Genomic DNA, 120,890 nt, shown 5'->3' on the forward strand with positions numbered 1-120,890 from the left:
CGGACAAAATTCACCATATAATATACAGATATATGGATCGTAAAAATGCAAAATGTAAAATTTTGCCTTGTCGACCTGTCCGCTAGGAGACCAATATACTGACGCGAAACGTGAAAAAATTTATTGGAGGCAACCCCAACAGATCCGTGAGGGCTGCACCCAGACAGCTAAAAATTTCAAAAACCGATCTTAGCAAGATCAAAGCGAATAAGATGGGCTTCAAAACTTGCAACACTACACTCTTAGAACTGTGGTAATAAAAGTGCATACTCGTTTATTACCGAACGGTTGGTAAATATAGACTTTCCCGTAGCAGTAATGAAATTGTTCACCAAAATTCATTATAATGCAAAAACTTTATTTATTATTGTATGGTATTATCGGGAAAACCTAAGCGGCAATATAAAATTACCAAGTTATGTTAATTTAATACAGCAGTGAGGAATATGATTAATACTGCCTCGCATTAAATCTTTTAGTGTAATGGGTAATAAGTTAAAACTCTAATCCGGTGTATTTTTAATACTACTCCGGTAAATATCTTTTGCAAACTCGACCCCGCAACATTCAAAAGCACGGGGACTCGCTCTCCAGAAAATTTGTTCGTGTTTAGAATTATTTTCGAGCTGGTTCTTAAAGGTAAGTCTAAAGGTAATTAGATTAATACTAATTAATTTGTTTATGCCAAAGTGTAACTTATTCATTTTTAAATGTACATAAATTTCACTTTTAGTCACTGCAAAGTTTTAACTGATCGATCAGTTTGGCAGCAAACTCGATCATGATCGAGCTATCATGGTGAGTTTGTTCTAAAACATAAAACATCGTTTATTTATTAGTTAGCTAAATTTGTTTTTCTTGTTCATTTAGGGATTCATCAGCAATTCAAGATCAGAAGTCATTTGCTGAAACGATTGTTGAGATCTTGGCGATCTTGCCGTTTTGGACATCTTCTGGGGTTCCCCGTGGAATAGTAAATTTTAAGTTTAAGGTAGTATTTATGAAATTTTAACTAACAAATATTGTGTATAACTTTGACGTGCTAAAAATTATGATTCAGTAAAATATTTTTTACGAAAATTTACCAAATTTAGTGTAATCATTACCACAATAATAATTAATATTCCCCAAGGCAGTAATAATATTAATACTAAATTATATTAATAATATGTACACCAAGCGGTAATAATGGCATTACACAATGGTAACTAATTATTACTGCAAAGGAGTTTTTGTTGTTACTCAGCAAAGCTGTTTTTTATACCTCGTTATAATGAATCAATCCCGGGTCAGTAGCTTTAGGAATAGTTACCGCACGGTAAACAAAAAGTTACCACGGCAGTAGAGTCACATAGATACTCCGCCCGGTAAACATTTCGGTAATGAAATTCTTAAGAGTGTAGAACCGCGCCAAAAGACAATGAAGATAAAAAAGACGGAGCTAAAACAATTTGTAGAAAACTTGTCGAGAAAATGTTAAAATCGACTCCCAGAAGTTTGACGTCATGGATGCTGAAAACTACTGTCCCGTTGACCTCTAAGCGTCAATCGCGTAAAGTTCTACTCACGTAGAAATAAAAATGACGTTCGTTCGAATTATAAATTCAAAGCCAAGCAAAATTTCCAATGAGACACATAAAATGGCCGGAAATCTACAAAAATGGGAACGTCTCAAAGCCATTCGTATCTACGATGAATATGAACTTTGAACTTTATTTGAAAGAGTGTATCATCAAAAGATTGACCCCCTCTATCAAAAATAAACACGTTTTATTCTGGTCTGACATGAATACGTCCTAGAATACCAAAATAGTGACCGGGTACCATGGAGGGAAAAAAGCTGATTTCTTCAAGAAAAGGGACAACGCTCCAAACGTACCTCAGTGTAAGCCCATTGAAAGATTTTGGGCATTAACTGAGAAACAATATACCTAGAAAAAATGAACACAAAGAAATTTCAAAAAATTTCTGCGCGTTATAGAGAAAATCATCATAGGAGTTGGTGAAACGAGTGGCAAAGCGCTTATGAGAGGTCCTCGACAAAGTCTTCTCTCCACCGGTAAGAAAGGGGTGTTTGGGCAACTGAAGGACTAAAAAACTTCGGTCTGGTCATCCTTAACATTCCACAAAAGTTTCGTTAAATTAGATGCATGCATTCATTTTTTGTAGGCTAAAATAGCTTGACACTTAACTTTACCGACCAGTCCATACGTGTGTTTTTTAGGTCATGAGTTAAATTTTTAAAAAGGTACATCCATACATTTTTCTCATCTCTACCATTAATTTTCAATAAATAAAGTAAATACAACTCGGCAGTTTCAAGTTGTAGTATTAAAAAACGAAATTTAAAAAATGCATTTGTTCATCTCTCATCTCGGAAATTTTTTCACAGAGCGATCTGCTCACATTTTATTAACAGACAGAAATTCATATGGAAATAAATATTATTTGCATTCATGCACGTGTTGAAGTCACGAAATGATTTACATGCATATGTTCTTTTAGGTCACGTGTTAAATTTTTAAAAAAAGTTCACACATTTTTTGGTTTCTATCAACTTTTATTTAATACAACTCGTCAGCTATTTACAAGTTGTATAAAAGTGAGAGAAATTTTTTACACAATTTTTATTACGAGACAGACATTTACATCTAGATATTTGTATGGAATTAAACATTATTTACATATATTCATGCACGTGTTTTCAACCACGATATGATTTACATATGTGTACATATAATTTTTAGGTCACAAATTTTCAAAAAAGGTACATTTTTTCCATCTCTTCTCTACTCTTTCAATCATTTTAATAAATACAACTCGCTACAAGTTGTATAAAAAGTGAGAGTTTTTTTGTAGAAAAAGAGCTCGGAAATCCATTTAGAGAGCGATCTGCCCTATAATTTTATCAGTATTACGACACAGAGATTTGTATAGAATTAAATATTATGTTACACGTGGGTAACAGCAATTTATGTCACATTAATATTAATTAATATTTGTATTATTACTTCATGCACGTGTTTCAACCACGATATGATTTACATATGTGTGCATAATTTATGTCACAAGTTTTCAGAAAAAGGTACATTTTTTCATCTCTAGTCTACCAACTCGTCGGCTACAAGTTGTGTAAAAAGTAAAATTTTCAAAAAAAACATATATATTTCTCTATCTCTACACATTTATAAAGTTCTCCAATCCTGTCAATAAATGCAACTCGGTTGCAGCTAAATACAAGTTGTGTAAAAAGAGATAGATAGATTTTTTTGGGGGCAGAAAAAGAGAGCACCCAAAATCCTTTTAGAGATCGATCTGCCCAAATTTTTATTGAGAGACAGAGATTTACATGGAATTAAATATTACGTTACACGTGGGTAACAGAAATTTACATATGTGTTATTAAATATTAATTAATATTTGTAATATTACTTATGCACGTGCTTATATTCGTGCACGTGCTTGCAATTATATTCATGCACGTGTTCCAACCACGATATGATTTACATATGTGTACATACATATAATTTAGGTCACAAATTTTCAAAAAAGGTACATTTTTTCATCACTACTCTACCAACTTTCCATCATTTCAATAAATACAACTCGGCAGCAGCTACACAAGTTGTACAAAAAGTGACATATAGATTTTTTTTAGAAAATCAAAGCCCGGAAACCCGCTTAGAGAGCGATCTGCACATCAAAAATGGTAAACTTGTCCCCATCCAGGGCTACTGATCGCGTCAGAAATTTATCTTTGGCATCCGACACTGTCCAAACTTTGGCATGAATCGTATCTCCATTTCCATTTCCGGTTTCCTCGTCCCCGTCACCACCACCTTCTGCGTCATCCTGGTAATAATTTTCTGTCCAGGTCGGTCCGCCATCCTCGTCAATTTTCGCCTTCATTTCCATGGCATGCTTGAGTTGGGCGGACTTCAAGAGGTAGAATTTTTCCAGGGTGTTGTGGTCGCCCCCCTCGACCACGTGGTCTCCACCCACCACGTGGTCGCCCACGTTAAGCGGGATGAGTTGCAGGCGGGTCCGGGTGAGGTGGTCGGTGAGTCCGAGGTGCAACGCGTAGCCGAGGAAGTTGACATGCGCCCAGATCGGGAACGCTTTGACGGCCGTGTAGACGCCATGAATGAAGACGACCGAGGTCCAAAAACCGCCCCAAACCTGACGCCCGACCGGGGTCAGGGCCATGATGAAGAAGACGGTGGAGCACGTGATGAACAGGGCGAACTTGAGGAGGGAGAAGGGGAAGAAGGTCTGATCCTGCTGGAAGAGGGGGAGATTTTAGCAAATTTTTACATACATAATGCAAATTTTAAGTGAGAATTTATGATTTTGAGGAAATTTTAGGGTCAATCGATGATAAATTTAATTAGGAGAATACCTGTTCACTTTCATTCATTTGAGTGATTATGATACTGAATGAAAATGAATTTCCTGTTATTTGAATTAAAATGACGAAATTTCAGATGAACGATGAATGAAGTGGATAAAGTTCGATGAAGTGAAATTAAATTAAATGAATTTGAAACAAAATGATTGAATGTGAATGAAAATCTTCACTCAAAAATCGGGATTACTGACTTTTGAATGAAAACTTAATTTTTGAACAGGTATATGATTACATTACTGTATGAAATTCTAGGATGAAATTTGCGATATGAAAATAAGGTTTTTTAACTATTCTGCTTAATGTTGCTTGCATTACCTAAACATTCGGCGATAATAATTTCTTCGTAAAAATACACAAACTGGCGTCCAACTTGTGAAAATGTACAATTACTCAATTAATTTACTCAATTTTTTTTTCTACGGGAAATTATCACTTTAAAAAGATAACACGTATTCAATACACAAACAATGGAGGTCACCCAGCGTATGCGATCCGATTTTGGACAAGTTAGTCTCAATCGATCACAGATTTTAATTTAATATCCTGCATTATTTTACACGACATTTTCTTAATATGAAAATTTATTTATTGGAAATTTTAAGTGAGAATGGAGGTCTCCTATTATTATGTAAATTTAATTAGTATGAAACAGAAGAATTGATCCTGCTAGAAATTTTAAGTGAGAATGGAGGTCTCCCAGATTTTGGGAAAATTAGTCTCAATCGATGAGAATCGATGATAAGAAATGGGGTTACGATTACAACCAAAAAGTAAACGTATATGACTCTACCGTCTTGGTTATAAATTTGTCACCGAGTTGTTACAATTGTCACCGACTAATTATAAAGTTTCACCAACTTGGTATTAAATTGTCACCAGAGCTAATGAATTTATAACCACTCGGTGACAAATTTATAACCACTCGGTGACAAATTTATAACCACGGCTGTAGAGTCATATGCGTTTACTTTTTGGTTATAATCGTAACCCCATTTCTAAGAGTGTAGGATGATATTTGCGATATGAAAATTATGCTGGATTCCCATTATGGATAAGGTTTTATGATTATGCTCTATCTAACTCTCTCTTCCATTACCTAAATATTCGCACATAATCTAATTTTTTCCTAAAAATATACAAAGTGGCGTCCAACTTGTTCTACACGTGTGATTAGTTCTTTACGATTTATGCAATATTTTCTGCTTGAAATTACATATCACTTTAAAAAGATAACAAATACGTAATGCAATCATAATGGAGGTCTCCCATCGTATACTTTCTGATTGTGGACAAATTAATTTTAATAATTAAAATTAATTTGTCGCCAATTAATTTTAATAATTAAAATTAATTTGTCGCCAATTAATTATTAATTGATGCTAAATAAATTTAAATAGGGTGAAATTTGGAAAAGGCACTATCTCCCAATGGACACGTTTGGCCGAGCTATTTGCATCCGAAGAGGAGAAAACGCGCCCAAAAAGTCGACAAATTTTACGGTTTCCAAATTTACCGTGCGTTTTATCCTCTTCGGATGCAAATATCTCTGCCAGCCAAACGTACCCATTGGGAGATCGTGTCCTTTGCAAATTTCATCCTAATTAAATTTGTCCTCGAGTGACACAAATGTGCCCAAAAAATCGGATCGCATACGCTGGGAGACCTCAATTACGTACATAAATACGACTCACCTTGACGAGAAGAACCCCCGTGCTGGACACCATGGACAAGATGAGGTACGCAAAAACGGGGAAGAAATGCGTCACCGGGATCTATAATTTAATCGAGAGATTGAAAATATTTTTCATACTTTCTATACGTACATATGCAAATTAAATCATGTGACCTCTTCTCCCCCAAGAAACGCGACCAATTCTCCCGGATCCAAGATAGCTCCAGACAAGAGAAGAAAATACCAGATGTCCGTTCCCTAAAAAAATTCGCACAAATATTTGCAAATTATTTAGCGACGCTTTTTAACACTCTGCCCTTAAAATTCGCAACTAATTACAAAAAGCAACAGTACCAATTAAACCCACGAGATCAAACAAGGTAAAATTCGCACAATATTTGCAAAATAATTTATAACAGCCTGCCCTTAAAATTCGCAACTAATTACATAAAAAAAAGTGCCAATTAAACACTCACGAGATCAAACAGTGTCCAAAACAGTGCCTGATTTTCCAAGTAGCGAAACCGAACATCAGCCCGAGTCCAAGATTTGGAGAGATTTTTATTCACCTGGAAGGGACGGAGGCCTCCGAGCAGGAGCCCTTTCAGGCTCAAGCCTCGCTTGGTCACCATCCTGCCTCGAATTACGCAATTATTATCCACGGGATTATCTAAGCCTGGAGATTAAGACGATGATGACGATGATGTAAGACTGCCGGATTAAGGCAGGAGAAAGTACGTGCTCGGGTGACGGTGGAGCCTGACAGAATAATTCTTCCAGCGAGGAGGTGGAAGATCCCATATATTTTTAACTTTCCGTGAGAATTTCTGGGCTCAGTTCGGAGAAAGTGGAGGATGAAGCATGATGAGACGCTTAAAAATGTGACGGAGAAAGCAGGAGAAAGCAGGAAATGAGGTAGCCTTGAAGGCATGAGGTATGTGCAAGCTCCTCCACCAGTGCTTTCTCTCTCTCCCGGCCGACTTTCTCCTCCAGGAGAGGAGGCAGCATCTCCCACAACAACGGCCGGGGATTCAGATGAAATGAGGTGAGATGCCTGCTCGATGCAGAGAAATATAAATAAATTCAGGAGAGAGGTGAGAAGGACAAGTGATGTGATGGGTTTGATTTTGATTTCAGATGACTTTTGTACACCTATGTATGTATCGGGTCTGATTTCACCGACTTTCTCATGTCGGCTCTGATTTCACCGACTTTCTCATGTATGTCGGGTCTGATTTCACCGAGGTTTTCGTATATAGGGTATGATTTCAAGGGGGCAGAGGGGAAGGAGAAGGATGCGAGGAATGCATGTGGAGAAGTCGGCATGATTGAAACCTTGGAAGATCTGAAGATGGTAGGGATGGATCTGGTTTTAACTTAGATTACTTCTTGTATCGGATCTGATTTCAAAGAAGTCGGCATACGTACAATTACAGGGAAAGGATGAGTTAATTTGTGTACGTGCAACTCGGCATGATTGAAACCTTGGTAAATCTGGGCAAATTAGTTATGTATCTGGTCTTGGTTTCAGATGACTTTTCCATATCGGATCTGAATTTTTGAGGAGTCTGCCTGCGTACATATGTACAATTACAGGAGAAAGATAAGGATGAAGATGAGTTAACGTATGCATAATGCATAATTCGACATAATTGAAACCTTAGTAAAATACATCTGGAGAAATTAGTTATGTATCTGGTTGTGTTTCAGATGACTTATTCATATCTGATCTGAGTTTAAAGGAATCTGCATATGTACAATTACAGGAGAAAGATAAGATGAAGATGAGTTAACGTATGTATGTATTTTTATGCAAATCAGCATAAATTGGAGTCCTCGCAAATTTAGAGAAGTTATTACGGATCCGGTTTTGATTTCACCGAGTTTTTTTCCATATTGGCTCCGATTCCAAAGGAGTCGACATATTTACTTCTTCAGAGGAGTTAACGTATGTATGTGTGTGCAATTCGATATGATTGAAATCCTCGTGAACTCGGACAAGTTCTAGATCTGATTTTGATTTCAGATGATTCTTTCTGTATAGGATCTGATTACAAAGAAGTCTGCATATTTATGTACAATTACAGAAAAGCATGAGTTAACGTACATAAATATGTGGAATTTTGGCGTGATTGAAATCCCGTTAAATCTGGACAAGTTATGCATTTTGTTTTGATATCATAAACTTTTTCATATCGGGCCTGATTTCAAAGGAGTCAGCATACATGCAATTACCGTAGATTAACGTATTTTTGAATAATTCGGCATAATTGAAATCCTGCTAAATCTAAAGTTCAGCATAATTGAAAACTTGACCATTTAATAATACTCATTGTTTCCGATATGTTTACTCTTTCACGGGGTCAATCCATCGTCAATCGTTAAAGCTTCCGCATTAAACAAATTCTGCTCTGCGAACACAAGAGTGTCGCTTGGTTGATGTGCATATGTATGCAAATTATGTATGTATGCATCCATTTTTAGAGTAACGTGATATGCAAATACAGGGCGAATCGTATAGGTAGCATTGTTTAAGCTGGTACACAATTGAGGTAATTGTCATCGGAGAGTGATTGTTCGGCTAGTCGTCACCCTTCGTGTGGTGACTCTGTGAAACAAGTAGGTACTGAAAATCGAGGTCACCTTGCGAAGATGGGACCCCATTCTGTAGCCCTAGTTTTCGTATTGTTCTATCTGGTGGGGAGTTCGTGGGGGCAGTATGGCGGCGGTGACGGAGGTGGGTACGGAGGCGGTGGTGGTGGTGGGTATAATTCCTACGGGGGTGGAGGAGGTGGCGGCGGCTACGGTAAAGATTTCCATGAGGGCAATTATCTAATCACTTGGGGGGTTGTTCTGTTGATTACTGAATTCTTGGATAAGGTGGTGGTGGAGGTGGTTATGGACCCCCACAAGATCAGCAGTACGGACCCCCGCAAGATCAGCAGTACGGACCTCCCCCTGACCAGCAGCAGTATGGACCACCGCCTGATCAATACGGTGGTGGTGGGGGTGGCGGTGGGGGACAGAACCAAGCCCCGCAATTCTCGGGACGTAAGCCTGGCTGATTTTTTTTGCATAGAAAATTTGGGAAATTTGCAGGATTTTATTGTGAAAATTTGTAGGATTTTTTTTCCGTGAAAACTTGGAAGATTTTCTTTTTTGAAAATTTGTAGGATGTTTTTATGAAAATTTGTAGGATTAAAAAAAAATTTGTACAGAAATTGGGGACCGAGAACGCCAAGTGATGGACTGGATGCGAACGGTGGAGCCGCAAATGACGGAAAAATGTTTTGTCAGCAATATCGCAACTTTTAATTATGAGACCAACATCACCTTAGCGAATGACGAGGCAAATGTGAGAAAAGTTTCTGTGTTTTTTTTCATGAACCATTGGCATCGGAAGGAGGGGGGCATTGTCCCCCTAGAAATTTAGCAAAATTTCACTCAAAATAAGGTAGTAATGAATCATTACCATGCGGAATGACTATGTGGCTCTACCACGTCAGTTACGATGTATCGTAGAAACGGTAATAATAAGTTCAGGGAAATTCAAATTTAATACATAATGGTATTAACTTCCTTAATATTCGGTAATGAATTTGAATTTCCCTGAACTTATCATTACCATTTCTACGACAAATCGTAACCGACGTGGTGGAGCCATGTAGTCATTCCGCATGGTAATGATTCTTTACTACCTTATTTTGAGTGTAATGAATCCCTCCTATAATGGTAGTGTCCCCATACGTCCCCCCAACTTCCGCCACCCATACCTGTTCACTTTCATTCATTTGCGTGATTGTGATGGAGAATGATGATGAGTGAAAATGAATTTTCTGTCATTTTAATAAAAATGAATGAAGGATTCCGTCACTTCAGATGAATGACTGCTGTGAATGAAAGGATTTCTCATTCATTTCATTTTTCACCCTTTGCTTAATACATGAGGCGAAATAAGAATGAAGTCATATGAAGTGAAATGAAATGAGTTTGAAAGAAAATGACAGAATGTGAATGAGAATCTTCAGTCAGAGACTGACTTTTGAATGAAGACTAAATTTTTGAACAGGTACGCCCGCCGCCACTGTTATGATTTAATATTAACTAATTAAATTTGACTTCGCAGACGGCCGCCTCGATGGACCAGAACGCGCTCAGCAAGACGATTCAGGACGATATCATCAACCAATTTCCGTGGTGGAGGGAGCTCCAGTGTCCCAAATTGTGGAGGCAGATGCGCTTCTACTTCCTCGGCGGGCCTGGAAACGTTCCCACCTTCAAGATTGAGGAGGTTCGGGAGTGTTTTTCATTTTGTTTACGAGATTTCTTGAAATAGGAAGCGAGAAATGCGAGGTGCAAGAAATGTACGGCATTTTAACGCATGAAGTACAGCGGGGGGCGTAGTTTGCATTTCTTGCAGGTTAAAACAGCTCCAAAAACACTTGCTGGCCCTTATTCATTGCAGTGCAAAGCAAGAAATTGAATTTGTAAGAAAGTGCAAGAAATTCAAGGTGCAAGAAACTGCAAGAAATGCAAAGTGCTAGAAACGCATGAAATGCGAGGTGCAAGAAAGTGCAAGAAATGCAAAGTGCAAGAAATGCAAGGTGCAAGAAACCACTATTTATTTACAGCGGCGGGGCGTCGTTTCTTGCACATTGCAGGTCAAAATATTCACCTGCAAGAAACCACTTTCTCCCCGTTATTTCTTGCAAGTTGTTACTTGCCCCCGAAATTCGGGAGATTCATATCTACATACCTGAAAATAAGACAATTTTGTTGCCCACTTCTTAATACGCAGAGTTTGAAAATCACGTCCGCCATGTCCGCGTCCTACTCAACGGCAGCAGTTTGCGATTTTGAAAACAGAGACAAGTGCGATTTGGTCCTCGACCCGCGTGAGCAGCTAAGAATTTCATTGTTTTTTCAAGTTATCACTGCATGATAACTTCAAAAAAACTGATAACTTATCAGGCTGGTTTTATGTAATGGGAATAATTTCTTGTCAGTTCTTGAGAACATCTTATCGAAGGAGAAGGACTACGATAAGCTCGCCCACTACTGGACCGCGTGGCACGACACCATGTCAAACGGTGGGTGAATTCTTATTTTTTCAATGCTGACCTATGACCAGAGGGTGGATATGTATTTATTTTCTACTTTTTAATTTGATGATGAATGACTGATGGGAAAACTTGGTGGGTGTGTCCCCTAATTCGCATAGGGCACAAATTGCATCTTTTATTTTTACATATTTCAGGGTTTTCAGACATAAATATTTCAAAAATAGGGAAATCTTTTACATATTTCTTTTTCAAAAATATATACATTTTTGTAAATATTTCAAAAATAGGGAAATCTTTTAAATATTTTTGTCAAAAATATATACATTTTTGTAAATATTTCAAACATACGAGACAAAATTTATTTCCTCAAAGAAATTCAATCACAAAAAATACAAGGCATTATATTCAGAAATACATATGTTTCCGAATGGTAAATTCTTACCGTTTTTCGTAAATATTTTGGAGTTTTTTAGTTAAAATAAATACATTTCACCGATTTTTAGTAAATACCTAATTTTATAAATATTTTGACGTTTTTTTTACTTAAATTAAATACATTTCACCGATTTTTAGGTAAATACCTAATTTTATAAATGTTTTGACGTTGTTTTTCGTAAATACATATCCGCCCTGTGACCGTTTTCCTTGCAGCCGTCACTGCGCAACAGTACTCGGGCTACATCCAGCTCTCGAATGAGATCTCGCAAGCCAACGGGTTTCACGACACGGGCGAACAAAGTGCCGACGCCTACAACGACTTCACGCCCAACTGGACTTTCGACCTCTTCCGGCAATCCATGGCCGACAGCTTCGCCGCCATCAAGCCGACCTACATGAAGCTCCATGCCTACGTGCGGATGAAGATGAGGAACTATTACGGGCCAAAGGTCACCCATCCCTTGGGATTCATGCCCATCAATATTTTGGGAAATATGTGGGGACAGGTGAGCTTATTTATCGTTAAAAAATGATGACAAAAATATTAAGGTGTGAATGGATAAGTCAGAAGCAGTACATTTTTAAGAATTTCGCCCCTCTGAGAATTTATTTTAAAATTCTTGTGCACGACAAATTTGTAGAGCAGGGAGTTGCCAATTTAAAAAAATGTACACTCCAAAATCCAGATTTGTGCACTTTTTGAAAGAGATGTCAAGTTTATGAAATCTTCAAAATTAGCACTTTTTTTAATCATTTCTCGCCTCTGGGAATTTGTTTTAAAATTCTGGACGACAATTTTGTAGAGGAGGTCGTTCCCAATTTTTTTAAGAAATGTATGTACACTCCAGATTTAGACATTTTTTTGAAGGAGATTTCAAGTTTAGGAAACCTTCAGAAAAATGGGAACTTATCGAAACTGGCTTGAAAAATTCTCCACCATTCCATTAATCAAATCACTGACTGCAAATTTGTCGTCCAGAATTTTAAGATAAGTTCCCAGAGGCGAGAAATGATCAAAAATGCGTTGATTTTGACCATTGTGGCGATAATTCATCGAGTCTAGCCCGGATAAGTTTAACTTTAAGCTTACCCACGATAAGCTAAGCCAAGATAAGCTAAAATAAGCGAAGTATCCCCTCTAAATTCAGGAATGGACTGCTATCCACGGTGTCACGAAACCATTCCCGAACGCGCCTTCGCTCGACGCCACGAGCGCATTTCTTGCAAAGGTAACAACCCCAGAGAAGAATAAAAGATGCATAATTCGTGAGATTATTTATGCAAATTAGGGTTACACCGTTGAGCGGATTTACCAAGAAGCGGACAAATTTTTCCAAGAACTCGGCCTGTTTCCGATGAGCCCGCACTTCTGGCAGAAGTCGATGGTCGCCAAGCCCAGCGACGGGCGGCAGGTCATCTGCCACGCCACGGCCTTCGAATTCTGCCAGCGCGTTCCTCGCGGAGAAAATGCGGATTACCGTATACGAATGTGCACCCAAGTCAACCAGGCAGATTTCGCCACGGTGCATCACGAAATGGGTCACATTCAGGTAACTAATTAATTAATTAATGTGTTATTATCGAGGGAAATATGTGTCGAGATTTTTTGGTTAAAATTCCATCCCAAAAATTTGCATTAGTTCAAAGCGTTAATTCGTAGTTGTCCTTTCGCTTTAAAAGTCACGTAAGGTCAAAATTAGATGTAAATTGAATGTAATGGTATGAACTTGTAGTGAAAATTTAGGATCATTTCAAAAATAAAAATAAAAATAAAATGGCCATTTCTTTTCCTTCAAAAATTTCCAAAATAACAATTTTTTACATCATCTCATTCAATCAAATTTTGACTACAATTACATTGAATAACTTTTTAATGATAGCGACTTAATTTTATTGTAGTCAAAATTTGTTTGAGGTGATGTAAAAAAATTGTTATTTTGGAAATTTTTGCAGGAAAAGAAATAGCCATTTTATTTTTGAAATGATTCTAATTTGTGATCGTCCCAAATTTACACTATAATTTTACACCGCAATTTTATCCACCATTTCAATAAAATTCAGTAACTTTTGAACAGAGCAACCGAATTAATTTGACATTTCTAAGATAATCCTCATTTTTGAATCTTCCTAAATTTACATGACGAATTATCTTTTCTTTTACAGTATTACATGGCCTACGCGCATCAACCCTTCCCCTTCAGGTAAACTTCCATACTTAAATAGCAGAGGGTGACCATTATCTAGTGACCACTAATAAATGACGCCCATAATTTTTTCATGAGAAATTCCGTCCGTCTGAGGCTTACGTTTATGCAACATTTTCAGAAACGGGGTAAGTTTCCGTGTTGGGAATAATTTGCATGATAAGTTAAGTGACGACGAACTATTTATTTACTAGGCGAACCCCGGATTTCATGAAGCCATTGGGGATTCACTCGATTTGACCGTGGAGACGCCGAAGCATCTTCAATGCGCTTTGCAACTCTCGACGGGAACGGAGCTCGATTGCGACGCGATCATGAGAGGCGAACCCGTCGACGCCAAACCGACGGAGGCCGACTTGAATTTGTTGTACTTCAAAGCCCTGGAAAAGGTAGGATTTTGGTTTACATAAGACTGGATGACTCGTCCCCAAAATGAGCACATTTTTAGTCATTTCTCCGCTCTGGGAATTTATTCTAAAATTCTGGACGACAAATTTGCGGCAGTGAGTTGATTAATGGAATGGCGACGAGTTTTTTGAGCCAGTTTCGACGAGTTCCAATTTTTCCGAAGGCTTCCTAAACTTTTGATCTCCTCCTTCAAAAAGTTTCAAAATCTGGAGTGCATATTTCTAAAAAAAAATTAGGAACTCCCTGCTCTACAAATTTGTCTTTTAGAATTTTTAAATAAGTTCCCGGAGCTGAGAAATGATTTAAAATGTGCTGATTTTAACGATAAGTCCTACCTTAAGTTAGGACAATTAAGGATAACGTTTCGAAAATAAATATGTATCACTCGTTACCATTTTTAGTTCCCCATGTTTGGTTTCTCTTACTCGATGGAGAGCTGGAAATGGGAAGCGGCTTCCGGAGCGATGACCCCGGAACAATACAACGACCGATGGTGGGACATTCGTCGCGAGAATCAGGGCCTCATCCCACCCGCGGACAGACCCTCGACGGGATTCGACCCCGCTGCCAAGTATCACATTGTCGCCGATGTGGAGTACATTCGGTAAGAAATAGCGGACATAAAAAGGCGGCGTCACACAGTAAAATGTAAAATGACATGAAAATTGTGTGACTTATGACCTTTGACATTATCCTCACGGTAATGAGTTGGTTAGAGGACAAAAATAATGACGGTGTTGATTTCGTGGTGAAATTTCCTTTAAAATGACGCCACATAAATATGCAAATTAAGGTTGCATTTAATTTTGGACCAGACCCCCTCGCGCCGTGGGGGGTGGTCCGATTGACCCCATTATCGAACTTGATCGCGAACTAAAAATTAGAAGGACATTGGCGGAAACGGCGTTTGATTATGATCATTTGAGGCGTTCTAAAGCGATACGGATTAACAGACGGACGGACAAAATGATCACAATTAGCGGCTGACGCCACTTAATAAATATCAGTTAATTAGTGAATAATTAGTTAATTAATTATTATAAATGTGCAGCTACTATTGGAGCAACATCCTGCAATTCCAGTTCTTCCAGGCGATGTGCATCTACGCCGGAGAGTTCAATCTGGACGACCCCAACAGCAAGCCGCTGTACGAATGCGACTTTTCTGGAAATAGAAAGGCTGGCAAAAAACTTTTGTAAGTAATCAAATCAGCACATTTGTAATACTTTCTCGCCTCTGGAAATTTATTTTAAAATTCTGAACGACAAATTTGCAGTCAGTGAGTTGATTAATGGAATGGCGTTAAGTTTTTGGAGCCAGTTTCGATGAGTCCCAATTTTTCTTAAGGCTTCTTAAATTTGAGATCTCCTCCTTCAAAAAGTGTCAAAATCTGGAGTGTATATTTTCAAAAAATTGGCAACTCCCTGCTCTACAAATTTGTCGTCCAGAATTTTAAAATAAGTTCCCAGAGGCGAGAAATGATTTAAAATGTCCTGATTTTGTCCATGATTTATCGAGTCGTACGTTAAATGACAAAGAAATTGAGGTCCAATGTAATCGATTTTATATGTTAGGAAAATGCTGAGTCGCGGTAGTTCTCTACCTTGGCCGGATATTTTGGAGGAATTTACAGGGTCCCGGATATTAGATCCGGGCCCCATTCTCAACTACTTCCGACCCCTCTTGGACTATTTGGACGGTCAGCTGCAGGAAAATGGGGAAAATGCTTGTTTTGGACTGAACTGTTGAACACGCTCTTTAAAATAATTGACAGATTTGGTGTAATATTTATTTATTTATTTCCTTATTTATTAAATCCTGTTGAATAAAAAAAGTCGTTTTTTTTATGAAATTATCAATTATTTCAAGTGATTAATTAACAATTAGCAATTATAATTAACTACAACTTTTGTTTGGAATGGAAGCGTAGCTTTGTCCGATTATAATTTCAGACATATTTAAATTGTTCTTGAGATACTTAACGAGCTAATTGAGAATAATTTAACTTAAAACTTAACTTTCATAAATTTAACTTTATGCTAAATAGTAGATAACAACGACAGTGGCCGCGGAAGCTTGAGAGGACAGAGGAACAATGTCCCCACGGTTACCTATTCGATGTCCGCATCTTATACAAACCCCTTCCTCCCTATTCTACAATGTTATCGTCCCCAGATGTCCCCACGGCTTCCGCGGCCACTGAACAACGAGGGCAACACACATTCATTTAAATCAATATATACAATTTTTTGGTTTTCAACATTTCCTTACATTTTTAAGGCACTACTTTGTCTACAGGTCACGTAGCTTCTATTTACGGTGCAAACGGGGGGAAATTATCAAACATATTTCGGAAATGTTGAAAGTTTCCGGAAATTTTAGAGCATGGCTTCGACTTTTGATGCACACGCATTTCCGGGAAAGTGGGAGAAATTTTTGAACGGAAATTTTCAAAGATTCCAGGAATTTTCGGCCATTTTTCGGAAATTTTGAGCATTACCGTGATTTTTCAAGTATTTTTAAGGGCCCGTTTTGCTACGAGCTGTGGGAATTTTTCGGGATTTTCTTCCCTCCCGTTTTCCAGGAATAAAGCAGAAAAAGTGAATTTCGAGCATTTCCGTGAATTTTCGAGTATTTTTGGGAATTTGCCGGGATTTCCTTCCCCCCATTTTCCAGAAATAAAGCAGAAATCGAACCCACGCATCACACGCTCTCTTTTTTGTCTAAACATTCTTAATAAATACGTAATCCTATTTACGATTGGTCATTCGCCGAAAAGAAATAAATACAAAAATGATACAAAATTGGTACATATTTTAAAAAAATGATGGTTCTCATTGCGGGAGCAATTTGGCCTTTCTTCGCTGCAGTGAGAGATCCGCGTCATCCACTTCGGACGCCTTGTAATAGTTGTCGGACCCCTCGCCGCGACCTTGCGCGAGTCTTTTGGCGTAAACGAAGAGCACGAGAAAGTAAACGGTCGCGGCGGCGACGTCGATGGTTTGGTAGATCCTGACGTCCAATCCGACCCTTCTGTCGGGGTGGATCAGGGCCCACTCGTGGTACACCTTGAGCGATAACTCGGTCACTTTGCAGAGAAAAAATATCCACATGGGGAACCGAATTAGGTTTAATCGTTCCTAAAGTACATAATAATTAAGAATTAGATGGTTAGTTATTACATCGTGAGACAGCGGATATGTATTTATTTTCAATGAACGACCCAGGGTCAAACTTTGTGGGTGTGTTCCTTACTTAACTAGCATAGATTTCTAATATATTTTTACATATTTCCTCATACATATTTGTACGTTTTCAGATATGTAAATATTTGTAAATATTTCTCTGCTATTATTTGAAAAATTCGTAAATCTTTTACATATTTTTTTCAAAAATACATATATTTCGAAAATATTTCAACGATGTGAGAGACAAAATTATTTTGCTCGAAGAAATTGGATCGCAAAAATTTCACCCCATTAAATTTTAAAATGCAATTTTTGAGGACAGCTTCTTCAGATATTTTTTAAAAATGCGTATATTTTGCAAATATTTTGACGATTTGAGACGAAATTTTGTAGCTTAAAGAAATTGGAACACAAGAAATCGCGAGCATTACACTCAAAATTAAAAATTTTCGGGAAAATCCTTCTTATTTTGTACATATTTTGCCGTTTTTTGGTTTCGAAAATGTTAAATACATATTTCCGTGATTTTTTCGTAAATATATATCCACCCTCTGTACACGTATACCATTCTTCATGGAGGAAAATTGTTAAAAGTTGCTTGTGTACATACTTTCTCCACGCCTCTGAAGATTAGGCAACCCAAGGGGAAGTATATGGCTCCCATGAGCAGAGTAAAAAACGAGACCCACGTTAAACTCGTCTGTAAATAAATAATTCATACGAGTTAATTGTCAAATTTATGTAATTAAATACTGTATATTTTTAATAAATATGTAAATATGATGTCCATTACCATTACCTGCTCGGGACGCCTTAAATACCGGAAATAAAGGAACATTTGCATCATAAAATAAAAGAAGTGGATTGCTCCCAAAAACTGTGAATAAAAAAGTTCAAATTTAATATAAATTGCATTATATTTTGGCATACATAAATGTAAATAAATTCTTTGCCAATTTACAATGTTGATGCTGGCCCCAAAGAAAACTGCGGATCTTAACGAGACACAAAATCTGCAACGCATTGTGACGACCTTTTTTTAAAGTAATGTAATTGATAACCTCTGATTTTCGTTGATCCTGCTCGTGATCTTATTAAACGTTGTTAATACTTTAAACTTGGAAAATATTAAAATTGGCGTCAAATTTTGTGTATATTTTTTTTGCATAAACTTTAGAATAAAATCACAAATGATAATGTTCTTATGACCATAATTTTGAATCCCTATTAAACTGTCGCTGACCGATCACAGTTAGAATTTAGTATGCAGTTCGAGTTACATGGCTTAATTTTCGTATTAAAATATTTACGACAACACGTTGTTCTTAAACCACATTTCGCACAGCAGAAGGATAACTAACTCGCTTTAACGATTTTTTAACACAGTTTATTTAATCACACACACTGGACGAGCGAGGAGATGCTCCAGTTTTACTTTTACAATGTTGCTACATTTAGCTGATGATCATTCATGCCACAAATAGTAATCTGTCCTCTCTTGTCATCATCATCTGCTTAATATCTCTGCTGGAACTGCTGGAGACACAAAAAATGGTCCAAAGTTTATTAATGTTGGTAACTGATCCTTCACCAGATGAGATGAGATGATGGCTTAAAAGTACATAAACCTTGACAAATAATCACGTTTGCAATGAGTAAAAGACGAACTTAAAGAGTTTCCAACTTATCAAGAAAGAGACTGCTGGACTGGAGATCAAACTTTTATCTTTATCTTCGTGTCAATATTTATTAAATGATAAGAAGATTCTCCTTCTCCTGCAAAGTCCAGAGTCTGACTAAAGATAATCTTTAGACGAAAAGTATTTATATATTTATGATAATTTTACTGCCCTTTGTTTTCGTAAATATTTTATTTATCACATAATTTCCTTCTTCAGCAGGGTGAACAATCTGTCTGTCTGGCTGAATTGCATCCTCTCTCATTGTGAAATGCATGTCTGTTCATATGGGATTTAGAAAAAGGTGGCTGGCTGGCTGGGTACCCTCTGCAAAAAAACGGATACCTGTTAAAAGCATGGCTCAACAACCCTTTCTTTCCCCTCCTTAGTTTATTATTGACAAATGCAATGCATTCATGTAAACCAGCGAGCCAACAATGCAGACGAGGTAACAATGAGGAAAACAAAACTATTAAAAGAATCCCGACAAAACATCTTTACCTTATTAAAAAAATAATGTTTTAAACAAATTAAACCTGACGTCAAAATTTGACGGTCAAATTAAGGAGACACTTACAAATTTTATAAGATAACAACACACCGCCGTCGTGATAATCTTAATTTTAAATTTCTATTAAACTACGTTTTTCATTTAAAAAAGCCTACTTTAAAGAAGAATACTTATGTATTTCATTAAAAATACGCCCTGTTTCATTTGCTCGGTCGGTGCCGTTTGGTTTTCTTCCGGTTTTCCTGACTTTCCTTTGTTTCCTTTCTCCAAGAATGATTTCGGGAAAAGTTAGAAAAAGTGGTCATCTACTTTTCTTGGCGTCCCCAGAGCGTTTGTTGCAGGATACTATTTTAGTACATTTTTTTGTACTTAATCTCCATCTTTTCGTCATGTTTAGACGCCGATTAATGGTGTTGATTTATTCTCAACTTTTAATTTAATAAATCCCAGGTAGTTGAGTTCTCAAACAACAACAAGAGTGAATGAATGATTATTTAGGAATTTCGGAAATATTTAGAAAAGGAATCGCAATTTTTATTAGTATTACAAAATTGAGAACTTTTTTTTTCTGAAAATCACATCTGACTAAATAGGACAAAAAGAAATTATTACATGCAAAAAATTGGTGGATAAACAGATTCAATTCATTTGTTCATCATTGTACTTGCTCATCCAATCGGGAGCAACGACTGCAATTTTTTCAATAATTTCATTCACATCAAAACATAGCGATTGAATTTGCTTGTCCCAATACGGTAAACATTCTCTGGCTTCGAAAAAGACGATTTTCTCAATTTGGTCGATATGTCCGGTCATTCGACCCTCGGTGATCATCTGGGACGCGATTTTCTCTGCTTTCTCTTGCGGAATTTCTAACAGTGCTCCCAATCCGGTGAATTGGATGTTATTGTAGAGTTTACTGGCGGCGAGGAGGTTATGCTCGACGACGGCACGTTCCAGAATTGTGGAGCCTGGAGGGAGGATAAGCAAAATAAAATTTTAAATATAATCTGGGTACACGGAGTATTTAGTAGAAATTAGGAGAAAAAGTGTGGACTTTAGTTTCTCTCTGGTGCAATTCTGCACTAATTTTCAAGAATTTACGAAAAAAAATTGAAATATTTTCTAAAATTTGGTTATTTGACTAAAAAAATTAAACGGGACAGTAGTATTTAGTGGAAATTAGAAGATAAAGTGTGCACTTTATTTCCTCTCGGGTACTATTCTGCACTAATTTTCAAGAATTTACGAAAAAATTGAAACATTTTCGAAAATTTGGTTATTTGATTAAAACATTAAACGGAAGAGTAGTTAGTACAATTATGGTTAAAAATTATTAAATACATCAGAAAGTTATATGTCAACTGTTTAAGAAGTTTACAAATATTGGTCCAAAATAAATTAAAGAATTATTTCCAGTGGAATTAGGACGAGCTTTGGTCAAAAATTAGCATTTAAAAAATCGCAGATTTTGGCAGAAAATTGGCCAAGTACTCCGAAATTTACTTGGAATTATTGATCTACTAAAAATTACACAAATTAAGAGATTTCGTATCTCAAACTCATTAAAATTCCACTTTACACATGAATGAAACATTAATTAATTACTGCTCACCATCCGCCGTAATAGCTTTCTGATGAGGTTGCAACATTTCTTCAAACTCTTTCAGCTCACTCTTCTTGATAACCCTTTCCAAATACATTTTCTCCAAAATATTGAAAGCAGGGAGGTTCTGGCATCGCTCGTCTTTAAAGAGCGTTCCCAACATGCGGCTCCTCTGTTGACCCGCGGAAGCGAGAATGGTGCAGATAAGGGCATTTTTTAGGGCAGTGACTCTCTCCTCTTCTGCGATCAAGGCGCGGTACGAGAGTTCATTGTAGCGCTGCGCGGCTTCGATGAATTTCCTGCGGTAATCCAACACTCGGGCGTAGCATACTTTGTACATGACTTGGAGCTCTTCATTTTTTGATTCGTTCTATGGCGAAAAAATTGGTTAATTAATTAATTAATAACTAATTGTTCTTATAATTAAGTATGCATTTTATGTCTTCGCACCTGTAGGAGGGACGCTCGATTAATATACGCTTCGGCTTGAACAGCGTCATCATCTTCTAAATAGAGACGTGCAATTTTGAGATAGGTTTCCAACTTGTAGTCGACCGAGTACTGTCTGTAATATTAATTGAGAATTGGGTACTATTAAAGTGATCTTTGGTACAGGATTGCCTTCAAGCAGGGATAGTCAAAATACAGTAATTTGAGCTCTGTTCTTCCAAGGGTTTGGATTTCCGGACATGTTACACCCACAAAAAGACGAGAATCTGCGTGGAGAAGGCATCAGTCATACGAAAATGTAGATTTTGTGAAGAACTTAACTTTTTATAGCTGTCAAAATACATTATTTTCACGATTTAAAAAAAATAAAGTATTTTGTCAGTGATAAAAAGTTAATTTCTTCATAAAATCCGCATTTTCGCATGACTGCTGAGATGAAATGAATGATACGGTGTTATAGTATTTCGCATCGATGCCACCGAATTTAATTTAAAAAATTGCAAAATGAACTGCGGTTGCATGGATCACCTTACCATAGCTATTTTTGAATTATATGCAACCACCCCCCCTTAAAAAATGGGGGTAAAAAATTGGAAAAAATGAGAAAGCTAATGTGCATTCCGTAAAAAAAGAATTAGACCTCAAGTTGTATTTGACATTTTAATTCCCCCATAAATACAAACATTTTGATGCAGAAAAAGTTTCAAAATTCGAAAATTGGCGGTTTTTCGACCAACATATAAATCGTTAAAAAAGTGACCTTAGCGGTCATTTCTAGTCTGACAACCTGATGCCAGATTTTTCTCCTTGAGAAGAGCTACATTTTCAGCTTTTGTTGGCCGAGTAGAAATGACCGGAACAATGAGTTTTTTGGGGTCAAAGTTTCTGAGGGAGGGGCTTATTTTGCAAGAGCCGTAACATACATACATACATAGTATGGCTGCTTGTGAAATACTACCCATAAAAATAATGATAAAGAATAAAGTTATTAAAGTAGCCTCAAATCGATCTAATTGTTAAAATTAAGCTTTTCTGAATTTATAATGGTGATATTCACTCGAAAATTTACGCTATAGGGCTTATCTTCAGACTTATCAATTTTTCAGATAAGCAAATTTAGTTTATCCAAATCGCCCCAAATTTAAAACTTAAGCTTTTCTGAATTTATAATGGTGATATTCACTCAAAAATTAATGCTTTGAGGCTTATCAATTAAGTTATCAATTTTTCAGATAAGCAAATTTAGTTTATCCATATCGCCCCAAATTTAAAACTCAAGCTTTTATGAATTTATGATGGTGATATTCACTAAAAAATTAACGCTATATGGCTTATCTCCAGACTTATCAATTTTTCAGATAAGCAAATTTAGTTTATCCAAATCGCCCCAAATATAAAACTCTTGAATTTATGTTGACGATAATAGGAGGTATGGTGTCTACTAGACACTGAACGGTAATTTCGGGTTACATATATAATTAAATGAGAGGTGCCTGGTTGGATGAAAAGTTTGCATGGAAAAAGTGAGACGAAGAGAAATGGATTTCATACGACCCTGACTCGAAATGATGATGGATACCCACCGCGAACCACTTTTCTCACTCTGTCTCACATTCCCATGCGAAATATGGAAAACGGTTTTGTGGAACACTTGACGTGGTATTCATCTGCTGTCTTCTCCACGCAGATTCTGGCGTAAATCCAAACCCAATGAGAATAATGGAACTCAAAATACTCTATTTTAAAAATGTATTCTGACAATTCCTGTTGACCTCTTTGTTTACAATTTACATACTTTTGCCCAGTTTCCAACGGAATTCCGGTCAAGACGGTGGCAGCCTCTTTCCATTGTGACTGATTCTCGTAAATTTGTGACAAGTGTTTCCGTATGGCGGATACTTGTTCCTCGAAGGAAATCACGCGAGGTTGAACCTGCATAAAATTATGGCACTAGTTAATTAATGATAAATTATAATTGATTTGGCGACAAATTTGTCCTCCTTTTCTACACATGTCTTGATAATTGATGACAGATAAAATTCGAAATACTGACAAGGAAAGCAATATTTCCTCATTTTTTCACCAAAACTTTTGCGTATTAAATTCAATTAATCGATTTTAAAGTTTTATTCGTATTTAATTTGCACACCTTTTCCAAAGTATAATGAGCAACATCCTTCGAAACCTCGTCCGACAGTTTAGTGAGGGCTGTTGCCACTTCCGTTAGAACGATTCGTGACACGACCAAGGACACGTTTTCCAGAACCACTTTAACAATTTCAATCATTTACAAAATGCGGATAAAGTTATTCTTATCATTTTAGCAACAGTGCCCCCCTTTAATTAATTAATTCTTACTGTGATCTACCAACGCCTTAAGGTTATCGATAAGTTCCGATTGTGTCGATCCAGCTTGAAGAATTCCGTCCAAAATGGCTCGATACTTATCGGATTGGTCTCTATGCGAGCCGGTGGACGTGAGGGCGACCCCGGCCAGTTGTTGTCGTACCCCTCCGGCAGATAAGGACATTGCCATTTCGTGTAGTAAATAACGTGGTCTCGAAGATTAGTTCTTATCGAATAGTGAATTTTCCAAAGTTTAATTAAAACCACAAACTTTTTATTAATTTAATTACGATTCGTAATGTAAAAAAAAATTGTGTGTTTGTGTTTTTGGAAGAAGGATTTTGAAGTTCGCAGCTCGGACCAAGTTGAGAATTTTGATGTGATTTCTTAACAAAAACCTTACAATGATTTTTATCGAATTCCTTTGCAAATTTTCTTTTCCGGCGTATAAATATGCAAGATTATAATTTTGGTAATATTTTTGGTAATAATTTTGGTAATATGTTTAGTAATACTTGGTAATAATTTTGGTAATATTTTTGGTAAAATATTGTTAGTAATAATGTTTGTAATAATTTTGGCAATATTTATCTAAATTATTTATAGCATCATTTTTGGGTAACATAGACATGGATAATCTGAATATCTGAAATTCTCACGTGCGTCTCATTCTCATCTCGTCTACTTCATCCCGTAAAATGATGATATGATGAATGATTCCCTAATTTTGTAATGAATCACCGCATAATGACAAGTTAAATTAAGTTAAGCTTATAATAATACTGATAATAAGCTTTATAATAGTATCTACTTATCATCAGTAAAACTTGCACTTTGGGTTATTTATCATCACCACTCTTTTTCCACGTCATAAGGTTCGTCAAATGACGGAGCATCATCATCATCATAAGTAATTTTTGATCTTTAATCTTCATGCGAGAGTCCAAAAAGAATCCAAAAATTGAGGACAATGGTCAATTAGCGAATGGGTTGTAATAAGTAATTTTTAAAAATAGAGGTCAGCAGGTGGCCACGTAATTAATTGTGTTCCCATTAACTAATTGCCAATTATGTATGTACAAAGTCATTGGATGATAACGTATGTATGACTTTTGCTGCATCCTTTTTTTCTGGACGACAGGTAATAAAGTGCAAAGGTAAATTAGCCTAAATTGTCATCTGCATGCATGCACTGCACTGCAAAATAGTGAGTGAGTCGAGTGCGCTGCTGTTATCAGCATTTTTATGCAGGTGAAAATTAAATTAAATTGATAACCACTTTCGTGTCACTTCACTCATGATGCAACCGGATTTATGGAGAATTTGGACTATGGACGTTGTATGGCCAATGACAGTCTGAGACCTTTCGGGTGCCGCCGCAGTGTCGGTCGGGAATGATAACGAAGTCTGGAAACATGGGAAGTGTAAACAGTGACCGCGGAAGGTGTGGAGACATGTGGGGACATTAACATTGTAAATAGGATAGGGGAGGGAGGGGTTTGTATAAAATGGGGAGATGATGCGGACATTGAATAACCGCCGTGGGGACATTGTCCCTTTTTCCCCACACTTCCGCGGCCACTGTATAAAACTATGTTATACTTGTGCAAGTATTCAGTGGCCGCGGAAGCTGTGGGGACATCTGGGGAAAGTAACATTGAGGGATGGGGGAGGGAGAGGTTTATTTAACATGGGGAGATGATGCGGACATTGAAAAACCGTTGTCCACCCTTCCGCGGCCACTGTCTGTATTAGATTTTCGCTGAATTAAAATAGTGACCAAACCTACCACACTACAAACAAATCGTAAAATAGATTATCTTTTTAGTTATCCCGTAATTTCCTGGCAGGCAGGCATCATCGGTCACTACGAGTCAGAAAAAAATACCCCGAACTAAAGACATCAATCAACCCTCTGATTGGATAAGTACTTATCAACAACGAGATGCAGTTATCATGCATATCAGCACACTTTTTTATGGACTTTCTCCTGGACTCCTCCTATGTAAACTGTACATATGCAAATTAATCATGATGGCCGTCGTGTGACTAAAGGTCTCTCACCTCTCGAGGGTATAAAACCGTTCCGCCGGGCAGGTTTCGTCCTCAGTTGCAGTTTGAAGCTTGTTCTCGTCTCTTAAATAAATTTCCTGGAAACTTATCCGTCGCGAAAATGTCCATCATTGGCAAGTACGATCTCATCTCTGACCCCAACGACGCCGAGTGGGACACTTACCTTAAGACCGTCGGGGTTTCGGATGCTCATAGAGAAGCTGGTAAGTAATTTATTTTTCCGTAATTCTATAAAATTGGGTGGTAGAAATTTGGTAAATTTTGGTACAATTGGTAAAACTAGTTTGTAAAATTGGTAAAATTCGATGGTAAAATTGGTAAAACTGGTTGATAAAATTTGTCGAGATTCAGGATTTTCAGGATTTTATAAAATTTGTTGGAAAAATTGGTAAAATTTATAGAATTAGTTGGTAAATTTTGGTAAATTTTGGTAAATTTTGGTAACATTGGTAAAATTGTTGTTCAGGTGCCATGGTCAAGCCCTCCATTGAGATTTCCGAGGCTGGTGGCAAGTACACCTTGAAGACTTTGTCCGAGCTGAAAAATATGGAAATCAGTTTCGAGCTTGGCAAGGAATTTGACGAGACCACTGCGGACAACAGGCAATGCAAGGTAGATACATAGAAATTAGCAGATTTCTCGTGGTCAGTGTATCCAAAATGTGCATATATTTATTTGCACATAGACCATCTTCACCAAGGAAGGGACCAGCAAACTCATCCAGGTCCAACAATTGGACGGCAAAAAGTCCCAAACCGTTCGAGAATTCACGGCTGGAGGAATGAACGCCGTCTTTTCGGCGGAAGGCGTCTCCGCCACCCGAAAATATAAGAGGGTGGGTTATCAGAAATAATTGGAGATTAGGTGCATAATTTTAGTCGTATACATAATTTCAAACGAATTTTATTCACTTATCTTACAGGTCAATTAAGTGGAACGCCGTTACCAATTAATTAAATTAAAAAATTAAAGGATGTGCTTTCTAAAGTAAATGAGATAAATAAATCAAAATTTGGCTGAAAATTTCCTAAAAACATTTGTGATCACATTAAAAAATATATTAAAATTAAGTTCTACGACATACTCTTCATCATGGCAAGGAGATTAAAATCTTGGGAAAATGTGACCAATTCATACCGTTTCACATTCATAATTAAAAATTAAATTAAAATTTTAGCTTTTATCGCTCTTCAACATGTCAAATTGGACTAAAACTTGCAAAAATCTGGTCAATTCATATTTTCAAAATCACACAAAATTTCCTACTCCTCATCCCGATCATCAAATTCTAACAGACGAACACGTGCGTCTCCTTCATCATCATCTTCCTCCTCATCCCCACTTTGGCCGCATAACTGCATTTCTTCGTCATTATCTTTCAAATGGAAGGACGTCGTCGTGACCAATTTTCTTGTCAATTTATTATTCTTCCGCTTCGTCGTCGTCATTTGAATTTCCGCTTCCGGTTGGGACGGTGGGGACGGCGGCGGCGGGGGTGGGGGCTGCTCGATCAGCGAGGCAGTACTGGAATCCTTATGGTAACTATATTCTCCCCGCCGAATCGCGGCCCGCCGGCGGGACCCCGATTTATTAGCGAGGGGAACAAATTTGGCGAGCTGTTTAAAGCGGTGGGGACCGCTGTAGTTGTATTTGTTGACGAACCGGTATAAAAACAGGGTGACGGAAACGATATGGAGGGACGGGATGAGGAAGTGACCCGTCCACTCGAAGCGGTGCGAGTGCGGCGAGTTGAGCGCGGAATAGGTCGCGCTTGGGTTGTTTTTATCGCGCAGTTGTCGAAACACTTGTTCCACAAAGTATTCGACAACTTTGTAAATGAAGAGGAGCAAGGTGGGCCAGCGGACCAGGTTGAGGCGTCCCTGGATGGATGGACGTGAAATTATTGACAATGCAATGGTGTGAAGTGTGACCCTCCGATTTGGTTGAAATTTTGAAATTACGTGGTCCAAGTCAATACAACCAACGTTTCTTGAGCCAATTTGTGCGATGGCAGAGAAAAGTGGATAAGCCTCCTAAAGGAGACCTAGAAGACTCAACTCCATAAGGCTGCGTAAGCCACGTTAACAGCCAATCGCAGGAAAGGACGAGGTTTTCGGACTTTTTCACCATAACCTCTCAGTTTTTTCGGCTTCTTAAACAATCGAAAATATACATTTGTTTCGATTTTGGCGTACAAACTATACATTTTACTGCATTTTTGATAAACTCAGACTCCGAAAATTAAAAGAACATCAAATTAAAAATATTTAATTTAACAAATTTTCTGATTGGCTGGCCACGGGAGGGTGGGGTCGAAAACCTCGTCCCCCTTGGTTATTGGTCAATTTGGCTCTCAATGTGGCTTATGCACTCTTATTACTCTACATCTTCTATGTTCAATGGTGCGATGGTCAGAATTTGGCAAAATATTTGAGGACAAAGTTAAAAACATGCGATTTTTAGCAAGGGAAGGGAATGGAAGTTGAGTTTGCTTTCTCCGCCTGGTAAAAATCGCCCGTTTTTCAACTTTAACCTCAAATATTTTGCCAAATTCTGACCATTGCACAAACTGCCTCAAGAAACGTTGTGTGTATTGACTTGGACCACGTAATTTCAAAATTTCAACTAAATCGGAGGGTCACACTTCACACCATCGCATTGTGAGAAATGGAGATCTCCATTGAACATACATTCATATAGAAGATGTAGAGTAATAAGAGTGCATAAGCCACATTGAGAGCCAAATTGACCAATAACCAAGGGGGACGAGGTTTTCGACCCCACCCTCCCGTGGCCAGCCAATCAGAAAATTTGTTAAATTAAATATTTTTAATTTGATGTTCTTTTAATTTTCGGAGTCTGAGTTTATCAAAAATGCAGTAAAATGTATAGTTTGTACGCCAAAATCGAAACAAATGTATATTTTCGATTGTTTAAGAAGCCGAAAAAACTGAGAGGTTATGGTGAAAAAGTCCGAAAACCTCATCCTTTCCTGCGATTGGCTGTTAACGTGGCTTACGCAGCCTTATGGAGTTGAGTCTTCTAGGTCTCCTTTAGGAGGCTTATCCACTTTTCTCTGGGAGATCTCAAACCAGATTTATAAATCTGATATCCAATGACGTTAAAGGATAAATTTTCCAAATTTTTCCAAAGGGTACTATTCCTTTCAGACTCTCGATCCACCGAAAAGAGCTTTGGATCAAGCAAGTCCGACGTCGAAAAAAAGCGTCCAGGCACGACGTCCAAGAATTATATTAGCCGAGAAGCCGAATTATCCTATTATTTAACATAAGGGACTTCTACGCCAAAATAAAATAAACTGGTGTTAAATATTAGGGAGTTTGCATGTATACTTCCGTAAAAAATTTCCGTGACGTAGCAACGTGATTCCGTAGCTTTTCACGGAAATTTTTCACGTCTTCACGTTGCGGAGGGCGACAGTTTGCATAAAAACACCCAACGTGACCCGTAGTAAGACATCCGTAATTTTTCACGTATTTACGATGTTTTCTCTGTCGCTACGTTTAAAAATCAACGTGAAAAACTAATTTTCACGGACGTTCTACGGACTCAACCATTTCTACAAAATTGGTTCAAATTCGAAAAGTGACAGCGTTTTGAAAATTCAGATTTTTTCAAATTCCGTAACTGGCGTAAACATTCACATTTTGGAAAACCCCAAAACATATGGATCCGCTTATTTCTGAGCGTGAACAATTTTCCAATTTTCCAATCGGGATAAATTGGCGATAGCCATCTCACACCTCCCCAGTGTTAGATTGACTAACAATGGAGGTCTCCTAACGCACATATTCTTACAGTTTTCGAACAAAGTAGTCTCAATCGATCAAAAATTTAACTAGTATGAAATTTGCAATATTTGCACCCAAAACGGAGAGTAAAATCGGTGCATTTTGCAGATGAATTTATTAATGTTAATTAAGATAAACTAATCCCTGGACTTTTCTTAACGATTTTATAATTGGCATTAATTAGTAATTAGAAAGATGTGGAAGAAGGACTGAAATGGTTGAAATTAATTAGTTAACAAATTTTCTAAATGCAACTCGGATTTAATGAAACACAATCTTTTTAAAAAAAGCTTGAAAATGAAAAGTGTGGGAGGTCGCTTATCTCCGTCAGGTTAATGCTGGGAAGGGTTTTGAAATTTCGTCGGACGTGGTACCTTCTCAATTTCGTAAATCTCGCTTAATCTGGGAATGAAATAACTCCTGGAAGAAATAACGCCCTCAAGTTCTTTCGAGTAAGGTGATACATATTTAATTTTAAAATTTGCATCAACAAAAATTTTTGTTGATAATTCTAAAATAATTCAAAACTAGGAGTAAAAATTGGAAGAAAACATACGTAATTACGTATTTATTAAGGGGTGAAAACCCCTTTATGGAAATGTCTTGTCTGTCCGTCCGTCCGTCCGTCCGTCCGTCCGTATCCACGATAGCTTTAGAACGGATTCGAATTTCGACATCCGGTTTTCGCCAATGTGTTTCTAATTTTTGGGGACGGGATGAGTTCGAAGATGGGCGTTGTAGGTCGTAAGGTCACGGCGCCACGGTGATGACGCCAACGGTCAAACGTGTCGAATTTTTTTGTTTCCGCCGTTTTAGACGTATTTTTGAACGGGAATTTCAGAAATCGCCACAATTTCGACGTGAGATGACCGTGTGACCGTGTAGACGACGCCAAAGTCGAAAATTGTCGAATTTTTTGTTGTCACCGTCTTAGACGTATTTTTTGGCGGGGATTTCAGAAATCGCCATCATTTCGACGTGCGACGACTCCATGACCGTGTGGGAGGTGTCGAATGTCGAAAAATGACTTTTGTCATGTGGGGTGTTTATTGAAAGGTATGGGCGTGTACGGTTGAACTACGCGGGTGGGGTGTCAAAGCGGGGCAAAATGAGACGTGGGGTAATGTGAGACAATGACGGGAAAGTGCTGAAAGACGTTGTGGGCGTGCCACAAAGACAATTCCGTGTGTTTTCACCCCTTTGCTACATTTCGTTTGCAACGGTTTATTTATTTGGGGAATTGCAAACTATAATTCCGTAACCGTGAAACGTACAAAAAAGATGCGATTTTACGTTACGGTTTACGACACGGACGTCAATTTGCAAACTGTCACAACGCAACGTCGACGTAGTATAAAAATCTACGGTTCTACGTCACGATCAGGGTCCACGGAAACATTCATGCAAACTCCCTAATAGGATAATTCGGCTGACTCGGCTAACGTAATTCTTGGACGTCGTGCGTGGACGCCTTTTTTCGACGTCGGACTTGCTTGATCCAAAGCTCTTTTGGGTGGATGAAGAGTCTGAAAGGAATAGTATGCGATCCGATTTTGAGCAAATTAGTGTCGGAATCGATCACAAATTTAATTAGGATGAAATTTGCGAAAGACACGATCTCCCAATTGGCACGTTTGGCAGACATATTTTCATCCCAAGAGGAGAAAACGCAAAGTAAATTTTGGAAACTGTAAAATGTTAGAACGTGTCCCTATGTAATTTTGTAAAGGATTGAATTTATATTGATCAACACCATTTAAAATATTTGAAGTAAATTGGATATCATAATTTTCACGTTAGATTAAACGGTTGAGGTTTTTTGTGACACACTTGCTAATTTTGGACAAAAATTCTCTTGATTTTTATGAAAGTAGCTCCTTACTCATTCAATTTTTTATCCGTTCGTGTCCGAAATCCGAATTCATTAACAAAATCCATTTGAAAAAAATGTATCTTTTGCAAAATTGTAAAGGACACGGTCTCCCACGTTTGACAGACATATTTGCATCCGAAGAGGAGAAAACATACAGTAAATTTGGAAAGTGTAAAATTTATCGACTTTAGGACGCATCGTTTCCTCCTTCATTTAGGATTAGTGAAGGATTGAATGATGAAATTTGTATTGATTAACGCCATTTAAAATATTTAAGGCAGATTGATATTTACCACTTTGCAAGTTAGATGTACATAATGGAAGATTTAAATTTGTGACACATAATTTTGAAAAAAAAATCAGTTCGTTTTATAAAAGTAGCTCCTTACTCATTCAATTTTTAATCCGTTTTTGCCCAAAATCCGAATTTTTAAACAAATTCTATTTTTCCAATATGCGCTACGTTTCGCAGAGATATGTGCATCCGAAGAGGAGAAAACGTGCCCTAAAGTCGAAAAATGTACACTTTCCAACTTTACTGCGTGTTTTCTCCTCTTCGGATGGAAATATCTCGGATTGGGGGATCGTGTCTTTCGCAAATTTCATACTAATCAAATTTGTGATCGATTCACACTTAGTTTCTCAAAATCTGATCGCACCCGCTGGGAGACCTCCATTGTTAGTATGCAGATTAGTAGATAGATACAAAATTTTCATGGAAATATTTACGTACATTTTCTAACCCAAGGACACACATGTAGCCCAGCGTTAGAAGAATGAATCCATCCCAGAGACGCCAACTTGTGTCCTGTGGATGACATTTTATGAATAATAATTAATAAATTTGAAATTAATAAGTAATTAATAAGTGTGTAATTAATATCTGAATGAGGTGCATACGTTTTGCTGTAACAGTGAGGAGGAGGTTAATCGGATGAAAAGCGAATCTACCACCGTGACAAATCCGTCTTGCTTAAATTTCCAAACGTTTTTTTTATGAAAAGTTTTGAAATCGAAACTTTATAATAGATTTTTATGTTTTTATGCATACCACGAAATAGGCTGACGTTAAGAGACACGTTGCATGCAGCGATATCCGCCCAGAGTTCCACAACCGTTTTATGAAGGACTTCACTCTTGAAATTGTATTCTCCATGGGTAAAAAGGCGACTTTTATTTAAAACGATATGAAAATATGAATAGCTGTATTTCGAAATCAGTCCGAATTTGGATGTCAGGTTAGAGGAGAAAGCAAATATGCAACGTTACAGGATTTTAATCAGCTATGAAAATATGGCTGTATTTTTATGTATGAATTTCGAAATCAAGCCGAATTCGGTTTGTTGTTATGTGCAGTCGGCATTGTAGCGGAGACTGGACTGGACTTGGATGCCAGGTTGGTTAGTTGGAGGAGAAAGCATCATAAGCAACATTTTTTTGCATCCTCGATTTACTCTCTCACGCTAATCCAAAGTATAGGAATCCATGAAAGACATTACTCTTGTCTCTTATTCTGACTTATTTTTATGCCGGGGAGATCCATCCACAAATTTTAAAAAATTATGGAAAAACGAAATTTTTCTCTAAATTGTGACGCCGTTAGTGAAATTTTTTGAAGGGTACAATAATAAATATGCAGTTAAAGATTTGATTTGAAGTAATTGTAATTATAACACTCCCTCCTTTTCTATCTAAACTTTGCATTTCACATTATTTAACGAAAAAATGTTTCCCGATGCGGACAAAATTAGTTGAGTATGTAAATTACTTGTTATGTTGGACTGATGGTAAAAAAAAGTGGAATCTGTGCTTTCTCCCGACTTTCTCAATTTGGATGATGGGCCGAGGAGAGAAAGTGGGTTATGTTATGCAGGTTGGCGTGAATCCATAACCGCACACGTACATACGGTTCATGTCCATGTCTCGTAATTGATATTGATGGAGATTCATCTCTGATTTGATTTGGTATTTATGGCTTTTATGGGATCCTTTTACCTCATGCGAGGAGCAGGTGTATCTATCTCGTATCTGGTGCAGTGACCGCGGAAGGCGTGGGGACATTAACAGTGTAGGATAGGGGGGAAGGCGTTTATATAACATGGGGAGATGATGGAGACATCGAATAACCGAGGCGACATTACCCCACGCTTCCGCGGCCACTGATCTTGTAGCGTGGCATCACGAGTATTGATCTGGTATTGCGTATTATTGGTTGCACAATTTGTTGGCTACTTCCTTCATATAAAACTGGTTTTTTATTGGAAACATATTGGATTGATTTTCGGACAATTCATATTTTCCAGTTATAAAATGAACAATATTTTAACAATAACTTAACATATCGGAATTATTTAAGTAAGCGTTTTCTTAATTACATGAACATTTACATATAGGCAGTAAAATTCAGAATATTTTTATGTCCAGGACTCGATGCCTCATCGCCAAAATCATCAGAATCGTTTTTTAATCATTTCTCGCCTCTGGGAATTTATTTTAAAATTCTGGACGAGAAATTTGTAGAGCGAGTGGTTGCCAATTTTTAAAAATGTGCACTCCAGATTTTGACACTTTTTGAAGGAGGAGATCTCAAGTTTAAGAAGCCTTCAGAGAAAATTGGAACTCGTCGAAACAGGCTCAAAAACCTCAACGCCATTCCATCAATCAACTCACCGACTATAAATGTTTCGTCCAGAATTTTAAAATAAATTCCCAGAACAGAGAAATGATTAAAAATATGTTAATTAATTTTGACAATTTTAGACATCAGTCATCTCCTCCTAGTCATATTTCGACTCCTTTAACGCTAAATCAATAAAATGCAGCAAACATCGTAAAACTGCACTAGATTATGTTACAAAATCATAAAATTCTGAGTACATTGTCAGAAATTTAAACCAAAAAATCGTTATAGCATCATCTCAGTCGTTATCTTTTTTTGGAATGCGACAAAACTTGCATTGAACTATTCTTCTGGTGGAATTACAACCTCAAATTTTTCTTATCGGGCCCAGCGACGTAAATATTTTGATTATTTGACACGTCCTCGTCACACTCTGCGTCGATGTATTCGGGTTCTTTGCCGTCGGAGTCGATGTCCTCGTAGTCCTCCTCGTTTTGCGAGGGTCCCGGCGTCGGCGGGGGAGCGGAGGGTCGAAGGGTGGCGGATTCTTCGATCTCGATGGTGGGTTTGTCCTGCTTGTTCTTTTTGGCCTTTTTGTTCTTGTTTTTCTTATTGTCTTCATTTTCACGAGGGACTTTTGGAGGGTCGTAGTAGCGATCCTCAATCTCAAAGTTCTTCTTCTCCTTGCGACTCGGATACGTGCCGTTGACGAGGGCTCGGCTAGAATAATTAATAATTAATTAGTGGATTTAATACTTGTAAATTATGATGTACATGCTTCCATGAAAATCTTGTATCCACTAATTTGCAATGGAGGTCTCCCAGCGTATGGGATCCGATTTTGAGCAAATTAGTGGTAATTGATAAAAAATTTGATAGTATGAAATTTGCAAAAGACACAATCTCCCAATGGGCACGTATGGCCGAGATATTTGCATCCGAGGAGGAGAAAAGGCGCAGTAAATTTGGAAAGTGTACAATTTGTGGACTATAGGATGCGTTTTCTCTTCTTCGGATGCAAATATCTCGGCCAAATGTGCCAATTCGGAGATCGCGTCTTTCCCAAATTTCATACTAACTAAATTATTGATCGATTCACACTAATTTGCTCTAAATCGGATCCCATACGCTGGGAGACCTCCATTGTCAATTGTCATTGCACTACATACATATTTGTAATTTCTTTAAAGCTATAATTTCAGGTAAAAAGTTGCATAAATCGAGGAGGTAAATTAATTCCACATGTAGAGAAAGTTGGACGCCAGGTTGCATATTTTTAAGAAAAAACTTAATACTCAAGTATTTAAAAGATAGCGTAAACCCCTGCTGGTAATATTAAATTTGTTATCGATTGACACAAGTTTGCCAAAAATAGGATAGCATACGCTCGGAGACTTTTATTCTCACAATTCGATGGTGTGAAGTGTAACCATCTGATTTGGTTGACATTTTGAAATTGTGTGGTCCATGTCAATACAACTAACGTTTCTTGAGGCAGTTTGTGCAATGGTCAGAAGAATTTGCCAAAATATTTGAGGTCAACGTTGAAAAATGTGCAATTTTTAGCACATGAAGAGAATGGAAGCTGAGTTAGCTTCCTCCGCCTGGTAAAAATCGCCCGTTTTTCAACTTTAACCTCAAATATTTTGCCAAATTCTGACCATCGCACAAACTGCCTCAAGAAACGTTAGTTGTATTGACATGGACCACATAATTTCGAAATTTCAATCAAATCAGAGGGTTACACTTTTAGTGTGGCTGCTTAATTAGTCACCTGTATTTAAGTAGAACGACGAAATATATCAAGGAGCCGACCAACGAGGCGATAAATCTCTGCAAATGATACGTCCTGGTCATGTCAGCATCATCGTTTTCCTCGTCGGGAAGATAGATTCCGAGCACGAGGTGAGATCCAAGTTCTAAAAGTTGGAGAACTAGTAACAATCGTGTCGTCCACTGCATAACTTTCCCCGATTCCTGAACGAAATAATTCAGTAATTAGCGAAATATTTTTGCAAAGTAAATATTGTTGTGTTAAATTTTTTCGTACGTTTTGCACTGCGAGGAAATTGATGCAGCCCAAGAGGACGAAAAGTGTGATATACACGAGCAAAATTGGGTACAAGATTTGTTTCCGACTCTGCAATAAATAGGACGTCAATTATGTAAATGTTTAAAATAATCAATTAATAAGGATTCACGGTAGTTTCTTTTATTCGTAAACATCGCATAAGTTTACGAAGTTTATGAACGATGCGAATTTTTGCCCAGAAAACACATTGAATCATTTATGCGAAGCTTACGCAGCTCCAAATTCGCAAATTTAGCATCAAAAACTTTGCATCTTGTTTATTGTCAGGTACCCAATTCCATTGTCATTCTGACCAAAAAATGTCAAAAATTGCGAGCAATTTGAAATAATCTAGGTCGTTCATGAGGACAATTTAGCCATGTAAAGAATTTAAGTTGTGAAACGGCATTAGCGAAACTCATGAATCAATTTATTCATTAATTTTGTCCTTACGTCTTCAAAGTAGTCGGCATGTAATCCTTTAATGACTGACATTACGACCCAATTGTTAAAGAGGTAGAGTCCGATAAACTGTGAAAGTGAAAAATGAGGGGAAATTATTAATTTCTGGCTTTAGTTTGTAAATTAGTGGGGGACCTCAGACACACGAAAAAATCGTCGCTTAGAATTTCGCTTCATTTTTCGCTTATCGATAACATGGCCAAAATTATGAAAATTTCAAAATTTTGTTCCGATTGTAGCTAACCGACCCTAACCCCAATTCTGAGTTGAGTTTCTGTTCGCTTGCCCCAGAGCTCGCTTATCAGGAGGTAAGCGAAAAACGAAGCGAAGTTTTAAGCGACGATTTTTTCGTGTGTCTGAGGTCCCCCAGTATGTACAAGAACATGGCTTACAATTTGGACAGAAGTTACATAATAGGCGGCCCCTCGGAGCGAGCTGCACACCCCACAACAGGTCATCCTTCCTTATTTTTGTAATGGGTACTAAACTAAAACTTAATTTATTTAGGGACTGTCTAAATACCCGGGTGTTTACTTTCACTTCCTAAAACTCGGTGGTTCTTTTGGGAGAAAGCCACGTTTCTCTTGCCCACATGGTTTACAGTGTAAACTTTACACACTTTCACTAAAGTAGGAAATGTTCTATGCTAAAATTTTCATCTCTTTGGTGGGTTTCTTCCTTTTTTCAGGAAGACGAAATGTTCTGAAGCTATTTAGGCGGAGTCAGACAACGATGTCCTTGGTTCCACTTTATAAATAATTTAGTACACAAGAGTTAAATAAATGGTTCGCAAGTAATCCAGCGGACGAGGCTGTACATATAGTCATCTTCATATAACAAACACACTGATAATTGATGATGTAGTTTAAGTAGATTACATGGCCCACATTAGTATGCAGCCGTATATGATTAAATACACTAATCTAATTGTCATATGTAATGTGGTGGTGAGTATTATCGTTTTCAGTTTAAAATTGGACTATTGATAGATTTCTTGGGAAAATGAGTATTTTTAAAGGAGAGATGGGATTATTCAAAGGATTATTCAATTTATTTATTAGCCATCATCCTGTCAAGAAGTGGTTGGTCGTATCATATGTATTGCTACATGCGTTTTAAAAAGAAAAATCTGGTTGTTGTCTGTCTCTCTACTCATGGCATGGTGTTGGTCTTGTAAATACGAATTTCATTGGTGTAATAAGTACTTGTAGGTACATTACATATGTACGTATAAAGAGAGGTTGTTCTCTCTTAAGGATTCACTTTATATGGGCTTTTTGTATTTAGGATCAATGTGGGGAACGTATGTAAGTGCGGATGTAATAAGTAGTAAGTAGGGTGGCTGGATAAACAAGTTGAGATTCCACGTAGCAAATGGTGTAAAAGGTTTAACCCTTTATTCCCAATGAGACATGGTAAATACAGTAAATGCATCTGTAAGTTGTGATGATGTGTATGAAATGAATCCCGTAGTTCTTTTACGCGATAAATTTGCATGCATTATTACGACAGAATGACAGCTTTATTAATGCATGCATTGCAGATATGTTATGTATTTGTATGCAAATTAGTAATTGGCACGTTGGCAAATTATTTGGCAGAGAGGAATTGAGTATGCAGTGTGAAAGAGGAGTAAATAAATTAGATTTCTTATTGATTTCAGGAAGCAAGTAAAGTTTATTATTCTATTTAAACTCGTTAATTAATTAGATTAGAATTTTTTAGTACTTTTACAAACTTCGTATCGCACTTCGAATTTTCCATCGTTATTATTTCCGGGAGTGGCTTCCTTATTGAAGGCCTTGTTATTTTGCGGAATTATATCATGTTGCAAATCACTGGCGCCACCGCCGTTAATCAGGAGCGGGTGCGGAATCACTTTTTCCGCTTCTAACCATTTTATCGTGTTTTCACCAAAGCCGAGGGTCCCGAAACCCGACAAATTTCCCGCGATGCGACCCCCATTGGAAATCATGCCCCCTGGAGAGGACCCCAATCCTAGGAAGCGAGGTTCCCACTCGGATTGTTGAAACTTCCATTCGGATTCAGCCTCTTCACGGGAGAGTTGGCGGATGTAGAGGACCTACAGAATTTTAAAATGAGTAGAAATTAGTGGACAAAATTTATTAATAGTCTTCAAAAAATATGAAAGGTTTCCTGGCAGATTATTTTATTAATTTGCATTACACACAAATTTTAGTGGAAAACGAGGAAACTCTTTATTTTGAATTAGGTCCAAATTGCCAAAAACTATGTACCTAATCCTAATTACATACAAAGTTGATTTTACCAAAATTTTAAAAAATGGTGGCAAAGTTAGTCAAAATTACATAGACTCAAATTAATCAAGATCATACTAAACTAGAAAAAAAATTTGGTGACTAACTTTGCCACCATTTTTTAAAAATTTGGACAAAATTAACTTATTTTTATTACTTAGATATTGTTTATATCCATTAATATTATGTGTATGCGTTGAATGAATGGCAGATAACATCAAATTAGCACTCTAAATAACCTCTCAGAAAATTTTTCGAGCTTATATTAATTGAAGTTTGCTGAACAGTAGTGGTCCAAGATTAGAAATTAGTGGACATGAATGATTTATTTTTCATGGGGAAAAGTATGTATGTATTTACCATTGAAATGACGTAGAAGAAGACAAAGACGACCCGAGCGGACAGGGTGGCGATGCAATTCGCCGAGTTGTACGAGTTGGGATGGAGGACGAAATACATGGCGAGGGCGACCACTTCTATCGTCAAAAATATAACGCCCGTCCACTGCATTAATTGACGCCATTCCTGCATGCAAAAATAATTTCGAGTTAGGATGAAAAATTTCCAGGAATTATTTGCTTAATACCTTTTCTACTGCTCTGAATATTAGTAGCGCAGTGACCGTGGTGGCCAAATAGTACATGGATTTGGCGAGAAGGTCAATGCTGTCTTCGGAAACCTGGGAATTTTGGATTTATTTTATTTTTATGTTTTGTAAAATAGTTTTTATGAAATTTTACCGTGATTTCCAAATCCGTTTTTCTACTGTCCATGAAATACGTTCTGAGGAGGACGTTCGTCATGACCAAGTTTAATAAGCGGCGGACCCCATCATACTAGTTTTAAAATATTAATCAAATTTACATTTCGAAATTTTATGATTTTTTTTTAAATTTTAATTTGTATCAAATTTTTATTTATTTCACTTACGCTATGAATACTGGCAAAGAAATAGCAAGCTCCTCGAAATGAGACTTTATGAATGCATAAACACCAACAAAATTCTACACACATTTTTTGGCTTTTGTACTTTTACTCTTATTTTTGCCCAGATTTTTTAAAAAGATTTCCGGAAATTTTTAAATTCTTCACACTACGACGACGTCTAAGACGACCTTCATTTCAAGATTAGGAAATTGAGACCGGATCAGAATAGTGCAAACGAAATGAAATGCTTGTAGCTGGCTTGGCTGCCGTGAACTCTTTGTAAGAACGGGATTTGTTTGGCATTTGGCAAAACGCCTCGCATTTAAGAAAGAGATGCGAATAAGTAATATGCATAAGAAGAGAGGTAACAGTAACCCGACAAGTTTTGGTTCATTTGGTCATCTCCTCGCTTACATATATACAGCATAGATTGCATCTCATCTCATCTCATCCCCCCTCACCTGACCAGATCCACGAACAATAACAACACCTTGACACTTGGTAGAAAGAGCTGGCTTGTTAAGTTAGTTATTAAATGCGTCGTCTTCTTCCTCCGCAAGTTGGTCACAGCTTAGGGATGGAGGTCTCCCAGCGTGTGCGATCCGATTTTGAGCAAATTTATGGGAATCGATGGCAAATTTAATTAGGATGAAATTTGCAAAGAAGTGATCTTCCAATGGGCACGTTTGGCAGGGATATTTGCATCCCAAGAGGAGAAAACGCATCCGAAAGTTGACCAATTTGACACTTTCCAAATTTACTGGACGTTTTTTCCTCTTCGGATGCAAATATCTTTACGAAACGGATCGCGTTTCTGAGAATTTCATCCTAATCACATTTATGTATCATTGATTGGCACTATAATTTCGCAATCACATCCCAAATTTAGTTAGGATGAAATTTGCGAAAAAAACGATCTCCCAATGGGCACGTTTGGCAGAGACACTTGCATCCGAAGAGGAAAAAACGCGCTGTAAAGTCGAAAAATTTTACACTTGCCAAATTTACTGGACGTTTTTTCCTCTTGGGATGCAAAAATTCCTGCCAAACGCGCCCATTGGGAAATCATGTCTTTCGCAAATTTCATACTAATTAAATAAATTTGTAATCGATTTCCACTAATTTGCTCAAAATCGGATCGCATAAGCTGGGAGACCTCCATTCTCAGTCAGTGATAATGCTACTAACCCTAAGCGTCCCTCCCGTTTACATTGGATTGTCCCGTCCCACAGATTCGATTAGGATTAAAATGGGTCCACCCGTTAGTCTGTTGACCAAGTTGATTTCATGGTCAAATTAAATGTACTGCACTTTTTCCTTCACCTCACACAAAGACATCTTCAGACTAAACCAAGTGCAGTGAAGAGTAAAAGGATGCATTGTGAAGGATGATGAACCGTTGTATTTTTATCCCGAACCAGGGCTTATGTAATTGTCATGTCCGTCCGTCTGTCCGTCCGTCTGTCCGTCCGTCTGTCTTTCGATAACTCTCGAGCGAGTTGACCGATTTGGACCAAATTTTGTACAGACATGCATCTGGGCAATGCAACGACCGAGTTCGAAGATGGGTTCGATCAGAAAAGTTTTGGACCGGTGGGGGTCATCGGAGTGGGTAGAGTATTATGCACCAAAGTTTCAAAATTGTTCTAGAGAGCTGAAATTTGGCATAGAGGTTGCTAATGGCTCCTAATGAAAGAATATGAAGTGAAATTGGAAAATTTGTCAACCGGAGGTACCCGAGCGGGTGACCTATACCGATTTTTCAAAATCATCCAATCGAGCTGAAATTTGGTATAAAGGCTGCTTATGGCCCCTAATGAAAGAATATGAATTGAAATTGATAAAATTTTTATATTCCGGAATCCGTTGGGGTGACCCATACCGATTTTGAACTTGTCGCAAAAAAGCTGAAATTCGGAACGGTGATACTTAATGGCTTCTCATGAAATTATATGAAGTCAAAGACGAACAAAAACTCACCAGTGGGGTACCCATACCGATTTCTAAAAATTTATATATTCAGCTAAAATTTAGTGAGGAGTCAAAAAATAACTTAGGATTCGAATTTTGGAGGGTTAAACTTCGAAATTTTTATAGAAACAGCCTCCACTGTTCGTGGTATTTGGTACCAAGTAATACTACCAACTGACGTTAGTTAATGCAAAAATTAGTGAAAAATAGTATAACATTCTGACAAACATGGGTTTACTAATCAATCCTGGTTCGGGCTGAGCAAAGCTGTACTGATAGGTTTTTATTGATTGATTCGGCATCATCGATTGATTGGTAATTTGCATGCGTAGAGAGGGAGGGATGAACTAATTTTTTTACATGAATTGGATAAAAAAAGAATGATTAAAATTCTGTCGAACAAGACGAGATGTATGTAAATATTTCTATTGTGATTGTAATTAGATAGAAAAAAAAGAGAATGACACACACGGCGCGTCAGCATCTTCCGTCCCCCGCAGCTCGATTGTTAATTGTTGTGAAGAGACGTATTTATTGGTAGGACGGAAAACAATCGTATTTTTATGCAGATATGTAAATGTTTTGTGAATGTGGGTGGGTCAGAAAATTAGGGTTCGGTAAATGAGCTTCTGTTTCTGTTTTTTGGTAAAATTGGAACGAACGAAGTTGGAGAGAAAGAAGGCCGTTTCGGTTTAAAAAATCATGCGTGTTACGGGTGGAAATTTATGTATGATCTTTGATCTGAAATACATATGTACATAAATGTATTGATGTTAGTGGTCAAAAAATTAAGGTGGAAATGTAGCTTCTATTTATAAATATTTTTCTGTAAAATTGGAACACGAGGTAAGAAATCCGGTTGGCAAAATTGGGTTTAAAAAAGGCATGTGTGTTACGGGAGGAGAATCTGAAATCTAATCTTTTATTGGCTTCTTCTTTTCTGTCCGAGTTGATTGACAGCTTTTTTTTTGGGTGTGTGACATGACGTGACAATTAAGGACGACAATTTCGTTTAATATAAAAATATATGTACTTCTTTTTATTACAAAACAGAAAATTTTTCGTCTTAGCGTAGGACGGGATGACTCATCGTAAAAATCGACACATTTTTAATCATTTCTCTCCTCTGGGAATTTATTTTAAAATTCTGGGCGACAAATTTGCAGTCAGTGAGTTGATTAATGGAATGACGCCGAGTTTTTCAAGCCAGTTTCGACGAGTTCCAGTTTTTCTGAAGGCTTCTTAAACTTGGGATCTCCTCCTTCAAAAAGTGTCAAAATCTGGAGTGTACATTTTTTTTTAAATTGACTCTACAAATTTGTCGTCCAGAATTTTTAAATAAATTCCCAGAGGCGAGAAATGATTAAAAATGTGCTGATTTTGGTGATGAGTCGTACGTTAATAACTCTTTAAAAGCGTTACTGGTTAAGCGTAATAAATTAAAATTAGTCCAGTTCGTCCATAAGATGAGTATCCTATCCTATTAAATTCGTAATCCTACCTAATTAACACTAATTAATTAATTAGTTAATTAATTAGTGCTAATTAATTAATAATACTAATTAATTAATTAATTAAAGCCTCACGAACTAAATTGACAAGGGAGAGTTTGAATTCCTATTAATTTTTGCATCTCCATTCTGCTGATGGCGATGCGGGTGTCTTCTATGATTCCGACTGGAGGGTGGGAGCAGGCTTCTGTAATAGGCGAAAAGTAGGCCTACGAATACCGCCGCGGTGGAATTGACGACGATGAACCGGCCAATTTTGGCGGCTCGGTAGACCCCAAACTCGTCCCGGACTTGTGGCGTGGACCCAGCAATTCCCAGCATGGAAGCGTCATCCCAGGAAACCAGGGAGCCGGCGCATTCCCACAGGCGCAAGACAAGGACGAAGATGGCGCCCAGTTTTATGACGCCGGGAAGTTTCTGGGGATAGTAAAAGAAGGTAAGGGTAAATTGTGTAAATTAAATTTGCAGAGGTGGGAAAATAATTTGTGAAAATGGACAGGATTTTAGGCTCCGTTTTTGTGGGTTGGAACACCCACAAAAAGACGAAACTCTACGTCGAGAAGACAGAAATCATGCGAAAATACAGGTTTTTGCAAAGAAATTAACTTTTCATCGCTGGAAAAATACTTTATTTTTAGAAAATCGTGAAAACAATGCATTTTTACCCCGACAAAAAGTCAATTTCTTCAAAAATCCTGTATTGTCGTATGATTGCTGTATTCTCGATGCAGATTCTCGCCTTTTTGTGGGTGTAACAATTCCGGAAATCCGGGAGGCACGGGGGTCAAAATACCCTACATATTTTGACCCAGTATTTTCCCAACCTCTGAACTAAATTTTTGGGTAAATTAGGTAGCAGTTTTTCTCAAGTACTCCGATGGATAGCGCATCAAAATCTCCGATCGCACTCAAACTTTTTACACTAATTCTGTATGGGATGAAAAATATTACCCCAACCCCATTTTTCGAAATTTCAATTTTTGGCGAAATTATGGCAAATTTTCAATTTCGTTTTTTTGATTTTTTCTCTCAAATTGCGAATAAACCATTCATCAAAACTATATACTGTCCTATATCATTGTATTCCTATTTTCATTAGGATCTAATTTATGCATCAAAATTTTCCAATTTTTTGAAATTTGTAAAAAGAGTGCTAAATTCTGCTAAATTGATGATCAATTTGCGCAAAACGTTTTCATTTCCCGAGGTCAAATTTCTGAAAATAGATGCCTTTGACTTTGTAGAATAGGGTATAAAAAAATTGACATCGGGAATTGAAAACGTTTTTTAAACTTCAAATTTCAAAAAATCAGAAAACTTATAACAGGCTCTTACGTGGCGCATGTATAAAAAAATCTAGAAGCCTAAATGGCAGGAAATTAAGTGTCGTAAGCCAGTTACTTGAAAATTTGAAAAATAAAAATTATCCAATTTTGATTAAACTTGAATAGCATGCTCAAAATAATGTTTATTTGGTTTTAAAATTATTTAAATTTTAATCCCAAAAATTGGTTTGCGGGCGTACGGAATTACGCCACTGGGAGAGTTGAGCTGTCTCATCTACCCCATGACTTCGAATTTTAGTGAGTACTTGAGAAAAACTGAGCCTTAGGAAAAATTAGCAAATGAATTGAGCCAGCTTACCTTAAAAATTCCTTTAAACAAGAAGAAGGCAAGGATGAGGGAAAACGTGCAGTAGACTGACGCAAAAAAGGCAGAAATTACTTGGGGTCGTACCACCTGAAATAAATTGAAAATTGGAAATTTAGGGAACTTAAATATTCAGTAAATTATGAAGTTGTCGGAGCTGTAAGTAATTCTATTTAAAATCTACTAATTTAATTCTTAATAAAAATTAGTTAAAAAAATGAACGACTCCAAACCTTACCAAATTCCCATATTTGTTCCAATTATATCCGATAAGAATGACGGAAAATGATAAGTCCCAGAGTTTCAGGAGGGTATCAAACTATTCAGATTTTATTAAAACTCATGTAAAATTCGCATTCAATTTTCTGCACTTTTTCAATTTTCATGAAATTTCATAAAATTTCCTACCGTAAAAGCACAGGAACCAAATAGGACGGCAGACTCCAAACTGCAACACCTCGATTTAGCCATGCTTTTTTTGCCGATTATTATGTTTTGATTATTATTTTTTGATTATCACACCTTCACAATGAAATTATCTATTTCCACTTTTATTTCTATTATTGTTCACTAGCAGCAATTATTCTCAGTTTTGGAAACCCGTCTCAATTTGGTCGTCGTACGTAATCACGAAACAACTCCATCATTTGATGCGAAATGTAATTCACTTTACCTCAATTTTTATGAAAACTTTCGCTTCACAAAATCCCAGAAGCCGTATTTTATCTCATTTTTTCCCCACTTTTCTGCAATGAACCAAAGGCGAAGGAGAGACGAAGGGATTAAAATGATTAGAAAAATCTAGTGACACACTTTTACAAAGGTTGGTTTACTAACTAACTACCTACGTCGAGCAAGGTTTCGTTTCTTCGTTACTTGGTCAGAGATGCGAATATTCAAGTAAGAAGAAGGTGATCTTTGCGTTGTTGTGGGCACACTTACTTTTTTTACTGACTTGGTTTTAGTCGTTGGTTTGTTTGGGTGTGCATATGCATGCATATAGCGAAATCGAGGTAACAATCACTTTGACTTTGTGATCTGATGATGCACAAAGGATATTGTTGAATAGGAATATGTAAGCTTGCAAAAAAGAAGAATTATAATACGACTTTGCAGATTAACCCTGAAACGAGAATCACTGCCTGCAAGCAAAGCAAATGACAGGGTGAGAGATCGTAATCATAGGCTGCATATTTCATTCACACAAAAATCATGCCGTTTGTGGGATCAATTAAGCAATGGAGGTGATTATTTAATTGTTATAAATGCACAATTAACTTATTGAGTTTAAAATGGCAATTATTTTGACAATTTTGCACATTTCTGTTTTTAAGTTATAGTTTAAAATAACTTATTTTCCTAACGGACAAGCGTGAATCTTTGAAAAATCATGCTATTTGTGGGATTAATTAAGTATGTACTTAATTTGATGATTATTTAATTGCTTTATATGCGGTTAACTTATTGAGTTTAATTTAAAATGACAATTATTTTGATAACTTGCAACCTAATTTTTGAGATTTAGTCAAGTTATTTTTTTAATAATTTATTTTAAGAAATTTCTTGACATTAACAAGATTGATTTGTTCAAAATGTTTACACAACTGGGCGTGGTTTTCGATACCCAAAGACGGCGTGTCTCTCCTCCAACTCGAGTTTAATCCTGAGGTGGCGAACGTAAAATGCGAGGACGATCATGTAACCGATCGTGGCAAACGTGCGGACGACGAAGCGTCCAATTCGGGAAGATTCCAAGAGGCCGAAGGGGTCCTCCAGGGGAGGGATTGGGTACCACCAACACCACGTCGTGATAAATGCGATGATTTGGAGAATCAGGAAAATTCCAGCGGCGACCAGGATGATGCGAGTTTCCTCCTGGATAAATACATAATTAGAAATTGATGAGGTTTTGGAGATTTGGATAGTTAATTAGTTAGATGATTTCGTACGACTTCAATTCCTCGAAAAATGACGAATCCGAGCAAAATTGCGGCAACAATGTAGATTCCAATCATGACAAAGTACCAGGTCAGGTTAGGCTGTAAACAGAAAAGTTATCATTAAAATCCTAAAATGCTGGCCGACGAATTTCTAGAGAAGATCGTTGACAATTAAAAAAAAATGTACACTCCAGATTTTGACTATTTTTGAAGGAGATTTCAAGTTTAAGAAACCTTCAGAAAAATTCGAAGTAGGGCGTATTTTTCATCTCTGGAAATTTATTTTAAAATTCTGGACGACATTATATCAATGATTTATGGAATGGTGGAGAGTTTTTCGGTTGATTGTGATTCCGCCGTGGCGGTTTCGATGAGTTCCAATTTTTCTGAAGGCTTCTTAAACTTGAGATCTCTTCCTTCAAAAAGTGTCAAAATCTGGACTGGAAACATTTAAAGAAAATGGCAACTACCTTCTCTACAAATTTGTCGTCCAGAATTTTAAAATAAATGCCTACACCCGAGAAATAATTTGCTTAATGTGCAGATTTTAACGATTTTGGCCATGAGTCATCAACGTTAATGGAACCTTTAAAGTACAAATTTACAACAAATATTTACTAACATCATCATCCACGGGACCATACCACCACAATTTGTTGACGTGGATGATGTCGAAAATGAAGGTCCAAAAGAGAAAGAGTGCATCTGCCTGGAAATAAATAAGTTATTATAAATAAATACATAGTTATTATTCTGCAGTCGGAACTAATGAATAATTGACGCGACTTACAATGTGAACCGTGGCTGCAAAGTAGCACCCTCCCTTCAGCGTTGTAATACACATATTTTTTTTTTCAGGGGACAATTTTCAGGAAATTTTGACAAGATTATTCACATGAAAATGTTAGATTGTGATATGCAGGGTTGGATCATTAGAATGAAAATGGAACAAATAATCGTTCTCTCCAGTAGCTCCCTCGGATTCATAATAATATGAACACGGTTGGTGAGTTATTAGCATCTCATTTCCTGTTATGTGTCATTAAAGAAGAATGGCGTTTTAATCCATACGAATACGAGGAGGATAATGACACGGATTAAACTAATTGCTCGTATTGTATGTATCATGATGTCAACAAACTTTTAATTTTAAGCCTAATTTTACGCTGTAATTAATGCATCTGGAGTTTGGCACGGATTTGTTAGGATTTCCTTTACAAGGAGAGAGACATACAGTTTACATAGTTGGAAATCCATAATGCGTAAAAATTGGGATAAATTTAGTCAAACGAAGCGACTGTGTTTTTGTAGACTAGACCTCAGACAATGCTAATAAGATTGGAATGGAAATAATTATATAGGGATAGACGACTAGTCGCAAAAATCAACAAATTTTTCATCATTTATTGGCTCTGGGAATTTATTATAAAATTATGGACGACAAATTTGTAGAGCAGGGAATTGTCAATTTAAAAAAAATATATGTACACTCCAGATTTTGACACTTTTTGAAGGAGGAGATCTCAAATTTAAGAATCCTTCAGAAAAATTGGAATTCGTCGAAACTAGCTCAAAAACTCAACGCCATTCCATTAATCAACTCACTGACTAAAAATTTGTCCAGAATTTTAAAATAAATTCCCAGAGCCGAGAAATGATTAAAAAGTACTGATTTTGACAATGAGTCAGCCAGTCCTACGTTAACAAAATGATCATCTTGTGCCTGCAAAATTTATTGATTTATGAATCATAAAAATTATTCAGTCTGACTCATCAAATAAATTAAGGCTAAAAATATGACTAGATAAACAACTACCTAATTAACTTATAGTCTAATTCTTTTATAAAGCACGTTATGCACGGGGCCCAACGATCTGTCAGAAGCTTCTTGTTTCTCCCATATAAAGTTTTTTAAGGATGCCCAATTCCTCTCGGTGGGGGCGACGTTAAGGCGATCTGAAAGACAAAGAAAGCGTTAAACAAATGTGTAATTTGGAGAAATACACTGTTAGAAAACTGGTATTAAATCATTACTAATCGGAGTTTATATATGACTCTACCACCACCGGCACGGTAATAAGTCATTACCATTTAGCAATGTTGTGCTGCTGAAAAATTTACTTCTGAGAAACAAACTACTACCAATCGGGTAGGAAATTATTACCAAATCAATACCAGTACGGAGTAGATATCTGACTCTACCAGAATTTTAACAGTGTAGGATAGAAATAAATCATATTGATGTATGTATGTACATACCGAGTACACTAGAGGACAAATTAGGCATGACTGGAAATGTGAGGATGGAAGTAATTCTTAGCGTTTCAAAGACCAAGCTGAGCATGGACAATAGGACGGGGTCGGAGGGAGCCGTTTTCGCCAATGCCCATGGTTTTGTATCCTCCACGTACAGATTGGCTAAGCGGATGGTTGTCATTATGTGCTCGAGACCGCGATAGAAAATAAACTCGTTGTAACTCGTCTCCACCTTGTCTAAATAACAATTAGTAAAAATGGTTAGTAAACGTAGGACTCATCGCCAAAATTATCAAAGTCAGCACGTTTTTGATTATTTCTCGGCTCTGGGAATTTATCTTAAAATTCTGGATGACAAATTCGTAAGGCTGAGCAAGCAGTTGCCAATTAAAAAAAACATACACTCCAGACTTTTGAAAGAGATCTGAAGTTTTTAAGAAACCTTCAGAAAAATTGGAACTCATCGAATCTGGATAAAAAACTTACTGTAATTCTATTAATTAACTTGCGGACTACAAATTAGCTGTCCAGAATTTTAAAATAAATTTCCAGAGCAGAGAAATGATTAAAAATGTTTTGATTTTGACGATTTTGGTGACGAGTCCTACGTTAACTCGTTATTTTGACAGGATTGGAAAGTTTTTACTATCAATTTACCAGGCAGTGATTCTAACGATTCTTTAAGAGCAGTTCCGTGTTGACCGAGAGCATCTGGAAAATTTTGGTGGTCCCAGTCCGGCCATTTTTGCCCAGGATTTACCAACTTTCCGCTACAACGACTCAGTAAATTTCCAAATGTATCCGCTAATTCGGCGTTGAGCATTCGTCGCATTTTTTCCTCGGTGAAATCTGAGGTGCAAAAACATGACTAGGTTATCAACAAGTTTTTGCAAATAGATGGATGGACAACTAACTTGCATCGGATTGGGGAGTTCCTTCCCTCAAAAGGAAGTATCGGAGGCCATCGGTCCCATACGTTTTTCCCAGTTCGAACGGGTCGACTACATTTCCTAACGATTTCGACATCTTTTTTCCATCTATGGTCCAATGGGAGTGGCACAAAATTTCTTTCGGGGGCTCTAATCCGGCCGCCATTAAAAATGCGGGCCAATAAATGCCATGAAATCTGGGGAGGAAAAGTAATTATTGAAATTATTAACATTCATATCACTTGATAACTCATTAAAATTGTCAAAATCAGCATATTTTTAATCATCTCTCGGATCTGGGAACTTATATTAAAATTCTGGACGACAAATTTCCAGTCATCAAGTCAATTTATGGAAAGGCGATGAGTTTTTAAACCAGTTTCGATAAGTTCCAATTTTTCTGAAGACTTCTTCGAGTTGAAATTCACTCCTCAAAGACTGTAAAAATCTGGAGTGTATATTTTTAAAAAATTGGCAAAAACCTCTGCTCTACAAATTTGTCATTCAGAATTTTAAAATAAGTATATTCCCAGAGCTGAACAATGATTAAAAACGCGCAGATTTTGACTATTTTGACCATAAGTCATCGAATCCTATGTGAATTATTAATAAAAATTTAACTCTAATAGTTGCCCCTCACTTGATAATATCCTTGCCCACAACTTGTAACGTGGGTGGCCACTGATTTAATTTATCGGGATAGCCAGCAACCGTGAGATAATTCACGAGTGCGTCCAACCAGACGTAAATTACTTGAGTGTCATCCTTCGGGACGGGAATTCCCCAACTCAGCCGTGATTTTGGCCTGGACACGGAAAGATCTTCGAACCCCTCGTCAATCCAACGGAGCAATATGTCCGCAAATTTTTCCGGCTTGATGGGATTACCTGGATAAAATTTAATTCAGGAAATATTCAATTAGACCAAAGTTAATTAACCAAAATTCAGTTAATTATTAATCCGGTGCACATACAAGTTTTAATCCAATGGGAAACATCGGGTAGGAATTTAGTCAGCTTGAAAATGTAATTTTCTTCCTTCGTCCACTCGACGGGGTGACCACTTTCCTCGGAAACTTTGATTGTTCCCCCTTTCCCATCCACTTTCTCGATTAAATTCGACTCGGGAATGAAAGCCTCGTCCGCGATAGAATACCAGCCTTGATACTCGCTCTTGTAAATGTGACCCTGATCGTGTAACTTTTCCTAAAATACAAGATTTAAATATTTTAATGTACTTAGGACTCGTCGCCAAAATCAGCACATTTTCAATCATTTCTCCTCTTTGGGAATTTATCTTAAAATTCTGAACGACAAATTTGTAGTCAGTGAGTTGAATAGCGGTGAGTTTTTTAACCTAGTTTCAATCAGTTCCAATTTTTCTGAAGGCTGCTTAACCTTGAGATCTCCTCCTTCAAAAAGCGTCAAAATCTGGAGTGTACATTTCTAAAAAATTGACAATTCCCTCCTCTACAAATTCGTCGTCCAGAATTTTAAAATAAATTCCCAGAGCGAATAAATACTTAAAAATCTGCTAATTTCAACTTATCATTCATATTTATTTTACCACTCACCCAAAAATGTGACACCGCTTTGAAATGTCTGGGTTCCGTTGTTCTCACAAAATCTGTGCAATCAATACTAAACTGTTGTGTCATGTCTCTAAAGCTTTTTGAAACTTTGTCACAATGTAGGATCGTCTTTCCATCGGGGAGACCTTCCTTTTTTGCAGCCTTTTCAATTTTCATTCCATGCTCGTCCGTCCCAGTGGAGAAAATTGGAGGTAATCCACCCTCTCCTTCCGTTGGCCTCTGTAATTTCCGGTATCGATGATAAGTATCTGCAACAACGGAGGTGTACAAGTGACCAATGTGTGGTTGCGCGTTCACGTAGAAAATTGGTGTCGTGATGAAATGACCGGAAGAAGGAGGGGACGATGGGGGCGGTGGTGGTGGTGGGGGCGATGTTGTGAATTTGCATACTAGGAAATTTGACAGAGGGGAAAATCTTTGACGAAAATGATGTCGAAATTTGACGACTTGAAGAACCATCTCTTTTGTTGTAAAAAGGTGCTGTAAAAAAATTAAAATGAAAGTAATTAGTATTTAGCACTAAATTGACTATCATTTGACCCTAATTAATATTTAAGTAATTGTAAACTTACCGAAATAATTAGATAAAAATTACTAAAATTCCGGTAAATTTATTATTTTCCATTCACCAACACATGAAGAGTTTGGAACCGCTCAGAGAACTCAAAAAAATCTCATCGTACTCGCAATCTGTTACACCTTCAGTCCATGAAATGTAATGCGATTTCCATGCAAAATTCTTAATGGCATCGTAATTGCACATTTTTTACATTTCTTTAGTAATTCAGGTAATTCACCAAAAATTAGGTCAAATTTTGGTTTGTTGAGCATGTTGTTCTTCTATGAAACTAAAGTACATGTGAATTTAATAAAATTGATAACAAATATTTAGCATTATTTCCGGTTTTGTGTATTTGCATATTTATTGCTTATAATCACGATTGGTAATTAATTACACGTTTTGTGACATTTATTTACTTAGTCATTAGTAATAAATAAGTACATTACTTAAAATTTAGTCGAGTTTTGCACGTTTTTTACCCGTTTTAAAACCTCTATGAAACTGAAGTGCATGCAAATTGAATGAAATCAATGACAAATATCTTAGCATTATTTCCGGTTTTGCATATTTGCATATTTTTTGCTTATCATCATCACTGCTTATCAATCATCATCATTATCCTGACAAAATTTACTCTTCATCGCTACTATTGCCATCATCCCCACCCGGATTTTCATACGGGATCAAATCTCTCTTAAATTGAAACATGTCCTTAATCACGGTGACCCTTTTCTTGCCCGGGAGCGGGACCACGGTCGGGTTCCACCGCAGAGAAGGAGGCACCCCGTCCACGTAGCCGTCAATGTGGACACTCAGCTTCTTAAAGTGCTGGCCCCCCTGGAGGAAATAGTTTGCGAAGAATTTCTTGGCGAAGGCCCACGCCACTTGGCCGTCCGTGTTGATGTGCTCGTTAAAATAGGCCCGGTTCATGATGCACTTGTGGAAATAGTGGGAGAGGAAGTGGTCAATTTGGGTTTCGACGTATTCCGAGGTGAACCTGTAGGCCAACGCGTTCACTCGAATCGTCAGACCCCACACGGAATGGGGGCGGATAAGGTCGGCTTCCACGATGTAGCCGATTTGCTTCTCTCCGCTGAAAATGGAGAGGAAAAAATTATTGTTATTTTTGTAAAATTTGATTTTAATTTTGCAAAATTTTGGGTTTATTGCGTTTTAGGGAATCTAAATATTTTTGTAAAAATTAATGTCACCCTGTAAATAATTCAGGAATAGGGACAACTTTGATGACAATTTTTCCCAAAAATTTTCAAAAAAGCACGAAAATTACAAATAACGTCATTTCTTTTGAAAGTTTGATTTAGCTGGTATAAAATTATAGGTCTAACTTTTTGCACCTTTTCCTTTTGAAAATTTTGAAAAAATTTTGAAAGGACAGAGATATGAGCTTTATTCTATTTTTGAAATAATCCCAAGTTTTGGGTCGGGTTTTAAGAAAAATAGCGTCCCACGACTTTAAAGTTTGATTGAGATGGTATTAAAAAATGGAATTCGGTAAATTTTGATAAAAATTTTGATAACTTTTGAACGGGTAGAGATACCGAGTTCATTTTTCTTAGGTGAAGGAAAAGTAACCATAAAGTGATCATGTTAAAAGATCACCATGGTTACGGCGAAGCCTAGGTATGCATTCAGCTGCAACTTTGAGAAACTCCCACTGAGATTTCTCCCCAACCGTTCGTTGTACGGAAAACATGTTGAAACAAAATAGTTAGAGAATTCGGTTTTACAGTGACATTTTTCTTATTTTTCCAAAATTCCAATTCCTTCAGGTGGAAAGTCCGATGCCTAAATTTTCAAATCTATTTCTTGGCACCAAGGAAATGTTTCCGACGGGGGCTTGCCATTTTTACTATTCTCCTGGATAATACGCACATTTTAAGCCTTTATTAGACTTAATCGGATGAAAACTCATGGAATTAGAGCGTTTTGAAATATTGTCATTAAGCAACCTATTTACGTGGTGTTAGGTTACTGGTTGCTAACGTATGCTAATAATGTCAGGTTTATTTTTTATTAGCATTACTATTTCAACATATGTAACATTCCTTAAAATTCTGAAAAATTAAGCATTGATCAAATTCCATGAAATACAATAATAATAACTAATAATAATAATAAATAACTAATCCACCCACTCGGGATTAAATTAGTATGCCACGCATCCACCCATAGGAAAGTTCACAACGTTTAAGAATTGATATTATGATTTTATACATTTAAGTTCACACTTCACTAAAAATAATTAAATAAATACATTTAAAAAAACAAACTTAGGTGAAGGACGCGCTTAAAATATTAAAACAAGAAGCATTACAAAATGTTACAATATCGTTTAATATTTAGTAACTTTTCTTCACCGGGGGCCCAACTAACAGAAAAAATACTTTCAGGCATTTTGTGTAAACGAAATACGTAATTTTTATATAATAAACTTGCTAGATTTGAATTATTATCTTTCAATAAATAGTGACTTTGCACATTTGGTATAGAGAAAATTTGCCCACATTCTGACTCATTTTAATTCCTGAAACAGGTAGACTTTTCGTTTTAATTGGTTAAACAAGTCGCTCTTTTAGTTGCATTTAGTGTTACTTATCGCTGTGAAAATGAAATAGGTAGTTGGGCCCACGGTGAAGTAAAAGTTACTAAATGTTAAACGATATTGTAAAATTTTGTAATGCTTCTTGTTTTAATATTTTAAGCGCGTCCTTCACCTAAGTTTGTTTTTTTAAATGTATTTATATCTTTTAAATAATCCTAATTTCTGGGTTGATTTTTAAGCAAAAAATCCCAACGGACATAATTCTTAAAGTAATAGCTTAGGAAGTGGTCACTTTTATTATTATTTTTTTAAAATATTTTCTCTCTCACCGCCATACCTGTTAAAAAATTTAGCTTTCATTTAAAACTCAGTCATCCTGATTTCTGACTGGAAATTTTCATTCGCATTCAGTCATTCTCATTCAAACTCATTTCATTTCACTTCATCGGACTTCATTTCTTACTTCGCCCATGTATTAAGCATAGGGTAAAAAATGAAGGAGTGAAAAATCCTTTCATTCACAGTCATTCATCCAAAATGAAGGAATCCTTCAGTCATTTTGAGGAATTTCATTTTCATTCATTATCATAATCAGTCAAATGAATGAAAGTGAACAGGTATGCTTACCGCAAAAAGTAGTAGACTTCATCATGCAAATTTTCCACAATTTTATACGCCGCATAAGCATCCCCGATTTCGACGCCGATTTGATAATAATTTAAGACCCAATTATGTGCCTCGAAAGGGTTGAAAGCATTCTTCTTAAAACTCCATTCTCTCCCGTCTTCGGGCAACTGGAGGCGTTGATTCCTCCCAATTCTTTGCCGCCTGGTCTTATTTCTCGCCTCAAATTTCAAAGCTCTCACCGTTTTCGAAACAATTTTGGCATCCTGTTTCGAAACACAGCCGGAAAGTTGCACCTCGATTTTCATCTCGCTCTTAAAACGGGTGATAAACTCGATCAAATGTTCTCGCGTGGTGACGTCTAAGAAATTAATTAATAATTAATTAATTAAGGTATGACTTGATGGCTCATTATGGTCAAAATCAGCACATTTTTAATCATTTCTCTCCTCTGGGAACTTATTTTAAAATTCTGAACGACAAATTTGCAGTCGGTGAGTTGATTAATGGAATGGCGTCGAGTTTTTTGAGCCAGTTTCGACGAGTTCGAATTTATCTGAAGGCTTCTTAACCTTGGGTCTCCTCCTTCAAAAAGTGTTATCTGGAGTGTATATTTTCAAAAAAAAATTGTGAACGCCCTGCTCTACAAATTAGTCGTCCAGAATTTTAAAATAAATTCTCAGAGGTGAGAAATGATTAAAAATGTGCTAATTTTGACGATAAGTAGGGACAATTGAGAACACCGTTTCAGAAATATACGCTCCAGATTTTGATACTTTTTGAAGGAGGAAATTTCAAGTTTAAGAAGCCTCCAGAAAAATTGGAATTCGTCAAAACTGGCTCAAAAAACTCGCCACCATTCCATTAATCAACTCACTGACTTCAAATTTATCGTCAGATAAATTCCCAGATCGGAGAAATAATTAAAAATATGCTAATTTTTTTGACGAGTCATCGAGTCCAACGTTAAGTAATTATTTCTCAATTATAATTTAGTACTGTTAGTAAACGACTGCGCATACGTCCTCCTGCTGCAAATATGCTTATCTAAAATGAGCTGGAGTAACTTCCCCGTAAACTTTTCCGGATTAGCTTTCTCCTCATCCAGCCTGTTTAGTATCTCTTCGACCACGTTGTCATACAGGGTGGGCGTGATTCTTCGCTCTAACTCGTGGAAACAGGACACCATGACTTTAAAAATTCTCGTCATCTTGTCCGACGGCCCCATCAGGGTGACCATCAACTCGTCGCAGTTCTTGTTGACGGCAATGGTGAAAATGGAGGCCACCGCGTCGGCCAGTTTGACTAGAACGAGGTCAAGGTATGGTTCCCGAGTGCTCCTCGTGTCCAGGGTACCGACCATGTTTTTTAGAATCTCCCCAAGGATTCATTCATATTTCCGTCTATAATTCAAATTCGGCGCTGTTGCGTGGCGTCAAACTTGAAAATCAGGACCAATTTCAAAAGGTCAAATTTATTGCGCCCAAGAAAATAATATTTTGTTCCAAAGAAAATTAATAATTCTCTGCAATCATGAAATCTGCAATCGAGTTAATTTTTTCCTCCAAAGAAAATATAAAACGTTCCAAAGAAATAGTGAAATATTCAATGATGAATAATTCGAGTCTTATGTAACAATTTGGTTATCAGACAAGCCTACATTTGCATGCTATGCTTTGACTATATGTACAAATGTGTCCCATCATTCACATTCAGCCTTCTGTTGATATTACTTTGCATCTTCAGTGAAGATTCTTCACTCAGTAAAGCTTTATAAAAAAGTAAGCTCTAGTACCTACGCACAATCAGATACTTACTTCTTGTCACGTAGATAAAAATATTGTATAATATAATTTAAAAAATGTCGGGTTTTAAACGACTAAATAATTTCGAATCAAATTCTGATGATTCTGAAGAAGAAAATACACCACCTCTTAAAAAGCAAAAACATGTCCATAGCTGGAAGAGGACAAAAACTTTTAATACCCTGGCTGAGGCAAAACTGTATATTAAAAACCTTAGCCATTTTCAATTCAAAACATGCAGTTCTTGCAGTGATGGTGAAAAACTCTACTATAATTGCAAAGTAGCCAATTGTCTCAGCAAAATTTTTTTGCGCAAAAAAGATAACCTCGTATTATAATGATGTATATCTATTATTTATTTCTATAAAACTTTTATTGTAATGCAATACTAATAGTTACTGAAAACGATTATAGAAAACAACCTTGAAATCGACTACTACGAAACGGATGCGCCACACACTCATGAAAACGTTAAAATTGTTGGGATAAAAATGGAAGTTAAAGAAAAAATAAAGCATTTATTCAAAGATGGGATAACCAAACCAAACCATATAATTTCACACTTAAGAGATGCAGGAGCTGAGATTCCCTCAAAAGTGCAGCTAAATAATTATTTGTCGACGTTGAGAAAAACACAAGGGCCACCAATTCTATCATTAGGCCAACTCTGTGAACTATGTGATGAGAACGAAGCCATTCCTTCTGATCAAGACCACCCATTCTTTGTCGGAAAGAAAATTCACTATGAGGACAAAACATTTCAATGTATTTCCCCAGCCAAACAACAAACACAGAGTGCAGAGGAAATCGACAGAACGTTGGGGCTTATAAAACGAATGTCATGGAAAAAATTTGACTCGTATTCAACAAGCAAATCAAAGCTACGGATAATTGATTTCCATTTATGAGACTGGATTACGTCAAGCTGTACTTGCCCTGTTTTTAAGAAAGAGTACATTTGCAAGCACATAGTTGGCATTGCAATAATCAAGGAAAAAATCACTGTCCCCGATAATCTCAAAACGGATAGTGTTGGAGCAAAATCTAAACGTGGGAGGAAGAAGTTAGTTGGAAAGGCTTTGGTCATTGACTAATATTCCCTTGAAATTTTATTTCAATTATCTATGATATATATTGTAAATCTTGTATTTTTTGCATTGAGATTTTTATTATTTGCTTGGAGTTTATTCTAAAAATCTTGGAATACAAAATTAATTAATTGCAAGATCTATAATTGGAACAGAATATTAATTTTCTTTGGAAAAAAAATATTTTTCTTGGGTGGTTTAATTGGGACCCAATTTCAAACCTCTATAACTTTTACAGTTTCTGCTGGATTTTGGTTTGTATCATGATTTTAGTTCAAAAATTTTGAAAATCCGCCCAATTATGTTGGATTTTCAAAACGTTGTGCTTAAAATGATAACAAAAGTCGAAGTTTTAAGGGAAAATAAATTATTTTTTGTAATTTTTGAGACATTTTTACGATTTTTTCTTGTTTTCTTTGTTATAATTTTAGTAAAAAAATTAAAATCCGTCCAGGATTTCAAAATAAAAATATGCAAATTTGGCGAATGTGACGCCACGCCACGCCATGGCGCCAAATATGAATCCTTCGTCTAGGGTCGTAGCAGATTCTAAAAAAAAACATGGTAGCCACCCTGGACACTCGCAGCAATCTGAAAGCATACCTAGTAAGATGTGTTCGAAACAGGTCGCGAGCAGGGTCATGAGGGGATAAGTGCCCGTCTGCATGGCCCCCATGCCAAGGTCACTCTTCACTTCGAAATAGTAGGACGCCGTGGAAAGGTAGCCGAGTCGACAGTTTTCGGGGAAACAGACCACGAGGAACTTGTCGTTGTCGAGGAGGATGTATTGCGCGGGAGATGACGAGGATTTTCCAGAAATGGGGAAGCACTGACTCCCCGTGGCGTAACGGTTTTCACGAGGTAGGGAATATTTGGTGGAGGAGGAACCCCATTCTGTGAGGAAATGGAGGAGAGGAGTTGAGGAAATTTTAGAAATTTGGAAATTTTAGAGGGGGGGGAATTAAATTATTTATTTACTTTTTCCCAGCCAGGACGCCCACCGCCCGTAAATGTTGTACTCTAAATAATAATAAAAGTGGTCAAAATATTCCGATAATTCATTCGGTTATGCATGCGTTAACTGTGCGGAAAAATTTTGCAAAAGTACAATCTTACACAATTTTTGCAAAATTTGATTTTTTTAATTCTTTAAAATTTTTTCGTAGACAATTTACTGGAATGTTTGCGTAAATTTTGTGTAAAATTTTTGAAAAATTATTGTACAACTTTTGTAAAATATTTATAAAATGACATTAATTTCTGTGAAATTCATACTATCTGTTTAAAATTATTTTGCAGACAATTCACTAGGATATTTGTACTCATTGTGAGTGCAAAAATTTTGTAAACTTACGGTACAGCTTTTGTAAAGTAAAACGCCATTACTGATTTTTGTGTAATTTACTCTTGGTAAAATTAATTTTTAGATAATCCACAACTTCAAAATTTGGAAAAAAAACTGTGAAACAACACTGTACAATTTGTGTAAAATTGATTTTTGCAAAGTTTACAATTCTTTCGCATTCTAATTTTCCCACAGAGTTTACTAAGAATCCCTTGTGAATTTTTTGTAACATGTAAATTACTCACCAGTCAGAAAATTGTGGTCGTGCACGCCGTACTTGATGTTATACCAGGAAATGGTCATGTCATGAATGGGGAAGGATTTGCTGGCCAGGATGGCATTCGCATTCGAAGGATCGAGAAGTAGGTCGATCGTTTCGCGAATGAAGTCCTCGTCCCATTTGTGCGAGACGAAAACGTCGAGTAAAACGTGCGGAATTTCAGACTCTTCTTGGATCAGGAGGAATTTTGAAAACATTCGGAAAATGTTGACGTTCCTGTCCCTGTCGTCGATTCCTCCTGGGATTAAAATCGTAATTAGTTAGTTAATTAATCGGGATTAAAATCTGATTTAAAGCGTTCATAATTCGGTTGTGGATAAGTATTTATCAGGAAAAAGCCAGGATAATTGCCAAGTCGGACTTCGTATAGTGATCATAAATCGTTACAATCATACTTAACACTTTCGTAACTTGCGCCATAGTTAAAGTATAACATTGGCGCAAGTGGACTTTAAATAATTCCGAGCTGGATAAGCACATTTTATGAAAAATGCACGATAATTACCACAGCGTCCCATCGCTTGGTAGTGGTCACAAATCGTTACCTTATACTCGACTCTTTACCAACTTGCGCCGTAGTTAAAGTATAACATTGGCGCAAGTGTATGGATGGATTGTAAATAATTCCGAGGTGGATAAGCACGTATTACTAAAAAATAAATGTACAATAATTACCAAATCGGTAACGTCTCCCATGACTTTGTACTGGTCACAAATCGTTACCATCACTCTTTCCCAACTTGCGCCATACTTAAACTATTATAACATTGGCGCAAGTGTATTTAAAAAAAATTAGTTACCGGGATTGATATCATCGATGAAATGGATGGCTGCAATGTGCTCGTCGCTCCGGTAGTGGAAGGCGTCGACTTGGGCTTGTCTTAGCTCGTTGAACATCCTCTCGACCCCGTCCGAGGGGGCGGCCTGGATCATGAGGAAGTAGAGGAAGACTTCCCGAACGACGTCTTCCGCGTGAATGACCCCGTCCTTCGTGAGGAAAAGGGTTATCATGAAGATCGTGTTGAGGCACGTGTGCTCCACGTTGTGACACTGCGCGCAGATGCTGATCAGCCAACCTGTACAGGAAAATTAGTAGGTTTTTCATGCTTTTTGGGACCAATTCATAATTTACTTATTCTTTAGACTTTAGAGTACTTATTATCAAAATGGTCAAAATCAGCACATTTTTAATAAGTTCTAGAAATTTATTTTAAAATTCTGGACCACAAATTTGTAGAGCAGATGATCGTTGCCACTTTTTTTAAAAAGTATGAACATGTCAAAAATCATTTTTGAAAAATGCATGAAATTCCAACATAACTACGTAAGACTGGTCACCAAAATAGGCAACATCTCCCCATTTTTAATTATTTCTCGCCTCTGGGAATTTATTTTAAATTTCTGGACGACAAATTTTACAGTCAGTGAGTTGATTAATGTATGGCGCTGAGTTTTTTTAGCCGGTTTCGATAAGTTACATTTTTTCTGAAGGCTTCCTAAACTTGAGATCTCCTCCTTCAAAAAGTGTCAAAATCTGGAGTGTAGATTTCCTAAAAATTGGCAACGACCTGCTCTACAAATTCGTCGTCCAGAATTTTAAAATGAACTCTGAAAATATACACCCAAAATTTTGACCCTTTTTGAAGGAGGAGATCTCAAGTTTAAGAAGCCTTCAGAAAAATTGGAACTTATCTAAACTGGCTCAAAAAAACTCAACGCCATTCCATTAATTAACTCACCGACTACAAATTTGTCGTCCAGAATGTTAAAATAAATCCCCAAGGCTGAAAAATAATTAAGACAAAATGGTAATTTTGACGATTTTGACAACGAGTCATCGACCCCTTCGTTGCCTCACCTTTCCTCCTCAAATAGTAATCCAAACCTCCCTTACTTCGATTAGAGATCATATAAGAGAGAAAATTGAGAGGTTTTGTCTTAAAATTCTGTCCATATTTCGGCGGAAGTAGCCACGAGAGGAAGATATAGTTATTCTCCCAGGTGGGTACGAGGTCATAGGTCAAGTTCCACTTTTTCCCGTCCACAGCCGGCACGTCGAGATACTTTTTTATTTGTGCAGCCCTCGGGGAAAGCAGGCCGGGAGGGGTCCTCGGAATTTTGGAAAAGTTCGCGACCACTTTCTCCACCAAAACGTCAAGTGGTTCCGGACCCAGGATGATGATGGACATGTTGTCCCCGACGTAATGGCGTCGCTGCCAATCGAGCGCTAATTGGCCAATGTTGGAGGCCTGAAGGCAGAGGGAAATTAATTTATGATTAAATTTGCGAAATAATTTGGTCCAAGTGTGCAAAAAATTTTTGCCAAAAATTTAGTTGGTCGTCTTACATCGAGGGTGGCTCCATGACCAAAAGAAACTTTGGAGAGTGGGTGGTCCTCATTCGCTAAATGGTGCAGGATTCCTGGAAATTAAATTCGAATTAATTTTTATTAATCAAGTTAATTAACAGAGGGCGGATATGGAAATTGCATTTAATATTTATGAAAAACACGTCAATATATTTACGAAATACGTACGAAAAAACAAGGATTTTCGCATAATGTAAATTAATTTTTGAATTTAATCATGGGTTTTTTTGTGGTAGAATTTCTTTAAAAATTTCGTCTCAAATTGTTGAAATATTTTTAAAATATAAGTATTTTTGAAAAACTATGTAAAAGATTTACATATTTTTTTAAAAATAATGACGGAAATATTTACATGTCTGAAAATATTTGAAAATATTTTAAAATTTATTTATGTGACCTATTCGAGTTAGGAAACACACGCACCTAAAGTTTGATCATCAAATGAAACAATTGAAAATAAATACATATCCGCCCTCTATGAATTATTTAAATGAGGAGCAATTAATTATTAAATTTTAACCTCGATATCGGGACGAGTCATGCATCCAAAGCCTATAAATTACACAGATTGTCAGACATCACTTAAAATTAGTTCAAAATTCTACTTTAAAATACCTCCAAAATTCCGAATTCAACGCATTAATTTCATTCTGAATATCCTTATTTTTCCACAACGGATTAACTATAATGTCCACGAAACGATCCAACGCTTCATCAATTCCTTCCACATCAAGCCCGATTTCATAACACGTGAATTCCGCCGGCGTCGTGGCGTTCGTGTCGCCATTAAATTTTTTCACGAATTTCGTCAAACCTTCCATTTCCGGGTATTTCTTTGACCCGAAGAAGGTCAAGTGTTCGACAAAATGCGCAATCCCGGGTCTCGTATCGTTCAGCAGACCCGATCCGAACGTGGCGACGACATAGTATTGACCATCTTGGAGAAGATTGTGCTCCACCTTTTTCATGGATAGGCCAAAAAAATACATTGTCCAATTTTCCAGTAATTTGGTCTCCGTTCTTCCAATTGTTTGGATTTGCAGGGCCTTTAAAGCGGCAAAAAGTTGCGAATCTATATGGAGAATACAGCAGCCATTAGAAATATCATACCTGTTCACTTTCATTCATTTGACTGACTTATGATAGAGAATGATACTGAATGAAAATGAATTTCCTGTGATTTGAATGAAAATGAATTTCCTGTGATTTGAATGAAAATGAATTTCCTGTGATTTGAATGAAAATGAGTGAAAGATTCCGTCATTTCAGATGAATGACTGTGAATGAAGGATTTTTCATTTCTTTCATTTTTCACGCTATGGTTAATACATGGGACGAAGTAAGAAATGAAATCAGATGAAGTGAAATGAAATGAATTTGAACGAAAATGACATGAATGTGAATGAAAATCTTCACTCAGAAATCGGGATGACTGAACTTTGAATGAGAAAAGTTTTTTTGAACAGGTGTTATGTGTAGATTCTCACCTTTGCAGCTTTTTTAAGGACCCTGCAAATCCAAACAATTGGAAGAAATTTCTGTAATTGGACAATGTAATTGACGTCGGAGGGGAAGCAATATTTTTCTCCAGGGTGGAGCCACGTGCGCCGTCCCCATCGAGAAGTGGGCCGCGTTAAAGTTGGCCACGTGGGTTTGGACGCAGGCCCCTCGTCGCGCGACGGGGGGATTTTTTCCATACATGGCGGAAATGCAGAGCGCCTTGAGTCCATTGGGGAGTCCGATGGCTTTGTAGTCGAGTGGGTCAAGGGGGGACTTGATGATGTCGGGGTATTCTATGTATTCTGCCATGGGGGGAATTTTTGTGGGGGCTTGTTCTTGTGTGACGAAGGGTTGGTTATGATTTGGGAGAGGTGGTTATCATTATGATAAGTAGAGTACAGCTTGCCTTTGGTTGAATTAATTGTGTGCAAATTTGTGCATAATTTGACAAAATCAGGGAGAAAAATTATTGCGTAATTTTTACGTCGTAATCAACAAATATGTGTAAAATACAAATGTAACGTAGTTACGAAGGTTAAAAACGCGAAATTTTTATTTTTTTTGTTTTCATTTTCTAACCATGGAAGATTTTTTTTTCGAAAGTTTCCCATCTTTTTGGTCCAAGCTGCTGCATGAAATTGTGGCATAATTTTTGTAGAAAAATGTAAAATATAAATAAATATTTTTGCAGAAGGATCAATAAGAATGCTTAGAATTGGGTTTAAGTAATTCTTCTTAGTAACCGTCAACCGTGTTAATATAATAATTGGTGAAAATAGAGGTTGCATAAGGTTCACTTGATTACTACTCTAAACAATGAGTAAACTACTCAATTTTACTAGTTTACGCAATTTGCATGTAAATATCTATAAATAGTTCACTTATTTAATCTGGGTGGATTATTCGGTGTCAAATTTGAAAAATTCCTGTCAAAGATATTTTACCGATGTCAGCAAATTCATTGTGTAATTTATCTAATTCTGCAAAGATAGCACCTGCATAGAAATTACTATACACTAAATATTTACTCGCCTATGTATGTATGTATGTAAATATGTACATATATGTACCTATCTACGTACATACATATTTTGCTACTTGTCCATAAGTGTATATATGTAAATATGTACATTGTGCATACTACGCTCTAAATACATAATACTGGCCATGCAATTATTCCACTTGGCTGATAAGCCCACAGCAGATGGACAAACCCGACTTAAGCTTGACATCAGGACCACATTATCATAATCAGTGGTGACTGATCGATTTGGTTTTCTCGCTCAACTGTAAAAAAGTGGGATTTGCATACGTATACGTTAAAACCTTAATCTAATGTATGTATTATGCATTTAGACTGACTAAATTGTGGTTGTGCAGATAGTAATTAAATAATTCCGCATGCACCATCATCGTCATCCTTGACCTTTCTCGTCGAATCTTGAAATGCACTCTGAAAGTTATTTATTATACGTCAAGCCAAAAGGTGATAAGTTGATGGGCATGGATTGGATTTTTTTTAGAGACGACGTGCTAACTAAAAATGCAGCTGAAACTTGACTGTTCTGTTCTTCGTCTGGAGTCTGATTCATCTCAATCCTCACTCGCCACCTAAACTAACTCATCCGTCAATGTCTTGCATATTTTATGACTTAATCCCACCTCTCGCAAATTTAGGATTGTGCATACGCGAACTTTGCTTGGCTGCAGTGGCCGCGGAAGGGGGTGGACAATGTCCCCACGTTTGTTCCATCATAAATCATCTGTCCATTTTATATAAACCCCTTTTTCCTGTATTACGCAATGGTAACGTTCCCACACTGTAAATTAAGTTGAGTAAAATTGCCACCAAAGCAACTGTTGAGCAAAATTTACTCTGAGAAAGGTAAAATTTACTCAAGGTTGAAAGATTTTTGGTCAACCTTGAGTAAATTTTACCTTTATCAGGGTAAATTTTACTCAATAGTTGCTTTGGTGGCAATTTTACTCAAAATTGAGTAAATTTTAAGCAAATTTATTTAGAGTGCACATGTCCCCGTCCCCACGGCTTCCGCGGCCACTGCTCACGACCATGTTAGTGCATTTATCCGTACCTCACTCACTCATTCACGACCAGTGGCCGCGGAAGGGTGTCGAGACAGAGGGGCAATGTCCCCACGGTTATCTATTCAATGTCCGCATCATCCCTTCATCTTATATAAACGTCTCCATCCCCTATCCTACAATGTTAATGTCCCCCGGTGTCCCCACGGCTTCCGCGGCCACTGGTTGACAGGGAAATTTAGGGATGGATTGTGCATACGCGAACTAGTCGACTTTGCCTCTTTGGGAGCAAAGTTTAATGAGGATGCGTCCGTATAAAATCCTGGGTCAGGAGGACGCCACGATCTCACTTGTTCGCCACCCACCCGTTTAGTCACTCGTCAGGTTTTTTCCTTGTCCAGTTTTTCTGAAAATGTCTTTCACCGGAAAGTTTGAGCTCGTCTCGAGCGACAATTTCGACGAGTATTTGAAAGCTTGTGGTAAGAATTTCAAAAATTACAGATATTTTCATAAAAATTCAATACATTTAAATTCTTGCAATTATTATTATTTGCATAGGCGTCGGTATGGCTAAACGTGCCCTCGCTGCTACGGCAAAACCAACGATCGAGGTGAGTTAATTACTAACTGCTCAGTGGCCGCGGAAGCGTGGGGACCGGGGGACGATGTGCCTACGGTTATTTGATGTCCTCATGTCATCTCCCCACGTTACATCAACCCCCTGTAATGTTACCTTCCCCACATTTCCCCACGGCTTCCGCGGCCCCTGTAACTGCTCAAAAGTGACACATTGAAACATTTGCATAATTTACACAGATCAGCGAGGCTGGTGGCCTTTTCACGATGAAGACTTCGTCCACCTTTAAAAATACGGAGATCAAATTCAAATTGGGGGAGGAATTTGATGAGGAAACTGCCGACGGGAGGCAGGCCAAGTCCACCATGACCGCCGATGGTACATACATATTTGCATATTTACATAAGTGACATGCTAAAATTATAGCATATTTAATTGACAAATTAGGAAACAAATTGATCCACTCGCAAAAAATTGGGGACGACTCGTCCGTCACGGTTCGCGAATTTAGCGGAGATTCTCTCAAGGCCAGCTTCACCGCGAAGGGCGTCACGGGCACCCGGGTGTACAAGAAGGTTTAAAAGAGAGGTGCGTGTCTCGTACATTTTTGCAAAAAAAAATACGAAATTCCGTTAAAAATGTTCTTTTTTTGTTTGCAGACTAGTCAAAATTTCTTATGTTTCGGATCATCGTGACGTGTCTAAAAATGTGGTCTGCGTTACATCATATTCATCTCAATACATAATCGTGACACATGTATTTTTGTCTAAAAACTGGTTGAAACATTGCCAAAAATAAAAAAAAGTGAAGATAAATTTTCAAAAATTGTATATTTATGGAGAAATTTTCATGAAAATTCATATTTCTTTTTTCATTCATTTCTCATAAATACATATTTCAGAATAATTTTATTAAAATATAAAAAAATTAGTGGGTCGCATTTCTTCCATTTTTGGGTGGTACATTCTCATCTGACGGCGTAAAATTGATTGCAAAATAGATAATTTAAGAGTTTTTATGCTATTTTTATATAATAATTTTGTAAAATGGAAATTACAGATTTTTGTGTTAAAAAGACCTGATTTTGTAATTGGTAGAGTTAAACGCCGATTTCTTTTTTGTATGATTTTGACAAATATTTAAATTTTATATGCAGATATCGGTTCGGTTGTATCTTTCTCTAAAAAATAAAATCCAAAAAAACTGAGGTTAAGAAACTGAGTTTAAGAAAACTGAAACTACAAGTTTTTTACTCAGAAAGTTAAACACTGATAAGAAATTAGCACAGGATTATGGTAAAATTCAAATTGAGATTCAAGTATGAGCCAAAATACATTTCAGAATTTTATGTAAAGTAGAAAAATCAGCAATAGGGTCACATTTTTCGTATGTTTTCGGGTGATCGTCTCCTCTGATCTGATAGATCGTTCATTTTTACCTACAAATTGGAAAAATTAAGAGTTTTAATTTTTTATATACATATAATTGTTTTAGATTGAATGGAAACTAAAGATTTTAAAGAAATGAAATTAATTTTTTCCATTGCATAAGTTAAACGGCGATTCTTTTTATACGACTTATAAACATAAACTAGTTATGTACAGGTACGATTGGTACACGTCTCTAAAAAATAAAGAGATCAAACAAAAAAAAACGGAGATTCAGGATATGAAATGAAATTGCCAGTTTTTACTCAGAAAGTCAGACACTGATAAGCATACGGGTATACGGAAGCAACCCGCCCACGATCTCCCGCCCGCGTTCTTCCGCCCATTTACTCCCGCCCGTGGAAATCTTCCGCCCTAATCATCACCCGCCCGTAGTTTTTTTTCGAGTATAAGATTTGTTTAGCATTTAACATCACTCATGTAACCCGTTAAAAGCACAGTCAGTACACTTTTACAAAACGAAAAATAACAACACGGGAAATAATAATGAATGAATACATTACAAATCGGACAACCTCACTTAAATTAATAAAGAAGGACAAAAATCATTACAAACGAATAATCTAATTAGACAAATTTTCGAATTATTCAAATTATTAATTGCAAATTATTCAATGAATATATACAAGAATATTTGTGCAACATACAGGTACAGGAAATGAAATACATATGCCACAACCTTTTTCCTAATAATAAGTTGCCTACCGTATCCGATTCCGATAATTTGTATAATTAGATTATTCGTTTGTAATGATTTTTATCCTTTATTAATTTAATTGAGGTTCATGTCCGATTTGTAATGTATTCATTATTATTTCGCGTATTGTTATTTTTCGTTTTGTAAAAGTATACTGACTGTGCTTTTTACGGGTTACATGATTGATGCTTAATGCTGTTGACTAAATAAATACTTATATATATTAACTTAAATATGTTGTGTTATGTATTATTATTATATGTTAACAAAAAGATCAGGTACTCAAAAAAAATTACGGGCGGGAGATGATTTGGACGGGAGATTTTTACGGGCGGGAGAGGGTCAACGGGAGTCGGTGGGCGGAAGATTTCCACGGGCCGGTGTAAATGGGCGGGAGTCGGTGGACGGGAGATTTCCGCAAATTAACCCTGACAAATTATCATACGTCGGATATGAATGAAAAATTACTTTTTCCATTTATTGACCTATAGTCGCCAAACTTTCTGAGAATATTTATGGTCACTAGTAGGTCACGTAGGTCAAAGCATATTTTCTCATATTGGTCATATTTTCGGGTTTTGGGACATATTCATATTCCCGATCATATTTCGGGGTTTTTTTCGTTCATTTGATCATTTTTGGCAAAATTCTAAGATTTGGCAACCAAATCGACAGAAAATGACAAAAATTCAGTTTTCTCAAAATGATTCATTGTGAGAAACTTTCAGAAATTTACGTTCACTTTCGCATAAGGTGATTTAATTCATTGCGAATTAATTAAATCACCCCGGAACTTGTTTAATTGATCAAAATTGAGAATTACAAGAAAATATATCCAAAAATTAAGCCAAAAATTTTAAAAAAAGTCATTTTTATGGTCATATTTTGGGGATTTTTACGGTCATTTTTCATTTATATTTTGAGGTTTTATCAGTCATTCATATCCGACGTCTGCTGATAAGAAATTAGCACAGGATCATGATCAAACTCAAATTGAGAAGCACCAATTTAAGATTAGCTATAAACTTTAAAATATTTACATTTCAGAATTTTGTGTAGAACACAAAAATTAATGTGGGTCGCATTATTTCGTTTCAAGTGGTGCGATAGTTCATTTTCCACCTGAAAATAGAAAAATTTAGTTTTGAAACCATCGTTTAAATTATTTAAATTTATAATTCTTTCAAGAAGGAATGAAAATTACAGATTTTTGCGTGGCGAAAGAGAATTGATTTTTTAATTGAAAGAGTTTTACGTCAGAGGTTTTTGTAAGACTTGAAAATATATCGATTTGGAATTTAGATCTGATGAAATATTTTTTCAAAAGTAAAGAAAAAAAGAGCAAAAAACTCTCAGATTCAGGAAATTTCCATTCAAAATATTATTTTTGGAAGTAACATAAAAAATATACAAAAAAACGAAGGGAAATTTCAAAAGAATGGATGACAAATTTGAAATGGCAGAAAAATTAACGATTTTTGCTTGTCGAATAATTTTTTTATAATTCATTTTTAACCTGAAATTGAAAAAATTAAGTTTTAAAGCCATTTTTTGAAATGATTTACGTGCAATTGTTTCAAAACTGAATTAAAATTGCAGATTTTTGCATGGCCAAAGAGAAACGATTTTGTATAACTCATTTTTAACCTAAAATTGGAAAAATTAAGAGGTTTAAAGTCTTTTTTGAAATGATTCACGTTTCAAAACAGAATACAAATTACCGATTTTTGCGTGGCGGAAGATAAACCGTTTTTTTAAGCGTTAAACGCGATTTTGTTTTGTACGATTTAAAATTCAATTTCACGTTTTTTTCATGCCTCCTAAGTATTTCAGAATTTTATGTAAAGCACACATGTAAATAGCTCATTTTCCTCGTAAAATTGGAAAAAATTAGTTTTGAAGCCATTGTCGAAATAATTTTTGTATAATTGTTTCAAGACTGAATGAAAATTACAGATTTTTGCGTGGAGAAGAGAAATGATTTTTTAATTGGAAGAGTTTTACTGCGAATTTTTTTACAAGACTTGCAAATATATAAAATTTATTTGAAGATTTGCAGGTACTGCGAGAGGAGTGTTAGATTCAGGTTAAGAAATGAAATTACAAGTTAAAAAATACTATTTTTGAAAATAATATGCAAAATATACAAAACGAAGGCAAATTTTCAAAGATTAGGTGAAACTTGGTGTCTTTTTCATCTTCCCTTTTATAAAAATTCACATTTCATAGAATTCATGTTTCATCATAGAATTTGCATATTTCTCGCTAAAATTTCCCGAAAAAAATGCAAATTAAGGGAGACTAACGTTGCCTAGATACTTCTTAAAGTCAATCAATCGTGCATGGCAAGATTATTTGACACTTTATCAGTCTATAAGGTTACGACAAATGGCCGAGTTACAAAATAAATTTACATTTTTATTAGCCCGAGGCAGGGCTTATGGAAACGTCATGTCCGTCCGTCCGTCTGTCTTTCGATAACTCTTTAACGAGCTGACCGATTGACTTGAAATTTTTACCATGTGTGTACATATTGGACAAGTTAGGAAACGAGTTCGAAGACGGACGAAATCGGTCAAGTGGTTGACCGGTGAGGGTCATGTGAGTAGGTGGGGTAAAATTTCGAAATTTCAAACTTGTCGTAGAAAACCGAAATTTGGTACAGAGGTAGCTAATGACTTCTAATAGAAAAAAATGAATTTAAGTTGGAAAAATTTTCATCTTGAGGGACCCTATAGAGTGACCCATACTGGTTTTTCAAAATGGTCATATCGGGCTGAAATTTGGTAGACATGTTGCTTTTGCTTATTTGTCCTAATGGAAGAATATGAAATGACATTGGTAGAATTTTTATCTTGAGGGACCCTATGAGGTGACCCACGCCGACTAGAAATTGCTTTAAAAACATGAAATCCGGCACGGTGATGCTTTATGGCTTCTCATTAAAGAATATGAAGTTATATAGAATACCAAATAATAGAAAATATCTAATAAACATTTAACCATCCGCACCACAGAGGTTGGTAATATTATTATGTCGGTGAATTCGAAGAAAATAGAAGTGAGCTCGGACTCACCGAGTCAGGGACAGAATCCCTGACTCGGACCAATGGAGTCTGCACCAGCCTTCACTCTCTGCTCGGACTTCTCAACCTGCTGGTCCGATCAGAGGTTCAGCAGTCCGGGCAGAGAGTGAACACTGGTCTGCACTGCAGATTTCAAAAAATAAAAGTTGCTAAAATATATGTAATACATGGGTTATATTACAATGGGAAATCTAATTTTTAGGCCTTTTCAGATGGGCTTATATATTTTTCAAGATGCCTGTCTGTGTGCACGATAACTCTCTTTAAACACAAGATAGCGCCCGAAATTTTGCGAAGTTCATCTTCGGGTCAAAAGTAAGGATGAGTTCAAAGATGGGCATGATCGGTTAGGTCGGTGGGGGTCTTTTAAGTGGTTAGGGACTGAAAAAATTTCAAATGTCATAGAAAAGTCCCAAATTTGTCGTAGGAAATTGAAATTTTGACAACGGGTGAGACCGTAGGGACTAATCCATACAGATTTTTCAAAAATATGCCACTCCACCAGTCAATGGTCGTTTTGACCGACAACCGCAACGCCTGACTCGGGCTAAATAAAGGCTGCACATTGGAAATTTCAAGTTTACTATTAGACATAATACCCTCGAGATTTTTAGCTTAAAAAATCAATCAAAAAATTACGATGATTTCATCTTTCAGAATTAAATCTCTATGTTTGCCCATTCAAAAGTTATTAAAGGTCAAAGTAGTTGGTGTCTGTGCGATGGACTTCAGACACCAATGATTTTAAAAATAATTATTTTATTTGCAACTCGACCATTTGTCGCAACCGTTAAAGGAGACGCGTTACCTAGATACTTAAGGTCAAGCAATCGTGCGTGCATGGCTACAAACTCACGTAAAAAAACACAGACGCGCCACAAAGCATGAAAGAATCCAGACAAAAGTTATCAGTAAATTAGCAGGTGCATGCACTTCAGGCAAATGTGCATTTTCAAATTTCATGTTTATACGATTCCAAAATTCTTTGCGAAATGAGTCTACACCTCGACGAGTACTTTGCAATCTGCGAAATTCGTCCAGAAATTGGGCGCAACAGGTTTGAGGAGCCGGACGAAAGTGAGGAAAGGTATGTAGGATGCCAATTTAAAACTGGACATAAATAAATTTAATTAATCTATTACTCATTCGTAAAATGATCAAAGTCATCACATTTTTAATCATTTCTCGCCTCTGGGAATTTATTTTAAAGTTCTGGAAGACAAATTTGTAGAGAAATTCGTTGGCAATTTTTTATAGAAATGTACACTTCAGATTTTGACACTTTTTGAAGGAGGAGATCTCAAGTTTAAGAAACTTTCAGAAAAATTGGAGCTCATCGAAACTGGCTCAAAAAACTCGACGCCATTCCATTAATCAACTCACTGACTACAAATTTGTCCTTCAGAATTTTAAAATAAATTCCCAGGGCAGAGAAATGATTAAAAATGTGTGGATTTTGGCGATGAATCCTCCGATAAGTGGGTTATTTTATTTCTGGTTGATATACAAATAAGGTATGAAAGCATCCGCCGAATTTTCGACAACTTGTGCTTCATCCGGAAACAGAGAGTCTTGAATTCTCCAGACAATGAGAAAAAGTTGGAAATCTTGTACTCCACGCCACGCTCGGTGGCACATCGGGCAAAGTCCTCGCCGGCTGTCGACCTCAGCCCGGAACTCAGAGCGAGGACGGCCGAGGCTCGCATGGACTTTGGAAATGTTCCGGTACATACGATTTAAATTTTTCTACTGGATTTTTAATGGGGAACATATTTTGCCAAAATTTGAGTTCCGTTCTTCCCAGGGTTTGGATTTCCAACGCTGAAATAACCACAAAAAGACGGAAATCTACGTGGAGAAGACAGCAGTCGGTCAAAAATACGAGTTTTGTTAAGAAATTGACTTTTTGTCGCTGTCAGAATGCACTTTTTTCACGATTTTCAAAAAATATTTCAAAAAAAGTATTTTTGCAGCGATAAAAAGTTAATTTATTCAGAAAATCTGTATTTTCCTACGACTGCTGTGTTCTCCACGTAGATTTTCGTCTTTTTGTGGGTGTAACACCCCCGGAAATCCAAACCCTGGGACGAACTGAGCTCAAAATACTGATATTTTGACCACGTTTGGTTTTTAATTGCGAAAAACTGTGTTGGCTCCCGCAGGTACAATTTTTGCAATCTCTCGGCAACTATTTGGACCACGGAACATTGTTGAGGTGTCGATTAGTGTGCCACTCTTGGAATCAGGGGATGACCACGGGATCGCCGGCAGTGCTCTTGGATAGGACCGTGTTCCGACTGAACCAGTCCCTCGATCTGGTGGAACGTTGTAACACGCAGGTTTTTTAAATAAGATTGCCAGTGTCCGCGGAAGGTGTGGGGACATCTGGGGACATAAACATTGTAGGGAGGGAGACGTTTACATAACATGGGGAGATGATTTGGACTTCAAATAATCGTGAAAACATTGTCCATCTGTCCCCAGGCTTCCGTGGTCACTTATGAAAACCGCAGATTTATAAAATTATGAAAACCAGTGGCCGCGGAAGCCGTGGGGACATCTGGGAATATTAAAATTGTAAATTAAATTGTTAGAAAAGGGAATAGACGTGTTTATAGAACACGGGCAGATGATGCGGATATCGATTATCCTTGGGGTCATTGTCCCTCTGTCCCCACACACTACCGCGGCCACTGAGGATACCATGAGGTCAAAAGGTCATGCATAATTTTGGTGTCAATTTATAACTCTCAGGTGAAATGGCGTCACGTCAAAACTTCATTTTTCCCCTGTATCGAAACCCAATCGGTTTATCATCAGAAATATTTGGTCAATAAACTCCACCAGGATGCCATGAATAATAACAAAGAGCGAAAAATTGGACAATTTTCACCTCTATTTTGTCGCGTTACAAGTCTCACCGTGACAAATGTGGAGCTCAGCAAGGATTGTTTTCTCAAGTTCGTAAAAAATATGCAAGTTTTATGGAAAATAATTTAATGTATGACTAATCACCAAAATGGTCAAAATCAGCACATTTTTAAGCATTTCTCGCCTCTGGGAATTTATTTTTAAATTCTGGACGACTAATTTGTAGAGCATGAAATTGCCAATTTTTTAAAGAAATATACACTCCAGATTTTGACACTTTTTGAAGAAGATCTCAAGTTTAGGAAACCTTCAGAAAAATTGGAACCCGTCGAAACTGGCTCAAAAACTCAACGCCATTCCATCAATCAACTCACCGACTACAAATTTGTCGTTCAGAAATTTAAAATACATTCCCAGAGCTGAGAAATGTTTAAAAATGTGCAGATTTTTACAATGTTGATGGTGATAGATAAGTCATCGAGTCCTACGTTAATTTTGATCATATACAATTTTTAGATGGCTGACCACCTGTGCGTCTGGCACCCTGCGAACCGTCGAGTTCCACTCGTGCGTTGTAAAGAAGTCTAAAATCATTTGGAAAAGTCGGGGTGGCGAGAAAGGTTCGGAAACCGGAGGGATTTCGACCCTTAAAGGAAAAAATATGAGCTTGGCGTCACTCGTGGAATTTGGCACGATCATCCTCGTCGTTTCGAAGGCGTTAAAAGTTTTGGAAATTGGGGTCCGCCAAACGCACGAGGTAAGCATTTTAAAATTTTGATCATAATAAATGTGAATTTATGAAAATCAGCATACCTGTTCAAAAATTTAGTTTTCATTCAAAAGTCAGTCATCTCGATTTCTGACTGAAGATTTTCATTCACATTCTGTCATTTTCGTTCAAATTCATTTCATTTCTCTTCACTTGACTTCATTTTTTACTTCGCCCCATGTATTAAGCATTTGGTGAAAAATGAAATGAGTGAGAAATCCTTTCATTCACAGTCACTCATCTGAAATGACGGAATCTTTCACTCATTTTCATTCAAATCATAAGAAATTCATTTTCATTCACTATCATTCTCTATCATAATCAGTCACGTGAATGAAAGTGAACAGGTATGCTTACAAGTAATTATTTCCTTTCACCCGAGACACTCCTGAAAATATCCACAGATTCAGCGGATCCGCAGAACTAAACTGGAAACGGACCTCAGTTCCGTGCTCCTCGAAATAGTAACCACGCACGGAAGATCACTGGAATCAGTGGAGGTCACTTTGCCCCCATTTTCCCAGGGGGACGGATTCTGCCAACTTTTCACCCGACTGGGAGCATGTGTCTGGCCGAAATTGGAAAATTTTGGGTTTACCGTGATCAAAAATGGGGACGAGAAGGTCACAATTTTGAACCCGAGGGAGCTTGGATTTTTGGGGTATGATCATGTCACCCGGATTGTGGAGAGATTGGTCCGAGGAGGAAAACTGAAGCGGTTAAGTGTTCCATTCTGGGTTTGTAAGGTTCGGAAATACATTAATTAAATTAATTACCAGAGGGCGGATATATATTTGTTTTAAACTTTTTCATATAATGACGACGGACGATCAAACTTTCTAAGAAAAATTTCAAAATATTTCTGCATATTATTGCATAGACCTAGGTTCTCAGACATGTAAATATTTCTGCCATTATCTGAAAAATACTCGAGTCGTTTCCATATTTTTTTCAAAAATACAAACTTTTTGTAAATACTTGAACGATATAAGTCGAAATTTTTCTACTCAAAGAAATTGGACCGAAAAAAATCCAGACCATGATATTCAAAAATTTTACGAAAATTCTTATTTTTATATTTTTAACAAATTTAGTAAATATTTTGACTTTTTTCGTAAATTACGCATATATTTTGTAAATATTTCAAAGATGTGAGACGAAATTTTTTGCTCAGAGAAATTGGACTGGAAAAAATCTAGAATATTTAATGATTCAAATTTTGCGAACATTATTATTATTTTTTTTGGATATATGTATTTGGTAAATATTTTGGCGTTTTTTTCGTAAATATTCAATTCATATTTTTGTAAACTTATAGGGTGTGATTTTTAATGTTAAGACCACCATGATATTTCTAAGCAGCTCAGTTCGTGTTTATTCAAATCGAATGATATTATGCATGGTGATGAGTGATATCACTACCAGTTCTGGTGGTAAGTTTTGGTTGAGTAAGTTAGGAATTACCGGGGATATGGAGGAATTGCTGAAAAGTAGGTGAGCCAAAATGATAAGACCACCTTCGAATTTTAATTCTCACTCGTTCCTCCTTTTGTTCACACGGTAAAACTAAACTAATTCCACGATAGGAAGGTGAAATCATTCAGGTACTGCAACTTGACGTCCAGGAAAAAACCGGAAGAGAGATTTCAAGACGTTTTTCCCACTCAAAAACGGCAATTCATCATTATATCTAACAAGGCGCAAATTACTGGACCAGAAAAATTGGTATATGTCCAGAAATCACACTGGACCAGACAAACGGTAAATTGTGTAATTGTAATTGTAAGTATTCTAGCGTTTAATAGCCATTAAACCGAGAAATATTGCAAATTTCAAATGACAAAATTTCCATTAGCACATTTCGGCTCGTTTTATGGAACTTTTCTTGCATTAAGTGGTACCAATAAGTCGGTCAGCCACCACCAGCGACTATGCACAAGCGGATGAGACCTGAATTTGCTCGATTACTTACAATTACAATTACACAATTTACCGTTTGTCTGGTCCAGTGTGATTTCTGGACATATACCAATTTTTCTGGTCCAGTAATTTGCGCCTTGTTAGATATAATGATGAATTGCCGTTTTTGAGTGGGAAAAACGTCTTGAAATCTCTCTTCCGGTTTTTTCCTGGACGTCAAGTTGCAGTACCTGAATGATTTCACCTTCCTATCGTGGAATTAGTTTAGTTTTACCGTGTGAACAAAAGGAGGAACGAGTGAGAATTAAAATTCGAAGGTGGTCTTATCATTTTGGCTCACCTACTTTTCAGCAATTCCTCCATATCCCCGGTAATTCCTAACTTACTCAACCAAAACTTACCACCAGAACTGGTAGTGATATCACTCATCACCATGCATAATATCATTCGATTTGAATAAACACGAACTGAGCTGCTTAGAAATATCATGGTGGTCTTAACATTAAAAATCACACCCTATCCACTCTCTGCTAATTAATTATTTAATTAAAATTAACCTTGTTCGAGTAATTATCTAAATTGCGTAATTAATATCCTTAGGATCCCCACAGTTCTGAAAAGGCGTCGATCTTATACACCGCTTTGCTAAACCTGCATGAACTTGGGGCTCAATTTCGCCTCGTGAAAAGTGATAACGAAAATTCAGGAAACTTTGAAAATTTTGAGGTTGAAGATTTAGACAATCTTCAGAAATCTCGTGAGGTTGAGGTTAACAATGGGGTCAAGGAGAATAACTACGTGAATCCTCTGCTGTCCAAAATATTTGGCGAGGTGCCACGACTCTTGACTAAATTGGTCATTTACGGAACAGTTTTTCCAGGTTGGTAGAATTTTAAAATTTCAAACTTTCAAAATTTCAAAAATAATTACAAGTGAGGTCTCCCAGCGTATGTTCTCCGATTTTGCGCAAATTAGTGGGAATCGATCAGAAATTTAATCAGTATGAAATTTGCGAAAGACACGATCTCCCAATGGGCACGTTTGGCAGAGATATTTGCATCAGAAGAGGAGAAAACACGCAGTAAAGTTGGAAAGTGTAAAATTTGTACATTTCAGGACGCATTTTCTCCTCTTCAGATGTAAATATCTCTGACAAACGTGCCCATTGGGAGAACGTGTCCTTTGCAAGAATAGATTTTGTGCATAAATTCGGACCCAGACAGACTTAAAACTTGAAAATAAGGAGCTACTTTTATAAAAATGACGTGAATTTTTGTCCAAAATTGTTTCGCAAGCGTTCCAAATTTAGAAAAATCTCCTGTTCAATCTACCTTACACATTAATATATCAAATTTACTTAAAATAATTTAAACGGCGTTAAACATTAAAATTTCAATCGTTTACAAAATCAAGGAGAAAACACATCCTAAAGTTGGCAAATTTCCAAATTTACTGATCGTTTTCTCCTCTTCGGATGCACGTATCTCTGCAAAACGTGCCCATTGGGAGATCGCGTCTTTTGCAAATTTCGCACTTATTAAATTCGTAATCGATTTACACTATTTTGCTCAAAATCGGAGAGCATACGCTGGGAGACCTCCATTTTTAGTGAGAAACTACGTAAATTGAAAATTTCCTGATTTTTTTTTCCAGCCCGATTGAAAAGATGTTTCCCATTTTTGAAAGAACTCCGCATCGTCTCTGACATGGTCACTCCGACGGATTTTGTCCGGATTTTGGACGCTTTCCCAAAATTGGAGTCGCTTTGTATCTCCGAAGTTAAAGACTTTGAGGACGTCACTTTGATGGGGGTGGAACCCAAATTGATGCAATTCCTCAAAGAGAAGAGTTTATCCAGGAGGAAGAATAAAATGGAGAAAAATCATGCCCTTTTTCACCTTCAGAGTGGGTTAAAATTGAAAATTAATTAACGTAGGACTCAAAATCAGCACATTTTTAATCATTTCTCGCCTCTGGGAATTTATTTTAAAATTCTGGACGACAAATTTGTAGTCAGTGAAAGTTGATTAATGAAATGGCGTTGAGTTTTTTGAGCCAGTTTCGACGAGTTCCAATTTTTCTGAAGGCTTCCTAAATTTGAGATCTCCTCCTTCAAAAAGGGTCAAAATCTGGAGTGTATACTTTTTAAAAATTGGCAACTCCTTGCTCTACAAATTTGTCGCCCAGAATTTTAAAATAAATTCCCAGAGATGGTTACAAATTTTTCTGATTTTGACCATACATAAGTCATCGAGTCCTACCTCCTACGTTATATAAATTTGGCAACAATATTGTTCTAAAAAAGTTGAAATTTTTCCCAGATTTGCGAATTCTTCGCCTTCACGGAGCCATGGAGGTTACAGACATGGGAATTCTCCACTCTTTCACGGGAATGAAAAACTTGGAAATTTTGGAAATGTCGGGGTCAAAGTTAAATGTGAATATTTACATATTTAAGATTACACTGAGGCAATTCACGTCAACCTTCGTAATCACGTAAACTTACGAACTTAGGGTAATTTTTGCTTCCGAACTTACAAAACCTTGCGAAAATTTAAGGTACATACGTTTGGTTCGTAACCTTATCTTCGTAAGTTTACGAGGTTACAGAGTTACGAAGGTTGACGTGAATTGCGTCACTTTTTCGCGTAATTTTTTTACTAAATTGTTAATTACTTCTGAATCAGGTGAGTAACACGGGATTGGCGTATATTGCTGCAAATTGTCCCCAATTGCGTGAAGTGGTGCTTGACTTGAGCAAGGATACGATTGATGACGCTGGCATTGAGGCATTTTTGGGGCAGCTCCCACTCCTTCAGAAGCATCGAGGAAGGATCTCTGTCCTTTGAATTGGTTCAGAAACGATTAAAATCATGATTTTTCATTAGAAATATGTACGAGCAGATAAATAAATAATCGCAGTAAACCAACCCTCTAGTAACAGTTCTATCAATGAATCTCTTAATGTAGTGGGGAATATGGCATTTCAAAATTGTTTATTAAAGTCGCTTAGCATATTCATAAAATTGCACGATTAAAATTGCATAAAAAATTGCATTGATTCAATTTGCAATCAAATTAGTTATAGAACTAAAATTTAGTTAGAATTATTAGAATTAAACGATTATTGTGGGTATTTAATTTGAATTAAAAATATTTAATTTGAATTAAAAATATTTAATTTGAATTAAAAATTAGGATATTTCGAGCAGCCAAGTTACCCATAAGTGGAGAAGCTTTATTAAAGTAATATTTACGAATTCGCGTGAGCCCTTTGTCCCACTCCTTCAGAAGCATCGAGGAAGAATCTCTGTCCCTTGAATTGAATTTGAGAAATTTGAGATTAAAGTCACGATTTTTCATTAGAAATATGTATATATGAGCAGATAAATAAATAATCGCAGTAACCCAAGTTCTCGACTTTTTGATAAAAAATAGAAAATCCATCAATCTACTAATCTGTTGATAAAGTTGGAAATCTGTTGATAAAGTTGGAAATCTGTTGATAAAGTTGGAAATCTGATATTTCAGAATTTCTCATTAAAGTCGCTTAGCATGGGCATTAAAAAAATATTTTACGCGTCAATCACGGTTTTCTTCACGTCACCCGTGTACATAGATATTTACACAAATGTGGTAAATGCATAAATAAATAGAGTAACGATATTTTCAAAAATTTCATGCATCTTAAATATACTAACTAACGCAAGTTTAATGCGTCTTTTTCTTTCATGGAAATATTTTGTAATCAAATTAAATAGAATTACAGAGTTTAATTAGAATTAGAATTTAATTGGAATTAAAAGTCAGGATATTTCGAGCAGCAGGGTTACCAATGAAAAAACAAATGGATTGAATTGTTTACGAAAATTTCTTTAAAAAAGTATTATGTATGAAGGTCCTTCACGTGAACCCTTTGTAAACCGGCGAATATTTTATACGAATACACAGTTACGAAGGTCGTGAATATGCATAAATATTTCGCGTTGTCTTGTTTAATAGTGTCGATAAAATTGATTAGGAGAATGTTTCTACACAAGGTTTTCGGAGCAATATCGATCGATTTCTGTGGAATTTGCATTGTCCCAAAGTCCCGAAAATATTTACAATTATGAAATCGTGGGTGTTGTTTTGGCTGGAAAATGTAAATTGTGAAATATTTCGACCCAGAGACATGTCGAGGAATTCGGGAGGACATTGAAATTGAAAGGACAACGAAAGGTTACTTCTTCTGGACATAACCTTCGATTTATCAGCAAGTTCAGAAATTCCAAATTCTTCATATTCTCTTCAAGTTTGTGTAGGTGAAAGTTGTCCAGGAATTTTGTTAATGAAAATTCGAAATGAAAATTATTTTATGTACCTATGAATTTGCTGCATAATTCGTTGTTAGTTAATATGTAGCTGAATTTTCTCACAATTTTTTCGGGAATTTTACGTATTACATTGATGAATGAAAAGTCGAAATTAAAATTATTCTATGAATTTTCTGCATAATTAAATGAATCGTTAGTTATGTAATAGTTGTATTTTCTTCCAGTTTTTAAGGAATTTTATTATGTTCATGAATGAAGAGCGAAATGAAAACTATTTTAAGTATGAATTTGCATATGTAATTATTTAAACGAATCGTTCCTTAAATGAAAATGGATCAATGACAATCTAATTTTCATTTAGAATAGTAATTAATATACACTCAAAATAAGGTAGTAATGAATCATTACCACGCGGAATGACTATGTGGCTCTACCACGTGGGTTACGATTTGTCGTAGAAATGGTAATAATAAGTTCAGGGAAATTCAAATTCATTACCAAATATTAAGGAAGTGAATACTATTATGTATTAAATTTGAATTTCCCTGAACTTATTATTACCATTTCTACGACAAGTCGTAACTGACGTGGTAGAGCCACATAGTCATTCCGCGTGGTAATGATTCATTACTACCTTATTTTGAGCGTATTTTTATGTTTTTTTGAAAATTATGTAACAGAAAACGTGCTTCTGATGTGTGGTTTCAAGCCAAAGTTAGGAAACGATGATGGAGTCTAAAAATAATTTTCCTTAAACTGCGAGAGTTCAACGACAACTAATACATTTCATTACTAATACATACATTTTACATGGAAATTTTTACGCCTAGTAAATTTCTGAGATGAGGTCCATATCCGTGGAAAATGGAGAAAATGCGTCCAATGGGTATATTTAACCCAAAGTTAGGAAACGATGGTGGAATTTCTAAAAAATAGTTTCCATTAAACTTCCATTGCAACTAATATATTTTGGAAAATTTTAATTTAAATTAAACTAAAATGCTGCATTTTCTCCCAGTTTTTTCGGAATTTTATTATATTGATTAATGTAAAGACAAAATTTGAAATAATTCCTGCTCCGTTTTATGAATTTGCATATGTAATTAAATGAATCGTTCCTTAATAGCTGCATTTTGTCCCAGTTTTTTTTCGGAAATTTATTATATTGATTAATGAAAAGTCAAAATTTGAAAATATTCCTGCTCTGTTATGAATTTGCATATGTAATTAAATGAATCGTTCCTTAATAGCTGCTGTATTAAACTACATACTCCCAATTGTAATTTATTTCTTGATTCTTCTCACAAAGTATTTATTTACATTTATATATTATGATACTCTTAAAATCCCCACTTTTTACAATCCCGACCCCCTTTACGCTTTAATATTTCGCAAATTTCTTAAAGTCCATCAATCAACTCCAATTCGTTCAATTTTCATTTTGACATTGTTTTGTATTTCCCATGATGGGCATGCAAGTCATGTAAATAATTGATTTGTAAACTAATTACTAATTAATATTTAATCGATACAATAACCATCTGTGTAGATAATTTTTGATACAATATCATCTGGATTAGATGTACATAGGTACATAATTTTTATGACGTGAGAATAATAGGTGATTTTTCTAGACTTTTGCTAAACCTCCTTATTTACTCAAGTTGGCTTACAAATTTGGGTCATATGAAGAAGAGGAATTTCTGTATGGATATATGTACAGAGGGCAACATAGAAGTTATCTCATTCTCTTAAACTGGACATATTGTGTTGCAAATTTAATGGTAATTTGCTTTGATATTACTTAATACGACGTATGTATGTAGGAGTAACTTTTTCTGAAACTAGATACGAGTACATACACATTTTATGTATTATGGATGATGGATAAGTACTTGAGATGATAATCACTAATCACTCACTCACTGACAGGTTTACTTTGTACAATAAATACTCCGACATTCATTCATTCGGACAAAGTTTACTAATTTTTCTAGGAAATAACTAGTTTCTAACTAATTTCTACAAGTTTATGTAGCTACGTAAGTATGTATAGCGTTTGAAATAAGTGCTCAAGAAAAAAACATGCAATTAATAAGTACACCTTTTTCCAAAGGTATTCTAATTTAGTTTTTCAGCACCTTAAAGTTTACTTAATCTGTATGAATAATAATACTAGAGTAAAAATTACGCTATAATTTCAAGGGATAAGAACTAACCAGACTAAAATGTAAAGATCATAAACTTCTTAATTAAAATATTTATTTACAAGCTAAATAAACCCGCTTGCTTTACAGTAATTTTACTACACTACTTAATTAAATAATTAGTTAATTATTTACTACCAGTGACAAAAAGTCAACTTTTACTTTTTTATGCAACAATTTTCCAAAATGGTGGGGACCCCTTACCCGAGTTTTAAGTGATTCAGATTAATTTTTATTTTGGCGTTCACAATTTCGCCGATTAAATTACAGCTGAAAATAAATGTTTAATCAAATTATTTCAGAACCACAGACTCAAAAGTTGAAATATGTACACATTTCCACAAAATTAGGAAACCATAAATGGTAAATGTTTAATGTGTGAGAAAAATATGTGAACAATTATCACAAACGGTCAAATTTAATTAAGTGCTGAGATGCACATGCACTCCTAAATTTGGTTACATACATAAGCTGTCCCACTAAATAAAATAAATTGAGGGTACAATTTTCTAGTATGTGTAATTAAATAAATCTGAATTCTAATAGGAACTACGCCGCTACTAATGCTTTAAGGTTATCACATGTCAGCTTCATTACGAGGAATAAAACAAGTCCGGCCAAACGATAATCTTCTGTCTCCCCGGAAGGAAGAAGGAAAAAAGGTTAAGCTATGTCGCAGATGAAGCTGGCATTTTCTAAATCGTCAATCTCCGCCCGTCTCACTTCCGCGATGATTTTGTTGTAATATTTCCCACTCGAGACCAGACGCAGGGTCGTCATGCCACAAAACACCGTCGTGTATCCGCCTCCTGTAGGAGAAAGAAGAAGAATGAGCATTTTTTAAACCGAGACAGCAATCTTATCGTTAGTAATCCGCAGCATGGTTCGAAAAAACGCAGAGTTTTAATTAAAAAATAAGGACCCATGGGTTTTAATGGAGTTTTTGGGTTTTACTAAGCAATACACTCCACAAAAATTTTTCGCAACTGTTTAAAATTTAATTCATACAAATCCACTTCAAGAATACATTTCAAAAATTGCATATTAACGAAAATAACTGCTTTAGCTGCCATGTAAGAACTCATAAGAGATGTTTTAAACTATTAGAAAGTAGTTTAAGATAAAAGTTAAAACCCAAATAAAACCCACTTAACCTTGTAAACCCCAACAGGTTTTATTCATTTGAACCCCATTAAAACCCCCAAAAAAAACCCCAAAAAAACGCAACCCAATAAAACCCTGGGTCGGAGGAATACCCTAATCCGAAGCAGGTTGGATGATTTACTTCTTTCACCCACCCACATTCATTCGACCACTTTAATAAGAAAGGGAAAACCGAGCTGGGACAATAAATTGGGTCGGATTAAGGAGGAGAAAGTTGTGGTAGGTTTGTGTTCCACTCTAGAAAGAGGAATTGTGTTGCACGTAATAAGGGTCAAATTTCAATGTGCATCTAGTAAATGGCCAATTTTCGAAATTTAGCATCATTTGAGACTATGACCGCTCTGTTTATTCCCTCATTTTAATAAGGAGCTGGTAATATATCTAAATTGGGTCGGATTAAAGAGAAAGTTGCGGAACGTTTGGGTTTCACTTGAGAGAGTGGCTTGCCCACAACAAGGGTCAAATTTCAATGTGCATCTTGTAAATGGTTAATTTTTGTGGGTGTAAATGTTTTTAAGCATCATTTTCAACTACGAAAATTTATAGGAGAGATTTACATACGCAATTTTGTTTCATTTTCTCCACATAATTTGAAATCACGTGCATCTATAAACTACTTCAGCCCACTCGGTCGCAAATTCCCGAAGGATGCGTATCGAAATTCAGCCCTTATTATGTTACAGAAGGGTGTTTGACATCTTTCACTCGGTGGGAGAGAGAGACGGGTTAATTCGACACGGAAAGGATATCAAGTTGGGAATTTATCTCTCCTTGGAGGCAAGCTTAGCAATATTGCGTGGCAATTGTGGGGAATGACACCAGTGGCCGCGGAAAGGTGAGGAAGCGTGGGTGGGGACAGAGGGACAATGTCCCTACGATTATTCGATGTCCCCGTCATCTTATATAATTCCCTCCTTCCACTATTCTACAATGTTAACGTCCCCAGATGTCCCCACAGCTTCCGCGGCCACTGCTCAGGACCATGTAGGTGTACTTATCTGTACCTTACTCACTGATTCACGACCAGTGGCCGCGGAAGGGTGTGGAGCGTGGACAGAGGAACAATATCCCCAATGCATCTTATACATATAAACCCCTCCCTCCTTTATCGTACCACTTTTATGTCCCCCGATGTCCCCACACGTTCCGCGGCCACTGAATCACACTCGTCGTGGGTGTATAAAAAAATAAAAAGCTCTTACTTGGATGGTTCTGATGACCGCAAAACTCGTCGATTAATTCCATTTTAGAAGTGTCCAATCCAGAAGAACCACCAATTTGGATGTAATCCTCCAATCCCATCTTCTCACACTGCAAAAAATTACGAAACAAAACACCCCAAATGTTAAAAAATGGCAATCTTTACACAAAAATCGGAAACATTTAGATTTTTGAGAAGAAGTGATGTGTAAATATTAGTGTAGAACTTGAAGAAGAAGAAGGAATAAAAGCTGAAAAGCGTGATTTATTTGATGGAGAAAAGGTTAGTTTAGTTTTTCATGCTACACCAAAATTAATTAAATGAAGTGCATCAAAAATTAGCAATCAAGAAAAACAGATCTTGATTTTAGTATGATTGGATTTGAATTTAATCTAATTTTGGATCATGCAATAGTCAAAATGGCGTTTTTTACTACATCTTCTTGACATCTGCACACTATCAAAATTAACCAAATGTCATTCTCCCCCCGTCACTCGATCCGATTGAAGAAGCGACTAAATGTAAATGTCAACTTGATTACGGTTACGCGGCCAGCGTCACAAGAATCGTATCGTTTTCATGTTTATGTTTATTTTTACGAGCCTGATTATGATCCACTGTATGAGACGAATGCAGATGATTTTAAGGGGAAGGATAACTAACAACTTAAGTTTCCGAGTTGCGTAATATGTCGTGAATGAAATGTCGGTTTGGTCTGGTTTTTTAAGGGGGACGCCGTTTCCCTTCTTCTTAATGAGGAGGACAGGGTTTGGTACATTTTTTGCAATTGCCAAAAGGGCCTTCTCCATTTTGTGTCAATTGGCAAAGGGGCCAAGTCCACTTTTGGGGGGTACTGAGATTTTAGGGTCAATAAATTCTACAGAATTTTCTGAACAAGAAAAGTCCAACCAATTTTTTTTAGAAAATTCGGAAACTTCCTAAATAAGCTTTTGAAACGAGAGTAATTGAGGTGCATATAACACGTTAATCTCTGATTCCGAAGCTTTTTTGGTATGCTGTAATTCTGCACCTGGTGCAAAAAAACTGCAAGAAAAATGCGCATCTAGCCATCAGCCACGCGCCGTATGAAGAACTTACAGCGGTGGAAAGTGGTTTCTTACGCTCTTATTGCCTTTCTTGCAGGTCAAACTAGGCTGAAAAATACCACTTTCTCCCCCTTATTTCTTCCAAGTGGTTACTTTTCCGCGTTTTTTTTTGCAAGTTTGCTACATTTTTTTGCACCGAAAAAAAGCAATAAATGCGAGGTGCACGAAACTATAAGAAATGTGCGCCGCATGAAGTTTAGAGTCGGGGCGTCGTTTTTTAGGCCTTTTAAGATGGCCTTATAGATTTGTCAAGATGTCTGTCTGTCCGTCCGTCTGTAGGCACGATAACTCTCTTTAAACAAAAGCTATCGACTTGAAATTTTGCATGCTTCATCTTCGGGTAAAAAGTAAGGATGAGTTCGGAGATGGGCATGATCGCTCAAGTGGTTGGCCGGTGGGGGTCTTTTCCACCCAAATGTGTTGCCATTGACTACCAAGATGACATTAATGCCATCTTAAAAGGCCCCACAAAGTTGCTTGGAGTAGGTTTTAAGCCTTGCATTTCTCCCAGGTCAAAACATGTCCCTACAAAAAACCACTTTCTTCCCGTCATTTCTTGCAAATGCTTAAGTACTTTCACCCGAAACACTGGAGTCGGATTTGCTTGGCAGATGTGCATGCATACATATAAAAAACGATGTCCTTTTAATCAAGCATGTTTGATGGAGATAAATTGCCCCCCAAAATGTGAGAACTTTCACTCTCATTTGCGTCACATGACGTGACGCGACACGAAACGTGGTGACATCAAGGCGTCGGATTATTACTAGGTGGACGTGGACGTGGACCAAAAAACCCACATATTTAGAGGAGGAGGAGGACGCAATTTCGTGATGAATGTGGGCACGGGGAGATTTATGATGTGATTATTATCTCGTGTCGTGTTACACGGTTTGCAACACAAGTGAGTAAATAAACCAACAAGTGAATCCTAACTAAACCAGGTTTGTGGTTTATTAGATGTAAATTCTGAACTACTGAATTCTGACACCTAAACTCCCACGGTGCGCTTTTCCCCCACGTCATCGTCGTAAAGGGAAGAGTGAAAGTTTAGTTTGTGGGAAATCGGGGGTATGTTTGAGGCTTAATTATTTCGTATTCTCCATAAAACTGTGGGCAACCAGTCCACGTGCAAATTATGGTAGAGAGAAACCCGTGCAAATATGGATATAATTTAAATGTCGCAAATTTGCCAAAATTTTACACTTTTTCAAATTTACTGGAAATTTACTATCTCCTCTTCGGGTACAAATTTCCTCCCCAAAATGAAGTAACAAACAATTATTCGGATGGAATTAGTGAGATATTTGCATCCGAAGAGGAGAAAAGTCGACAAATTTTATACTTTCCAAATTTACTGTGCGTTTTCTCCTCTTCGGATGCAAATATCTCTGCCAAACGTGCCAATTGGGAGATCGCGTCTTTCGCAAATTTCATGCTAATTAAATTTGTGATGGATTTCCACTAATTTGCTCAAAATCGGATCGGGAGACCTCCATTGAAAGTCCCAATTTCGAAAATCGGTGTACAATTTTGTGAAATTTGTGTGATACGACAATTCGGAAAAAATTTCTAACGGTCTGTAAAATTGGTGACAAAACTATGAAGATTATTATTTACAAATTATTTGTCAATAGTTGGATAATCTTAATATGTTAAACAACACATCGAACATAAAAATTTTCAGAATCGGTGTCAAAATTAGTCAACCTTTTTTTACAACCTGTTGGTTTTGTTTCTGGTAAAATTTGTCATTTGTACAAGTTACAATCAATCACACCCTCCAACTTTTGTGAATTCACGTGCAAATTGGTTCAATGAGAAAAACATGCAGAAATTGTCATACATAAATATTTTAAGGAGCGCATGCATTTGCAAAAATTGTAAAAAATAGAGGATGTCCATCATCGCATTTTTAAGGTATATTACAAACGGAGAGAGGTTCGTGGACAGTTCAAATCCATTCTGCAGCTTTTCCTGGAAGAATCTATCATGCCAACACTTTTCATATTTCTCTTAAGGGTCGCGCATATGTGGGGGTTAAAATGGGGTCACGAGGTCAGGGGTGGTATTTTTCTCAAGGGACGCGCATTTGTGGGGGGTCACGAGGTCAAAGGGGGGGACCATTTCCTAATGCGGTGTAATATACCTTATGGTAGCGGGCAGAAGAGACAACCCTCCTGTGCGGGGAAGGGTACTTTACTTGAGAGGTGGTCGCCATCTCGCCCGCGCTCATCCACAGCACGCGCACCTTGGCGTCAAACAGCGTCGTCAGCGAACAGTTCGACCGTCTCCCAAAGTTCTCCAGCTTGTACACCGCCTCCAAATCTTGCACCAGGATGTTGCACGCTGCAGGGAAAAACTCGGTTAGATTTGTGACCCATTAAACTTGATGATTGACCAAAATCGTCACATTTTTAGTCATTTCTCCTCTCTGGGAACTTATTTCAAAATTTTGGACGGCAAATATGTAGAATAGGTCGTTCCCAATTTAAAAAAAATATACACTCTAGATTTTGACGAGTGATACAGATTTATTTCTCAAACGTTGTCCTCAATTGTCCCAACTTAACGTATGACAAAACCATTACATTTTTAAGGATTTCTCAGTTATTGGAATTTATTTTAAAATTCTGACAAGCAAATTTGTAGAGCAGGTTGTTACCAATTTTTCAAAAATATACACTCCAGATTTTGACACTTTTTGAAAGAGGAAATCTCAAGTTTAAGAAGCCTTCAGAAAAATTGAAACTCATCGAAACTGGCTCAAAAAACTCAACGCCATTCCGTTAATCAACTCACTGACTACGAACTTGTCGTTCAAAATTTTAAAATAAATTCCCAGAGGGGAGAAATGATTAAAAATGTGATAAATTTGACGATTTTGAATAAAAAATTATGGGAATTTTAAAGTAATTTATTTACGGGTTGGATTTTGCACGTGTCGAACCCTGATGGAGAAGCCTTGTCCGTACGCCGGGACGCGGTACTGGATCAGGGCCGCATTTTGTGAGGAGGTGAAAGTTCTCTGGAGCTGTTGGGAGGGGGAGGAGGAGTCGATGCAGACGTCCTGGAATCGCGAGGCCGTGTCCTTCTCGTGGTCCAGTGGGCTCGGAAACACCTCGCCGTTCAATTCCCATCCGTCAACGACCTGTTATTCAATTTGGAAATATTTAGGTTTCTGGGAAAATTATTTTGGAATTTTATTAGCAAAAATTTTGCAATAAAGTAGTAAGTTCATCCGTCAACACCCGTATGTATAATTCAATTTGGAGAAGAGAAAATAGTATAAATTTCGGATATATTTAGATTTCTGGGAAAATTATTTTGGAATTTGATTAGCGAAAATTTTGCAACAAAGTAGCAAATAAGTTTTATGATAAATAATTTAGGGAAAAAAGTTTGGGAAAAATTTAGATTTCCAGGAAATTTATTTTGTAATCTTAGCCAAAATATTTTGTAAGAAAATATAATAAGTTAGATGATAATTAAGAGAATAATACAAGGTTTTTGGGCACATTTAGATTCCCAGGAAAATTCTTGTGTAATAATTTGGCAAAAATTTTGTAAGAAAGGATGCATGTCGTACATTTAATGATGACTCTGGATATATTTAGCTTTCCAAGAAAATTATTTCGTAATTAAATTGTGTAACAAGGTAGTAAGTTTAGTAATAATTTGGGAAGAAAACAGGACAAGTTTCTTGGGCACATTTAGATTTCCTGGAAAGATATTTTTACCAAGTTCGATGAACCTGTCAAGGTAAAAATTTGTTTATTGAATACTTCGTGCGGTGGTTAGTTAGTACGTATTGCGTAAAAGTAACGCGATATGGACAGTGGCCGCGGAAGCTGTGGGGATATCGGGGACATTGCCATTGTAGCATTATTATTAGCGTTATCAGCGCCATTATAGCGAGAAGGGAGGCGTTTATATAACATGGGGAGATTCAGATGCGGACATGCAACCGTGGGGACCATACCTGTTCACTTTCATTCATTTGAGTGATTATGATGGTGAATGAAAATGAATTTCCTGTGATTTGAATGAAAATGAGTGAAATATTCCGTCATTTCAGATGAATGACTGTGAATGAAAGGATTTTTCACTCTTTCATTTTTCACCCTATGCTTAATACATGATGCGAAGTAAGAAATGAAGTCAGATGAAGTGAAATGAAATGAATTTGAATGAGAATGACTGAATGTGAATGAAAATGTTCAATCAGAAATTGGGATGACTCACTTTTGAATGAAAACTAAATTTGTGAACAGTTATGATGGTATGGGACATTGCCCCTCTGTCCCCTCACGCTTCCGCGGCCGCTGGATATGGATGAGGCATGAGCAATATTTGCACATAATAGGATCTGATTAGTAACGAGATCTCGTGGTGAAAGGCTTCCTCCTCGTTCGTGGGAGGACGTCGCAAACTTTACAAATCACGACGACACAAAAGAAACAAATCTGTGGCGTACTAAAGAGAGAAAGTTTTATGAATGGGGAAGGAAATAAACAGGTAAAAAAACTTTTTATTATGTTAGAAAATACTTTCTCCGGAGTTGGAAAAGAAAGTTTTTTTAGTAATATCATGTTTTTTTGGGGGGGATAGGATACCAAAAGTAAGAGGATTTGCTCAGATTTACATGAATGCAAGATGTTTTATGTAAATATGAGATGAGACTTTTTGCGAATATGTATGCAAAATCTTGGTGGAGGACCAGATATTTTAAGTAGAATTGATTTTAAACGGATGTACGACTCGATGACTATAGTCTTCAAAATCTGCACATTTTTAATTATTTCTCCGCTCTGGGAATTTATTTTAAAATTCTGGACGACAAATTTGCATAGCAGGTCGTTGCCAATTTTTCAAAATATACACTCCAGATTTTGAAACATTTTGAAGGAGGAGATCTCAAGCTTAAGAAGCCTTCAGGAAAATTGGAACTGGTCGAAACTGGCTCAAAAAACTCAACGCCATTCCATTAATTAACTCACTAACTACAAATTTGTCGTCCAGAATTTTAAAATAAGTTTCCAGAGCCAAGAAATGCTTAAAAATGTGTTGATTTTGACTCTTTTGGTGATGCGTCATTCGTTAGCTTAATCCCAACATTATTTCAGGAAGCATTATATTCCGTGTATTCATGTAAATTATTTACGGGAAGATGAGTGAATTTAGGAAACTTTAAAACTCATTGTGGTTTTCCACGTGGTCTACTTTACAACAGTTCTCGTCTCTTCCCTTGATTGGATTGACGGGTGCCAGAAAGTTTCCCGGAAACGAAAATTGATGAGGAGACATTGTTACGGCAGGCAGACAAAATTTGGAAACTTTATCATTTTCCTAGCACCACCAAGTATGACCACGTGTGTACCAAACTTGTCATTGGAATTGGGTGAAAGTGTCTTTTGCACACAATTTGTATTTACATACACGACGTAAATAAGTAGGTCATGGGAACAAGGGCATTAAATCGGTAAATATTACCAAGGATGAGTTTACACCATTTGCATTTGCATATTTGTTTAAACAGTTGTGCAAAATGATGGCGCAGCAAGTTGTGATCTAACAAGGGACACTCACGACCTGTGGTTTGAGTTCAGCGTACCCATTATGTTTTTTAGAATCTACTAGGACCCCTGATGAAGGATTCATTCATATTTCCGTGTAAAACTCATATTTGGCCCAATGGCGTGGCGCCAAACTTAAAAATTTGCATTTTCGACCAATTTCAAACCCCCATAACTTTTGCAGTTTATGTCGGATTTTAAAAATTTTATGCTTAAAATGATCAGAAAAGTCGAAATTTTAGAGAAAAAAATAAAAATAAAAAAATTTTTGAGATTTTTGAGATATTTTTAGCATTTTTTCGACGAACCCGAAATTTCGAAATTTTGCAAAAAGTTAAAAGTGATAATTTTGAAAAAAATTTCATAGAATATGTAAGTTGAACAAAAATTTTGAAAATCCGTCCAGGATTTCAAAAGTTATGGCGGGTTTAACATGAAAAACCGTCAAATTTGGCGAATTTGGCGCCACGCCATGGCGCCAAATATGAGTTTTACACGGAAATATGAATGAATTCTTCATCTGGGGTCCTAGTAGATTCTAAAAAACATAGTGGGTACCCTGAACTCAAACGACAGGTCGTGATTGTCCCTTGTAAGATGCTTGAAACGATTAGACGATAAATTGCTGAATTGGTTCCAGAAGATCTACATAACTTCAAATTAACACTGAACGTCATAATTTTCTGAATCGGTGTAAAAATTAGTTGAATTTTTTTGCTTTGCTTTTGGTGAAATTTGTCATGTTCTTTTTTGCCATGAGACGAATTTGAGTTATGCAATGAGAATTTTTGCTAATTCTGTTTTCCATATAAGTACTTCTCACTTGGAACAAGTAGACGATAAATTATGTACTTCTTCACGGAATCCGACACATCTTTTGTTTTTTGAAAAAAAAGCACTAAACGTCACACTAAACGTCACAATTTTCAAAATCGGTGTAAAAATTTATCATTTTTTTTGCCATGAGATGAATTCTAGTTATGAAATTTTTGCAAATCCCCTATTCCATGTACATAGTTGTTAAATGGCATCGACCGCATCGGATAAAGTGCATAACATAAGTGACTTCAAAAACTAGTAGACGATCAATCACGTCAAACCAATACATCTGTCCAACTTCAAAGTTGCACTGAACATCAAAATTTTCAGAATCGGTGTAAAAATTAGTCAAACTTTTTTTTTACAACCAGTATTGGTTTTGTTTTTAGCATACCATGAGATGAATTTTAGTTATACAATGTCCTAATTTTTACTAATTCGTAATAGACAATCAATTACTTCTTCACGGACTATGACACATCTTTTCAGCTTCAAATTAACACCGAACGTCACAATTTTCAGAAATGGTGTACAAATTAGTCAAACTGTTTTTTTACAGTTTTGTTTTGGTTAAATTTGTCATCTATTTTTTTTACCGTGGAATGAATTTTAGTTGTACAATGTTGCCCTAATTTTAGCTAATTCGCTAAATTCCATAAACTTGTGAAATGGCACCTTGTACTCGTAACTAGCGGAGAAAGTGGTTATTTTGTGCGTGCGTCATATCATTCTTGACATTTGCATTGTGTCGTTGTCTCCTCCTTGCCTCATTTCATTTACGGTATCGAATTGCACGCCAAGAAAGAATAGGTCGGCTTGTTCATAAGAAAAGAAAGCGTGGGCGTGGGTGGAATGGAATGCTGTCAAACTAATAATGAAGCCAGATAGGAATTCTAATAATGTGAAAAATTAGGGGAATGTCGCCATTGTCATTATTACATCGTTATTTTTGGTGTGTTATTTATGTAATCGAACCATAAAATAACCATGTAATCGTACCATGAAAAATTTTGCATGCTAGTCGACAAGATTGTGAAATGCAGTGGCAAGTTTTGCAATGTCGATTGTATGGATAATTTGTGAGAAAGACTGAAAAGGGCAAAATACCGTTTTAGTTTTTTCTACTTATATTTAGAAATTAAAAAAAAATAATGGCTAAGAATTCATAATAGACTGTGGATCTAATAAACTGCCAATTTTTGCTAACTAAAAAATTGGTTTTGAAATAAATTATTGTGAAATTCCGTTGGAGGTATTGCAATTTCTATTGTATGAATAATTTCTGAGAAAGAATGAAAAGGGTAGGCAAATAATTGGTTTAGTTGTTTTCTATATTTAGAAATTTACCAAAGTTAACCGTTTAAAACAAACGGTTGGTCAAAAGTTCCTAAAAAATGTGGGTCTAATAAACTGCTAATTTTTGCATGTTAAAAAAAAATTTTGAAATAAATTCATAGCCAGAAATGTCTTTAAAAAATTTGGATCTAAAATATTTATTTTTTAAAGATATTTGAAGACATTTCTGGTTATGAAATTATGTTTCAAAAATTTTAGCATTTTTTGCATTTTTAAAACAGTTGGATCTAAAATATTACTTTTTAAAGACATTTCTGGTTATAAATTTATTTCAAAAATTAATTTTTTTGTTCGAGTGAAAGTTGTGTTTTATTCATGGTTAATTTTTTTGTGGGAGAAAGAAAACGAGAGAAACTTTAACTTTCTCTTTATTCTGGATGATTGATCAAGCGGAAAATTACCAGGTTTTTTTACCTACCTACGTCATTTCGCATAATAAATACATGCATAATCAAATATGAGAACTTTTCCTCCCAGATCGACACACGAAGGCGTAAAAAATATTGATGTTTCCCATAAAAAAAATCAACGATCCATGGCATGTCCGTCAAAATCAGGGGGCGGATATGTATTTTTTTAATCGCTGAAATATGTATTTAGTATTTGAGATAAAAAACGCCAAAATATTTGCGAAATATGTACGAAAAAAAAGTTTTACAAAATTTATATTTCTGAATATAAGACGGATTTTTTGAACTTCATTTTCTTCTATGCAAAAATTTTGTCATAACGTTTAATTATTTGTAAAATCCAAATTTTGCTTTATGGCGTTAAAATTTACAAAATATATTTATTTTTCAAATATGTAAAAGATTTACGAATTTTTCAAATAATATAAGAAATATTTATTATGGCTGAAACCTATTTATATAAATCTGTAAAAATATGTATAAATATTTTGAAACTTTTGAAATCCATTAAAATTAAGGAAAAAAATAAGTTGTACAAAATTTATATTTCTGAATATAACCTTCAAGATTTTTTGTACTTCAATTTCTTTAAGCAAAATATCTTTTCCTAATGTTTAATTATTTATGAAGTCTAAATTTCGTTTTATGGCGTTCAAGATTACAAAATATATATTTTTTGCAAAATAAAAGGAAAATATTTTCGTATTTTTTCGTATTTTCGTATTTGAAAAATACGGAAATATTTAAATGGCTGAAAACCTATTTACAAATCTATAAAAATACTTATAAAAAATATTTTCAAATTTTTGAAATCCATAGGAATTAGGCAACACACCCACAAAATTTGAACTTCCATCCTCATCAAATGAAAAACTTGCAAATAAATACATAAATATCCGCCCTCTACTCATAACAATAGTGAAGAACAAAACCAAGCCACCCACGCTCCGAATTGCGTTGCGTATGCAAAAAAAAACATAATCAAATAAAGAAAATCAGCTCGATATTTCGATATGTCAATGCCATTCGTGAATGCGTGCACGCCTCTTGACGATCTAACTCTTTGATCGCCGACTTTTGGAAACTTTTGATAAATTTCACCACGTAATTTTAGCTGTCTAGACAAAGTTAGAGAAGTTTGATGATAACGTGGACAATCGCGTTGCCTGGCTGGCAGGTTGGTCGTGGGTGGACAATCGTATCAAATTTTGGTAAATAATGACAACCCTTTTTGCATCAAAGATAGCCTTGTTTTTAAAAGTGACGTGCTACCCTCCTATCCGATTTCTCATCGGGCAGAGTAGAGGAAACTTTCGGTATATATGAATACATACTATGTAATAATGTGGTTCTGCTCAGTGGCCGTGGAAGCTGCGGGGGCATGTGGGGACAGGAAAATTGTAGAATAGGAAGGATTTATATAACATGGGGAGATGATGGGGACATTGTCCCTCTGTTCCCACACTTCCGCGGCCACTGCATCATGTACATACATTTGAGTAGCCTGAATTCTCCCAGTGGCCGCGGAACCCGTGGGGACATTAACCTTGTAGAAAAGGGACATGTTTATATAAGATGGACAAGTGATACGGACATCGAACAACCGTGGGGACATTGTCCCTGTATCCCCATGCTTCCGCGGCCACTGGTCCAGCTCTATGTAATAATGCGATGGTGGATACTTTGTCAAAGTGGGTGAGTGAAAGTTTTGTAACGTGATATGCACTGTTGTGTTGCTGCACAAAAACAAGGGCACGCCTACGATTTGACAGTAATGTATGTAACATGTGGTTTTTGTCAAAGAACTACATACATTAAACTAGTTGCTTGCAGACTTTTTGAGGGGGGAATGGAAACGTATGGAACGTTTTTGGGTCAAGTTTTTCATTGCATTTGTTCGAGATCATACTTATGTATGAACCATGAACTAGATAGATGCAGATGCACATGTGTACTTCAGTTGGTGGGAACGTGTAGTGGTTTTGGATGATGATGAAGTTGAATCCCAAGTTGATGGGATTGATGATATCTTGCTTGATGGATGGATGCCAGGATGTTGCTTTTAGTTATTGTGTCAGCACACAATTAGGAATGACTTTCCCCCAGGGGGACAAATCTGTAACGTGACATACACTCCGTGCAGATATCCGGTGTATGTAAAAGCAACAAGTTGTATTCAGAAATTTGTGAATACTTGACACATATTTTGATCGAAAAAGTCTTGAAAACGGGGGCAAAATTTACTGTTACATGAAAGATTATGCAATTCACATTAACTGATTTCTCTATTTCAATAAGTTGTTTCCAAAAATTGGTGAATACATGACACATTTTCTGAGCGAGAGTCTTAAAAATGGGGACAGAATTTACTGTAATATGGCAGATGTTGCAATGCACGTCAATTTTCTCTTTCTCAACAAGTTGTATCCAAAAATTTGCGAATAAATAACCTATTTTCTGACGTATGCAGATTAGGAGAAAGTCTTAAAAAAGCGGGGGCACAATTACGTGTTTAAGATTACGAAATGCGCATCAACTTTCTCCTCTTTCCTTGCATAACAATTAATGTGACAACTACTTGATATGCCAATCGTGTACACAATACAATTCAGAAGGTGGGGAAGGAACGAGGGCGGTGATTAAATCTCTGTGAATGCGTACATAATTCCTTTGAAACCTGGAATGACTTGTATCTATTGTTCGGTGACTCACGGCACGAGTCATTAGGTCATAAATGACGTAAATTCCGACAGGTTTTACTCGGTCAGGGTGGTGGCCGGAGCAATGTCATTAATCAAATTATAGGGCATGAAATATGTCAAAATCGTAATAATAGTTGTGCTTCTTACGCTGATAAGTCCTTTGTCCTGGCATCGGACGTCGATGTAGTCCACGTGAATGACGATGGCTTTGTCCGGGTCGGAGACCAAGTACAGCCCGCAAACTTGGTCACTGCCTCCGCGAGACTTGAAGTGGTAGACGCCCTCTTCCAGAGTGATCTTTACGCATTCTGAAAATATAAATTGAGAAATTTCCAGAAATTTGTCAATTTAAGTTTTTATAAGAAGTTCTTAAAAAATGGGTAAAACACTCAATTTATGAAAATCGGCCTGGATTTTTTTTAGTGAGGTGTGCAGAACACAAATTTTGACGTTCATTACATCGTTAGGACATGTACGTTCATTGATGATGATTGCATAAAGTTCAAAATTGCGAATAAAAAAAATGTGCCAATTCCGAGGCAGGATTTCATCATACATATGAAAATTCTTTAAAAGACGGACAAAACTAAGGTTGCAGACTGGCCGGAATTTTAGTGACCCGTGGAGAAAACACATTTTGACAGGGATCATGATAATTGATAGATAATTGCGTAAGGTTTTAGATTTTTACTGAACACAAATTTGACCGTTATGACAGGTACGTTCATTCGTGATGGTTGCATCAAGCTCAAAAATTGACAATCGAAAAATTTGTTAGGTTTTCATAAAGTTACCGCTTGGCTGGAGTTTTAGTGACCCGTGCAGAGCGCACATTTTGGCAGGGATCACATGACATTCGTGATGGTTGCATAAGGCTAAAAATTTGTGAATTTAGGTTTTCATCAATTAAGTCATGGGATGCAAAATCCTTTCGTAAACGGGTAAATTTGCAAAGGTCGGGGTTTGAACGTACAGAACACACATTTTGACAGGAATTACGACGATTGATGGATACACATTTGTGATGACTGCATAAAGCATAAAATTGCGAAATTTGTCAATTTCAATTTAAGTCTGTCATATGGAAATTTTTTCCTTTGAAAACAGACAAAACTAATTCACGAACGTTCGACTGGTAGGATTTTTAGTGTCCCATGGAGACCACACAGTTTGACAGGAATCATGATGATTGGTGACTGCATAAAGGTTATAAAAAAGTGGGTTTTATTACTGACTGGATTTTAAGATTTATTCTGATTACTCATCCTCACATGGGTGCGTGGGTGGTAGATTCAGTGGCCGCGGAACGGTTGGAACAGAGGGGAAAATATCCCCCCGTTATTCGATATCCGCATCATCTGCCCATCTTATATAAATACCACCCTCCCCCATCCTACATTGTAAATGTCCCCTAGATGTCCCCACGGCTTCCGTGGCCACTGGATGAATATGCCGATTTTTGTGACACTGGGTGAAAGCAGCGGTTTCTGCCCCCATGCAGCATGCAGCACTACTTTCTTTCTTATTAGACATTCTTGTCAAATTGAACTTAACACCTCCTCCTGGGAAAGAGACAGCTTGTGCTCTCCAACAACTCAAAATGGATTTCGCTCTGAATAGAATAGAATAAAGAACAATTGAGACTTTTGCCTTGCATGCATACATCGCATCCAAATTGCGAATTCTTTGCCCTCATCTTCACCCGAGGTCTCCCATCCCAGAGTATGCTCTCCGATTTTTACCAACTTTGTCTCAATCGATCACAAATTTAATTAGCACGAAATTTACAAGTGAATAGAAACTTTTTTTCTCAAATTGAACAATTCATTCTTCAATTAACAACCTGATACTTATTGTACAAAATTTCATTTTTCCTATAATTATTTTTCTGGCGTTTATATTTCACATTTTTGTCAACATTGCAAAAATACTTTTCTTCTTATTTGATGCTTCCCGATCTCCCAACCCAATGGACACGTTTGGCAGAGATATTTGCATCCGAAGAGAAGAAAACGCGTCCTAAAGTCGACAAATTTTAAACTTTCCGAATTTCCTCCACGTTTTCTCCTCTTCGGATGCAAATATCTGCGCCAAACGTGCCCATTCGGAGATCGCGTCTTTCGCAAATTTTATCCTAATCAAATTTGTTCCCGATTTCCACTAATTTGCCCAAAAATCGGATCTCATCCGCTGGGAGACCTCCATTCTTTTCGAATCATGAGATTGTTCCCTCTTTGCCGTCATCATCAAGAAAAACAAAGAGTTTCAAGAGAAACAATATAATTGAACAAGTTTCTCTCCCTTGTTTGCTCAAATAATGGCTTTTCTCCCCGTTCAAAAAGGGTGTCAAGAGGAGGAGGAAATTCCAATTTCTTCTAAACCAACCAAATAACCAATCAAGAAAAGAGCAAAAACTTGATTACCTATTTAATTCTTTTCTTTATTGAAATTAATTTCAAACAAGGGAAACATTTTAAACACGTTTTTCCCATTTTGTTCCACTCTCCAAACACTTTTCGAGATTGGTTACATTCCGGGTTGACAAATGTTTTCTCAGGCGAGATTTTTCTCATCATAATGAAATGACTTTCTCCCAACCCACACCGACCGGCAGAAGCAGCAGCTTGGTGAGAATCAGCGTAGGTGAGAGAATTGAGAAGTGTATTTGGGTCGAGTGGATTTTTCTTGTGGGGGAGAAAGTGAAAGCATTCATGGAACGTGAAGAATCCTCGAGAAGAGAGAGAGCGGAAGCTACTTTTTGTCATCGTTTTGTCTGTCCGTCCGTTAACTAGAAGTGAAGGATTCTAGAGAGAGGATCATCTAATCGTTTGGTCTGTTTGTCTGTCCGTCCGTCCGTCCGTTATTTAAAAGTAAAAGTAAGGAATGTTCTAGAAGAAAGAGATAGCATCTTCTAATCGTTTTGTCTGTCTATCTGTCTGTCCCTTAGCAAAACAGATACCTCTCGAACGCCTCGATATATTCAAATTCAAACAGTATTTCCAATTTTATGTATGACCTAAATCGAGTTGAAAAATGGGGTCACTGAACTGAGGTCATGGTCAATGTGAACTTTCGAGCTTTTCGCTACACGCCAAATTGGACCTAAATTTACATGCTTGGTGATTCCAGTTGTTCTCCAGGAGTTACTAAAAATCCAGCCAGTCGAACGTTTATAAAATTACTTTCACTCGTTTTTTTAAAAGAATTTTAAAATAAATTTTAATCGCTTTCTTGCCGCTACTTCTTTACGTTCGTTTATGTCCAAAGTAAAGGTTTATTATTGTTATTAGTGTGGCAGTAGAGTATGTAGGTGGGCAAGCATCCACTTGACAAATTAATGTTTACACTGCTTTCTCCCCACATACTTAGGAGCACAATAATGCCTGAGGAGGAGGAGGAGGTGGTCGTCGTTTAGTGAGTTGAGTGAATGTTTAAGAGGAGAAAAAGAAATACAAAATTCGTGTGAACAGGCAAACGGGGACAAGTGGAAATCATGCAAGTATCTATCGCAATATGTATCACCCTAAGAAAACTGGTATTAAATCATTACCAGAGTACATATATGACTCTATACTGACACTGGTAATAACGTGCATTACTGTTTAGTAAAGTTGTGGTAAGGACACCGCTCAGAAACAAACTACTACCAATCCGGTAATAAGTTTTTACCAAATCAATATACCAGTACAGAGTAGGTATCTACACTCAAAATAAGGTAGTAATGAATCATTACCATGCGGAATGACTATGTGGCTCTACCACGTCGGTTACGATTTGTCGCAGAAATGGTAATAATAAGTTCAGGGAAATTCAAATTCATTACCAAATATTAATAAAGTGAATACCATTATGTATTAAATTTGAATTTCCCTGAACTTATTATTACCGTTTCTACGACAAATCGTAACCGACGTGGTAGAGACACATAGTCATTCCGCATGGTAATGATTCATTACTACCTTATTTTGAGTGTAAGTCTACCAGATTTTTAACAGTGTACACGAATTTTTGTCACTTGTCTCCCTCCGAAAATGTATCGGGAATGATGACATTCACCAAAAAAGAAGCGAGTATAACCTGGTTTACAACGTTTTAATGGGTTCTCATCACTCTTAAAGGGGAAGAATCGACTACTTTTCCACCACTTTTCCAGAACATTGTAGATAGAATGAAATAAACTTTTAGTGCGGGTGGAGAAAGCAGTGAAAGCACCATTATTTGTCTGTATCGATGAGATGAGATGAGAAATTTGGCACAATTGTATTCAGACCAGTCCACCCACTCGATATTTTTTATTGTGTGTGTGTGTGTACAGTAGCCGCGGAAGGGGTGGGGACATCGGGGGACATTAATATTGTAGGACAGGGGAAATGATGCGGACATCGAACTACCATTGGGACATTGTCCCTCTGTCTCGACACCCTTCCGAGGCCACTGGTCGTGAATGAGTGAGTGAGGTCCAGATAAATGCACCTATATGGTATTTAGCAGTGGCCGCGGAAGCCGTGGGAACATATAGGGACATTAAAATTGTAGGATAAGGGAGGGAGGGGTTTGCATAATATGGGAAGATGACGGGGATATAGAATAACCGTGGGGACATTATCTCTCTGTCCCCACATAGCCTTCCGCGGCCACTGTGTGTGTGTATCCAGTCGTGAGAAAATTTGGTGTTTTTTGTCATATTTTTTTTTAGTTTGACCGACTTACCATCGATAATGTGGGAGGTATTTTTTTTGGATGGGGAAAATTGGGTAATTTTTTATGGTATGTTGTAATTTTTTGGGCTTAATTACCATCGATAACGTGGAAGGTATTTTTTGAAGGGGGAAAATTGGGTACTTTTTTATTTTGTATTTTCGTAATTTTGCTTTTTTGGCTTACCGTCGATAACGTGGAAGGTATTTTTTTGGAGGGTCTGCTGCTCCTGGGGGAGGACCTGTTGGGGTAGAAGAATGTCTGAAAGTGGGAGTGGCACAGGGAGGCGGTGATTGTTGTTTTCAGACGCTGAGAGCAAGTCCAATGGGTCGATTTGCAGGGGGAAGGATTCCTACGGAAATAAGGACAAAAATTTTTTTAGAAATTGAGTGAGTTTGACGTCGATACAATTTTTGAGGGAAATTTCGCATCTTTAAGATTGATTTAGATACATTAAGGGGAATGGTAAATATGAGTTTCAGATTTTATGAATTTTGTGAATTTTTGCAAATTTTTGATTTTTTATGACATTGTAAATCTTATGAATTTCTACGATTTTGTGAATTTCTGTGATTTTTTTTTGTGATTGTATGAATTTCTTTATTTTCTGGATTTTTATGATTTTGTGAATTTCTGTGATTTTTTTTTGATTTTGTGAATTTCTTTATTTTCTGAATTTTTATGACTTTGTGAATTTCTTTATTTTCTGAATTTTTATGACTTTATGATTTGTCATTTTTCGAATTTTTGTGATTTTTTACTTGATTTATAAATTTCTGTGATTTTGTGAATTTTTGTGACTTTTGGAATTTTTGTGATTTTCTGAATTTCTGTGATCTTCTGAATTTCTGTGATCTTTTATGACTTAATGAATTTGTCCGTATTAGTATTCCTTAAAATAAGTGTTTTCACCCCACTCTCTTAGCTTATTTACCCCCAATTCCTTCCCCAATATTTATTTATTTTCCTTCCCGTAAATAATCCGACGGTTTTTCTAGGATATGCAAACTGCCGGAAGCTCATCATTCTTCTTTTGGGATCACAAAAGCTCAACGTTTCTGTTTTTCTGTGAACCCTTTATTTGATTTCTTTCCGCTTGGAAAGGGGGAATAAATGAGGAAGACAAAGTTGTGATTATGCCGGAAGGAGATGAAGTGACACATTTTGGCACAAACCTCCACACGTCACGTCACTCGTCCGTCACTCCATTTATTATTTTACTCAACCACAAAACCCGAAAAAGGAACAGACAGGAAGCATATCAAAGCTTGACATGCTTAGCGAAACATCAATTCATCTCCTGTGTAATGGGCTCACTTTTACTTTTTCCGCTCCTTTAGCACCGAGAAAAGTGAATCGTATACTTACTGCGATCAATTTGTCCGTCCGTCCGCCTGTCTATCAGCAAGATAACTGTAGAACGATTGAACTTTTAAAGTTCTGCGTTTGGAGATCTATACATCTAACTTTAAAGTAAGAGAAAGTTCGTTGAACTTTGCAGGTCAAAAGGTCACGACGCCAAGGTGATGTCAAAAATGTCGATTTTCTTCTTTTGGATCTACTTGTCCGTTTGTCTGTCCGGCAGTCAGCACGATAATGCTCGAATCAATCAACTTTTTTTAGTTCTGTTTTCGGATACATTTAATTTTAAAAGGAAGAGGGGGTTGGTTAGTTCAAAAGGTCACGACGCCACGGTGATAATGTAAAGGGCCAAAACTGTCGAATTTTTTGTTTTCACCGGTTTAGACGTATTTTGCTTCAGGGATTTCAGAAATCGTCATCATTTCGCCGTACATCGACCTATGTAGTGGCGAGGTCAGAGGTCATTAAATGTCGAAAAGTCAAAGGTGCTAAATTTTACCAGCAAATGATGCACCTCGAGCACTCCGTTTCCGCTAGTTTATTACCTCCGTTACCGGAGTTTATTGCCCACTAATCTCTGTTATGACTGATGGGATGGGACGTGCAATAAAGTTAATTTTGTGATATCTACAGGTACCACGACACGTCCTACTTTCACCAACTCGCTGAATTGCATGCAATTCAGAGTGAGTGACGCAACTTAATATTCCCCAGAAATCAATTACTCAATCAATTACCCAGTAATGTTGAAGGAGTGGGATTTTTTTTACGTGGGCAAAATTACCAGAATTTGTGCATAAGCGGCGCAACTGTCATATTACGTGTCATCAATTTAGCTAGTTTATTAGCTCACAAAAAGTATGTATAGCGTACCACACCCAGCCAATTCTGGGTAAAACGGTGGACGCACAAAGATAGACAGACAGACACGTCACGTCAGAAAAGTCAAGTCATTGGCAGATTCGGTTAACAAGATGAGTCGCAATTGTATGTGTACATACGGGTTATTCATTTACTGGTACGTAGAATTTGCGAGAAATTCTTTGTGCAAAAAAATTGTTTGTTTGGATAATGTAGAGAGAAAAACGTTTAAAAGACTTAATAATTTGCATTTCATGATACACAATAGTGTTAAAAAATACAAATTTATGTTGACTGTTGATGATTCGCAATTATGCACATTGCAATTGTATATAATATGCATTTAGTGGTACTTATATAGAATTTGCGAGAAAAACTGAAGGTTTTTTGTGCAAAAAATATTATTTGTTTGTATAAAGTAGAGAAAAAACCGAATCTTAATAGTTTGAATTTTATAATAGTTTTAAAAAAATACGAATTTATATTCCTAAGACGTAAAACAAGAATTTTTATTATTATTCAGTAATAGGGCAGATTCGGTTAAGAAGATGAGTCGCAATTATGCACATTGCAATTGTATGCATTCACTGGTAACGAGAAAAAGCGTAATTTTGTTTGCAAAAAAAATATTTGTTTGGATAAAGTAGAGAGTAAAAGAAAGTGTAGAACGTAAAAAAACTGAATCGTTTAAATTCTTTTTTTACGAATTCTATGATCAACAAAAGTACAGATTTTTGTTCCCAGGACGTAAAACAAGCCAAATATTTTTATTTTTGATCTCATTATTGCGCAAATGGAAAATCGAACTCGACATATTTAGTAATTAAGTTCTATGAGACCTTTTAATAATTTATCGCAAATAAATAATGCGTAATTTTTATTTGTGGCGTTTTGCAAAGAATTTTTAGACACAATTTTAAAATATTATGTAAAACCGTAGGTTATTTTCATGATTTTATTCATAAAATATTAAAATGTAAACTATTTTTCAAAATCGAAAAGAACAAATTTGATTATTAACCCTTTAACGTGTATGATTGATGACAAGAAAATGCATTAAATCGGGGACACTATAAGTATGTTGTGGTCATGGCGCGGGAGGAAAAATTCAGGAGTTTTTAATAAAACTAGAAAAACTGAAAAATCAAAAATTTAACATTGAGTTGTATAGGGAAATATGATATTTCCCTAAATTAACCGATCCGTAGGATAGGATCGGATAAATACAGGATCGGATCGGATCGGATTTGCTCGCTTTAGGATCGGATCGGCTCCCGGTTCTACTCGAAATCCGATACGATCCGATTCTAGGATCGTAGGATATCCGCGGATGATATGTGTGAGACACCTTGTGTCTATGGAAAAACTTTACCAGCTGCTTTTCTTTATTTATTGGAACGGTTTTTGGTGAGTTCATCACATGGCGTACATTACCCGAATGAGCCGAATTATCCTATTATTTTACACCAGTTATTTTTATTTTGGCGTTCAAATTATTCAATTTAGTATGATTTCAACGCCAAAATAAAAATAACTGGTGTAGAATAATAACATAATTCGGCTCGTTCGGGTAATGTACGCCATGTGATGAACTCACCAAATGTGAAACGAGTTTACACCGGATGATCCGAGGATCCTGTGCGATCCTAGGATTTCATCGGTTCGGATCGGATTGTCTGATCCTCGGATCCTCTATCCGATCCGTGTGAAAATCCGATCCTATCCGAGTTTTTACGATCCTAGGATAGGATCGGTTACGGATTACCATCACTAGAAATATCCAAATTTTTGGGAAGAAAATTTTCAAATTTAACATTGTGTTGGCATAGGAGAAATACCTCAAAATTGCAACAAATTTTAGGTCGCGGAGAGAAAATGGTGAAAATCAATGACCTCCTAGAAACGACAATTGTCGTCCTTCCGCGCCAGGACCACGATTTTTCAGGACGACTTTTGTCGTACTCCCGAATCAAACCATTTCTTATAAAACGACTATTGTCGTCGTTACAGTTTAAAGGGTACTAGTTTTCGTAAAATCGAAATGAACAAATTTGACAATTTCGTCACGTCCTTTTATTTACTTGTTGCGTACTTATTTTCAAAGAATTTTTGAACCTGAGATGAAAATCTACAAAGTTATGTAAACGGTACGTGATTTTCAAGATTTTATTTCATTTTATTCATAACACAGGGAACCAATTTTTCGAAAAATCTAAACGAACACACTTCACAAATTCATGTCTGTTCAACAACACCTTTTATTTACTTATTGTGCAAATAAATAGTGCGTAATTTTTACTTGTGGCGTTTTGCAAAGAATTTTTACACCTAAAATAAAACCTACAGTGCAGACTCCATATAGCCCGAGTCAGGGACATACTCCCTGACTCAATAAGTCAGAGCCTTCTAAAATTTTTTCCGAATTGAGCGACATAATATCACCAACTTCCGTGTTGTGGATGGTTAAAAGTTTGTTAGATAGTTTCTATTATTTGGTACCAAATTTTTGAATTATTTACAAATCATGTGCCTTGACCACCATGACCAGTGGGCTTCTTTAACATCCTGAAGTTCTAAGATGTAATGTATGTGCTATTCAGCCTCCATATCAAATTTCTGCTCGATATAACGATTTTGAAAAATCAGTATGGGTCGCCCCATAGGGTCACTCTGGTTGCACTTTGCTCACTTTTAACTTCATAATCTTTAATTAGAAGCCATTAAGTATCATTGTGCCGGATTTCATCTTTTTAAAGTAATTTCTAAAAATCGGTATGGGTTACGCCATAGGGTCGCTCCGGATAAAAATTTTACCAATATCACATCGTATTCTTTCATTAAGACTGATAAGCAACCTCTCCACCAAACTTCAGTTCGATATGATGGTTTTGAAAAATCGGTATGGGTCACCCCATAGGGTCACTCAAGATGAAAATTTTTCCAACTTGAAGTCATTTTTATCTCGTAGGAGCCATTAGCAACCTCTGTACCAAATTTCAGCTCTCTATAACAATTTTGAAATTTTGGTGCATAATACCCCACCCACTCCGATGACCCCCACCAGTCAACCACTTGACCGATTTCGCCCATCTTCGAACTCGATTCCTAACTTTGTCCAATATGCATATGGTAAAAATTTCAAGTCAATCGGTTCAGCCGTTTTGGCTCTATCGTGCCGGACAGACAGACGGACAGACAGACAGACGGACGGACATGACGGTTCCATAAGCCCTGACTCGGGCTAAAAATGAAAATCTAAAATATTTTGTAAAACGGTAGGTTATTTTCACGATTTTCATAGTTTTATTCATGAAACATGAAAACACAATTTTTCGAAAAACTGAAATAAATCAATTTGACGATATTACTCAAAGACACCTTTCAATAATTTATAGGAAATAAATAATGCATATTTTTTATTTGTGGCGTTTTGCAACGGATTTTGTTTGAAAAAATTTAAAATCTAAAATATTTCGTAAAACGGTACGTTATTTGCACGATTGTCATAGTTTTATTCATGAAACATGAAAACATAAACGATTTTTCGAAAAACTGAAATAAATCGATTTGATATTGCTCAACGACACCTTTAAATAGTTTGTAGGACATAAATAATAAACAAATTTTAGTTTGTAGGACATAAATAATAAACAAATTTTATTTGTGGCGTTTTGCAAGCAATTTTTAGACGAAAATTAAAAATCTAAAATACTACGCAAAACAAAAAGTTATTTTCACAATTTTCATGCTTTTATTCATGAAATATGAAAACCTAAACAATTTTTCGAAAAATCGAATTGAACAAATTTGGAGCTTCCGTACCACGATACCTATTAAAGAATATTTGAAAAAAACAACGCATAATTTTTATTGCGGCGTTTTGCATCGAATTTTGGAAACAAATTAAAAATCTAATACTACTCAAAACAAAAAGTTATTTTTACAATTTTCATGCTTTTATTCATGAAATATGAAAAAACGTTAACGATTTTTCGAAAAATTAGAATGATCGATTTGACAAATGGCTCAATGATATCTGTTAATAACTTATAGGACTTTTTTTTGCTATGGACCCCCTTAAACATTTGTATTTAAATTTTGATAAATGGTAATATTAGCTAGTGAAGTATGTTCAAACGATGCAAAAAATGCCTGTTAAAAAAATCCACATGTCAAGGGTACCTCTGAGGGACCCATCATATCTTTTACACATATCCCTTCATTGTGGGCCAACCAGAAGTCGTAAAAATATGGGGTTTGGATATTTTTTATCTAAATACGATTGTCTAAAACGAACTTCAGTAAGGAGCTTCTACGTGACCTTTTTGATCTAAAGTTTTACCTTTTAAATTTACATGTATTGTGATAAAATTGGCATGCTAATAAACTGTGAAACTTAATTTTTATAGAGGTCAAACTTTAGGTGAAAAAGGTCACATAGCAGCTCCTTACTGAAGTTCGTTTTAGACAACCGTATTTAGATAAAAAATATCCAAACCCCATATTTTTACGACTTCTGGTTGGCCCACAATGAAGGGATATGTGTAAAAGATATGATGGGTCCCTCAGAGGTACCCTTGACATGTGGATTTTTTTAACAGGCATTTTTTGCATCGTTTGAACATACTTCACTAGCTAATATTACCATTTATCAAAATTTAAATACAAATGTTTAAGGGGGTCCATAGCAAAAAAAAGTTCTCATAGGAAATAAATAATGCATATTTTTATTTGTGGCGTTTTGCAAAGAATTTTAAACCAAAATTGAGAACTATGTAAGACGGTAGGTTATTTTCATGCTTTTATTCTGTATTCATGAAATGTGATGGAAAATCTAAAATATTATGTAAAACAGTTGGTTATTCATGAAATATGGCAACGCAAACGATTTTACCCGCTATTTATTCTGGTTCGTTCAATAAAAGGATAAAAAATTCAGAACTTTGTGATTGGGAAAAAACCAATCAACCCAACTCACCGATTTTCATTCACATTTTTTCCCATCATTTTGGCCAAGACGTTATTTCATTCTTTACGAGAATAATAATTAGTTTCACGTTTCAGTAAACTTTTTGCATGCATGCATAATTCATGGCTTGAGGGAGGTTTCATTCCTTCTTTCTGTTATTGTTTCCGAAAAGTGTGTATGATGGGAAATAAAGTTGGGAAGAAGGAAAATGAGGGGATGAGTGGGCGTGGAGGATGGAAATCGAGGTTAATAGTCAAGTAGTCATCGGATACCAGTGGCCGCGGAAGGGTGAGGGGACAGAGGGGCAATGTCCCCACGGTTGTTTGATGTCGGCATCATCTACCCATGTTATTCAAACGTCTCCCTATCTTTCAATGTTAATGGCCCCAGATGTCCCCACGGCTTCCGCGGCCATTGGTTTTAATAATTTCATAAATCTACGGTTTTCATCCGTGGCCGCGGAAGCATGGGGACAATGTGCCCACGGTTGTTCGATGTCTGCATCATGTCGTATAAACCCGTCCCTCCCATATCTTTCAATGTTAATGGCTCCCCGATGCCCGATGCCCCCACCCACGGCTTCCGCGGCCACTGTTCCGCAGCTAGTTACATGCTCACCTACTTCCTTTCCTACAAACTGACGTAACATTATCACTTGATAAATTATTCATGGCTTGTTAACATAGCTTGTAGATTAACCAGGTGCGTGGATGGCAGGGAGAAAATTTTAGTTATTACGCGATAAAAAAATCATGGACAAAGTTGTAATGGAAATTTATTTATGGAGATAAATGAGAGCGATATTTTAGGACTTAAGGCAGATATGTACTTACGAAAAAAATACCAAAATATGTATGTACAACCATAATTTTTGCAAAATTTGTATTATTGAAATTAATGATCCGGATTGTTTTTTGCTATTCAATTTCTTTGAGAAAAATTTCTTACCGCATCGTTGAAATATTTACAAACTATATGTATTTTTGAAAAAATATGTAAAAGATTTACACAATTTTCAAATAATAACGGAAATATTTATATAAATTGGTTGTGTTTCCGAAAACCTTGATTTTTTTTAAATTTGGCATAAACTTAGTTTTAAAAGAGGATGGGATACTTAATTAAGACCTACTAAATTGCAGTGCTATGGATAAACTCTGACTCGGGCTTTCTTAAAATCCCACACCGCGTAGGTTTTACAAATTAAATCTGAATCTCATAAATACTCAACTTAACAACTTTTTTTCGTAATGAAAACGCGTATGAAAATCTTGTACATATCTTTCACAGTTTTTAACAGAATGCAAAAGTAAAGGAATGAATGAATACCAAGATTTAAAATAAGATAGGTTTTAAATTCAGAAATGTAAATATAAAAAAACATCCATTTTTATCCCGGCTCAAGATCGAGAGAAGAGAAAGTCTTAAACTGATCGGCGTTTTATTTACTCGTCTTTTCTTAGTTTTCTTTGGGACGTGGATCAGTAGCCGCGGAAGCTGTGGGGACATGTGGGGCCACTCTTAGAAATGGGGTTACGATTATAACCAAAAAGTAAACGTATTTGACTCTACTGCCGTGGTTATGAATTTGTCACCAGCTGGTTATAAATTTATTAGCTCGGGCGACAATTTAATACCAAATCGGTGAAAATTGTAACCACTTGATGACAAATTTATAACCACGGCGGTAGAGTCACATATGTTTACTTTTTGGTTATAATCGTAACCCCATTTCTAAGAGTGTAGGATAAGAGAGGATTGGGATTACATACCTTGGGCGGATGATACAGACATCGTTAAACTGTGGGACATTGCCCCTCTGTCCCCACCCACCCTTCCGCGGCCACTGACGTCCGTCCATGATTTTCATGTTCCGAAATAAATTAAGGGCTGGAATTTGTGCCGACATTGTGATTCAAAGTGAGGGAATTTTATTGAAAGGAAATTGCACCGTCGTGTCTTTCGGATTTTGAGGGTTTAGCCGACTACGTACGTGCCTACCAACTTGAGAGACTCTGAACAAGAGCGAATTAAGAGGAGGTGACGTAACGGGAGAAAAATTGAATGCACTAATTGACACAGAAGAGAACAGATTCAGAATGAAAAACAAAACGACGCAAATTTTTCAACGTCATGAAATAAATTAAATTAAATAACGTAGGAGGGGAAGATTCATATCCAAAATCCTGAAAATCTGCACATTTTTAAGCATTTTTTGGCTCCGGGAATTTATTTTAAAATTTCTGCCCGACAAGTTTGTAGAGCAGGTCGTTGCCAATTTTTTAAATATATATACTCCAGATTCTGACCCTTTTTGAAGGAGGAGATCTCAAGTTTAAGAACCCTTCAGAAAAATTGGAACTCGTCGAAACTGGCTCAAAAAACTCAACGCCATTCCATCAATCAAATCACTGATCACAAAATTTCCAAAATTTTAAAATAAATTCCCAGAGCGGAGAAATGATTTAAAATGTTGTGATTTTTTCGATTTTGTCGATGCATCATGGTTCTACGTTAATGAGGCTTGTTTTTCGAAAAGGGCGAGAAAATTAATTTATGAAACTAAATTTACCAGAAATCTGACCTAAACATAATCGATAAATTTGGGATTATTGGTTGCTCTGAACTGAAAATGATGCCGTCCATTCCCTAGTTTGATGAGAAAATGGTCCGAAATTATTTGGGAAAGGGCACAATTAAAAGGCTTGCGAGAACGGATTACATTTCCATTGTGGCATTTAGACTGGAGAAATGAGACAAAATGTGGTAGGAGAGTGAGTTGGATGAAATCGTTTCCCTTCCCCAGCTTAATTCCAGTTGAACCCACTAATCACCAAAATTCAGTGATTTGCATGAGTGTGGCAAACGGATAAGGAGGACGAGAAATTGCTCGCTATACAAGGAATCCATCCATATCTCAGGGCTTTCTTCTTGCCGGGGATTGTGGCATTTTCGGGGGTATTTGTATCGTACAAGGAACAATAGAGATGAGGATGCAGGGAAATTATGTGCAGTATATTATAAGACGTGGGGGGCAATAATAGAGGGCAATTTGTGGGACTGGTTAACGTGGTTCGGAAATTAAAAAGTTATTTTTTTTAGAATAATACACCCCTGCGTGCAAATATTCCATCAGAATCGAGGGTATAAACTACAGAAATAATGTTTCGGGTGCAAGTAACCACTTGCAAGAAATAATGGAAATAAAGTGTTCTTTTTTTTGCACGTATACATTTTGACCTGCAAAAAATGCAAAGTGCAAGAAACCAATTCCTACCGCTGTAAATACTTCATACGGCACGTGGCTAGATGGCGCACATTTCTTGCTGTTCAGTGAAACAAATGTATAGCAAATCCGCAAGAAACTAAGCACTGGACTAAGAAACTAAGCACATTTAAAGTGTGCGAGAGCCACGTGGGAGGTTAGGTTCGTTTCCGAATTTTTGTTGAGGTCACGAGTGCAATGTGGATAAAAATGCAGAAATTGCAAGATTTCATGGGTCCCATTGGAGTCATGTGACTTATTAAAAATCTACGGCTTCTATATATCTATCCCCAAAATAGGTATCAACTACCCCAAACTCTCCCCGTTATGGAGACACTGGTTAAATTATTAAGTAGCGTCCTCTCCCCAATCCGTGGGCGGCCGCGGCGGATTGGTTGGCATTCTTGGCATTTGTACATACAACTCCTTGCACTAAATGAAATCAATGCGTCGCAGCAGATAGAAATACGGGACATTTATTTTTACAGGAAAAAGCACGTTCGGATTCATTCAAATGGAATAATTTAGTGAGTGTTGTTTTATGTAAGTCTTCTTCCTCCTCTCTCTTGTCTTTGTCGTCCAGCGTGGCGTGCATATTTAGCTCAGAAAAGACAGAAATTGACCAAAAAGGACGACACAAAAGGGCACAGGAACGATACAGTTTCGTTCCAGCAAATATTTAATACATGATTTTTTTTATTGCAAACAAACTCCAATCGAACCTTTGTCCGAACTTGTTTGCATTTCGCCCACCATGAAAAAATAACAGATTTTATTCCTTGCAAACAAACGAATCTTTGTCCGCATTTGCATTTCGTGGACATTCAGTGACCGCGGAAGGATGCGGACAGAGGGACAATGTCCTCACGGTCCCTACACTCAAAATAAGGTAGTAATGAATCATTACCATGCGGAATGACTATGTGTCTCTACCACGTCGGTTACGATTTGTCGTAGAAATGGTAACAATAATTTCAGGGAAATTCAAATTCATTACCAAATATTAAGGAAGTGAATACCATTATGTATTAAATTCGAATTTCCCTGAACTTATTATTACCATTTCTACGACAAATCGTAACCGACATGGTAGAGACACATAGTCATTCCGCATGGTAATGATTCATTACTACCTTATTTTGAGTGTATCATCTGCATGCCTATGTCATGCAAATCCTTCCCTCTCCTGTCCCAAAATGTTAATGTCCCCCGCTTCCGCGGCCACTGGTCGAAAATGAAGAGAAAAGGTTTCCTTTATACGATGGCAATGTCCTTATTTGTGAGTAATAAAGTTTCAAGTGTTGTGCAAATCTTGGTGCCAGATTGGATTCATTGTGACAATAATTTAGAGATACAAGAGTTTGCGATGTTAAAGTTCAAGTGGAGAAACAACACTTTTGTGCTAATTTGTTCTGGAAATCTTGATCTGTCTTGAGCCTGATCAAATAGATAAGAAAAGGACAATTCTGTGAGAATGAATCCTAATTAATTTTGTGACCGATTGAGACTAATTTGCTAAAAATCTGGGAGCATCCGTTAGGAAACTTCTCTTATCAATTTAATTTTTTTTACCAATTTTAATCAACTCTGAAGGAAAAGGGTATGATTTTTTCTCCATTTTGTTTGCATCCGAAAGGGAAAAACGATCCCTAAAGTTGACAAATCGTACATACACTTTCCAAATTTACTGCGCCTTTTCGCCTCTTCGGATGCAAATATCTCAAAATTTTATACTAATTAAATTTGCGATCAATTTCCACTAATTTGTTTAAAATCAGATCGCATCCGCTGGGAGACCTCCATTCTTAGCTGGATACTTTTCGTGTATATTTACCCTAGAAGATGTGTCTATCTATTAATGCAAGATGAGATGAGACCACAAGTAGCGAGCATGATGATGAAACTGACGGGGAAAGTGAAGATGGGAAAAGTGAGACATGTCATAATTTGAGAAAGTTCTCTACCTGTAGCTCGACGAGTCCCCCTCCTCCATAATTCTGCTGTTGAGGGTGGTGCTGCTCCTGGTGGTGGATCTGCTGTGGGGCGGACGCGGACCTCGTCTTAATCCGGTGGCAGAACGAGAGCACAAATTGTGTTTGGAAATAGACCAAGATACAAATCCCTAATTTTATACTCGGCTCCCCAAACATTTTCATCTTTGATACTGAAGCAGAAGGGGTAATTTGATACACGAAAGTTTCGAAAGTTTCCGAAGTTTTTTTGACACTGTTTTTTTATCAAGTTTCTGGATTGGATTCGATTTCGATTTCTGTCACGATTTCTCAATTGAATAATAATTTTATTTGGTGAAAGTTTCCTGTTTTCTTGAGAGAGTGGAAATTTATTTTGTAGCGAAGATCAAGTGGGCGTTCTTTTATTTATCGCGTTTTTTTCCTTCGGGAATTGTTTCGGGAGCTAATCAAATTTGATTTATTTTTGTCAGCGATAGTTTATTTTTATTGTTTGGGTTTCTCGATTTTGTGAAAATGTGTGTTGGCTGGAGAAATGTGGGGCTCGTTTTGAGACTGAGACGAAGCGAGGCTTGCTTTCTCTCTTGGCTGGAAACGTGGTAGGAGCGTTGTTGAGATGAGACTGAGGCAGGAGTGGGCGATTCGGGGCTGATTTATGGAAAAGGAGAGAGAAGCAACGGGTGGTGTAGAAGTGAAGGCAATATGAACATGCATAAACGGAGTGTGGGTGACGATGCCCGTTTTTTTACTTTCGGGGATTTGTATGTTAGAGAAAGGGAAAGTTAGTGCTGGAAAGGATGTGTGGTGAAAATTAGTTGGTATTTTAGGAATTAGTGTGGAAATTGTACAAATTTTTGTGGGTAGAATCACGCAGAGAGACAGTTTTTGAGTGGAATGCCCGATCGGTGTGGATGATGATGCCCGTTTTTTTCTTCTCGACGTTTTTTGTGTATACGGCGGAAAGGGAAAGTTAATGTTGGAAATTATATATGGTGAAAATTTCATAGTTTGTATTTGTTTATTGATACAAATTAGTACATGGAAATTATAAACTTGGATTGATTTTGATGAGCAGAGAAAGTTTTTGGATCCATCCATCGAGTAGAATGACATACCGCCATCGGGGAAAATAAATAGGTGCGAATGACGATACCCATTTTTTTCGTCTCGTTTCATCGTACGATAAAAAGTTGAAAATTATGATGGAAATTATTTATTAATAGAAAGTAGTACTTATATGCAAATTATAAAGTTGTATTAATTTTTGGGGGTTAGAATTACCTAGAGAAAGTTTTAGAGAGACACGTACATATCAATTGAGTGACATAATGCCCCACCGGAGAAAGTAGTGTATGCGGCTGACATTCATTACTGGTTGGTTGGTGATTTCACCGATAAGCCCGTTTTTTCGGACGATTTAGTTGAAAATCAGCATGAAAATTATCGTACTTACGTATTAATAGAAATTGGTACGTACATACGTATGCAAATTATAAAAGTTGTATTAATTTTATTAGCCAGAGAAAGTTGTAGGGAGACAAGTCTGCCTCAATTGAATGACACAGCGCCCCAAGAGTACCACATATGCAGCTGACATTCATTGCTAGCTGGTGATTTCAGCGATGATTGCACTTTTTCCAATTCAAGGTCTGTAGAGGAGAAATGAGATATAAAATAAAATAAAATCGTAGATATCCTTGCTCCCGTCTGTTTCTGATATTTTTCTGCTGGCTTCGTTCCTCGCGAGATTATGATGACGATGCAGATACTGGACTGGAAGTGACAGCAGAAGGCAACGTGTCAGTAGCACGGCGTCAAATGAACTCATCATGTCATATGGCCGTCGACTGAGCGGAGTGAAACCGGGTGTATCTCTTAAATATGTTATGCAATATGGTGACGTGACTTGACTGGAATATGCTAAATAAGGATATGCATGATTTCTTATGAAGTGAGTCGGTCCTGCTGAGCTGTAAATGTCCACTTGAACTGACCAAAAGACGATGTAAAGTTGTGAAGGGTCAGCGAATCTGGCTGGATCGATTCAAGACTTGCCTCAAGTGTTGGAAGGATAGGATTTTTTTGCCTTTTTCGTTCAAGTTAAGCGACGATATTTATAATTTTTTTAAATTGGGATATGCTAAGGGCTACTTAAGATAGTAGCGGGTCTTCGGCATGATAAAACTATTTTGAGATATGTAAGTACATGCGTCCTTATTACCATAAATAAATAGTTGAAGTCATTCAAATTTGACAAACTCAGGGGTAAAGTTTGTAACCTAACCTAGCAAAAATGGGATACTTTGAGGTCTTTAGTCACGTGACGTATTTGCATATATACATTTGATTAATACCTAATTAACTAATTTTTGATGTCATTTACGTCAAAGTTTTCTTTGTTGCATTGTGTAACTATACTTATTTTTTTTGGTGACACGTTGCACATTGAAGCGATACGTTTATTAGTGAGGGTGACAAGAAAACCGTTATGTCTGTCCGTCCATCTGTCGGGATTGGTAGTGTTGGTTGGTCCGCGATAACTCGTAAGCTGATCTAAATACACAATTGCAATTAGAAACATCACCAATTTAGTTAGGGGACAGACCTGAGTAGAAAATGGACGATGCAGGGCACAAGGTCACGACATGATTTTCTTAAATTAGAAAGACATCGCAATTATTTTCAAAGAGCGAAGATCCAACTGGATAAATAATTTTGATCTAATCCCACTGACGAGGTCAAAGTACGTTTCATACGTTGAAAACATCGCTGCAGACATATAAATTTAGACAGATGTTTTAATTATAATTAATAATTTTGATGTAAGGTTTCACTCTTTTGTTACACGCGTTGCATGTAAGGGTTTATTATTACGATGCTATTTTGTCCCGGGCAAAGTCCAAGGTGTCAAAGACATGGTTTTTTTTTACATAAGCTCTCGTCCGCCTCCCTTGAAGGCCTTGTTTGGCGACATTATTATTACGAGCGCTTTGTTATTACGTGTTCCTGGAATCCCATTATTCCAATTAATTGTATTCCGAAATCTGGGTGGGTGTCACTCCCGCTAATCAAGCAAGAAGCCGGGCGAGAGGAGTGAAAAGGTGGTGGGCAGTGGCCGCGGAAGCTACGCGGGGACATCCATCCATACCTGTTCAGAAATTTAGTATTCATTCAAAAGTTAGTCACCTCGATTTCTGACTGAAGATTTTCATTCACATTCTGTCATTTTCGTTTAAATTCATTTCACTTCACTTCATCGGACTTCATTTCTTACTTCGCTCCATGTATTAAGTTAGTCATATGAATTAGTGAACAGGTATGGGGACATGTGGGGTCATTGCCATTGTACGATAAGGGAGGTAGGGGTTTGCATAAGATGGTCAGATGATGGGGACATCGTATAAGCGTGGGGACATTGCCCCTTTGTCCCTACGCTTCCGCGGCCACTGATGGTGGTTGTCCCTCTATTTATAGGTATTTTAGATGAATAGGAACATTATTATTGTGCTTCCCTCTCATCTCATCTCGCACCACTCATTGTTCTCTTCTCTTGTCCTTTTGTTTGTCCCCTGTGTTTTAAAACTTCCCTCGTCGCCTCTGGAGAATTAAGTAAGTATGTTGTTACATAGGTGATGATGACGAGGAACATAATCAGGGAACGGATGTCCATCTATTTGTTTTCATTTTATGACGCTAACAATTAACCTTAGTGGGTGTGTTACCAACCATTATGTGTTTTTCGAACATTTTTCGCATCATATATTTTGGAGGATTTCCTCTATAATTTGAAAAATATGTGAATCCTTTAGGTATTTTTTAAAAATACGGATATTTAATAAGTATTTCAACGATATAATAAGACGAAATTATTTTGCTCAAAGAAATTGGACCGCAAAAATTCCAAAATATTAAATTAAAAATACAAATTTTTCGATGATTTTAATTTTTTTCTCGTACATACATATTTCGTAATTATTTCGGTGTTTTTCGTAAATATTAGATGCATATTATGTATTTCAAGCGGTTTTTCGTAAATGCATATCCGCCCTCTGAACATGACGTATATATAAATACCATGTTACAAGTTGAGAAAGGGTGAAAGGGAATAAAGGGAAAAAAGTCCCAAATTTGTTATTTGATTTCGCATCATTTTTAGGAAATTAAATTATACTTTGCTTCATAACGTGGAAAGAATCCAATTTATTTTTTAGGGAAAGATGAGAACATCACGTTTCTATATTTGTAGGAACTAATTGGATGATTATTGTTGTTGGCTGACGTGATTTCTAGGCCGAGAAAACAAAAGATTTTGTAACAATTGAATTAGTGCCCATTGCAAAATTGGCGTGTTAAGTAAGATAAACTTTCTTTTAGGTGGTGGTAACAAAAGTGTATTTCGGGAGGAAACTTTTCCCCATTTTCAAGCCTAATTTAGTCCCATTCCATTGGAAATGGAGGTCTCCCAGCGTATGGTCACAGATTTTGGACAAAATAGTGGCAATTTATCACAAATTTAATTAGGATGAAATTTGCGAAAAACACGATCTCCCAATGGGCACGTTTTGCGGAGATGTTTGCATCCGAAGAGGAGAAAACGCACAATAAATTTAGAAAATGTAAAATTTGTCGACTTTAGGGCACGTTTTCTCCTCTCCTGATGCAAATATCTCTGCCAAAAATGCCCATTGGAAGATCAAGTCTTTCCCAAATTTAATACTAATCAATTTGTGATGGATTCACACTAATTTGCTCAAAACCGGAGAGCACACGCTGGGAGACCTCCATTATTCGAGTGTTACGAAATAGAATGTAAGTAAATAATACCACCGCATACGAAATTTGGTGGGTGTCCGTAGCCTAACGGGTTGATTAAATACTGTGGAAAGTGTGGGTGGGTGGGTGGCTTGGAAAAAGTAATTATGCCGAGCGGAAAAAGGTGTCAACATGACCAAGAGAAGGCGAAGAATGTTTGTCCATGTAACTCGAAAATATGCGTCAACTCGTTGAAAACATTGAACTTCTTGAATGAACTGAAAATAATTTCATTTTGACACCGGTAAAAATTAATGTTTTATTTTGAATTGTAGAATTAATTATGCAGATAAGAAGTAGGTCTGTGACTAATGTATTATTAAATAGGTAGCTTAATTGCAATTAATCTGTAGGATTGGATTGCGAACTTAACGAAGTAAAAGAAAATATGCGTCAATTCGTCACATTGAAACTCGAAAAGAGAAAATAATTTCAAGGGAAAGTTTCATTAAATTTGAGGAATTTTGACGCCGGTAAAAGTTGTTGCTTAATTCGGATTATGTAATTAAAATGATGTAGGTGAGATCTGTAGCTGATTTCTAGTTAGCTTAATAATAATTAGCTAATCTGCAACTCTGTTGTGAAATGAATGAATGAAAAAATTCACAGAAA

At 36.6% G+C, this 120,890-nt stretch overlaps 16 protein-coding genes across 22 annotated transcripts; 5 read left to right on the forward strand and 11 right to left on the reverse strand.

Annotated features, from left to right (window-relative positions):
- Positions 1 to 2,753: 2,753 nt before the first annotated feature.
- LOC110856069 lies at positions 2,754 to 6,994 on the reverse strand. 2 transcript variants are annotated; one of them, XM_022104511.2, is made up of 4 exons: positions 6,557 to 6,994; positions 6,255 to 6,338; positions 6,100 to 6,180; positions 2,754 to 4,281 (listed from the first exon to the last, which is right to left on the reverse strand). In XM_022104511.2, exons 1-4 carry the CDS (start codon positions 6,710 to 6,712, stop codon positions 3,682 to 3,684), a joined length of 921 nt encoding a protein of 306 aa, XP_021960203.1. In that variant the 5' UTR covers positions 6,713 to 6,994; the 3' UTR covers positions 2,754 to 3,681. The 2 variants fall into 2 exon arrangements, with proteins under 2 accessions (XP_021960203.1, XP_035712612.1); XM_035856719.1 differs by having other exon boundaries at positions 2,754 to 4,278; positions 6,557 to 6,992.
- Positions 6,995 to 8,732: 1,738 nt separating this feature from the next.
- On the forward strand, positions 8,733 to 10,416 carry LOC118437611 (ATP-dependent RNA helicase DBP2-like). The gene is made up of 4 exons (XM_035856781.1): positions 8,733 to 8,886; positions 8,961 to 9,131; positions 9,299 to 9,435; positions 10,207 to 10,416. The coding sequence occupies exons 1-4, from the start codon at positions 8,733 to 8,735 to the stop codon at positions 10,414 to 10,416; spliced, it is 672 nt and encodes a 223-aa protein (XP_035712674.1).
- A 466-nt stretch (positions 10,417 to 10,882) lies between these two features.
- On the forward strand, positions 10,883 to 15,968 carry LOC110856071 (angiotensin-converting enzyme). The gene is made up of 11 exons (XM_035856629.1): positions 10,883 to 10,975; positions 11,087 to 11,170; positions 11,795 to 12,087; positions 12,730 to 12,810; positions 12,871 to 13,131; positions 13,745 to 13,782; positions 13,907 to 13,913; positions 13,980 to 14,174; positions 14,595 to 14,797; positions 15,245 to 15,388; positions 15,768 to 15,968. The coding sequence occupies exons 1-11, from the start codon at positions 10,900 to 10,902 to the stop codon at positions 15,940 to 15,942; spliced, it is 1,557 nt and encodes a 518-aa protein (XP_035712522.1). The 5' UTR covers positions 10,883 to 10,899; the 3' UTR covers positions 15,943 to 15,968.
- A 91-nt stretch (positions 15,969 to 16,059) lies between these two features.
- LOC110855907 lies at positions 16,060 to 19,331 on the reverse strand. 2 transcript variants are annotated; one of them, XM_022104317.2, is made up of 4 exons: positions 18,343 to 19,331; positions 18,175 to 18,258; positions 17,992 to 18,081; positions 16,060 to 17,333 (listed from the first exon to the last, which is right to left on the reverse strand). In XM_022104317.2, exons 1-4 carry the CDS (start codon positions 18,403 to 18,405, stop codon positions 17,028 to 17,030), a joined length of 543 nt encoding a protein of 180 aa, XP_021960009.1. In that variant the 5' UTR covers positions 18,406 to 19,331; the 3' UTR covers positions 16,060 to 17,027. The 2 variants fall into 2 exon arrangements, with proteins under 2 accessions (XP_021960009.1, XP_021960011.1); XM_022104319.2 differs by having other exon boundaries at positions 18,181 to 18,258; positions 18,343 to 19,330.
- A 750-nt stretch (positions 19,332 to 20,081) lies between these two features.
- LOC110855872 (COP9 signalosome complex subunit 4) lies at positions 20,082 to 24,327 on the reverse strand. Its single transcript, XM_022104267.2, has 6 exons — positions 23,986 to 24,327; positions 23,777 to 23,895; positions 23,423 to 23,559; positions 21,628 to 21,742; positions 21,187 to 21,547; positions 20,082 to 20,542 (listed from the first exon to the last, which is right to left on the reverse strand). The coding sequence occupies exons 1-6, from the start codon at positions 24,161 to 24,163 to the stop codon at positions 20,211 to 20,213; spliced, it is 1,242 nt and encodes a 413-aa protein (XP_021959959.1). The 5' UTR covers positions 24,164 to 24,327; the 3' UTR covers positions 20,082 to 20,210.
- A 1,737-nt stretch (positions 24,328 to 26,064) lies between these two features.
- Positions 26,065 to 27,080, forward strand: LOC110855978 (fatty acid-binding protein, liver). Its single transcript, XM_022104418.2, has 4 exons — positions 26,065 to 26,249; positions 26,513 to 26,658; positions 26,732 to 26,881; positions 26,969 to 27,080. Exons 1-4 carry the CDS (start codon positions 26,147 to 26,149, stop codon positions 26,975 to 26,977), a joined length of 408 nt encoding a protein of 135 aa, XP_021960110.1. The 5' UTR covers positions 26,065 to 26,146; the 3' UTR covers positions 26,978 to 27,080.
- Positions 27,081 to 27,207: 127 nt separating this feature from the next.
- On the reverse strand, positions 27,208 to 33,095 carry LOC118437591. The gene is made up of 4 exons (XM_035856757.1): positions 32,783 to 33,095; positions 32,632 to 32,703; positions 32,465 to 32,539; positions 27,208 to 27,926 (listed from the first exon to the last, which is right to left on the reverse strand). Exons 1-4 carry the CDS (start codon positions 32,885 to 32,887, stop codon positions 27,309 to 27,311), a joined length of 870 nt encoding a protein of 289 aa, XP_035712650.1. The 5' UTR covers positions 32,888 to 33,095; the 3' UTR covers positions 27,208 to 27,308.
- An 868-nt stretch (positions 33,096 to 33,963) lies between these two features.
- On the reverse strand, positions 33,964 to 38,127 carry LOC110855903. Of its 3 annotated transcripts, none has more exons than XR_004836169.1 (6): positions 37,277 to 38,127; positions 36,876 to 36,953; positions 36,402 to 36,491; positions 36,126 to 36,328; positions 34,484 to 35,071; positions 33,964 to 34,165 (listed from the first exon to the last, which is right to left on the reverse strand). XR_004836169.1 is itself a non-coding variant. In XM_022104312.2 (6 exons), the coding sequence occupies exons 1-6, from the start codon at positions 37,340 to 37,342 to the stop codon at positions 34,135 to 34,137; spliced, it is 822 nt and encodes a 273-aa protein (XP_021960004.1). In that variant the 5' UTR covers positions 37,343 to 38,127; the 3' UTR covers positions 33,964 to 34,134. The 3 variants fall into 3 exon arrangements, 2 of the variants coding, with proteins under 2 accessions (XP_021960004.1, XP_021960005.1); XM_022104312.2 differs by having other exon boundaries at positions 34,718 to 35,071; XM_022104313.2 differs by having other exon boundaries at positions 33,964 to 35,071.
- A 410-nt stretch (positions 38,128 to 38,537) lies between these two features.
- LOC110855961 lies at positions 38,538 to 40,471 on the reverse strand. Its single transcript, XM_022104399.2, has 5 exons — positions 40,094 to 40,471; positions 39,904 to 39,999; positions 39,750 to 39,842; positions 39,524 to 39,688; positions 38,538 to 38,967 (listed from the first exon to the last, which is right to left on the reverse strand). The coding sequence occupies exons 1-5, from the start codon at positions 40,175 to 40,177 to the stop codon at positions 38,596 to 38,598; spliced, it is 810 nt and encodes a 269-aa protein (XP_021960091.1). The 5' UTR covers positions 40,178 to 40,471; the 3' UTR covers positions 38,538 to 38,595.
- A 2,857-nt stretch (positions 40,472 to 43,328) lies between these two features.
- On the reverse strand, positions 43,329 to 46,203 carry LOC110856072. Of its 2 annotated transcripts, XM_035856767.1 has the most exons (5): positions 45,631 to 46,203; positions 45,461 to 45,541; positions 45,217 to 45,312; positions 44,238 to 44,403; positions 43,329 to 43,989 (listed from the first exon to the last, which is right to left on the reverse strand). In XM_035856767.1, the coding sequence occupies exons 1-5, from the start codon at positions 45,691 to 45,693 to the stop codon at positions 43,901 to 43,903; spliced, it is 495 nt and encodes a 164-aa protein (XP_035712660.1). In that variant the 5' UTR covers positions 45,694 to 46,203; the 3' UTR covers positions 43,329 to 43,900. The 2 variants fall into 2 exon arrangements, with proteins under 2 accessions (XP_035712660.1, XP_021960205.1); XM_022104513.2 differs by lacking the exon at positions 44,238 to 44,403 and having other exon boundaries at positions 45,631 to 46,183.
- Positions 46,204 to 46,733: 530 nt separating this feature from the next.
- On the reverse strand, positions 46,734 to 48,563 carry LOC110856018. Its single transcript, XM_022104459.2, has 4 exons — positions 47,953 to 48,563; positions 47,785 to 47,871; positions 47,172 to 47,261; positions 46,734 to 47,097 (listed from the first exon to the last, which is right to left on the reverse strand). Exons 1-4 carry the CDS (start codon positions 48,004 to 48,006, stop codon positions 46,819 to 46,821), a joined length of 510 nt encoding a protein of 169 aa, XP_021960151.1. The 5' UTR covers positions 48,007 to 48,563; the 3' UTR covers positions 46,734 to 46,818.
- A 311-nt stretch (positions 48,564 to 48,874) lies between these two features.
- Positions 48,875 to 52,635, reverse strand: LOC110855914 (methionine--tRNA ligase, mitochondrial). The gene is made up of 8 exons (XM_022104331.2): positions 52,511 to 52,635; positions 51,921 to 52,418; positions 51,321 to 51,552; positions 50,988 to 51,234; positions 50,333 to 50,544; positions 50,076 to 50,267; positions 49,422 to 49,655; positions 48,875 to 49,118 (listed from the first exon to the last, which is right to left on the reverse strand). The coding sequence occupies exons 2-8, from the start codon at positions 52,395 to 52,397 to the stop codon at positions 48,988 to 48,990; spliced, it is 1,725 nt and encodes a 574-aa protein (XP_021960023.1). The 5' UTR covers positions 52,398 to 52,418; positions 52,511 to 52,635; the 3' UTR covers positions 48,875 to 48,987.
- Positions 52,636 to 53,012: 377 nt separating this feature from the next.
- Positions 53,013 to 56,042, reverse strand: LOC118437569. Its single transcript, XM_035856706.1, has 2 exons — positions 55,691 to 56,042; positions 53,013 to 53,593 (listed from the first exon to the last, which is right to left on the reverse strand). The coding sequence occupies exons 1-2, from the start codon at positions 55,993 to 55,995 to the stop codon at positions 53,131 to 53,133; spliced, it is 768 nt and encodes a 255-aa protein (XP_035712599.1). The 5' UTR covers positions 55,996 to 56,042; the 3' UTR covers positions 53,013 to 53,130.
- Positions 56,043 to 66,435: 10,393 nt separating this feature from the next.
- LOC110855917 (fatty acid-binding protein, adipocyte) lies at positions 66,436 to 67,523 on the forward strand. Its single transcript, XM_022104334.2, has 5 exons — positions 66,436 to 66,595; positions 66,675 to 66,727; positions 66,933 to 67,071; positions 67,141 to 67,281; positions 67,353 to 67,523. Exons 1-4 carry the CDS (start codon positions 66,529 to 66,531, stop codon positions 67,272 to 67,274), a joined length of 393 nt encoding a protein of 130 aa, XP_021960026.1. The 5' UTR covers positions 66,436 to 66,528; the 3' UTR covers positions 67,275 to 67,281; positions 67,353 to 67,523.
- A 4,689-nt stretch (positions 67,524 to 72,212) lies between these two features.
- On the forward strand, positions 72,213 to 80,379 carry LOC118437612. Its single transcript, XM_035856782.1, has 10 exons — positions 72,213 to 73,011; positions 73,439 to 73,649; positions 74,087 to 74,263; positions 74,679 to 74,884; positions 75,312 to 75,552; positions 75,969 to 76,310; positions 78,085 to 78,364; positions 79,138 to 79,389; positions 79,806 to 79,921; positions 80,172 to 80,379. Exons 1-10 carry the CDS (start codon positions 72,917 to 72,919, stop codon positions 80,331 to 80,333), a joined length of 2,082 nt encoding a protein of 693 aa, XP_035712675.1. The 5' UTR covers positions 72,213 to 72,916; the 3' UTR covers positions 80,334 to 80,379.
- A 2,672-nt stretch (positions 80,380 to 83,051) lies between these two features.
- LOC110856073 (corticotropin-releasing factor-binding protein) lies at positions 83,052 to 116,074 on the reverse strand. Of its 2 annotated transcripts, none has more exons than XM_035856693.1 (7): positions 115,461 to 116,074; positions 103,226 to 103,391; positions 98,489 to 98,649; positions 90,404 to 90,629; positions 89,682 to 89,827; positions 86,374 to 86,482; positions 83,052 to 84,816 (listed from the first exon to the last, which is right to left on the reverse strand). In XM_035856693.1, exons 1-7 carry the CDS (start codon positions 115,650 to 115,652, stop codon positions 84,671 to 84,673), a joined length of 1,146 nt encoding a protein of 381 aa, XP_035712586.1. In that variant the 5' UTR covers positions 115,653 to 116,074; the 3' UTR covers positions 83,052 to 84,670. The 2 variants fall into 2 exon arrangements, with proteins under 2 accessions (XP_035712586.1, XP_021960206.1); XM_022104514.2 differs by having other exon boundaries at positions 89,628 to 89,827.
- Positions 116,075 to 120,890: the final 4,816 nt, after the last annotated feature.

Source organism: Folsomia candida, unplaced genomic scaffold (assembly GCF_002217175.1).
Source record: "Folsomia candida strain VU population unplaced genomic scaffold, ASM221717v1 Fcan01_Sc014, whole genome shotgun sequence".
Taxonomy (NCBI): domain Eukaryota; kingdom Metazoa; phylum Arthropoda; class Collembola; order Entomobryomorpha; family Isotomidae; genus Folsomia; species Folsomia candida.

Bases quoted from the DNA above. Each gene is read 5' to 3' on its own strand.
- LOC110855907 (XM_022104317.2), bottom strand. From the start codon at position 18,405: ATGCGTTGCAGATTTTGTGTCTCGTTAAGATCCGCAGTTTTCTTTGGG. The intron at 18,259-18,342 runs GTAAATTGGCAA...TTTTATTCACAG, and splicing joins TTGGGGCCAGCATCAACATT to TTTTTGGGAGCAATCCACTT. The intron at 17,334-17,991 runs GTATGTACACAA...TATGTACTTTAG, and splicing joins TCTTCAGAGGCGTGGAGAAA to GAACGATTAAACCTAATTCG.
- LOC118437611 (XM_035856781.1), top strand. From the start codon at position 8,733: ATGGGACCCCATTCTGTAGCCCTAGTTTTCGTATTGTTCTATCTGGTG. The intron at 8,887-8,960 runs GTAAAGATTTCC...TTCTTGGATAAG, and splicing joins AGGAGGTGGCGGCGGCTACG to GTGGTGGTGGAGGTGGTTAT. The intron at 9,436-10,206 runs GTGAGAAAAGTT...TTGACTTCGCAG, and splicing joins TAGCGAATGACGAGGCAAAT to ACGGCCGCCTCGATGGACCA.
- LOC118437591 (XM_035856757.1), bottom strand. From the start codon at position 32,887: ATGGAGAATACAATTTCAAGAGTGAAGTCCTTCATAAAACGGTTGTGG. The intron at 32,540-32,631 runs GTATGCACCTCA...TGTCATCCACAG, and splicing joins CCTCACTGTTACAGCAAAAC to GACACAAGTTGGCGTCTCTG. The intron at 27,927-32,464 runs GTACGTAAATAT...CCATCCATCCAG, and splicing joins GTGTCCTTGGGTTAGAAAAT to GGACGCCTCAACCTGGTCCG.
- LOC118437569 (XM_035856706.1), bottom strand. From the start codon at position 55,995: ATGAAAATCGAGGTGCAACTTTCCGGCTGTGTTTCGAAACAGGATGCC. The intron at 53,594-55,690 runs GTAAGCATACCT...CTCCATTTTCAG, and splicing joins GAAGTCTACTACTTTTTGCG to CGGAGAGAAGCAAATCGGCT.
- LOC110855961 (XM_022104399.2), bottom strand. From the start codon at position 40,177: ATGTGTGTAGAATTTTGTTGGTGTTTATGCATTCATAAAGTCTCATTT. The intron at 39,843-39,903 runs GTAAAATTTCAT...CAAAATTCCCAG, and splicing joins AAACGGATTTGGAAATCACG to GTTTCCGAAGACAGCATTGA. The intron at 38,968-39,523 runs GTAAATACATAC...AAAATTCTGTAG, and splicing joins TCTTCTACGTCATTTCAATG to GTCCTCTACATCCGCCAACT.
- LOC118437612 (XM_035856782.1), top strand. From the start codon at position 72,917: ATGAGTCTACACCTCGACGAGTACTTTGCAATCTGCGAAATTCGTCCA. The intron at 74,264-74,678 runs GTTTTTTAAATA...TATAACTCTCAG, and splicing joins TGGAACGTTGTAACACGCAG to GTGAAATGGCGTCACGTCAA. The intron at 74,885-75,311 runs GTTCGTAAAAAA...TACAATTTTTAG, and splicing joins AGCAAGGATTGTTTTCTCAA to ATGGCTGACCACCTGTGCGT.
- LOC110855978 (XM_022104418.2), top strand. From the start codon at position 26,147: ATGTCCATCATTGGCAAGTACGATCTCATCTCTGACCCCAACGACGCC. The intron at 26,250-26,512 runs GTAAGTAATTTA...ATTGTTGTTCAG, and splicing joins GGATGCTCATAGAGAAGCTG to GTGCCATGGTCAAGCCCTCC. The intron at 26,659-26,731 runs GTAGATACATAG...ATTTGCACATAG, and splicing joins CGGACAACAGGCAATGCAAG to ACCATCTTCACCAAGGAAGG.
- LOC110856072 (XM_022104513.2), bottom strand. From the start codon at position 45,693: ATGGCTAAATCGAGGTGTTGCAGTTTGGAGTCTGCCGTCCTATTTGGT. The intron at 45,313-45,460 runs GTAAGGTTTGGA...AATTTATTTCAG, and splicing joins GGAACAAATATGGGAATTTG to GTGGTACGACCCCAAGTAAT. The intron at 43,990-45,216 runs GTAAGCTGGCTC...TACTATCCCCAG, and splicing joins TGTTTAAAGGAATTTTTAAG to AAACTTCCCGGCGTCATAAA.
- LOC110855914 (XM_022104331.2), bottom strand. From the start codon at position 52,397: ATGGTTCTTCAAGTCGTCAAATTTCGACATCATTTTCGTCAAAGATTT. The intron at 51,553-51,920 runs GTGAGTGGTAAA...CTTGTATTTTAG, and splicing joins AAGCGGTGTCACATTTTTGG to GAAAAGTTACACGATCAGGG. The intron at 49,656-50,075 runs GTAAATTGATAG...ATTGTTATTTAG, and splicing joins ATCGTTAGAATCACTGCCTG to ACAAGGTGGAGACGAGTTAC.
- LOC110855917 (XM_022104334.2), top strand. From the start codon at position 66,529: ATGTCTTTCACCGGAAAGTTTGAGCTCGTCTCGAGCGACAATTTCGAC. The intron at 66,596-66,674 runs GTAAGAATTTCA...TTATTTGCATAG, and splicing joins CGAGTATTTGAAAGCTTGTG to GCGTCGGTATGGCTAAACGT. The intron at 66,728-66,932 runs GTGAGTTAATTA...TAATTTACACAG, and splicing joins CGGCAAAACCAACGATCGAG to ATCAGCGAGGCTGGTGGCCT.
- LOC110855872 (XM_022104267.2), bottom strand. From the start codon at position 24,163: ATGGCAATGTCCTTATCTGCCGGAGGGGTACGACAACAACTGGCCGGG. The intron at 21,548-21,627 runs GTGCGAAGACAT...TTTTCGCCATAG, and splicing joins ATCGAGCGTCCCTCCTACAG to AACGAATCAAAAAATGAAGA. The intron at 20,543-21,186 runs GTGAGCAGTAAT...TCCTCCCTCCAG, and splicing joins GAAAGCTATTACGGCGGATG to GCTCCACAATTCTGGAACGT.
- LOC110856071 (XM_035856629.1), top strand. From the start codon at position 10,900: ATGTCCGCGTCCTACTCAACGGCAGCAGTTTGCGATTTTGAAAACAGA. The intron at 12,811-12,870 runs GTAACAACCCCA...TATGCAAATTAG, and splicing joins CGAGCGCATTTCTTGCAAAG to GGTTACACCGTTGAGCGGAT. The intron at 13,132-13,744 runs GTAACTAATTAA...TTTCTTTTACAG, and splicing joins ACGAAATGGGTCACATTCAG to TATTACATGGCCTACGCGCA.
- LOC110855903 (XM_022104312.2), bottom strand. From the start codon at position 37,342: ATGACCTGTTGTGGGGTGTGCAGCTCGCTCCGAGGGGCCGCCTATTAT. The intron at 36,954-37,276 runs GTAAGCCATGTT...TCACTTTCACAG, and splicing joins ATGTAACTTCTGTCCAAATT to TTTATCGGACTCTACCTCTT. The intron at 34,166-34,717 runs GTTGTAATTCCA...TTTGGCGATGAG, and splicing joins CCCGATAAGAAAAATTTGAG to GCATCGAGTCCTGGACATAA.
- LOC110856069 (XM_022104511.2), bottom strand. From the start codon at position 6,712: ATGGTGACCAAGCGAGGCTTGAGCCTGAAAGGGCTCCTGCTCGGAGGC. The intron at 6,181-6,254 runs GTCACATGATTT...ATTAAATTATAG, and splicing joins CGTTTCTTGGGGGAGAAGAG to ATCCCGGTGACGCATTTCTT. The intron at 4,282-6,099 runs GTGAGTCGTATT...CCCCTCTTCCAG, and splicing joins CGGGGGTTCTTCTCGTCAAG to CAGGATCAGACCTTCTTCCC.
- LOC110856018 (XM_022104459.2), bottom strand. From the start codon at position 48,006: ATGTGTATTACAACGCTGAAGGGAGGGTGCTACTTTGCAGCCACGGTT. The intron at 47,872-47,952 runs GTAAGTCGCGTC...ATTTATTTCCAG, and splicing joins TTGCAGCCACGGTTCACATT to GCAGATGCACTCTTTCTCTT. The intron at 47,098-47,171 runs GTACGAAATCAT...GTATTTATCCAG, and splicing joins TTTTTCGAGGAATTGAAGTC to GAGGAAACTCGCATCATCCT.
- LOC110856073 (XM_022104514.2), bottom strand. From the start codon at position 115,652: ATGAAAATGTTTGGGGAGCCGAGTATAAAATTAGGGATTTGTATCTTG. The intron at 98,650-103,225 runs GTAAGCCAAAAA...TTATATTTTCAG, and splicing joins TACCTTCCACGTTATCGACG to AATGCGTAAAGATCACTCTG. The intron at 90,630-98,488 runs GTAAGAAGCACA...ATTGAATAACAG, and splicing joins AGGACAAAGGACTTATCAGC to GTCGTTGACGGATGGGAATT.